Genomic DNA, 144,179 nt, shown 5'->3' with positions numbered 1-144,179 from the left:
CCAACCATTTCCCCAGGTCCTCTGTTAGAAGGTGCTGGTAGGAAAGCACTGTGTCCCCGGCAGGGGTCTGCTCAGTGTCGTTAACAACACTGAGCACAAACACTGAACGAAATCAAGAATGATTTTGTTCAGTGCCGGGCTCCCTCCCTCATCCCTGAACATGTTCAACCTGACATTATCGTCAGGCTGGACGGGAGGTTCGGGCGACGAATGGCAAGTACCAACTGCAAACGGGAGCGCGCATTGGTAGTTATCGTTCATCGTTTTGGTGATGAAACTGGACGATTTTTTGGACGACTGAACGATAACGACGTCGTTATCGTTCAGTCGTCCAGAAGAAAAATAAATTAAAATTTTTTTTTTAATTAAAATCGACCCGTGTGTACACACTTTTACTGATAAATAACCATAGCCTGTGATCATCCTAAGTTCCGGTGTAGGACCACTATATATAACGAATACAGCTCTAAAGCAATCCCTGAATCACCTTCCCACCACAGGTCACTTCCTTTTGTTTATACAGAGTGTGGAAAGCAGAAGCCACAACATGTCAATATGGACATTATACAACAGGGGTATTCAACCAGCTATGGAATTACATATCCCAGAATGCTTTGCTAGAACAATGGCAGAGCATGCTGGGATCCGTAGTTCCACAACAGCTGGAGAGTCACATTTTGAATACTCGTTATACACATACAGTGTCTCTCTACCAGTACATTAACAGGTAATAGTCAATTATACCAATCATATTAAGCAGCACTGTACAAACAATATGTAATCATTCACCACCGTTCCTTACCCCAATGGGACTTACAGTCTAAATTCTCCAAAACACGGCATACCACCCCTATGAGCCCATTTTTTTTAAAAAAAAACCTTTTAAGATACCAGTATATTTTTGAATTGTGGGAGTAAACCGAAACATTCCCATGCAAACACGTGAGTATATGCAAACTCCACACAGATAGGGTCCATGTCAGAATCACACTGACCGCAGCAATGCAAAGCGGTAGTAATTATCTACCCGACTCTTACGTAAGAGGTCTAAGGACTTTAATCGATAAAAAGGCAGCAAGACCTCATTAGCTTGTATGACCTGTGAATGCAGGATCCCCTTTTCCAGGTTCCGAACAGGTAGTACATTAAATTAAGTGAACCGCATCCCTGCATGGTCAGGTTCAAGAGCAGATACACTATTCTTTTTATGGCACTTGTAGCCACCAATCTTGTACTGCCACTTTAGTGCAGCTTTTAAAAAGGGAAAAGTCACAGATCACTGCAGTCATGCAATGCACATATAGATATGAACGCATCCTTAACCACTATAACAGCTTCACTAAGCATTATTGGATCACACCCATAAGATTATTTGCCATCACTAAGCTTAAAAGGAAAATACCATAACAAGGCTCTCTGCAAAATATACACTATTGTTGTTTAATCTAATAATGCAAAGTCTGAAACAGTCTGTTAATGTATAGAATATGTTTTACTGCTGTTATGTGGAAGCAGATATAATGCTGTGGGAGATGTCCAAACAACCACATCAGTGGGAGATACTGAAAGTCCAGGCTTCAGCTTTGTCAGGTAATGGCAAATTCAACTATATTTATTTTCTCCCAACTGTGAAAGTTCATGTAGGGAAAATGTAGGTGTCCATTGTGGGGAGGGGAAGGGCAGGGTGGTGGTGGTGTCCTTATGGCTCCTACTCTGCGGTACAAATCTCACAATCGCCATATCACAGAGAAGTGGGTGTGATGCAGGAGGGTGACCACTCACGGGACCCTGTGGGACTCACCACAATTCGCCAGTCAGTAGGCAAGTACAGGAAATGGCTGAGAAAAGTTATATTGAAATATAAAACGGATAACCAGCCACACACGAAATAGTTTTACATAGAGAGCTCACATATAGTATAAAATAAACAAGTCAGCTTATCAGTTTGACTACTGTAGGTCTTCTTATGGGCTGGATTCAAACAGAATGAGCTGGGCCAATTTGCGGTGGCTAGACAACTGGGTCAGAGCATCTCCAAAACGGCAGGTCTTGCGGGGTATTCTCTGTATGCAGTTATCAGTGCTCCAAGGACAATCAGTGAACCAGCGACACGTTCATGGGCAACCAAGGCTTATTGATGCGCGTGGGGAGAGAATGCTAGGCCGCCTGGTCCTATTTCACACTGAGTATTGGGCTGCTTAAACACAGAGTGAATGCTGACACCTGTCCACCGCTGACAGCGCCCACAATGGGCACATAAGCGTCAGAACTGGACCATGGAGCGATGGAAGAAGGTGGCCTGGTCTGATGAATCACGGTTCCTTTTAAATCATGTGGACGGACGGGTGTGCGTCGTTTATCTGGGAAGGACATGGCACCAGGATGCACTATGGGAAGGAGGCAAGCTGATGGAGGCAGTGTGATGCTCTGGGCAATGCTCTGCTGAGAAACCTTGGGTCCTGGCATTCATGTGGATGTATGACACGTACCACCTACCTAAACATTGTTGCAGACTAAATACACCCTTTCATGGCAAGAGTATTCCCTGATGGCAGTGGCCTCTTTCAGCAGGATAATGCGCCCTGCCACACTGCAAAAATTGATCAGGAATGGTTTGAGGAACATGACAAATAGGTCAAGGTGTTGACATGGCCTCCAAATTCCCCAAATCTCAATTCCATCGAACATCTGGGAGATGTGCTGGGAAAAATAAAAAAAAAAGTCTGAGCCAGAAAGCTCAAGAGCTTACAGGACTTAAAGGACCAGCAGCTAATGTCTTGGCGCCAGATACCACAGTACACCTTCAGGAGGTCTTGTGGAGTCTATGCCTCGATGGGTCAGAGTTGTTTTGGCGGCAATAGGGAGATCTACACATTAGTCAGCTGGTTTTAATGTTATGGCTGATGGGAGTATATTGAGTTGTGATGTCGATGTCATCAATAGAAATGAGGGTTTAGAAGCTTAGAACTGCTGCACATTAATAGTCACTTGCCAACAGTGATGGAGGAGATTGCTGACTTTAAGATCTGCTTATTATCCCGCTGACAGCTTTTATGGATCACAATCTTACATCTTACATTTTGTTACTGAAGTGACAAACTTCATGCATGTTATAGATTAGAACACACGCACTGCAAACATATGACCTGAACTTGGGGCAGAAATTGCTGACCTGCGACTTCTGACATAAAGAAGATACATAAGAAAGTGAGAAGAAAGCACACAAAAATCACACATAGAAAGAGAAAACTAGTTATGGTTAACAGCTCTTACCTCTTTCAGGCCTCTATTTTTGATGTTTAGTTTCTTGGCATTCACAAAGTCAAAGAGTTTCCCGTATTCCTCCCTGGTAGGGATATAATAAAGCTTAGAACACCAAAGATAATAACATGCAAATCAAAGCCTTCACGAAACAGCAACAGCTTGTATCAGCCTAGTTATTTACTTGTTTTAAAAAGTCAGCACCAGGGGCCTGATTCTAAGTTGCATGCTATGTCGATGTAAGATGCAGTTGAGACACTTTTTGTTACTGCACATGCATGTAATTTGCCACGAGCACGATTCCGATAGTTACTGTGGCACGGTACAAACACTATTTCAGACGCACATACGCAGAATTGTATTTTACATTTGTTGAGCATTCCTGGGCAGTGACGGGGCTGGCTAATCAGACGCACAGAGATGGTCTCTCTTATGGGAGTGTTATGGGAGTCATGCTGAAATAGTTGCGTACACAGACGCTTAATTCGCTCACATAGGAGGCCACACTCCGACGGAAAATATGCACATACCATAGGGATGGTGCAACCGATGATGGTGACTAAGGACACACCAAGCTGTATTTGAGCACCTAAAGATGCAAAGTGGGCGTCCCAGTCTTTGCACATTCACGCGCTCTCTCTCACCAGGGAAGGGCTTGTGTATGTGTATAAAGTCGCAGATGTGCGACCAGCAAAAGACACAGGCGCCGCTGTGACAGACTCAGAATCAGGCCCTAGATGTGCACTTCAAGCTCATCTCCTCACCATAATAAATGTGCTCCCACCAACTTCATCAACGCTAACTACTCACGATATCCTTTCCACACTATTGGTTGGTCCCTTTCTTCCTTAATTCTCAGAAACCAAATTGACTACTTTCTCAACCTCCTGTACCAATAAGAAATTAAGGGCCCAAAATTTTATACACTTTATCCTTAACCAGGATAAACCTTTATGGGGCATATCCAATTTCAGGCGGAATCTTGAAAAACCCTGCAGCGGGGAATAAGATCAGAGCACCCTATTCTTCGTACCACCCAGAAAGGGTTTTCCTATGATACACAAAAGACGGATTCATTGCATGCAGCAATGGGTCAGCCAGGCCCTTTCACTTCAGCTTCAAGATATTACATTAAGTTCTGCCAAGACTTGTGGAATAAAGGGACCATGAGATAGAAGCTCTGCCCCAAGAGGAAGAAATCCATGTATCAACCAGAGTCAAGGAGAACAGGTGAACAAACTGGATAAAGAAACATAAAACAGGGTGACATAAGAGCAGTAACTCTATAACCCAAGACTTCCAGATCAGCACAATGTCATAAAACACCTCAGGATGGAGGTACTACTTGCATGGTGTTCAAGAACTAAACACTACCCACTGTAGTATGAGAGTCTTTCCTTATGGCTGGTGGTTCAGATAAGCTCCTACTATAGAAGCTGGCAAAAAGCCCTGCCAAAAGCCCTGTATTCACCTCCTATGCAGGACCGAGAAAAATTAAATAAATCATAGAAGAGCTTGGGTTGAGGAGTATAGGTCGTAGTAGTCCTATCAGTGCCACCTGCAGGTGAAACATATGCCAGCGTCTATATCTACCTACAGCTGAAGGAGAAAGCACATAGGCCTGTACTGAATTCAATCCACAGATGTCTTCCATCAAAAAAACTAAATTGAAAAGGTAATCATTAAATAGCTCAACTCAATCCCAAATATCCAAACTGAATCTAATGGACATCATTAGAAACGTGACAACTGATAAAGCCCACTAAGCCTCCTACAGCCGGAATCCATGTGGAGGAAGAAAAGGAGAATTCAGGGTCAGAGTTCTGGCTCTCTTTCTTCCAGGAAACTGGACATTTTCTTCTGAAGCAAGGGAAAGTTCCTCTGTTTGGTAGAAGCAAGTTGCCTCCCACCCACTCACAGCATTGCAGGAGACTCATCTGAATCCTTAGCAAAATTACCTACTCAGTCTCCTAAGGGACACTGGAGAGTGAGTACACAATCCTTATTGCTATTAGAACTACAATCTCAACCAAGCAAGTGGAATTGGGTTGACCATAGTCTCTTAGCTGGGAAAGAGCATCACAACCTCAAAACTAGCAAGAATTCAGCATAAAAGTCAGAGAATAAGAAAAACTGCAGAAAACAATATGCTAGACCTCATTCAAATGGGTCAATGGTCGTCACTAACATTTTTAGTGACAAATTACTATATTAAATCATATATTATATTAAATATATTCCTAGACTAGGAGAATTATACATATATCCACCAATTTCACATTACTGTAAGTATAGAAAGCCTTTACCTTATCAGGTGGTAACTCCTGATAATGTGCTTTCTGTCTTATCTATCCACTTACCTAACGACACTTATACCCCTTTTACACGGACTTAAAAATCCTGAGTTGATGCACGTGAACGAGCATCAACCCGGGATTTTTGTTGGTGTAAACTGATCAACCCGGGTCCAGTGACCCGGGGATCCAACCCAGCTAGCTTGCAGGGTTGAGCATGAGTGGTTCCAGTGTCGGCCTGCAGTGTAAACGGAGCAACTTGGGACATGCCGCTCGATTGGCCGGCTTTTGTGGAGCTTGGAGAGGACAGCATCTCCAAGCGTCCACTGCAGCGCACCCCACCCACCCTCCCTGCCTCCGGACCACTGCGGTGTGAGATAAGAGAGTTGCGGAGGAGTAGGGAGGGGGAAGAAGCACTGCTCACCTGCGCCGGGTCAGTGCCGACCCGCGCGGGTCTAACCTAGGATGGAAAAGTGTTCCAAATCCCGGGTCAGACCTGGGACTTTGGTGTAAAAGCGGTATTATTTGTCAGCTGCAACCATGAACAAATGATAAAGACAAACTTGCCAACACCTACATACGCTATGTTATGTGTTGTGCGTTATGTGTAGGATTAGTAATTCATTTTTACCTATTGCCTAAACTTAGCATCCCAGTACTCGCCAACTTTAACCTAAGAGACCAGTACATAACTAACCATAACTAACCTTTCAATGCTGCTGAACGTATACTGTGAGCCTTGTTTTGTCTCGATTTCAAAGTCAAAGGAACGCGTTGTTGTGGTGCCACGTGCAAAGTTGACGCAGTTGACTTCATCAAAGCGGATGTGGACAGGTGGTTTATGGACATATATGAAGCCACGCTCCAGAGGATACAGCAGTCCTGAGCTGGCTTTGTAAGAGCATGTGATGCACTGCGCTCCAGAGTGTCTGCATAGGAAGCAAGGTTACATAATCACAACATGCAGGACTGTAAAGACACAAAGTGTAAGCAGATGCAAGTCTCCAACTGTGCTGCTCATAAGAACCAAGGTTGGTTCTACATTAATATAAGAGTACAATGTAACTGTTTGCCTGCCTACTAAAGTGACTGGGTGCTCAAGGATTTGAAGTTTGTAGTTAATGCCTATGAATATGGGTTCTAGATAGGAGTTTTTGCAAACATATTCAGTAAAAGATGCAAATTAGTGAACCATTGGATATGGCTCATACTATTGCAAAAGAAACAAATATAAAATGGAATGAATAACCAATCTGTACCTCAGCTGGGCTATTGCCCTATTTATATTGTCAGACTACGGAACCACTCGTCTCTTCATATATTTTTCCAGACAATGTATATGGACCTAGACCCCTCACACCTCCCCTACCAGCCCCCCTTCCCGCGCCCCAATGCTGTTAATCTCAGTTGTTACTATATACTAATCAACTCAGTTTATTTCTATTGTTTTTTTTAATCAGTGGCCAACAGAGTGTATAGTATTGCAGACTTTGGGCCGTATTCAATTAGTGGCAAAAACTGACTTTTTTCCGCCAAAAGACGGCAACATTTTTGCCAAAAAACCGTCGAAAATGGCAATAGGCAAAAAAAAAAAAAACTGGAGAAAAGAAATGCAAAGTCCCTATTTTTGGCTAAAAATGTGGGGATTTCTTTCAGAACCCTTTGGACACCCTTCCTAATGATAAATTACCGGAAAAAAATAATTCATAAGTTGTGTACAAACGACTGCACAGACTTTGGGAGGAAATAAAAAATTGTTGAAAAGGATAGAAAGCTATTTTTTCCCAGGAAATTATTGTTCCACGTAAATTGGGGGTATGTTAAAATGGGTGCAAGTCTATTTTCGTGTCGTAAAAACGCAATTTTAAAAACCGGTAAAAAAACGCCTACTGCTACCGCGTGCAATGTTTAAAACACTTGATGCATAGCCCCCTCCGAAAAATCTTACCAAATACGTAAAAAACATTTTCAACGCAAGTACGCAACTTACGAGTTTTTTCCTCGGTCATTTATCATTACAGGGGGGGAGGTGTCCAAAGGGTTCTGAAAGAAATACCCACATTTTTAGCCAAAAATAGGGATTTTGCATTTTTTTATCTCCTGGTCTGGGATGGAGAAACTTTCTCCAGTTTTTTTTTCGCTTTCTGCAGTTTTCGCCTTTTTATTGGTGAAAACAGGCAATTTCGACCAATGGCGAAAAAAAGTACCGTTTTCGCCGCTAATTGAATATGGCCCTTTATCTTTGGAAATTCAATACGTAGATTCATGTAAAGGAAAGGAGTTATTTTAAAGGAGCTTATTTTACTTCAAAACCAGCAATTTGACCTGCATCAGACCATATTACTACACGGACCTAATGATTTCAGGTCACTTCAGTTACACATGAAAAAAGAGGGGGGGGTCGGGGTCATAATCGAAATATACATTTTGACAGAACTGCAGTACTATTATCAGATTCAGACTTAACTATGTATAATGGCTTCAGTTCAAAAAATGTCAATTGTAAAGCGCAACGGAATATGCTGCGCTATATAAGAAACTGTTAATAAATAAAATAAATAAATAAAATGTTTAGTGATCATTTAAATCTCAAAATAGTTTAATAACATTTGTTTTCAAATAATACCCTGTTGGCCTTTCTGACGGCCAGGTCTGTGTGCACAGTATTTATATGGATTATGCAGGCATGTAGCTAGAGTACAGCATGCTGAGGGCATTTGATGCCCATCCATATTACGGACAATGCTGTACCTCACCAACATTACTCTGAACACTTTTTCATGCCACTTTATCAATCTCTCACCCTTGGAAATTCCCGGGCACTGTGATCTTGCGGTTTACAAGCGCCTTCATGACACGACTAACCATCTCATATAGACAGCCCGACATGTCCTTCTTCAGTTTTCCTTCAAAACGCTTTTCAACCTCTTCTCTGAGAAACAGAAAACAAAGTCCTTCATTAAAGAAAACTTTCACAACCGGAAGAGACCAGAACGCTTTCCAAAGTTAGCAGACATGGGCACACAGGGTTTACACCCCCTCATACACATACTCATGCCAATTCCAGACAGCAAAATACACATTTCAATGGCGCATAGCACACTATGAAATGGGATACCAGCTTACAAAAGGCCATTTTCCTGTATTTGATAAACTGACAATTCATTTTTGTAATTTAAAGGAAGATGGGCTCGCAAAGTCAATATTGGTGCTTAGGTCTTGTGAGTCAATATTGGTGCTTAGGTCTTGTGAGTCAATATTGGTGCTTAGGTCTTGTGAGACAATATTGGTGCTTAGGTCTTGTGAGACAATATTGGTGCTAAGGTCTTGTGAGACAATATTGGTGCTAAGGTCTTGTGAGACAATATTGGTGCTTAGGTCTTGTGAGACAATTTTGGTGCTTAGGTCTTGTGAGACAATTTTGGTGCTTAGGTCTTGTGAGACAATTTTGGTGCTTAGGTCTTGTGAGACAATATTGGTGCTTAGGTCTTGTGAGACAATATTGGTGCTAAGGTCTTGTGAGACAATATTGGTGCTAAGGTCTTGTGAGACAATTTTGGTGCTTAGGTCTTGTGAGACAATTTTGGTGCTTAGGTCTTGTGAGACAATTTTGGTGCTTAGGTCTTGTGAGACAATATTGGTGCTTAGGTCTTGTGAGACAATATTGGTGCTTAGGTCTTGTGAGACAATATTGGTGCTTAGGTCTTGTGAGACAATATTGGTGCTTAGGTCTTGTGAGACAATATTGGTGCTTAGGTCTTGTGAGACAATAGTGGTGCTTAGGTCTTGTGAGACAATAGTGGTGCTTAGGTCTTGTGAGACAATAGTGGTGCTTAGGTCTTGTGAGACAATAGTGGTGCTTAGGTCTTGTGAGTCAATAGTGGTGCTTAGGTCTTGTGAGTCAATAGTGGTGCTTAGGTCTTGTGAGTCACTCTCCCTATATCCATAGTGTTACCTTCCTCACTACTTTCTCATTAAAACTCATCGGGGGGCAAGTCAATGAAAAGCAATGAACAGTGCTAGGAAGGAGTTCCCGGCTCTATTCAATTGGCCACGCTGTTAAGCCGCGACTAGAGGATTTCTTTTCGCACCCTCCTGAGGTGTGAGCAGAGATCCAACTAAACTAGTGTCATCAGGACGGCCAATGCCTTCATCTTGTATTCTCTATTATGCTCAGTTTCTGATCTCCTTAACACTCCTTTCCCGCGCTCACCATATCACCTGCAAGCTCTGTTCCATTACTTTATCTTATCTGCTGTTTAACTCTACTAAACATCCTCATATCTGCAGAAACATGAACGATTTGGATGTACCACATCTTGACCAAACCTTAGTCTTGCCCAAGTTGATTACAGTGTCATAGCATACTAAGTTAACATGACATCTTCAAAAATGCAGTCGCAAAGTAGAACGTGATTGACATAAATCGAATACCTCTAATGATTTTGAAACATATAACGCTAGAAAATTTAGAAACGCTAATCTATACTCAGGCTTCTAGCTCCAAAAGACATTTAAATATCTTCTCAACCATCTCATATTTAACCATTCAACTATCAGTTACCAGGAGCTTGTTCTACCTTAACTAACAACCTGCGCAATTCCTTCCCTGCACCTTCTCTTCATGTGATTCCACAAATGAAGATAAAATATCTAATCTTTTACCTTGACACTCTACTACATTTCCTTTTGATCGTAGACCATAATAAGTCAGTTGGTCCCTGTCTTTTGTGCTCATCTAACCTTAACTACAATAATGAAAACTCTCTCTACGGTTAATTTCCATCATGATTCAAGCACATCCCAAATCAAAATCTTGGCTCCTTTCTATGCTTCTTAGGAGGCTCCTAAACTCACCCCCCCCGGCATACTGGAAACTTCAGTCAGGCTTTTATTTCCAACACTCCAGAGGCTGCACTGACTAAAGCTGCGTACACACGGACAGATATATATCGTTACGATATGAACGATAACGCTCAACGATATATCTTCACTATTATTCAGTGAACGACCAACGATGTGAGTTTCCGCATTAACGAAAACGATATCTATGATCATCCGTACATGCAGGCCAATCTGGACGATATTGTCAACTTTGCATGAGATGTGGCAGGATGACTCACTGAAAGAGATCTTTCAAGTCGTTGGTGGTACATATCGTCCCGTGTGTATGCACCTTAAGGGTCAATGATTTGACCACTGTTAAATCTAAAAGCCATTACTGATAATTTTTTTGCATTTGACACACTTCTCATACAAACGTTAAAATTCCCTAGGTCTTCAGGACACTATCCTGGTTCTCATCTATCAACACCTTAATGGTGCGTACACACTAGACGATATGCTCCATGAGCGATATCGTTTAGTGTGTCCCTGGCAGGGTGTGCTCAATGTCGTTCATGACATTGAGCACACCCGCTGAATGATATAATTAACGATATCATTCAGCGCCGGGCTCTCTCCCCCATTCCATAATATGCAGCAATCTGACGACATAGTCAGGTTGGCCTGCATGTTAACCCGATGAACGATGATGACAAACGACCCGCGGGAACGCGCGTCGCCGTTATTGTTCATCGTTTTTGTGTTAAAAATGGACGATAAAGTGGACGACTGAACGATAACGATATCGTTAAGTCGTCCACTTTAATCGCCCAGTGTGTACACACCATTAGTGTTTGTTTTTCTGGATCACCTCCATTCTCTCTATCAGCTACAGTGCCACAAAGCTCAGGGCTAGGTCCTTCGCTCACCTCAAGGAAAACTTCAAATGACACCCACATTTTTAACGAATATGCGTCAAATTACGTATAAAATTTGCAAAATATTAATGCAGCATAAATTCAAAATTTGGTTTTAACTGCTGTTAAATATAGAAAATATAATACAAACCTACATACATAAGCAAGTCATATGCATGTAATAATATATTGACAGACTAATGAGTGGCTAGTAAACAAATGTTAATCTTTGGGCAATATTACACATACTCACACTGAATTCACAAGCAGACCAAGCCAACTATATTATTAGTACTACTACAAAGGAGAGCAGGTATATTACAGTGCAAATCCTGCCAGGTTTGCATTAGCTGATAGGGGATCATTTAAGCAGCCTTCTAGTACTAGGCGTTTAGTTCCCAAAACTGCAGTGAACATATGAAAGCAGAAGAGTCTAATGACGAGACAACCACAAATTTGGTCATTTTAATTAAATAATTGATGATCATTACATGTTAAAGCAGTGCTCGACAAATCCCGGGGGCCAGGTCACCATGGCTACTAGATTTGCAATGAGGGAGGAAGCAGATCCTCATCAGCTCTTGCGGAGATTCGTGCCTATAGTATTGTGGCGTTCATATCATGCACAGGAGTGCATGTGCAGAGTGTCGCCTGCGGTGACTGCTGTGCCTGTGTCCGTCCCGGCCTGCGCTGACAACTCCTCTCCATCCTGGCCTGCTCTGATCCCTGTTGTCTGTCCCAGTCTACGCTGATCCTCCTGTACGTCCCGGCTGTCTACTGTCTCCGGCTGCATAGAGCTCTCTCCGGTAATAGGGTCTATGCGTGGCCAGGGATTGTGGAGCGGCTTCAGAGGGATAGTGGTGTGACCAAGAGGGGAGTGGGGTTTTGTTGTACATCCTGGCACCATTATTTTATGTGAGATGTGGTCCGTTATTACTTAAGGGTGGGGGGTGGAGCAGGGGAGCTGTGCAGAGCAGTCAGGGGGGCCTCCATTTTACTGTATCCATTCTACTGCGACCATTTTGTGGTCTAGTATAGTGTGTATAACCATGGCATAACACCACAGAGCTGTGCTCCTCAATCACTCCTGTAATTTTTTTTTTTTTGAGGGGGGGTGGGGGGTGGTCTGGCTCCTACACTTTCATCCGGGCACCTAGATTTTCGAAAAATTTGTCAAACCGTGTTAAAGAATTTTTATGAGATAGCTAAAGGGTTGGTTACGGGATCCAGACGGTCAGGGTGCTAACAGTCAGAATCCCGACAGCGGCATCTTGATAGATTTTGGCAAGAAATTTAACCCTTACCCTAACCGTCCTCCTAATCAACCCTCCCGCAGCCTAACCCTGTCAGGATTGAGACCGTTTGGGAAGCAGCTGTCGGTATTGTGACAGTCAGCATCCTGACTACATCCCATAGGAAGTCTTTTGACTTAGACCAAAGTCTTCTACTGCCAGACAGACTACATTTATTATAGAGCATTAAAGAAATATATCAGTTCCCTCGTTCCAGTATATTCAACTCCATCCACTGCAGACATAGGTATAATAGGATCTTAGCAAATAAAGTTGTGACCATAAAGGGAACACTTTACCAATACACAGCAGACATCTACTGTAAGCTGATAGCAGAACAGCCAGCACACGCAGCAGCACAGCACATGTAAGTAATCTCAGGTTCTGACAAGAAATGGGAATGTATACATGTATATCTGAGATTACCATTAGCAGCTCAGAACCTGATAAATAAGCAGTAGCCACTCACTCGCTCATGTTGAGGGTCAATGTGATGTCCTCATCTTTTGAGAAAAGCAGGATTAAGAAGTGATAACGGGTTTGCCCCTGCTTAATTGGAGGATCCAGACTGATCTGTAATATTAAAAAAAGAAGGTCTCAGTGTCAGAATTTTACAGTAACTTTCACATATTGTTTTGTCTCCTAATTGTATGCATTTCAAAAAAACAAACAAAACATCCAGTGAAGATATCCGGATACCAGGTATCTCTTACTACTTTGAAACCAGAAAACCCAGCATGACACGCTTACAGGCATCCTCGTAATTCTACAATAGGTGTAAAGCCTCAGGATTTCTTTGCAAAATGCCCAAGACTGAAGAGCATGCACTTAAGGAAAAATCATCAGCCAAAAAGGAAACTGGTAATCATTTTTTTCTATTAACTAGTACATACAACAAAAAAAATAAGCATTAAGTTATTACAAAATAAAAAAATAACGCCAGACTTATTGGGTAATACGCTCTTAAATGTGTAAACAGTGTCTCCCTGGACATTGGAGTGACTTGTGTATTATGTGACATTCTAAAGAAGGAAAAGCTGTAAATATACACTTTTAACTATTAAGTTGGACCTAAATGCAGTTTACAATATCTGTAACAAACCAATGTTGGCACACAGGGTGTAGTAACATACCGTACAAATGTAACATCTTGTACATACTACTGTGCTGAAAGAACCAATGTACACACACACACGTGTGCGCTTGTTGTACTAATGGAGCTAGGATTTATATACTGAAACTTTAAAAACTGTTGTTCCCAACACATGTTCTTTATGCTAAAAAGAGATTCTTCTCACTCAGGTAAGGGGGTGGGGGTGGGGGGGGGGGGTTTGGGGTCTATCAAAGCTTGGCGACCAGCCAATCAGCTCCCAACTGTCATTTTTCAAAAAACCTATAAAATGGCAGTAGGACACTGGTTGGTATGTTATCTCTCCCCAAACTTTGATACATCTACCCCTAAGACCATTAAGAAACAAGAATAGTTTAATACAGTGGTTCACAAACTGCCATAACAGTCCAGGTTTTAAGGATCTCCATGTTTGAGCACAGGTGACTTAATTAGTACCTCAGTCAATTATTTAACCATCTGGGCTCAAGCATGGATATCCTTAAAACCTGTATTGTATAGGCGGAGTTTGGGAACCTCTGGTTTAACAGATACCCAACCAACAGTCAAGAACTAGCAGTGATGATTAACAAATTCTAACATAGTGGTCATTAAACAGGGAGGCATAGGGAAATATTTAGTTTTATAGGAAAATCGAAGTGACATTACTGAAAAGCCAACGTTCCTTACCACAAAGAACATCTGTCTTTGGTCCTTGTGCGGCAGCAGGAAGAGACGCAGTACAGTTGTGTACGGTATTTTATAGTCAAAGGTTTTCCCGTGCAGGTGTAGGAAGGAGGGGTATATGCGAATGTCATAACGACCACGTGGAGTAAGGCATTGCAGCTCACGGAATATGCAAACTGCGTCACCTGTCGCCTGGATCACATCGGCCTTAGATAGGACATTTTGAGCAAAAGCCTTAAGAGAAGAGAAGGAGAATATAAATCCAAATCGATCAGCATAGAATCTGCAAGTACCTAAAAGTACAAACGTGTGACTTCAGACAGGGAACCCAAGTACACGTTATTAAATTGGAGAGGAGCACAGTTTGAACAAGCGGTCAGGTAGGCTGAAGATTTATGAAAGACCGGTAATGTTAAGAAATACACAGAAAAGTTCACACACTGTATCCAGCAAAAAAAATATTCTATTTGTACATAAACTGCAGAATGTTAGTTACACATATTACAAATATATAATGAGCTAATTTATGGCGCGTCTGACAAGGGTGAACCGAACTGTAAACGATGACAGTGCCCGGGTCACATATAGAAGCGCTAATTTAGTGACCAACTCGTTGCCATTTATAAATAAACATATGATCATGTAAATATCCTTTGGAATGAAAATCTGAATATCACAGGAGAGGCAGCAAAATGTGGTACTTCATTAGGGAAACATATGCTAAAAGGGCCAAGGATAAAAATCAAGCGAACATGTAAAATGCAAGAAATTACCTCCACTGCATCCCCTCCATCATCCTGTGTTGGAGGGACATAGAAGCGTATTTCCATGAGCGACACCTCCGAGTCGTCATTCTGGTGAAATTCCAGCGTTACCTCATTCTTCCCAGTGGTGCACTGAGACACGTTACTGAGAGGGAGCTCAAACGCCGGCTGATCTCCCAAATCGAATGAGAGCAGCTGTCCTAGAAAGCAAAGCAAACCAAAAATAATACTGCAAACCAAAATACCAAATATCGTCACGTATTTTCCAGCAAAGATTACTGGGGAAAATTGGCAAAAATGTTAGGAACTGTGGGGCCGATTCAGCAGTGTATGCAAGTGCAATGCTGAACGCAGATTCCCGAATATTGGGAATCTGCGAGTGTGCAGAACGGGTCCCGCATAATTGCACGCAGCCCCTTTGATGCCGCTGCATGATTGACAGGCAGAGGCATTTAAGGGGCGGTGCGGGGTCGGCCTGCGCGTCCGCCCCATTTTCTGGGAGTGGCAAGGCCAGGAACTGCATCGACTGACAGTTTCCTGGCCTCACAAGTCGGCCAGCCTGAGTAAGCTGAGGCTCTCAGCTGGTTGTCGGCCTGGGCCCGTCGACCATCTCATCCCAGCCTGCGACTTCGGTTGCAGTGCTGGGATCACATATGCAGCAGGGGGCATCATACACCTCCTGCTGCATTTGCATATTAGCAAAGACAGAATTGCAAAGCTGCCTGTGTGCATACATCATATATAGCCTGCGTGCAGCTTTGCAATGCCATCCGAAGCTGAATCACCCCCTGTGATCGCAGTTATGGGATTTTAACTTTCATTTGAAGTTTTATGGAACAGAGAAGAAACATAAATAAGAATGTTACTTAATATTTACTCTCCAGCCATAATATCCTTTCCTAGAAACCAGAGTAAAATAGAGCTACGCTTCACCCTCTAGTGGTGATAGATCCCCAGAGGCACAGCCCCTACCCACCAGAGTCCATTGGTCCTTAATGCCCCACCCTCCCTCCTTATACATAAATATACATTCTGTTTACTATAAAATAGCTGATGCCATGCTTCACTACATAACAAAATTATAAAGATTCCTGTAGTTCCCTAAAGATAATCCAATATCATGAGCAAGTCATTAAACTATACTGAACTTATTCCTTAAGGAAAATAAATAATTTATAGTTTAATCCCAGATTTAGAGAATTATCAAATGTAAAGAAAAACAGAAACTAATACATTGAATGTATTTCAGGATGGCCATATCTGGGGAAAAAATTTGAGTTACACAGTGACATCTTATTTAAATTCTCTGAATAGATCTAATCTTAATTTGAGGTTGTGAACTACAATTTGCTCAGGTAGTTATATAGCTGGGTACACACGTAAAGATTTTCTATCCAACTAGTTGATTGGCTGGAATGAAAACAAATGACAATCAGCAATTTTCTCCCAAACGCCGGAAAATGGACAAAAAACAGGATTTTGGTACTTATCGTTAAATCCATTTCTCCGATTCCACAGGGGACACTGGAGCTTCATGACAGTGGGGTATAGACGGTGGGTTGAGTTGAGCCTGGCACTTTAAAAATCTACAAGTGTGACTGGCTCCTCCCCCTCTATGCCCCATCAACCCCAGTTTTAAAGAACTGAGCCCGAGAGGAGACGGAGAACAGACTGAAGAACAGAGAAGGAGAACACACTGCAAGAACACAGCAGGCTGCAGTGATAAACAGTCACACAATAAAACAGACAAAACTGCAACAGAACTGAAGCAGAACAAACAACTGAGAACAGGCAAGAAGCACTGGGTGGGCGTCCAGTGTCCCCTGTGGAATCGGAGAAATGGATTTAACGGTAAGTACCAAAATCCTGTTTTCTCCTTCATCCACTAGGGGACACTGGAGCTTCATGACAGTGGGGACGTCCCAAAGCTACCCTCCTGGGGGGGAGAGTGCTGAACGCCCTGCAAGACACTACGACCAAAATTTGAAGCAGAAGCCGCAAAACTGTCAAATCTGTAGAAACGTACAAAAGTATGAACCGAAGACCACGTCGCTGCCCTACAAAGCTGTGAAGCCGAGACACCTCTACGTGCCGCCCAAGAAGTACCCACAGAGCGCGTAGAATGCGCAGAAATGGATACCGGCGGTGGTCGAGCAGAAGCAACATATGCCTGACGAATAGTCAGACGAATCCACCTGGCCAAAGTTTGTTTAGACGCCGGCCAGCCACGCCGATTAGCATCATAAAGGACGAATAGAGCCTCTGATTTACGTAGCCCCTCAGTACGGGACACATAAATGCGAAGTGCCCGAACCACATCCAAGGAGTGAGAATCCCCAGAAGAGTCCGACAACGCTGGCACTACAATCGGCTGATTCAGATGAAAACCCGAGACCACCTTGGGCAAAAAGGAAGGCCGGGTACGAAGTTCCGCCCGATCTTCGTGAAAAATCAAGTAAGGGGAACGGCAGGACAAGGCTCCAAGTTCCGACACACGTCTGGCCGAAGCCAGGGCCAATAAAAGGATCATCTTCCAAGTCAAATACTTCAATTCCACCTCCTGCAAAGGCTCAAAGGTGGATGACTGAAGAAAAGATAAAACAAGATTCAGGTCCCAAGGAGCCGTGGGTGGCACAAAGGGGGGCTGAATTCTAAGAACCCCTTGAAAAAAGGTCTGAACCTCCGGAATCAGAGCTAGGCGACGCTGGAAAAAAATAGAAAGAGCAGAAATCTGCACTTTAAGCGATCCCAAGCGTAACCCCGCATCGAGGCCTTTTTGAAGAAAAAGAAGAAGACGTGGTAAATGAAAAGAGGAAGTGGAGGATCCACGACCTTCACACCAGGAGATATAAGCCCTCCAAATGCGATGATAATGCGCTGATGTTACCGGTTTTCTAGCCCTAAGCATGGTAGGAATGACCGACCTAGGAACTCCATGGCTTCTTAGGATGGCGGTCTCAATAGCCACGCCGTTAAACGAAGCCACCGTAAATCCGGGTACACACATGGACCCTGTTGTAGAAGGTCCGATCGTAGCGGAAGATGCCAAGGTTCGTCTGCCAGAAGGAATAAAAGATCGGAGTACCAAACCCGACGAGGCCAATCCGGAGCCACTAGGATGACGGTGGACGACTCTCGTTTGATCCGCTTGAGAATCCGAGGGAGGAGCGGAAACGGTGGGAACAGGTATACAAGGCTGTACGGCCAAGGGATCAGTAAAGCATCCGCTCCCACCGCTGCCGGATCCATGGTCCTGGAGCAGTAAAGGGGTAGTTGATGATTTATCCGAGATGCCATCAGGTCTATCTGTGGCTTCCCCCATCTGCAAACCAGTTGATGAAAGACCTCGGGATGAAGGGACCACTCCCCGGGATGAAGATCCTGACGACTGAGGTAGTCCGCTTCCCAGTTGTCGACCCCCGGAATAAACACTGCTGAAATGACCTCTACGTGTCTTTCTGCCCACAGAAGGATGCGACTGGCTTCTCTCATTGCCATCCGACTGCGGGTTCCCCCTTGGCGATTTATGTATGCCACTGCCGTGGCGTTGTCTGATTGTATCCGAACCGGAAGTCCTCGTAACAGAGGAGCAGCCTGTATCAAAGCTCTGTAGACTGCCCGCAGTTCGAGAACATTGATTGGTAAGAGGGACTCCTGCTGCGACCAAAGCCCCTGGAAGTGATTGTCCAGAACCACCGCTCCCCATCCGCGGAGGCTGGCGTCCGTGGTGACCAAGGTCCAATTCCAAATTCCGAAGCGGCGACCCGCTAACAGATGCTCCGTCCGAAGCCACCAGAGCAAGGATATGCGGGTCCGGGGAGACAGACGCACCAGCCGATGCATCTGTAGGTGGGACCCGGACCACTGAGACAGAAGATCCAGTTGCAATATTCTGGAGTGAAATCTGCCGAATTGGATGGCCTCGAAGGAAGCCACCATTTTCCCCAGGAGACGGATGCAAAGATGCACAGATACTTTCCTGGGTCTGAGCACTAGACGAACCAGCTCCTGTATGGCTATGGCCTTGTCCCTTGGCAAGAATATACAAAGCAGAACAGTGTCTAGAATCATTCCTAGGAACTGAAGTCTCTGGGACGGCATCAACTGAGACTTCTGGAAGTTCACAATCCATCCATGTTGAATGAGAATCTGATGTGTAAGGGACACTTGGTGTAAAAGGACTTCTGCCGTCGGAGCCTTGATGAGTAAATCGTCTAGGTACGGAACTATCGTCACCCCCCGAGAGCGCAAGTGAGACACCATGACGGCCATCACTTTGGTGAATACCCTGGGAGCTGACGAGAGACCGAATGGCAGGGCCTGAAACTGGAAATGAGCTTCCCTGATGGCAAATCTGAGGAAAGCCTGGTGAGGAACCCAAATTGGGACATGCAGATAGGCGTCCTTGATATCCATCGACACCAGAAACTCTTCTGCCTCTAGTCCTGCAATGACAGAATGGAGAGATTCCATCTTGAACCTGTGAAATGAAAGATACTGGTTCAATGATTTCAGATTCAGAATGGGTCTGACTGACCCATCTGGTTTCGGAACCACAAAAAGGTTTGAGTAAAACCCTTGTTGCCTTTGTGCAGTGGGAACCGCCACAAGGACCTCGGCCAGCAAAAGTTTCTCGATCGCTTGACGCAAAATTAGTTGCTTCAAGGGATCGACGGGCAAACCTGTTGTAAAATAACGCCGAGGAGGAGTGAAAGCGAACTCGATCTTGTACCCCTGAGATACCAGATTTCGAACCCAAGTGTCTGGAGAAGTCCGTCTCCAAACCTCCGAGAAACGCTGGAGGCGTGCCCCCACCTTCGGATTTCCGAGATGGGATGGGAGCCCGTCATGCCACAGGCTTGTCTGCTGGCTTGGGATCTGGACGGCGGCCAATATTTGCTTGACGTCCTCTAGTACGGCCTCCTCGCCCCGCTGAAGACGAACCTCGCGATCGTCCCTGAAATCTTGCCGATGCTCGAAAGGAACGTAAGGAAGGTCCCCTAAACGAGCGACGCGGAGGAGGTGCTGATGAAGGTAGAAAAGTACTCTTACCTCCAGTGGCCAGCGAAATCCATTTGTCCAGCTCTGGACCAAATAAAATATCGCCTGTGAAAGGAAGAGCTTCCACTGCTCTTTTTGACTCCGCATCCGCTTGCCAGGCACGAAAGCAAAAGTGCCCGGCGAGCAGAGACCGCCGAAGCAGAAATCCTAGCGCCTACCTGGCCGATATCTCTGGAGGCGTCTCCTAAGTATACAGCAGACTCCTGAATATGTTCTGCCAAGGTAATCAGATCTGCTCGCGGAGTGCTGGATCTAAGACCCTCAGTCAATTGTTCCGCCCACTTTTCCACAGCCTTGTTGACCCAAGATCCTACCAAGGCCGGGTGGAGAAGCTGCTCCTGCGGCCGTATAAATGGATTTCAAAGTGGTTTCTAATCTCCGCTCTGAGGTTTCCTTCAATGTAGTAGCTCCTGGAACAGGTAACGTGGTCTTCTTTGACAACCGAGAAACCGAAGAATCCACAGGTGGCGGGGTCTCCCACCTCTTCCTATTTTCCGCAGGAAATGGGTAAAGAGAGAAGAAACGCTTAGGAATCTGGAATTTACGGTCCGGATTCTGCCAGGCTGCCGTCATCTGTTCATCCAACTGGAGAGAAACAGGGAATGTGACGGCCATCTTCTGTGACCTGGCAAATAAGGAGTCTTCTAACGATTCTGGAGCTTCCTGGCCAGAAATCTTAAGAACTTCCCTTACCGCTAGAATGAGTGCGTCAATACCTTGCAATGCCTCAGGTTCTTGTGAGCAAGTCTCTACGTCTGATTCGTCCAGCATCTCCCCTTCCTCCTGAGACGAGTGATCCGCTGCCGAATCCTCATCCGACTGGAGAACCGCCGGAAGAGCCCTCTTTTTAGATGAGCGACTTACCGTAGCTTCAGGAGCTTTAGACGCAGAACCCATCACTTGAGCAAGGCTATTCACCGAGCGGACTAAATTCTGAGCCCACGCTGGTTCTGCTAGAAAAGAAGGGTGAGATGTGCCAGGTAGATCTCTGGCAGACTCCCGTTCCCTACGGGAAGCGGCTAATTCAGAAGAAAGGTCCGCCATGACCCCGGCCAAACTATTTATGAAGGAGGGAGTGACAGACTGCGTGTTAGCACTGTCTGCTTCACATGTCTCGCACAGGGAAGACCCTTCGGAGCGAGCATGGGTAAACTTCTTCCTGCACTTAGTGCAGGCAAACAGCTTTTGTGATGCAGTTTTTTCTGTCCTGGATGTCATCATGTACTCACAGACAAGCACCACATACAATTCAGGAATGCAGAAGAAGTATAGGGAGAAGCAGAATTACAATAATAATGCTACTCAAGTATGGGAGCAGACAGAGCAATAAGGGAGGAGCAGAATTTCAATAATAATGCTACTCAAATTGCATGCAGAGCAGTATAAGAGGAGCAGAATTTCAAGAAAATGCAACTCAGTAACAGGGGCAGACAGGCATATAAGGGAGGAGCAATCAATAGGACCAGAAAGTAGTTAAAACCACCCTCTGTATTTACAGACCCCCTGTAGATGCTCTCATCTGCTCCTCTCCCCCTCCGCTCAGTGCCTGCAGTCTGAGGCGCCACTCCCGTTCAGAGCGCGCCAAACTAGCCCAGGCAGTGAAGGAGGAAGAGGAGGAGGGACCCATAAGCTCCTCCCCTAATGGCCGCCGCTTTGTATGCGCGTGGCATACACTTATACAGTGGGACGTTCTGTCCCCGCACTAACAGCGGGGGCAAGCGGCACGACCGCCGCCAGTGATAACCGTGCCGGTGCCTTTTACACAAGCACCGGCACGCAGAGGCAGGACCGCTGTGAGCGCGCCTACCTAACAGCCAGCGCCGGTGTTCTATCACAACACCAGCGTGGCAACTGACAGCGGGGGCTGACAGCCGCGCGCTGTTTTCAGACCCAGCAGTTATTTTCACCTCTCCTGCTAGTCAGGAGAGGTGTGTTACTCACCGGGCTGCTGCGGCCAGAGCGCTGGGCAGTGAGGGGAGAGCGGGGACCCGGACACAAGTCCGTGGTAGCTGTGGCGGGCCCCGCTGAGTCTGATGACTCCTAACTGCCTAAAGCAGCCTCCCCTCCATAGGGTGACCGGACACAGGCTGCAGTAGCCGTGTGGTCCCCTCTCTGGCGGCTCCCACGATGCAGGCAGACTGTCACAGCTAACAGTCTGCCTGTCCTCTTGTGATTTTGATTCTTTCTATATAAAATTAATATAAGGGCTGGAGACAGCCCCTGTGCACCGGCTCTACTCGGGCACATTCTAAAAACTGGGGTTGATGGGGCATAGAGGGGGAGGAGCCAGTCACACTTGTAGATTTTTAAAGTGCCAGGCTCAACTCAACCCACCGTCTATACCCCACTGTCATGAAGCTCCAGTGTCCCCTAGTGGATGAAGGAGAAACTATTGTTTGAACAAATTGTTTAGATCAAACATTTAACAAATTTGTCTGAACGACCATTTTCATCTGTTTTCTGGCATTTAGGAGCAAATTACTGATCATCATTTACTCCCATAAGTTACCAGATTTTCATTCCAACCAATCAACTAGTTGGATGGTTGGACAGAAAAGCTTTACGTGTGTATGCAGCTTAACTGAGACAGGCACCTGTGGCTCAGTATTGGTGAGTGGTTTCAACACTTATACCTACAGTACATCCTTGGAACAATTAGATGGTCATAAAATACACTTTTTAAAGGTAGTCGTGCACTGTGCAATTATCACCTGACCGGGCCGATAATTGCACAATGTATAGCTGCAACTGAGCACCAATTGGTATGTGAGGGCATTGAAAACTTTCCAGCATGCCAGAAAGATTTGATAACTTGTACTTGGATAATCCATCAGACACAGACCAAATATCTGACATTTTTTTTATCAAAGTCAGATATATTGGTGTGTGTCTGTCTGATGTTGATTTTTATTTGACAGTATATGGACACATTTACTAATGTAAAAACACTCACCCAGGACCTGCTAAGAACTGGTATGCTAAGCAGAGCAGTTATATTACTGACTTGCCTGAAAAGGGGATAGGTTTAAGCATGGAATATAACTACTTTCAGAGATCATATCATTCCAGTACCTGTACCAGAAGCATTTCCTGCAAGTTATATAATGTGAGAAGGTTGCCTAGTGATACTGTATATGCTTTAAGAGCTTGCAGTAAATGGGCACTTTCTACATTTTATATTGGTTTGTATTAGTACCAGGTCAGAGGTCACAGAATTTCTCTGTAATGCTTTTCTTCTGCCTATAATCTTATCTCCAAAAGTCTGTCTCATGGGAATAGTAGAGGAATTGATCCCTGGGAAATATGAAAATTGCTGTTACTCAGTACCAGAAAATCATTAGCATGTTAAAGGAAATTATCCTTTTCCCCAACACTAAAGAAATGGAATAAAAGTTAATTAGCTCTTTGCTGCCCATGTATAAAATGACATATAGGAGACTTTAACTGACATGCTTTCCATTATCAACACTGCAGGTAATATGGAATATCATGACCTCAAACTAGAGTACTGTTACAGTCTGTGTCACCAAGGGGCTAATCTGGGATGCATGTGTGTGAATGGACAATATACTATATTGTGAAGACAAAACATGTTTCTATTTAATAATAATTAAATAAAAAAAAGTGAGAGCAAATATACAAACGCCTTGCATAGCATTAGAGGTTGACTACACTTGAAATATTTTTTGATCCTATTCAAGCTCCCTTTAACCACTTTACCAGTGTGGTAGCATTAGATGGGACCGCCACCAGCCTTCTTTAGACACGGTCGCATCTCATGCAACCACAGCCTCCCCTTCGTCAGCTGGGATTATGAGGAAATCAGTAGTGCATATGTGCAGAACAGATATCCTCCTCCTGCACATTAGTCCTTTGATGTACCGTTCTGTGAACACAGACATCACATGCCCTATGTGCGCCCCAGAATGCCATGTTCCCACCGGAGCACTGTCGGCGGGGCTGATGTGTGATCATCAGCACCTTGCTCAAAGTTCAGCATGGCAAAGAGACAAAAGACATCAATGCCCCTAGGGGTGAGGAATAACAAGAGATATGGTAAGAACTTACCTTTGTTATCTCTGTTTCTACGAAGTCCATAGGGTCCACAGGGTTGACCTTGGGGTATAGGTTGGGAACCAAATCCGGGCACCACGCAGTTAAAGCTTTTAGCTCCCAGGATGCACTTGGGTCCACTCTCCCTATAACCCCACCCCCCAGCCAGAGGCACCTCAGTTTGTAAGTAGCCAAAGGCCGGAGGAGGAGAAAAAAAAGAGAGAAAACTGGAACACTCTATAACCATACTCACAGAAATGGGAGACGGAAAACGGTGACCAGTCACACAGCCCATTTGAAGCCAGGTGCGTCAGGGCGGGCGCCCTGTGGACCCTATGGACTTCGTAGAAACAGAGATAACAAAGGTAAGTTCTTACCATATCTCTTGTTTTCTACTTCAGGGTCCATAGGGGGTCCACAGGGTTGACCTTGGGGATGTCCCAAAGCAGTTCAACCAAGGGAGGGGACGCTCCTGTGCTGAGAGGAGAATCCGCCGCCAAAAAGGAAGCATCCTGAGAGGCAAAGGAAAACAATGCCTAGAACCTTAAAAAGGTGTGGACAGAAGACCGTGTGGCCACCTAGCAAGGCAAAGCAGCCAAGGCGCCACAGCGAGCCACCCACGAGGGTTTCATGGCCCGAGAAAAAACAAGCAGCAACAACAGAAAGGCCTACCCATGGGTAGGCCCCTGAAGAAGACATACGAGGCCGTCCAGCCAACATATGGCCATAGGCCGGCCATCCTTTCCTGTTAAAACTAGAAATCTCAGACCACCAATAAGGAGTCCGATTTCCTTCAGGAACTTGAATGGATCACATAAATCCACAGAGGCCGGACCACAGTCAGTGAGGCCACACCAGCAAAGAGGACTGGGGACTGAATGGCCGCACCATAAGCTCCTGAATAATATGGAACCTGAAAATCACTAAGAAGAAACACAGGGTGAGAGCAACTCACACCCTGACAAGATGAGAACGCTCCCAATTCCGACACTCACCTGGTTGATATAAACTCCCTGATAGAAAGAGAAAGCCAAAGCAATAGACCATGTAATGGCTATCACAACCAGCGGTTCCATTAACTTTCCCCGGAGTTAACAAAGAACCACTCCTAACTCCCAAAGAGTCCCTAGGGAGGACAAATGGAGGCATAATCCAGAAAACACTCCAAAGGATGAACTGGATATCAGAGCGGAGCAATTCCATAACCTAATCATACTGACAGTGTAGAGATCTGCACTGTCAGGAAGGCCAGGCCGAGGGTGAAACCCAAACCAGCCGGAAGGAATGCCAGAATATCTGGAAATCCTGGACACCAGAGGATCGTATCGATAGGTATAATACCATAAGAAAGATGGCTGCCACAGTTTGTGGTAGGTCCCAGCAAAAGCCGATCCATGTGCCCCAATCATTCCAACGATGACAAAGCCATGGAAGCCATAAGACCACTGTAGGGACGTAGTCAAAGACAAACGACCCAGGTCCAAGGCAAACCCCAGGACCCTGAGACAACAGGTCTGGGTAGTGAAGCATCAGGAATGGAGTATCGATGGAGAGACTCCGAAAAACCAAGTACCCCTGACATCTGGGGCAATCAGGAGCCACCAGCAGGATAGCATCTCTGTCTCGATTGAAACACTTCCCTCGAGGAATAATGGAGACTGGAGAACACAGGTACGCAAATTGGAAGAACCCCTTCACCGACAAAGAGTCACTGAAGGTTGCTTCAGAATCCCCAGAGTTGGACTGTAACACCATAGTGTGATAGAGTCAGAAGGCCATGAGTGTCACCTCAGGAGGGCCCCCCCCCCCCCTGCTCACCAGGAGATGAAACCTCTCTTGGGGAAGAGACTAGTCCCCGGGATGCACGTCGTAACGGCTGAGGACTCCCGCTTCCCAATGGAGAGCACCTGAAATGAACACTGTCGAGGTGGTCGGGAGGAGACCCTCAGACAATGTCCGATGTATGACATACCTGACATTGCCACCCAACGAGCAGTATTGCTAAAAAGGAAGCTACTGTTCTGACCCTGTCGGACTGAACTTTTTCAGGTTCACCGGGAAACAAGGGCTATGCCAGAGTGAAGGCCCAAGACAGGCTAAAGTTCCAACAAGTTAATTGACAGCGTGGAATCGACAGACATCCAATTGCACTGAAATGGATGCGAACCAGACACTGTCCTTAGCAAAGAATACCCTGGACGAGATGGTCATAGTCACCCGAAAAGGGACAGACTTGCCTCCGGGGAGAGCAGCATCATTTGAACAGTGATCAGACAGAAAAAATAAAAACTTGTTCCATCTGGAGATAAGCCAATTATGGAAAGGCCTGGAATGGAACTAAGCCCATTCCACCCTTCCAAAGGCAGACACTGAATAGTGGACCATGCCTCCCAGAGTGCAAAGACATATGTCGACTGCGCAGACATCCATGTACTCCTAATGGAAGAGTGGAGATGCCGTCTTACGCCAGAAGAATTCTCAGATTCTGAGAATCCAGCAGGGCTCCTAGGTGAAGAATACCCAGAGAGGGATGCAGGGAGGACTTTTTCCCCATTGATTAAACTTCTGCACCCTGAAGAAGCCACAGTCAACCTGACCCGGCTGTAAAGTACCCCGGTGATCCTGCTAAGAGCAGGAGGCCATCCAGGTACAGGAGCATTGGGATATACTGAACAGAAGAACTGTCAGAAAATCCAAAACGCTGGTAAACCCCTGTGGGGCTGAGAACAGTCCCAACAGGCAGAGCCCGAAAACCGTAAGTGCTGTGATACAGCAAACCTCAGTCCATGCTGAGGCAAGGTCTCTGTAAGTGCCCGTAGGCACGCGTCCTGTATATCCAGTGATACCATAAAGTCCCCAGGTTCCAAACATAGTATGATGGAGCATAGGGATTGCCTCCTGAGCCCAGGTAGCTTTAGGAACTGGTTCAGGGAATTGAGACAGAGAATAGGCCAAAGAGGACCATTCAGCCACCGCACCAGAAAGAAAGCAGAACAACCAGTCCCTCGCTGAGAAAGTGGGGATGGCCCAATTAGCTCCGCTTACCCCCACAACTGTATAGCTTTCTGGATTCGTAAGGCCCTGTTCGGGTCCGAATAAGGGCCTGCGTACCATCACATGGAAATAGGCCGCCTGAGCAAAGAGAGGGCGTACCCTCCTACCCACGTAGCCGTGGCAACTAGACCCTAGTACCGGGCGAACTGAGAAAATCGCCATCTCCCAGTGGTAGGCCTGTCTCGTCATGCTGAAGATATATCCGTAGGTTCAGAAGCAGGATCGGCTGGCAGTCCAGGCCTGCTCGGTTGAAGAAACAGACCTTTAGGCTGACCCAGAGGACAAAAAGACTTAATAGACTTAGTCTGAGGCCCTGTAGTGGGCATAGCTGAAGGCGGGAAATTTGTACTGCCACTGTCAAGGTCAGGACCCAACAAGATCTACCCTATAGATGGTATCTGCACCTCTGCATTCCCAGAGCGCAGCCATAGGGTATTACGGAGGATACCGTCGCAGCCGGAACTCTGAAAGTTAGGAGACTGGTATCCAATATAGGCATGTCCACCTATGACAACTGCATATATTACATGAGCGACCAAATACATTTGAACCCCAGACGTGTTGGTGGGGAAAAAACATTACAAATGCATCAGCTCAGTATGCAATAGTATTAACCAACTATGCTATAGCCATGGTAGGATGGGTAACAACCCCTGAAAGCGAGTATACTGATTTCAGGCAGAGTTACCACCTACGGATCAGAAGAATCCGACCACGCAGGAATGGGATGCATAGTAACGTCTGTAATCTGACGAGTAACACGCCCATCCACCCCATGAGGGGCTCGTGATGACCCTCAGGGAATTTGGGACAGGAGGCCAAACACTGTTGTAATACCTCATAACTGACAACAGCCAGAGTCCCGCCATGCGATCCCCCCGCTAGTCAGCAACAGGGAACCAGAAGGCACGCAATACTGAGGGTGTATGATACAGGTGCAGGTCAACATTCACTCTAACCAGAATGGACCTGCCACCAGCCCAAAGCAGGGATAATAATACTTGAAATAGGCTTCCCCCCGTGTAAGAGGGAAAGAGCCTTAAACAGTATCCAGTTCACGCAGAGCCAACTGGGAAGTAACCACAGGGCGTCAACCACGCCAATTTGCGTTTCGTAGAAAACGACACCACCCAGGGTGGCCGTGGGAATCCCTGCAAGGGGAATGACAGACTATGGTGGCACCAGGGGGATTTCATATACTGCGAAAAACCCCTGCAGGGAGCGATAGTCTGTGTCACAGGGGAAGAGTGCAAGAAACTGCGAGATACCCTGAGATGAAAAGGGCAGTATGGTGAAGTAACCCCAAGTGAGGTACAACAATGGGGCCCACCCGGCGATCCGCAATTGAGAGGATCCCGAGAAAACAAACCTCCCAAGGGGGTCGTGAAAGGGGCCGGCACCAGATGACGCCACACACAGAACCCTTTATGAAACAAATCCTCTGCACTAACACCTGCAGCACATGACTTGCAGGATAGCAAAAATGGGTGCAGTATAACGCTCTATCTCCTGGTCAAACATATCTAACCAATCTTGGCGGAAATATCAAGCAGTGCTATACTGGTCCTGACTGATGCTAAAATTAGCCGCAGGGACCCATTTTCAGCGTATGCAACACACAGTTCCAACGAAAATGTGGCAACGTGCAGCACGCAACAGTATGTGACAAACCTCACAAATATCAACGAGTATATAAATGTGAGGTCTCAGAACCACCCTAAGTACAGCTGTATTAGGGCAGATAAGGAAAGGGATAGATATACACTGACAGGTGAGAGAATTAAATACAGACAGTCAGCACTAGCATAAGTCACATACAATGCAGATATGCACATATATACATAAACATGTCATATAATATACTGCACTATTACACTGCATTCAACTTACCCAGATTCAGTGTCTGGGAAGGCTACAGCGCTGTGTACACTGACCTGATGGTGAGGTACGCAGGGGGACTGGACTCACTGCCATCTCCGGAGCTCTGCTGCTGCGCCACAAGAAAATGGCCGCTGGAGACCTCAGAAGTAGCGTGGCCCGCGGAGGAAGCAGCTCAGCGACCCCAAACTATACATACTGAAAGGCGCGCTGAGCTGAGGGGAGGAGTCGCTGTAACAGGGAAAGCTTCCTCCCCTGGCCGGCTATTAACCTCCCGGGACGCCGGCTCCCAGCGCCGATCAGTAAGTCCCTGGTGGTCTAGTGGACACACGGGGTATGGGGGGCCCGCCGCCACTGCCGGCGCCTCCGGTCTGTCCCCGGAGACCGGAGGCACAGGACTGCATATTAAATGCGCGGATCACCGCAAGCGGTGATCCGCGACCTTACCTGCTCCCCGTAGATCCGGCAGCAGTCCTGGGCGCCCGCAGAGTCCGGCTAGTACAGACTCTGGGGTCCTGCTGAGATCCCCAGATCTGTACTGGCGTCTCAGCGCCGGCGGGGTGACGGAGCGGCAGCTTAGACGTCCTATGGACAATCCGACGCTGCCACTCTGAAAGTCCAAAGTAAAAATAAAAAAACTCTGTACTTAGAAAAAATAAAGCTATGGGGCTGCTAATCAGCTCCCCACTGCACTAAACGGTGACCCGACTCCGGCCGGGCACAACTTAAACTGAGGTGCCTCTGGCTGGGGGTGGGGTTATAGGGAGAGTGGACCCAAGTGCATCCTGGGAGCTAAAAGCTTTAACTGCGTGGTGCCCGGATTTGGTTCCCAACCTATACCCCAAGGTCAACCCTGTGGACCCCCTATGGACCCTGAAGTAGAAAACAACTCAGTGGACTGCGAGACATGTCCATAGGGTGGTGCTGGACATTCACTAGGTGTATTTATTTTATTTTTTTTATAAAATATTAAATATACATTTTTTTATTAGTTAAATTATATCTAAGAGGTTTTTTTTTTTTTTTAAATATGTCAGCCAAGTGGATATAATACATGACGGATATAATAGGCTTCAACCATACAGTACCTATGACCACAAGGCTGCCTTATGAAAGCTACTATATTCCCAAATTACCCATGATAACCCTGGATTACAAGAACGCACTATATTCTGTGAGTAGAATATGCTACAGTAAGAGTTTTAACATTATAGCCATCCAGGAAAGTGTGCCAATTAATAATAGCACTTTTACTCTATATTCCCGGGACTGACACGGTATTTAGAACACTGTACCAAACCGGCTCAGACCTGGGACAGCTTCCCTTCAGACATGCGTGCAGTGGAACTGGCCTGCCAGTGCTTGGAGATGATCTTCTGGAAATCACCATCCTGTAAACAGGACCAGAGTCGGACGACCAGGGTTACCCGGTTACACTGTGCAGTGTTACACAGGTCGTTCCTGTGTTAAACCCTGCAAACCGCCCAGGTTGGAATGCCGGGTCGCTCGAGCCAGGAATCCAACCCTGGCCCCTTTTACACCCATCAGCAACCCGGATTAATTCAGCAATAACTAAAGTTTTAGCTGTTGTGTAAGAGTGGTATTAGAGAATGAAGTGGAGATAAAAAATTAACATTACAGATAAAATGAATAGCTGTGACAGGTCAAAGAAACACACCTCCAAACCTGGCACTGCCCCAGTTCCATCCTTTCACACAGAGGTCCTTTTCTACCAGATCCACACGGAAGTGAGCCTTGAAGTAATCAGACAGCTTATCATACTCCTGTACAAACAAACATAACTGATCAGTTACACTTGAAATGAAAGTCTCATTCTGTTACTCAAATACATTAGATACTAACGCATGACAGGAATTCCATGACAAAGGAAATGTTTTACCGGCTGACATGCCAACAAATAAATGAGGCGAATTAAGGCTGATTGCTGTCAATGGGGTTGACAGATTAAAGTTTTTGATTGTGGAAATGGTAAAAGCTTTTAGAAAAGCACAGAAACCTATACAAGTTTATACAAAACTAATTTGTGATAAAGAGTACAGTTCAACAAAAAAAAATAATAATAATTTTAGCCTCTCATTTCACAAAAAATACACCATCAGCTATGCTGGTTTCAAATTTGTCATGGCGATACAGTGTTCTCAATGCTTTATACCTATACCTGACAAATTAATACTTTGACTAAAATGAGTAACATTGGTCCGTGTCACTGAATGTCTTTCTGCTATTTCATCTTGAATGGCATCTCGCCACCTCAAGCTTAAATATTTCCAAAATATAATTAATTCTATTTCCACCGACCAATAATAGTTACCAACCTGAGCCCTCTATCGCTGTTGATAACTGGACAATCCACCCTACCCCACAAGCTCGCTGCCTAAGTGTCAACCTTGACTATGAACTGTCCTTTGTTCCTCACATTCAATCGATCTTAAAATCATGTTACATACATCTAAAAAACAGCCAAAATTCAACCAAATCTTACACAACACTGCAAAAACTAATTCATGCACTCATTATTTCCTGCATTGACTATTGCAATAGTCTCCATACTGGTCTTCCCAAAAACAGGATCTCACCACTAGAATTCATTATGAATGCAGCTGCAAGGCTGATCTTCCTCACCAAACGTTCATCGTCTCCTGCTCAGCTCTGTCAGTCCCTCCACTGGTTACCAGTTTTCTACCATACTCAATACAAAATACTTTAACTTACACATAAGGCTATTAACCAAACCTCACCTACATACAACTCTTCACTTATCTCAAAATGTCCCCCAAGGCTGAAATCCAGATAAAATATCCTGTATTTGGTCGTCTCTCCGGATTGCCTCCTACCATGGGGTAATCTCTCCTGCCTGCTTTGTGGGAGACTCTCCGCTGGATACATTCCGGTATTCTCCTCAGTGATCGGTGAAGCTGGGCCCTCCTCTATACCATGACCGGGTGGATTCTGTCCTGACTCCCGCGAATACCTACAGGAGTGGTGTTTACCTACTGGATATCTACTTACCTTCGGCGGTGTCTCCTGGACTGTTGCTGTCGCTTCCCGCTGTTGATTTCTCCATGGTTGCAGATTGTCAGCTCCGGCCTTTGGTACGCCTGGGACGAGGTTCGCCGCCATTTTGTTGCTGGGATCCTTCTGGCTGCTTTCTCGATATCCTTGCGTTGCTGATGCTTCTTGGTATGCAGACTGGATGATCGGCTGGCTTGTCTGTCCTAACGCTAGTAAAGCTCTGCCTGATGCCTCCTATCTCCTGATATTTACTTTCCTGGATTTGTCCTGGACTCAGGCCTGTTGGTTTGGTAACTGTTGTGGAGGAATCACCCACCCATCAGCTCAGTTGTGATCAGCTCATTGTTTTCCAAATATTCTGCTATTTGATATCCTGGATTTATCCTTGATTTATGCTCTACATATATATTTTGGATATATCCGTGATTGTTTATTTCAAGAATGGACTATTCTTTATATCAGATCCCTCGGGCAATTGAAATATCTACTCAGTAGATTCTCAGTAAATTTGACTACTTACAAATGGATACCATGATTCCCTGTTCTGCTCCTTGCTTGATATCTGATGGGGCTGAGATGGAGGTGCCTAAGTCTCCTGTTCCTGCTGTCCTCATATCCTCTCCGAAAGATGGTATTCTGGACTTATTTTCTCCAGTGGCTGCGGACCTGCCTGTATTTGTCAACTACTTTGCGTATGGGGGTGTTGGGCTTACAATGGTTTTCCACAATATTCTATTAGATGTGCTGAGATTCCAAGATTTGAAACTCAAATATTTTACAAGTCTTTCTATTTGTTTCCGATTAGAATGGGACAGGGCCACTTTTCTGTTTTTATTTGGCAAGAGGTTGAGGCTTGGCCAGACTAACATTATAGTCTATATAATCCTGATTGTTTTACATTTGAATATCCTGTTTCAAGTATTTTGTATGGGGGGAGCTCCAGATTTATTTTTTATAGCGGGAGAGCTGAGTTGGCCTAGCTTAAAGTCATTAATCTATTGCCCTAGTTATTTCTATTGTTCTATTATCTTGTATTAGGGACAGAGGGGCGGGGGTGGTTTAGTTTCTTTGGTAGCTAGTGTAGATTGAGAGGGTGGGAAGTTTTGGGAATCCAAGTGTGCCTGGGTTGGGGTTAGGTCATACAGGGTAGGGGGTTATTTTGACATTTTATTTTATATATATATATATATATATATATATATATATATTATTTTGCATTATAGTGTGCGGTTGTTCTCCATGTCCCACTCTTTTTCTTATATTGGTTCCAGATACGGGTATCCAAATGGCGCCTTCGGGTACTTGCTTTATCCAATTATTTGGTGGGGATTGTAATTATATCCTGTTTGATCATATATAGGTTTCAATATATTGATATGATATATGCCATTAAAAATGCCGCATTTACTTGTCTTTTTTTGTCTACCACATTTATGCGGTATTTTTGTTATGTATGTTTCTACGCTTTTAAAATCAATAAAAAATATTGAATAAAAAAAATAAAATAATAATATCTCCCAACCCAACGTCTCTGTTCAGCACAAAATCTGCGTCTCTCACCCACACGCATTACTTGCTCCCATTCACGGTTACAGGACTTTTTTTCAGGCTGCACTCACTCTGTTGAATGCCCAATAAGAACGCACAATAAGACTCTCCTCTAGTGTCCAAACCATCAAGCGTTCCCTGAAAACTCACCTATTCAGACAAGCTCATCAGATTCCAGAACCGTCCACATAACCTGCATGGCTTCCATATCTATATTACATCCCCTCAAACAATTTTCTTTATTTCACATCCTCCTGACCTTTGCCCAGCAGTCCTGTGTTACTGGATCATACAACCCAACTAGACCCTTTGCAATCTGGCTGCATCAATTTGCAGTATTGTAGCACCTATCCTTGTGTATCAATGCCTATTTCCCTATAGATTGTAAGCTTGCGAGCAGGGCTTTCCTACCTCTATAGCTGCATACACACCATCGTCAGCGGCAGGCCCGGCCGGGGTGCCTGGCATCGGCACTTGAACGAGAGGGAATCTGACTAAGATTAATGGGCCTATACACTAGCGACGGATCGCTCCATTCCCGAGATGTAGGATCGGTGAAATCCAACATGTTGGATTTCAATGATTTGCCAATCACTATCAAAATATGATCGTGATGTGCAAATCAGTGACATTTAATGTGTATAACTTCACCGATCCTCCAACGGATTGATGAGTGGCAATTCTGATCCCATTGCAGGACTCGGCAATCCGTCAGATAGTGTATGGGGGCCTTTACATGATGTGCTTTCACGCTAGTCTGTAGCAGGTGAAGTTGGACTCTTAATGTGTACTTTTTTTTTTTATTCCTAATGACACCTCAACGGTCACCAATAAACGTTACAATGTGTAGAGATGAGGAATCACGTTAAGCTAATGCCTAATACAGCTAAACGGACCACAAATACGTGTCTAAAAAGTCTTCAATACCAAATAGCATTTGGTCTTGAATAAACCCATGAAAATTAAGCCAGATGAGCTCAACTGGACTATGTGTGCTCTGTCATCACGCAAATTCTCTAACAGGACCTTATAGCTCAGACTGTTTGAACTGAGGGCCTGATTCAGACCCGCTCGCTAGGATGCGTTCGCTCGCAGCCAGCCGGCTTGCATTCTGTGCATGCGTACGCATCGCAGTGCGCAAACTAGTCCATGCGATCACAAAGCACTCGCTGTGTATAGACACCTTGCTTGAATGAGTGACAAGAGAAGCAGTTTGTAGGTGGTAACAGGGGTTGGTCGATGAAAACGGAATGGTGGTGGTGCAAACGCAGGCGTGCCTGAACGTCCCAATGCCGTTTCAGAGGCGTGCATAATTAAGACGCAGCGTCATAGTACATGTCACTTGGCTGAATTTTATACTGAAGCGCTCGCAGTAGGGTATGGTCAACCACAAGTGCTGCGTTCGCTTCCGATGGTACTCGATGTTACCGATGGTTGCATACACATCCTGGAGATGACGTGCATGAGTGGGCGTCTTAAGACAGGCTGGTGGGCGTCTGCATACACAGCGCGATCACACGCCAAGACATAGTGGGCATCCTAATGCCTTGCCGAGCGATCTCGGATTTTCATACATTCGCTGCTTGCGAACGCATCTAGTGAGCGGGTCTGATTCGAGCTCTGAGCTCCAAGCAGTCAGATCTGACCAACACGGCCCCATCTCTCAGTATATGTACAGGGTTAGTGCAATAGAGCAACAACCAGCGCTGTATAAAGGAAAAAGATGGACGGTGCAATAACACAATTTATTGGTTATTGCACCGATGGTGTGGGTGATTGCCACACCATCGCATGGTAAACCAAGTGCCCATCTATTACAGACAATATATATATCCACAGCCAATACTTCTGCGTCCTGGATGCTAAAAGGACTGTGAGGGTGAATGTCATACCACCGCATGGTAAATTAAGTGCTCACTAACCATCTATTTTTTCAAGTTGGGATGAATAGGAGTTTGTCCTAGGTCCAGTCATTCATTACAGGCATAGACTTTTACTCCGTTCATATCATGGACTTTTTATATTGACATCATTTATACAATTGTTGGTTTTAATAAATTGTGTTATATTGTGTTATTGCACCGTCCATCTTTTTCCTTTATACAGCGCTGGTTGTTGCTCTATTGTATTCTTTTTATTTTAGGGATTGACTACCCCTTTATACCAGCTGCATTGTGACAGCGCGTCCTATTTTGTTATAGAGTCAGTGCAATGAATGGTAAAAGTGAAACCTGATGCTTCCATAAAACAACCGTTCACACTAGGGGGTATATTTACTAAAGTGAGAGTTTTTAGAAGTAGAGATGTTGCCCATAGCAACCAGATTCTAGCTATTATCTTCTACCAGGTGCTAGTTATATGTTAGACAGAAACTGATTGGTTGCTATGGACAACATCTCAATTACTAAAAACACTCACTTTAGTAAATATACTCCTTAGTCTTATACACGACTACAACACAAACCATATGCTACAAACACGGTAGATAAAATAAAATAAACAAACCCAGTGTACTTACTGCTTCCCTGAAACCATCATATTTGTAAACGTGGCCTGTACTCGTTAACAGCTTGATGCCATAACCCAGGGCAACGCGTCGCCACACGCCCTCTGACAGGTCAGCGGCAGCAATGTTCTCTACTTTCCCCGTCTTGCTATTCTTGTACATGAGGCCAGTCTTCGATAAACGCAGGCGTCCATCATTCTATGGCAGGAGGAATTGTCAGAGCAGAGTTATAATAAAGCAACAAATATACAGTATATATTTTTTTTCAATGCGTACAACAGGCCTGGCCAACCCGTGGCTCCCCAACTGTTGTGAAACTACAAGTCCCAGCATGCCCTGCTACAGTTTTGCTATTAGGGAATGCTAAAACTGTTGCAAGGCATGCTGGGACCTGTAGTTTCACAACAGCTGGAAAGCCACAGGTTGGCCAGGCCTGGCTTACAATAACAAAATGATAGTGAATGTATTGATGCACATAATAGAACATAAGAAAGTGACCCACGTAAGTGACAGAGAGCTTAGCAAAGCTACTGCTGTAAAATGAAGCAGCTAGTGAGATGTGCCTGCAGTGCACTATAACATACTACGTACATGTAAATCAGCACACATGACACATCCCAAACAAAGCAAAACGTGGGGACAGCTATCAAAAAAGTGGCCAGACTAGTAGCTACAGAACATCATTACCGGCTATTAGCCCTATAAGCCACCACTGTACATAGAGACCAGCACAATGGAACCCGCACATAGAGCCAGGGCAGCACTATGTGTTCCCAACACACACACAGAATCCGTCTCTCACCATTGACCCCTTCACCTCCTGGTAAATGTCATTAAACTCCAACGTGTCGGCCATGATGTCACGTGTCACCCCGGGTGCCGGTGCTCCCGCTCTTCCCGCCAGGGAACAACACTCAGCAACCGGAAGTCACAGTGTGACACTTTCCGCCAGCTCTCACAGTGCCCATTGCTTCCGTGACGTCACGACAGTCTCGGAGGACATAAAAAAAACGTCGCACGCCGGAGAGACGTGTCGCCGCCAACTGCGGGGCCGCGGCCATTTTGTTGGTTGTAAAGCGTACTTAAAGTTTCATAATCTGAAGGAGGTATCCGTATACAAATTAGCCACTGCTACCGTCCTTTCTCTTTTTAAAATATATTTAGTAAATATTTAGCGTCTGGACTTGATTTGTATTGGGCACAGCTTCATGAAAAACAAATAATCATGGGTAACAGCTGCCAACTGTCCCTGACCTCAAGATTTTTCTTCGCCATCGATGGCAGAAACGTGGCTGTATTTATTTTTTTTGTTACGTTGCATGGTGCATGTTCACCCTCATGCGTTGCTCGGCATCGCCCTTCGTCCCTAATTGGCCTGCCTCATTCCTGTGTTTCACATTAGTGATGCTCATCAATGTTTCAAGTCATTGTTAGGATGTACATTGGAAGCCCGGCAACTATTTCATGTCAAATTCAGTGATGCGATGGCTACTAGCCATCACCAGTGTTGCCAACTCTGAAATGGAAAACAAGCAACCTATAAGTAAAAACCAAGCCCAAACCAATCCTAACAAGCCCAATTTATGGGGGTGCTCTTTGTCCTCACTCTCTCCCTGCCTAACTTCATTTATTCCCCCTCTTCTCTAACCTAAATATTTTAGTGTATTCACAGCCTTATCTGCCTATTTTGCTTTTCTCCCTCTACACCAACCTCCATATTTTTACCTCCTCCCTGTTTTCATACCTCATTCCATACTTGCCTACCCTCCCGATTTGGTTGTGAGCCTCCCGAAAATTGGGTGCCGCTCCCGACCTCCCGGGAAGGCAGGCAAGTCTCCCGGCAGCTGCCGACCCCTCCTGCCCCCCACCGCAATAACAAGAAGCTCCCAGGCAGCGGGGGGCCTGTGACGCGATTCACGCAGAATCGCGTCATTTTGGCCCCGCCCCCTGCTTCACACTGCAGTGTGTAGCGGGGGCGGGGCCAAAATGACGCGATCGCGTGGCTCCGCCCACAAACTCTTGTAGTCTGGTCGGCCCCGCCCCCGTTTGCTGGCCACGCCCCCCAGGCATGCTGATCTGGCGGCTCTCTCCCGGAAGGGGCAGCCTGATAGTCGGCAAGCATGCCTCATTCCCTTGCCAGTCTTCAGCTGGGTACACACTTGCCGATGTGTGTATCCAGCCAGTGGCGGAACTCCTGGAGACAATGGAGTCATTAGCCGCAGGGCTCCAGCCCTTAAGGGGGCACCTGGCTCCATTGCCCCCGGGCCGTTCCGGGCACTGCTATGGAGATGGAGCGCTGCTGATCAGCGCTCCACCTCCAGCAGCGTCAATACGGGGGTGTGGTCACTCCCATAGTTCCGAGGAGCGGGCGCCGGGGACGTAAGGCAGCAGCACTGGAGCGGGGTTTCAGGTAAGTATTGTTTTTTTTTTGTAAGTGTGTGCGGTCGCTGGGGGGTTCACTACAGGGGGCATTGTGGGGGCTTATTACAGGGGGCATTCCTGGGGGCTTACTACAGGGGCATTACTGGGGGCTCACTACAGGGGGAATTACTGGGGGCACTACAGGGGGCATTACTGGGGACTTACTACTGGGGGCATTACTGGCGGCTTGCTACAGGGAGCATTACTGGGGGCTTTCTACAGGGGGCATTACGGGGGCTTACTACAGGGGGCATTACTGGGGGCTTTCTACAGGGGGCATTACTGGGGGCTTACTACAGGGGGCATTATGGGGGCTTACTATAGGGGGCATTACGGGGGCTTTCTACAAGGGGCATTACTGGGGGCTTGCTACAGGGGGCATTACTGGGTGCTTTCTACAGGGGGCATTATGGGGGCTTACTACAGGGGGTATTACAGGGGGCATTACTGGGGGCTTTCTACAGGGGGCCTTACTGGGGGCACTACAGGGAGTTTACTACAGGGGGCATTACTGGGGGCACTACAGGGAGTTTACTACTGGGGGCTTACTACTGGGAGCACTACAGGGGGCTTACTACTGGGGGCACTACATTGGCCCTTACTACTGGGGCTCACTACAGGGGGCATTACTGGGGGCATTACTGTGAGCAATACAGGGGGCATTACGGGGGCTTACTACAGGGGGTATTACGGGGGCTCACTACAGGGGGCATTACAGGGGCTTACTATAGGGGCATTACGGGGGCTTACTACAGGGGCATTACGGGGGCTTATTACAGGGGGCTTTCTACAGGGGGCATTACTGGGGGCACTACAGGGAGTTTACTACTGGGGGCACTACATTGGCCCTTACTACTGGGGCTCACTACAGGGGGCATTACTGGGGCTTACTACAGGGGGCATTACTGGGGGCGCTACAGGGGGCATTACTGGGGCTTACTACAGGGGGCATTACAGGGGTTTACTACAGGGAGCATTACTGGGAGCAATACAGGGGGCATTACGAGGGCTTACTACAGGAGGCATTACGGGGGCTCACTACAGGGGGCATTATTGGTGGCTCACTACAGAGGGCATTACTGGGGGCTCACTACAGGGGACATTATTGGGGGCTCGCTACAGGGGACATTATTGGGGGCTCACTACAGGAGGCATTATTGGGGGCTCACTACAGGGGGCATTACAGGGGGCTTACTACAGGGGGCATTACAGGGGCTTACTATAGGGGCATTACGGGGGCTTACTACAGGGGGCATTACAGGGGCTTATTACAGGAGGCTTACTATAGGGGGCATTATGGGGGCTTGCTACAGAGGGCATTACGGGGGCTTGCTAGAGGGGGCATTACTGGGGGCACTACAGGGGGCATTACTGGGGGCATTACTGGCGGCTTGCTACAGGGAGCATTACTGGGGGCTTTCTACAGGGGGCATTACGGGGGCTTACTACAGGGGGCATTACTGGGGGCTTTCTACAGGGGGCATTACTGGGGGCTTACTACAGGGGGCATTATGGGGGCTTATTACAGGGGGCTTACTATAGGGGGCATTACGGGGGCTTTCTACAAGGGGCATTACTGGGGGCTTGCTACAGGGGGCATTACTGGGTGCTTTCTACAGGGGGCATTATGGGGGCTTACTACAGGGGGTATTACAGGGGGCATTACTGGGGGCTTACTACAGGGGGAATTACTGGGGGCTTTCTACAGGGGGCCTTACTGGGGGCACTACAGGGAGTTTACTACTGGGGGCTTACTACAGGGGGCATTACTGGGGGCACTACAGGGAGTTTACTACTGAGGGCTTACTACTGGGAGCACTACAGGGGGCTTACTACTGGGGGCACTACATTGGCCCTTACTACTGGGGCTCACTACAGGGGGCATTACTGGGGGCATTACTGTGAGCAATACAGGGGGCATTACGGGGGCTTACTACAGGGGGCATTACGGGGGCTCACTACAGGGGGCATTATTGGTGGCTCACTACAGAGGGCATTACTGGGGGCTCACTACAGGGGACATTATTGGGAGCTCACTACAGGAGGCATTATTGGGGGCTCACTACAGGGGGCATTACGGGGGCTTCATACAGGGGCATTACAGGGGCTTATTACAGGGGGCATTACTGGGGGCACTACAGGGAGTTTACTACTGGGGGCTTACTACTGGGGGCACTACATTGGCCCTTACTACTGGGGCTCACTACAGGGGGCATTACTGGGGCTTATTACTGGGGGCATTACTGGGGCTTACTACAGGGAGCATTGCTGGGAGCAATACAGGGGGCATTACGAGGGCTTACTACAGGAGGCATTACGGGGGCTCACTACAGGGGGCATTATTGGTGGCTCACTACAGAGGGCATTACTGGGGGCTCACTACAGGGGACATTATTGGGGGCTCACTACAGGAGGCATTATTGGGGGCTCACTATAGGGGGCATTACAGGGGCTTACTATAGAGGCATTACGGGGGCTTACTACAGGGGGCATTACCGGGGCTTATTACAGGGGGCTTACTATAGGGGGCATTATGGGGGCTTGCTACAGAGGGCATTACGGGGGCTTGCTAGAGGGGGCATTACTGGGGGCTTGCTACAGGGGGCATTACGGGGGCTTACTACAGGGGGCTTACTACTGGGGGCACTACAGGGGGCTTACTACAGGGGGCATTACTGGGGGCTTACTACAGGGGGCATTACGGGGGCTTGCTACAGGGGGCATTACTGGGGGCTTGCTACAGGGGGCATTACTGGGGGCTTTCTACAGGGGGCATTACTGGGGGCTTTCTACAGGGGGCATTACGGGGGGCACTACAGGGAGTTTACTACTGGGGGCTTACTACTGGGGGCACTACAGGGGCCCTTACTACTGGGGCACTGCAAAGGGGGACCACTACTGGAGGTACTGCACAGGGGGACCATTACTGGGGGGCACTACATAGGCGGCACTGCATAGGGGGACCTCTACAGAGGGCACTGCACAGGGGGACCACTACTGGGGGAACTGCATAGGGGCGCGGCAGCTGGGGCTGGCATAGGTGCTGGGGGGGTGGTACATTTTAATTTGGGGGGGCACCAACATTTATCTTGCCTCCGGGCATCTGGGATGAAGTTACGCCACTGTATCCAGCGATGCGATGCCCGACCACGCAATACATACTGGGCGGTCAATACATACTGCATGATGTGGTGACCAAACATCCGATATGTCGTGGACCGGCTCCATCCACTATTATTATTATTATCCTTTATTTATATGGCACCACAAGGGTTCTGCAGTGCCTCACAAAGTACATTAACAAATGAGTAAACTCGTAAAACAGTGACTTACAGTACAAGACAATACAGAATAAGAACATGGTTTATAAACATTGCTGCAGCGATCATAACACTCAAAAAAGTAGTAGGGCATCAGCTACCAAGTGTTAAGTGCCCTTGTGGAGAGTTTTGAGTAGATGATCGTATGAGTGAGGGAAGAAAAAGCACATAAGGGAAGAGGGCCCTGCTCGTGAGCGCTTACATTCTATAGGGGGGGAGACAGACGGGTGACACAGATAGGGTAGACAGTGAGGAAGAAGCATGTAAGCAGCAGGTTAGGATGAGAACTATGCCAGCATTTGGGTCGTTCCATCAGCCCTACACGCAGGCCGACGGAGCGACCCTGATGGACGACCCATGGGAGTGTGCAGGGTCATGCATAGTGGTTACACACTGGCCGATGTGGACGATATGTCAGCCCAATCAGCAGGATCAAGCGACATATCATCTAGTAGTGTGTACCCACTCTTCTTCTCCGCATTTCTCTCACCCCTCTTTTTTACCTCCTTCATTCCTGTCACCTGTCTAATTCCATTATCCCCTCTTTTCAACAGCCTCAGTAATTTTAACTCGCTCCCATGTACCTGCCTCATTTCTGTCATCTAGTTTACCTCTCCTTCATGCCTGCTCCCTCCAACTTCACCCTGTCCACTGGCCGCTGCCAACTAATCCCCAGACACAACCTCCCCCCCCTCCCTCACACACACATTTACTTACCTCCAGGGGTGCCTCAGCAATGCACACAACAAAAACAAGCTCGAAAACTAGTAACCTTGCTTCTAAAACAAGCCCAAAAACAAGCAACAAGCAACTTGCAAAAAAACAAGCAACTTGCAAAAATAACAAGCCCAATTCCTCTTGTTATAAGGGGACTTGGCAACTATGCTTCCGACTTCAAATCCAGTGATGTGATGGCTACTAGCCATCACATCACAAACATTTGATGGTATAACCATCAATGGTTATACTTTGTGCATGCGCAGAAGCAGACAAAGCTTTGCACATGTACACGTTAACTGAGCTGCGGACTCCACTTCCGGGTCTCCACAGCTGAAAAAGAATTCAATGGTAAAAGTACTTTAATTGGATCAAAAACATTGATGATTGCTAACCATCAGCTTCCAATGTCCATGCCTAAACAAACCATTGACTATTTTCCGTTTATGGTTTTCCTGCCCACAATGCAAAGTAAAAAATCGGGTGCCGCTCCCGACCTCCCGGGAAGGCAGGCAAGTCTCCCGGCAGCTGCCAACCCCTCCTGCCCCCCACCGCAATTACAAGAAGCTCCCCGGCAGCGGGGGGCCTGTGACGCGATTCACGCAGAATCGCGTCATTTTGGCCCCGCCCCCTGCTTTACACTGCCTGTAATATTGGCAGTGTGTAGCGGGGGCGGGGCCAAAATGACGCGATCGCATGGCTCCACCCCCCGCTCCGCCCGTAAACTCTTGTAGGCTGGCCGGCCCCGCCCCCGTTTGCTGGCCACGCCCCCCCGTCAAGCCGATCTGGCTGCTCCCTCCCGAAAGGGGCAGCCAGATAGTCGGCAAGCATGGTCTATTACCTCCCAGCCATCTGCCATACAATTTGAAAGACATATTTTCCTACACAATATACAGGAGTAGGTGCAGCCTATGAAGATGACATGTTCATAACCAGGGTTATGCTACAGACGTATATTCTCTTTTCATACTTATTACTTTGTGATCAGTATAGACACATTCACACCACAGGAACACGTCTTTTTAGAGACTTATTGATATATGGAGTAAATAAAGTTTTTTGATCTGGATATTAGCCACAACTACATTAAAAATAATTATTGCTCCTAAAACAGAGTATTTTTTTTTCCTAAGTGTGTATATTCTAGTATATCCCCTTAAGTATTATTTGAACATATTTTGTGTTGTCAAGTAGACTATTCTTCTTTTTGAAGTTGAGTATCCTTAAAAGTTATGTTTTAACATAAACTAATATATAAATAGTGCCCCCCAAAATGAATAACATTCAGTGGCATATCCAGGAGGGGTCGGGCGGGGTACGTTCCCTGGTAGGCCTGACAAAAGGGGAGTGCTGCCGGCCAGAGTCAGCTGCTGGATGGTTATGAATGTACTGCTCTCCTTCAAGACTGACACCTTACAGCCTTCTTAGGTACTCCTTTGCTCTTACAAGTCTGCTCTTCTTCATTTGTTTGTTAGTGAATGCCAGGCTTCTTATATGTCACTTTGGGCTCTATTAACATTATTTTTACTAAAATAAAGTGAAAAAGGGTGTTTTCACACCCTTTTCACATTATTTTAGTATCACCTATATTTACTAAAGGGCAATTGGAGTAGAATTTGTAAAATTCTACTCCAACCCCTAATTATCACATATTTTTAGTAAGCAAATCACATTTCCCATAATTGTAATGGGAAATGTGATCTAGCCAAAATATTGGGGCTCCGGTGATGTCCTCCTGGGCTCTGGTCAGCTGGTCTCCGATCCTGCACTGTGACCCGGTCAGCTGCTGCATTAAACAGCTGACCAGGTCACAGTTCAGGATGGGAGACCAGCTCACCAGAGCACCGATGACCTGACCGGAGGTAAGTAGTAATAAAGGGGGTTGGGGTTAGCGGCAGTTTGTCACTGTATTTTTTCCGAAAAAAACAGTGATAAGGCTGCAGAGAGGAATTGCAGGAACAGAGCCTTATCACAGACTCTTAATAAATCTCTATGATATTGCCTGAATTCAAATTCCGCCAATAATATCACACTACAGAGCCCTTAATAACATAAACATTTACAAATAGAGAGATTAAATAAGTTTTTTTTTTTTTCTAATATATCCCTCCCCCCACAATACTTATCACCACCCATTAATTCCCATATGTCAACCATGCAGGGAAAGAATGCAAACACCACATCAATCACAATGCACTATTCCCAAAATGATTTAGCCCACAATGCATCACGCCAGCAACTGATGCAATGTTTGCTCTCCCCCTACTGCAGCTGTCACACAAGAACCAACAAATAGCAGCAAGTATGAAAAAAGAAAAAATACATTTGAAAAACAAAAACTAAAAAGTTAACTTTCCCAAATCCTACTGTTGTGTGATTTAAAGATTTAAAGTACCTCCAGTGTCTTTTGAGTTTAGTTAAATTCTCTTAATGCGTGAGATTTAGGGATTGTCACTGATGGTGTTATTATCAATGTTTCTACAAATGATGGGCATTCCTGGGAATGGGGCTTTGTGGGTGCCAGGTACAGAGTAATATTCTGTGTCCCGGCACTTTGTAAAATAAAAAAAATCACCATTCAGTTAGATACTCTGCCATCAATGGTAAAAGACAATGGGCCTGATTCAGAGCCAGATGCTATTTGCGCTCGCTCGTCCAGAAAAAGGGGCTGGCTATTTAAATTAACCGTTCGCTCTTTGCGGTCTGTTCACGCCTCTATGTCTGAACGAGCGAACAAAACATGCGAACGTAATTTTGAAAAAAACGCCCCCTGGCTGATCGCATCATACGTCATGTCCCCTATTTATTAGATTAATCGAGTACATCGGACGGCGTATGAACTGCTCGCTATTCTTGTGGTTGGTTTTTCCTACCACAATCATGCGAGCAGTTTTAACTATAAAACAACCAAGTGACGTGGTCGATGACGCTGCTTTAGTAATTATGCACTCCCATTAAACGCCCGTTTTGACCGTTTGGCACGCCTGCGTTCGGATCTCCACTCCCCGTTTTCAAGCACCTTCCCCTGTTACCACCCACAAACGCCTCATTCTGTCACTCAAATTAGCAGGCATTCGCTATTTAGCGAGCACACGATTTTCGGCCGCACTGACTGGTTCGCGCATGCGTATTAAAATCCGTACGCATGCGCAGTTGTGCGAACATCGGTCAGAACGAACGAGCGGCCACTTACGAGCGGCTCTGAATCAGGCCCAATGTTCAATGTCAGCCATAAACCATTGTTGATTATGACTCATCGATGGTTGATGAGCATCTCTAGTGACTGAGATTGGATAAAACCTCTTATAGTAGGAATGGACATCAGACATCAAATCCATTAAATAGTATAACGATCATGATGGTTATACTCGTGGGGTGAAAAGGTGGTGGGGCCTCGTGGATCATGCCCAGCAATCTCCGAGATCCGGGGTTGCCCCCGGGCTCCCCCCAACACTGAGAATAGATGCTGTGCGCATGTGCATCTATTCTGCTGCTGCTCACCCGCTGCTCTGCTATGCAGCGGAGTGTGCTACCCCCGCAGCCAGCCATCGGATGGGCATCAGAATGCTGCAGTCGATACCTGGCCATCATCAAAATCCTGGCATTCGATGGAAAGAGTGATTCCATTGAATCGCAAACATCAATAATTGCTAACCATCGGTTTCCGATGTCCATCCCTACCTTAGGCTATCTTCTCTCTAATGCTGGGTAAACATTGGCTGATATGTTGGCCCATCAATTGATTGGGCAATATATATTGTGTGTGCGTGTATCAATGATACATCTGTGAGCAATGTCATAGTCACAGATATATTGTTTTGGCTGTGCTGCGCAGCTGATGCCCTATATATATATATATTGTGATAGGATCACTGGTAAAGTGGTCTGTGGCAGGTACATTTGTCCCAGATTCCTGTCTTTTGTGTTTTAAACCCCCAGGAGAAAGTCTGCAGTGTAGCAGGCTTGAGTTTCGGCTTTTTGAAAAGCCGGTTTGGGACCTGGGGGTTGTGGGTGAGAGGAGAGGGAGGGCCCCACCCACGGCCACTCCAGGTTTTGGTTCTCGCAGCCTGGTAACAGGATTGTTAGTTTTCCACCTGAGAGTGGCCAATATAAGCCTAGTTTGTTTAGGGCTGATTGTCTCACCTGGGAGAGCAGACAGGGAGTTTGCTCAGAGACACTTGGATACCTAACTGTGAGTGTTGTGCTGTGCTTTTGTTGCTGGCGAGGGCATTAGGCCCTGCCAGGTTCTGGTAGTGAGGGAACTACCTGTGAAGTTAGTGCCCCGACAGGGCTAGGATTTATATTTATGTTTTCTTTATGTTTCTGACATTGTACAATAAAGACTGGCGCCGACCAGCTTGTACTTGCATCGAGACTGGTGTGCTGCTTCCCTGCTGCTGTGTGTGTGTGTAAGGAAGGAGTCCTCTACCCAGGAGAGGGACCCCCTAACCTAACTGTGTCACAATATGGTGGAGAATGCAGGCACCCACACACACTGAAGTTGCAGCAAGAGGAAAACTTTCCGTTTAAAAATTAAAGGGACAGACACCCAATTTGTGAGTGTGGAAATAACGCTGTGTCCTTGGAGTCCCATAGAGGAGGCGTCAGCCAATGCTCAGAGAGGCAAGGTTCAGCTTCCAACCTACACCCCAGGACAAAATGGAGGACGTTATTAAGGCCTTGCTCCAAGCTACAGCAGCTCAGCAGGAATCTACCAGAGCTCAGCAGGAGACAACCAAACTTCAGCAGGAATCTACCTGGGCTCAGCAGGAATCCACCAGGGTGCAACTGTTGGCCTTGGAGACAGCCCAGAGGCAACAACAGGTCGCCATCGAGGAAACCCGCCAGGCCTTAGCGGAAAACAGCCAGGCCATAAAAGAGGTGGTACAGCACCTGGTCGCCCGGCCCAGAGATGTTAATACAGGTCCTCCCACCACCACTCACTCCGTACAGGCCAGTCACTTCCTCCAAAAGATGACTTCGGGCGATGATGTGGAGGCCTATCTCACCGCATTTGAAAGAACGGCCGAAAGGGAGAGTTGGCCCAAGGAGCAGTGGGCAAGTCTGGTGGCACCTTTTTTGTGTGGGGAGCCAGAAAAGGCCTATTTCGACTTATGCCTGGCTGATGCCAAGGACTATAAAAAACTAAAACAGGAGATCCTAACTCGCTTGGGAGTCACCACCTTTGTTCGTGCCCAACGGGTCCACCGCTGGGAGTTCCATAAGGACAAGCCTCCACGTTCACAGATGCATGACCTCGTCCATCTGTCCTCAAAATTGCTACAGCCCGAGACGCTGACGGGACCACAGATCGTGGAAAGGGTCATGATGGACCGGTACCTGCGATCATTACCTGTGACTCTGCGCAAGTGGGTGAGCCATGCAGACCCTAAGTCCGCGGACCAGTTGGTCGAGCTGGTGGAGAGGTACGTGGCGGCTGAGGAGCTGATGAGTATGCCCCACCGAGCCCCGATGGCACACCGGCGAACTCCCAGAGACACTGGTAAGACTGTTCCAGGAAAGAAAGGTGCTGGGCGGTGGAATGTACCTAAGACTGAGGGTGTAGAACCTGGAGACAGGCCTGCCAGGCCGGGAAGGTTCTTGCCCCGTAAACGACTAGACATTAATATGACTCAGTGTTTCCGATGTGGTGGCTTCGGCCATATTGCCGCTAATTGTGCACTTACAACTGAACCTATGCAATGTGATACTGCTCATGTCTACCGCAGGGGGTCTTTCTTTGCACAGACAGCCTGTACGGCTGACCGGCAGGCTGAGACTGATAAGCACATGTGTGTACTCACTGTAGATGGCAACCGAGTAGAGGCACTGTTAGACTCTGGTAGCTTGGTGACACTTATAAAAGCTGAGCTGGTGAACCCCTTGAGGCATACAGGGAAAACTGTTTTTGTGACCTGCATACATGGGGATACTCGATATTATGTTACGGCCGAGGTGAACATCGAGACACCATGTGGCTCTGCTATAGTTTCTGTGGGTTTGGTGCATGGTCTGGTGTACGATGCAATATTGGGGAGAGACTTTGCTCACTTCTGGAAGTTGTGGGAAAGCCGTTTTGTTCCAGAGGTGAACAACCCCGATCCATTTGAGAAGGTTGTCGATGTAGTGGAGGAGAGAGTTTCTTCTGAGTCAGAGTTATTCCCTTTTTCTACTATGGTTGGCGAACTAGAGAATGCGGAACGTGACGGTGGCCCGCCAACTGATGTGCCTCCCATTGAGGTGGGAAGTGTTGTTGGGCCAGGTGATCATCTGCCTGATTTAGAGGTCAGAAGAGAGGTCTTTGCCGTGGAGCAGTTGAATGACCCTACTTTGGTAAAAGCCAGGGAGAATGTAAAAGTAGTTGATGGTAAACCCGTAGACCCTGATAGTCCTTTGTCCTATCCCCACATGGCAATGTGTCAGGATTTGTTATATCACGTGACTAAGAAGGGGGAAGATGTTGTGGAACAACTAATAGTTCCCAAAGCCTACAGAAGAACAGTGTTGGATCTGGCCCATGGTCATATAACGGCAGGCCATCTAGGGGTAGAGAAAACCACTGAGCGAATAATGCAGAGGTTTTTCTGGCCCGGGCTTCATAAAGAGGTACCTGACTTTTGCGCATCCTGCCCTGAGTGTCAGTATCATGCTCCCAGGCCACATTTTAAGGGTCCACTAGTTCCATTGCCTATCATAGAGGTGCCGTTTGAAAGAATAGCGATGGATTTGGTTGGACCCTTAATGAAGTCTGCCAGGGGACACCAGTATATTCTTGTCATAATGGATTACGCTACCAGGGACCCGGAAGCGATCCCGTTGCGCAATACATCAACCAAGACCATTGCCAGAGAGCTAGTTCATGTCTTTAGCAGGCTGGGTATACCTAAGGATATACTAACTGACAAGGGTACACCGTTTATGTCCAAAGTCATGAAAGAGTTATGCCGCCTGTTCAAAATCGAACAGTTAAGAACTTCGGTTTATCACCCCCAAACCGATGGGCTGGTCGAGAGGTTTAACAAGACGTTAAAACACATGCTTTGGAAAGTGGTCGACAAGGATGGTAGGGATTGGGACTACTTATTGCCGTATTTATTGTTGGCCATAAGAGAAGTTCCCCAGTCCTCCACCGGGTTTTCACCCTTCGACTTGTTGTATGGGAGACACCCAAGGGGGTTACTAGACATTGCCAAAGAGACATGGGAGAGGCAGTCTAGTCCTTACAAAACGGTGATTGAGTATGTTTCTCAAATGCAAGAGAGAATTGCTGCGGTAGTGCCGATAGTGAGAGAGCACCTGGAACAGGCTCAACAGGCACAGCAGAGGGTATACAACCGCAATGCTCGGTTACGCAGCTTTGCTCCTGGGGACAGAGTGTTAGTATTGGTTCCCACTGTGGAAAATAAACTTTTGGCTAAATGGCAAGGGCCCTTTGAAATCTTAGAAAGAGTGGGGCAGGTCAATTACAAAGTTTACCAGCCGGGGAAAAGAAAGCCGGAACAGATATACCATATAAATCTGTTAAAGCCCTGGAAAGATAGAACGGTACTGTCGGCCATCCGAGACCCTCCAGTAAGTCCAGGGCCCTTAGTTCCCGAAGTGACAGTGGCAAAAACCCTGTCGGCAATTCAACAACAAGAGGTCAAGGAGTTTCTGATTAGAAATAGGGTGCTGTTCTCTGACGTACCTGGGAAAACCTCGGTCATTAAACATGACATCATCACTGACCCAGGGGTTAAAGTTAATCTAAAGCCCTATAGGTTACCAGAAGCACAAAGAGAATCGGTGGTGAAAGAAATTAAAAATATGCTAGAGTTAGGGATTATTGAAGAATCACATAGTGAATGGTCAAGTCCCATTGTGTTGATTCCAAAGCCCGACGGGAGTGTGCGTTTCTGCAATGACTTCCGAAAGTTGAACAGCGTTTCAAAATTCGATGCCTACCTGATGCCAAGAGTGGATGAACTGATTGAGAGACTAGGGACGGCAAGGTATTTAACCACTCTTGACCTAACCAAAGGGTATTGGCAAGTACCGTTAACCGAGAGCGCCAAACAAAAGACAGCTTTTTCAGCGCCAGAGGGCTTGTTTCAGTACAAGATGTTGCCCTTCGGGCTACATGGGGCACCGGCTACCTTCCAAAGAATGATGGACAGGATTCTAAGGCCCCATAGACGGTATGCGGCTGCTTATCTGGATGACGTGGTCGTTCATAGTCCTGATTGGCAGTCTCACTTACCCAGGGTACAAGCAGTGTTGGACTCCATCTATAAGGCAGGTTTGACAGCCAACCCAAAAAAGTGTTGTCTAGGCATGGAGGAAGTAAAATATCTGGGATACACCATTGGCAGAGGCCTGATAAAGCCTCAGCTCAATAAAGTTGATGCCATACAAAACTGGCCACGGCCTCTGAATAAGAAGCAGGTGAGAGCCTTCTTGGGAATTACGGGGTACTACAGGAGGTTTATACCCAAGTTTGCCACCATGGCAGTCCCACTGACTGACCTGACCAAAGGCAAACAAAAAGTCATGGTAGAATGGAGTCCTGAGGCAGAGAAAGCTTTTCAGGAGTTGAAAGTAGCGTTGTGTTCCCAACCAGTCCTGATGACTCCTAATTTTGAAAGGGAATTCATAGTACAAACTGATGCATCAGAAGTAGGTATAGGAGCGGTCCTGTCCCAGAACAAGGAGGGTGAGGAACACCCTATTTTCTATCTTAGAAAAGTTGAATGTACATGAGAGAAACTATGCCACAGTGGAGAAGGAGGCGTTGGCCATAAAGTGGGCGTTAGAGGCTCTCAGGTACTACTTGGTCGGAAGAAAGTTCAAATTGATCACTGACCATGCCCCTCTGAAGTGGATGTCTGAAAATAAGGACAGTAATGCGAGAATTACAAGATGGTTCTTGGTGTTACAAACTTTTAAATTTTCAGTGGAACACAGGCCAGGAAGCCAGCTGGCCAATGCTGACGCATTGCCACGCGTTCATTGTTTGGGGGCTTCAGTTGTTCCGCCCCACAGGTCGAAACAAAGGGGGGGGGATATGTGATAGGATCACTGGTAAAGTGGTCTGTGGCAGGTACATTTGTACATTTGATTCCTGTCTTTTGTGTTTTAAACCCCCAGGAGAAAGTCTGCAGTGTAGCAGGCTTGAGTTTCGGCTTTTTGAAAAGCCGGTTTGGGACCTGGGGGTTGTGGGTGAGAGGAGAGGGAGGGCTCCACCCACGGCCACTCCAGGTTTTGGTTCTCACAGCCTGGTAACAGGATTGTTAGTTTTCCACCTGAGAGTGGCCAATATAAGCCTAGTTTGTTTAGGGCTGATTGTCTCACCTGGGAGAGCAGACAGGGAGTTTGCTCAGAGACACTTGGATACCTAACTGTGAGTGTTGTGCTGTGCTTTTGTTGCTGGCGAGGGCATTAGGCCCTGCCAGGTTCTGGTAGTGAGGGAACTACCTGTGAAGTTAGTGCCCCGACAGGGCTAGGATTTATATTTATGTTTTCTTTATGTTTCTGACATTGTACAATAAAGACTGGCGCCGACCAGCTTGTACTTGCATCAAGACTGGTGTGCTGCTTCCCTGCTGCTGTGTGTGTGTGTAAGGAAGGAGTCCTCTACCCAGGAGAGGGACCCCCTAACCTAACTGTGTCACAATATATATATATTATATATGCAGATATTTTGGGACATCATGCTGTGTGTATGGATGCGAATAATCTGATATTGTGCTGTACAGCAGGACAACAAGAGAAACTCATTTGTGGGGGGGGAAAGGTTATCTTTTAAACATTACTAAATATTTATAAAACATAACTTTTATTATGTATGCACCTAAAAACAGGGGGGAATTTATTAGAATTTTTTACACATACACATACATGACATAAACAATACATGCACTGTGGTGTTTCTGAGCAAATATTTTACCACAGTCACAAAAAGATAACTAAATGGGATTTGGCCTTACTCAGAGCAAGTGATTCAATGGGAAAGAAAGAGCGAGATATATGGTATGCTTATCACAAAAAAAAATATATAAATAATTATTCTTTCATTAATATTATAAAGCGCATATGCCAAAGATATTATTATTATTTTTTATTTATTTTTTTAGTGTATGGATGGTTAGCTAACCGCCCATACACTTGCAGCAGAGGAGCTGAGTGCCCATACACATGCAACAGAGGCCGGAGAACTATATCTACTAGGTGTGTACTAGCTATAAGTCAATATTTACAAGAATGTGGTGCAAAGGAGTGCAAAAATGGCATCAGTTATCAAAAACATAATGCATTATTGGTTGGATAATTTGCATATATGTAAATTATTTTAACCACAATGCATTTTGTTTGTTATTGAAGCAATATTGCACTCTTTTCCTGTGAAACACTGATTTGCATATAGTAAGTTTTATAAATGAAAAATATATTAGAAGGCAGAAAAAATAAAAAAAAATAGTCTCCCTATGGGCAAGATCCTTATGGGCTATCCTCTCTCAAAGGCCACTGAGGTTTTTTTTTCTTTTTGGAAAGATGTCACAATCAGGTGAAAGTGATCCTCTGTGGAGGACGGTGAGCCGGGGGGTTCAGGTGACTATCGGAGTGACTGTGGCTAGGTCTCCTATTTGCGGCCGAACCCAGGTTTGGCTAGACCTGCCCAGAGGCGCGGAGTCTAACTCACTTGGTGGTTTTCTCCAGTGACCCCTCCAATTGGGATTTGGTTTTCCACTGCACCAAGTGAGCAGGTTGCGGCCGTCTGGACAGGTACCTGGGAATGGCAGAAGACCGGAACTATATTACGTTAAGTTATTGCTAGAACACTGGAGATACACTGGAACACAATTAGAAATCCTGATCACCGGCTTGCATGAGATTACTGAGAAAGTACTAAGAATCACTAAGAAATCCAGGAGCTGACTAGCTCAGCAGCTCAGGGAGATGTGGATACAGGCAGGTACTGGAGATTGCTAAATATGCAGGAAAACACAACATATACTAGGGATTACACATACAAGAGTAGAGTGGACTCAAGGAATATATTGGGAATGCTAGAAATGTGGTACTGGACAAAGGCCAAATACTGGGAGAGCTAGAAATGCTGGTACTGGGCAAAGGCAAAATACTGGGAATAATTATATATGCAGGTGCAGATTGCACAGACAAGACATATAGAGAAGATAGGCATACACTGGGAGAGTGCTAACTGCAAGTGCAGATTTGCACTGACAAGACACAGAGCAGATTGACACAGACATGTGCTGGGGGGTCCAGCTGTGAGCTAATTAATACCAGTAGGTAATCTGACACTTCAGTGATACAGGGTAATAGCCACAGGAAAGCTGCAATAGAATTAGCACATATACAAAGACACACAGGGAAGGGACATGAAACACTTAAGTACTGTGAGAAAGCTAAAGTCTCAGAGTAAGGTTTAGAATGGAAGCTAATACAGGAAACTGGGAAAATGTGAGCAGGCTGAAGCAACACGCTGAAAGATTTAGCACAAAGCAACAGTGGGAGTAACACAGGCACTTGGAATAATGAAGTTGAACAGCATCTTCCTGGAGTTCTGGAGGCGGATTTATACCCAGGGGTAGCAGATTACTGGAGCACAACATCAGCTGACTGAAATAATGCTACCATAGGTTAGGAGTACTGTCACATGAGAGGAACTGTCATGGCGACACACAGCCGACCATGGAAACTCGCAAAAAGCACCTAAGGCAGAATACTCAGCCCCACATCCATCACTGCACCAGACGTCTGAACGCAAGGAAGTCAGGGGAAGCCGGCAAGGAGGTGAGAGAGGCTGATCCTAGGCTGAACCCTGACAGTACCCCCTCCTTTTAGGGTGGGCACCGAACACCCATAAACGCTCAACTGGAGCTCCTCAGAAAGACACAAAAATATATATATATATATTTGAAAAACACAGGAAACTCGAAAATCTTGATTGAAGATACAATAAGAACTGGAAAATTTAGAAGAACAAGGTTCCCAATACCAGATGGATTCTGAGACTAATAATTGGAAGAAATAGTCAACTTGGTCCAAGAAAGGTTGGTCACCAGCAAGTCATCGATTCTTCTTCTTTTTCCGAGACTTTTTCGAACCACTTGAAGAAGAAGACTTAAGTTGCAAAGTGTCTTTCATGGGAACTACCAAAATTGTTTTTTCATCGTACTCAGGATCATAGTCAGAATCTGTGTTATAATTCATCATCCTTATGCCTCCTTGAGTCTTATCCTTCTGGACAGGTTGTTTTTGTACTGGATCTTTTTGAGAAGGACTCAAAGAAATGCATCTTAGCTTAATAGCAGAGGGTGGTGCCCCAGAACTGGAGACTTTGTTGAGATGAGGATCCTCGAGAGAACTGTAAGGATAAGTTGGTCCAAATTCTTTAATGACTGCCGCAGAAAAGGCTACTAAATCTGACAGCATTGGATCCTTTGAATCATAAATAGGCTCAACCCAGTCCCAAGCTTTACCTTGGAAAGATGAAATTATAAATTTACTACATTAGTAGGCTTGATTTCAGACCATGGAGAGGATTTCATAATAGCGATGAAATGATCCACCAAAGCATAATACTGCGTTATATCTCCATCAAAAAAAATGGACATAGAAACATCAGATGGATCCTGAGGTATACCTTTAAATGTAGTGGTAGCATCATCTTGTGAACCTCTTAACGGATTGGGCACTAAAGCATTTGACTTTGACACAACACTAGAAGATTCTTCCTTGAGTAAAGAACCGGAGATCTTTCCTTGGGATACAGATTTTGAAATCCCTTTTTGAGATGTAAAACTTGAGACTTTCTCCTGGACTATGAGACTTGATAACCCCTGCCAGGGTACATAACTAGAAACCTCCTCTGGAGGTATGATGCTTGAACCCCCATCTTGGGGAGTAACACTTGGAAACCCTTGTTCTTGGGGTACAAGACTTGAGACCCCCTCCTGGGGTAAGACACTTGAACTCTTCTTCGGAAATGTAATACTCGAAATCCCCCCCTGGGGGATGGCACTAGGAATCCCATCCTGGGGTGAGACACTTGAAGTCCCCTCCAGGGGAATAACACCACGAACCCCATCTTGGGGCATTACACTGGGAACCCCATCCTGGGGTAAGACACTTGAATTCCCCTCCTGGGGTATAACACTGGGAACCCCATCTTGGGATGAGGCACTTGAATTCCCCTCCTGGGGTATAACACTGGGAACCCCATCTTGGGATGAGGCACTTGAAATCCCCTCCTGGGGTTTAACACTGGGAACCCCATCTTGGGATGAGGCACTTGAAATCCCCTCCTGGGGTATAACACTGGGAATCCCATCTTGAGGTATAACACTTGGAACCCCATCCTGGGGTGAGACACTTGAGGTCCCATCTTGGAGAATAACACTTGAAATTCCCCCTTGGGGCACAACACTGGGAACCCCATCCTGGGGTGAGACACTTGAAATCCCCTCCTGGGGTGAGGAAACTGAAACCCCCTCTTGGGGTGCGAAGCTTGAAACCCCCTCCTGGGGTGAAGAACTTGAAATAAGGACTTTTTCTTGAAACGTAACACTTGAAATCCCCTCCTGGGGTATAACACTGGAAACCCCATCCTGGGGTAGGATACTTGGACCCTTGTCCTGGGGTGAAGAACTTGAAACAAGAACTTTCTCTTGAAACGTAACACTGGAAATCCCCTCCTGGGGTATAACACTGGAAACCCCATCCTGGGGTAGGATACTTGGAAGACCACAATATAGATGCGCTTATAATAAAGTACATGTACCTATTAAGCGTGTTGTGAACAATCCTACATTGATACACTTTGATACAGTATGGCCATGCGATAACTGAAATTATATAATGTAACAATGAAATGAAATGTACACGATGATATCTAAATATATCAATTGTTAAAATAGACCGGTAATGTCTGACACCAAGTGCGCTACATATAAAAACATAAATGGGAAGATGTTTATAACTCTTTTAGTGGAGTATTTGTCAGTTGGGAGTCCAGTATATCAGATGATTGAAAAAGGATCCGGAGCACCGGTGGACTTACCCTACCTTTCCCTGATGTCAGCAAGGACGGCAATAAACAAGCGGCTAGCAGAATGAAATGTAAACTGCTGCACGCTGTGCGCCTTCTGGTTGTGCTTGTCCGGGATAAGCTTTCTCCCTGGCTTCTTGTTGAACGCCGATAACGGGAGTCTTTTGCCTCGTGTGCTTGAGCTTCCTCTGACGAAATGACGTCAATTCGGGGTCCCGCTTACACCAACGCGTTTCGTCACAACAGTGACTTTTTCAAGGTGTCTGTAGTGCTGTATTCACCCTGTTATATCCTACAGGAAATGTTCTGATTGGTTCCTTATTTCCATAATTGGAAGCTAGAATCCATGAATACGGTTGTTAAAATGATTGGTGGTTAAAAGATATATTCTTTATTAGTATCTTAGAGGTAAATAAAATATATAGCGCAATGTTTCTAATAAAAAAATAACTAAAAAAATGTAAAAGAAGCTATAAAAACATTTCTTCTATTCCTTGTTTTTCAATTAAACGCAGCAGTGTGTGCAAAGTAATGCCTGGTCTTAAAATTAATAAATAAATAAATAAATAAATAGATATGAAATTATATAAAAGTGTATATAGGTGTGCACACATTTATATAAATATTAGGGATGTTTCGCAATGATTATTGGTGAAGTGAATTGGATTAGATGAAATAACTAATATTTTATGTTACATGGTGTAATGAAGTATATTAATATTATTACTGATACTTCAGGTTTTTAGAAAGGCTCCCAGATCGAAATCTATGTTCAGACCTCTAGGGTGGAGGGTGTCCATATTATAAATCCATTTAGTTTCTTGTTTAGAGATTTTTTCTGTAAAATTTCCTCCTCTCCAATCTTTCTCTATTTTCCTGATTGCTAGAAATTTAAGTCCTTTTGGATACTTGGACCCTTGTCCTGGGGTGAAGAACTTGAAACAAGAACTTTCTCTTGAAACGTAACACTGCAAATCCCCTCCTGGGGTATTACACTGGGAACCCCATCCTGGGGTGAGACACTTGAAGTCCCCTCTTGGGGTATAACACTAGAAACACCCTCCTGGGGAATAGCATTTGAGGCCCCTTCCTGAGAAACAAGATTTGAAACCTTCTTTTGGGGTGAGAGACTCAAGGCCCCCTCCTGAAGTACAGAACTTGACACTCCCTGTTGGAGTATGGGACCTAAAACCCCCTTCTGGGGAAGCTGACTTGGCTTTTCCTTTCGGGGTACGCAATATGAAACCCCCTTTTGGGATGCAAGAACACAGACTTCCTCCTGGGGTGAGTGGCTCAGAACCCCGTCTTGAGGTATGGAACTTGAAATTACGGTCCGCTCCTGGGGCATAACACTCAAAATGAAGGCCTCCCCTTGAGGCGTGTAACTCGAAACGAAGGCCCCCTCCTGGGGCATGAAACTCGAAATGAAGACCCCTCCCTGGGGCGTGAAACTTGAAATGAAAGCCCCCTCTTGGGGTACAACACTTGTAACCCCCTTCTGGGGTGAGAGATTTGAAACCCCCTCCTGGGGCATGAAACTTGAAACTAAGGCCCCCTTCTGGGGCATGGAACTTGAGACCCCCTCTTGGGGTGCGAGACTTGAGACCCCCTGCTGGTGTGCGAGACTTGAGACCTCCAGCTGGGGTGCAAGACTTGGGACCCCCTGCTGGGGTAAGGAAGTTGAGACCCCTCCTGGGGCTACTGACTGGAGTCCCGTATTGGGAAAAGCAGAATCTGGACTAGGACCAGAACAGGCAGAATCCTGGCTGGGACTGATGGAAATGGAATCCGGGCCGTGACCAGTAGAAGTGGAATGAGTAGTGTCCCTGACTTTAGAAGGTTGAAATATCCTCCCAATATTTCTTAGACGAGGGTTGAAGCATCTTGTAGCGGGGCCCCAATCGAAAACTTGAACTTTCTTTTGCTTAGTGGACATCACCTCCTTATCTGTAACTGAAGAAACGGGAATCACTGATTGATGATGGGGAGAACTGAAAATGCAGACATTAGGAGTCACACACTTGTCACCACTTCTCAGTGGGCGCAGAGTACAGTCCTTAAGAAAGTGATCGTCATAACTGCAATATAAACACAGATGCAGTTCCCGGCTTCGCTGACGTTCAACCTCAGTAAGTTTAGGGCGCAGGTAACTTTGATGCTTTACTTTAGTTTGCTTGGAAAAGCTGTTAGTCAAGTCAGGAGTAGCACTAGAAAGCTTGGAAATAACTTGAAAAATTTTGGGACAGAGATTTTGTAGTTGTTCTAGAAGCCAGTAGAAACTCTTGAAAGGTTCAGGGTCACGAATATCAGGAAATTGGGGAACCAGAGGACACTTGAGAGGTTCACTAGCTTGCACAGAAAATTTTTCATCTGTAGGGGTAATTAAAACTTCGGAACGAAACTGTGGAGAATTCACTGGCGGAACTTGTGCTGTGTCTGGGGACAAAGCAGCTAGAACTGAATGAATAACCGTCATTTGACTAGAGAGTTCTTGCAGCTGCTGTCTGACTGATTGCAAAGCTGTCTCCTGTGCAGACACACGAGAGCGTAAATCCTGAAAACCCGCTTCAACCTGGAACCCGGCGGCTTGCATATTAGGCTGTTCAAACTGTCACAATCCGGTGAAAGTGATCCTCTGTGGAGGACGGTGAGCCGGGGGGTTCAGGTGACTATCGGAGTGACTGTGGCTAGGTCTCCTAATTGCGGCCGAACCCAGGTTTGGCTAGACCTGCCCAGAGGCGTGGAGTCTAACTCACTTGGTGGTTTTCTCCAGTGACCCCTCCAATTGGGATTTGGTTTTCCACTGCACCAAGTGAGCAGGTTGCGGCCGTCTGGACAGGTACCTGGGAATGGCAGAAGACCGGAACTATATTACGTTAAGTTATTGCTAGAACACTGGAGATACACTGGAACACAATTAGAAATCCTGATCACCGGCTTGCATGAGATTACTGAGAAAGTACTAAGAATCACTAAGAAATCCAGGAGCTGACTAGCTCAGCAGCTCAGGGAGATGTGGACACAGGCAGGTACTGGAGTTTGCTAAATATGCAGGAAAACACAACATATACTAGGGATTGCACATACAAGAGTAGAGTGGACTCAAGGAATATATTGGGAATGATAGAAATGTGGTACTGGACAAAGTCCAAATACTGGGAGAGCTAGAAATGCTGGTACTGGGCAAAGGCCAAATACTGGGAGAGCTAGAAATGCTGGTACTGGGCAAAGGCAAAATACTGGGAATAATTATATATGCAGGTGCAGATTGCACAGACAAGACATATAGAGAAGATAGGCATACACTGGGAGAGTGCTAACTGCAAGTGCAGATTTGCACTGACAAGACACAGAGCAGATTGACACAGACATGTGCTGGGGGGTCCAGCTGTGAGCTAATTAATACCAGTAGGTAATCTGACACTTCAGTGATACAGGGTAATAGCCACAGGAAAGCTGCAATAGAATTAGCAGCACATATACAAAGACACACAGGGAAGGGACATGAAACACTGAAGTACTGTGAGAAAGCTAAAGTCTCAGAGTAAGGTTTAGAATGGAAGCTAATACAGGAAACTGGGAAAATGTGAGCAGGCTGAAGCAACACGCTGAAGGATTTAGCACAAAGCAACAGTGGGAGTAACACAGGCACTTGGAATAACGAAGTTGAACAGCATCTTCCTGGAGTTCTGGAGGCGGATTTATACCCAGGGGTAGCAGATTACTAGAGCACAGCATCAGCTGACTGAAATCATGCTACCATAGGTTAGGAGTGCTGTCACATGAGAGGAACTGTCATGGCGGCACCCATGATGGGAACTCCGATCCCCAGCACACACAGCCGACCATGGAAGCTCGCAAAAAGCACCTAAGGCAGAATACTCAGCCCCACATCCATCACTGCACCAGACGTCTGACCGCAAGGAAGTCAGGGGAAGCCGGCAAGGAGGTGAGAGAGGCCGATCCTAGGCTGAACCCTGACAGAAGAGCTGAAGACCTTCCTTTCTATAGTGAAAAACTTTGATCTGTGAGTTGTGTGGCAGAGGGAAGTTAGAATATCTGTCTCCACAGCCATCCCCAATTTTCTCTCTTGCACATTTAAAAATAAGCAACATTCAAAAAAGGATATGTTTGCAGGAGGGTGCATATTTAGATGCAGGGTGAAGCTGAACACCCTAGTATCGGTCCTATGTGTGTGTTTCTATGCTATATAACAGAGGTTCACAAACTGTTTTGAATCACGACACTCTAGAGCAGGGGTGGCCAACCAGTTAGAGGCAAAGAGCCCAAAAATATCTGTAGCTATGTCAAAGAGCCAAGATCATACGCACATGCAAAATGGGTGTGGCTAGCTAGCCATGCCCCTGGTATGATGTTTGTAGGAGCATGTAAAAGCGCATGCACAGAATCACAATGAGGTAACCATTAAATGGAAATAAAAAGCCAGAACAATATAAAAACATTGGAAAAAAACATGTCCACATAAAATACACTGAAACAAGCCAGATCCACATAAAATACACTGAAAAAGCCACATCCACAAAAAATACACTGAAAAAGTCACTTCCACATAAAATACACAGAAAAAGCCACTTCCACATAAAGTACACTGAAAAAGCCATTTCCACAAATAATACAGTGAAAAAGCCACATCCACACAAAATACAATGAAACAAGCCAGATCCACAAATAATACACTGAAAAAGCCACTTCCACAAAAATAGGCTGAAAAAGCTACTTCCACATAAAATACACTGCAAAAGTTACTTCCACCTAAAATACACTAAAAAAGCCACATCCACATAAAATACACTTAAAAAGCCACTTACACAAATAATACACTGAAAAACCATATCCACATAAAATACACTGAAACAAGCTACAAACGCAAATAATACACTGAGAAAAGCCACATCCACACAAAATATACTGAAACAAGCCAGATCCACAGATAATACACTGAAAAAGCCACATCCACAAAAAATACGCTGAAAAAACTAACTCCACATAAAATACGCTGAAAAAGTCACTTGCACATAAAATACACTGAAAAAGCTACTTCCACATAAAATACACTGCAAAAGTTACTTCCACCTAAAATACACTAAAAAAGCCACATCCACATAAAATACACTTAAAAAGCCACTTACACAAATAATACACTGAAAAACCATATCCACATAAAATACACTGAAACAAGCTACAAACGCAAATAATACACTGAAAAAGCCACATCCACACAAAATATACTGAAACAAGCCAGATCCACAGATAATACACTGAAAAAGCCACATCCACAAAAAATACGCTGAAAAAACTAACTCCACATAAAATACGCTGAAAAAGTCACTTCCACATAAAATACGCTGAAAAAGCCACTTCCGCATAAAATACACTGAAAAAGCCACATCCACAAAAATGACATAAAAAAAAAGATTTGCATAATACAATCCAACCCCTCCATTTGTCACTCCAGCCCCTCCATGTGTCACTCCAGTCCTCATGTGTCACTTCAGCAGCCTCTCGTGTCACTTCAGCCCCCATTTGTCACTCCAGCAGCAGTTTTGTGTCACAACACCATCCCCTCCATGTGTCACTTCAGCAGCACGTCATGTGTCACTCCAGCCCCCATATGTCATTCCAGGAGACCCTTATGTGCCACTCCAGCCCCCCGTCACTCTCTGGGCCACTCCAGTCCAACCACCTTCCCCCACACTCTCTCCCACTCCATGGGCCACTCCAGCATCTCCCCCCCCCTTCCCAACATGTCACAAATAAGATGAAAAAATAAAAAAAAATCACATCTCTTACCCTTTTGTGAGTGTCTGTGTCAGGTAAGTAAGCTCCGGCGTCTGCAACCTTCTTGTGGCTGCAGGTTCAGTCACAAGTTGAACTCCGCCTCCTGTTTGCGGCGTGACATCACCACATCGCCCATACATGCCTCCGGAGCAGGGCAGAATGCTGCAACAAAGGACTAGCCTCCTCTGAACAGCTGCGCTCCTACCAGAGGACACAGTCAGTGTCAGCCAGGGGAGCTGGCAGGGGAGCTGCATCAGAACAATGGAAGAGCCACATGTGGCTCAAGAGCAACAGTTTGGCCACCACTGCCCTAGAGTAACAGCATTGTTTTCATGGCACCCCTAAGCCAAATGTTTGTTATAAAGAAATTCAGAAGAAAATGTAGTAAAGTGAAGTAAATTATGCTTACCTGTCATCCATAGGGTCAGTTATGTGGTGGAGGACAGGTTTGAGCTTCTGTTTGTCCACATATTTACATTACATTGACCATAAATAATTTGATTTGGTGCTGGACCACCAACCTGCAAGTGTCCCGAGGCACCCCAGGGTGCCACAGCGCAGAGTTTGGGAACCACTGCTATATGTATATGTATATTGTGTGTAATGCTTAAAGTGGTCCAAGAGAAGTGGTGGAACTTACCGCCCCCCCTTGGGGTGTGGACTCAAAAGAAGGCGTGATCGCACAATAGTATTCCCAATTCAAATTATGCCACACAGTAGCACAATCTTGATTCACATTACACCACATAGTAGTGTCCCTTATTCATGTATGACTCACAGCAGCCTCTTTTACACAATGTCCACATTTTTGCCCCTTATACACAATGCCCACAGTAGTAGTGCCCCTTACACATAATGCCCACATTTGTGCCCCTTATGCAGTGCCCTCAATAGTGGTGCCCCTTATGCAGTGCCCACAGTAGTGGTAGTGCCCCATATGCAGTGCCCACAGTGGTAGTGCCCTTTATGCAGAGCCCATAGTAGTGGTAGTGTCCCTTATGCAGTGCCTTCAGTAGTGCTGCCCCTTATGCAGTGCTCCCAGTAGTGGTAGTGCCCCTTATGCAGTGCCCACAGTGGTAGTGCCCTTTATGCAGAGCCCACAGTAGTGGTGACCCTTATGCAGAGCCCCCCTTATGTAGCGCCCCCAGGAGTGGTGCCCCTTATGCAGTGCCCCTATTCAATGCCCCATTAGTAATCCCCCTGTAAAAGTGTCCCCAATAGTAGTGCCCCTAGTAGTAATGCTCCCTGTAGTAGTGCCACCAGTAGTAGTGCCCCCAAAAGTAATGCCCCCAGTAGTAGTGCCACCTGGGTAATGTCCCCAGTTCCCCCAGTAGTAGTGCCCCCAACAGTAATGTTCCCAGTAGTAGTGTCCCCTGAGCAATGCCCCTTGTAGTAGTGCCAATAGTAATGCTCCCAGTTATAGTGCCCCCTGAGTAATGTCCCCAATAGTAATGTCCCCTGAGTAATGCCCCCAGTAGTAGTGCCCCCTGAGTAATGGCCCCAGTAGTAGTGCTCCCTGAGTAATGGCCCCAGTAGTAGTGCCCCCTGAGTGAAGTCACTTACACAAAAAAAAAACCTAATGGGGGGAGACAAAGTTTCATGGTTGGGGGGACGAAGGAAGAAAGATAAGAGATAGACAGCAACGTGGCAGTGGATAAAGCACGGATGCAGGGCGGTGCAGCTGGGGAAAAACAGATTGGTACTGTTGAGGGAACACAGACTAGCACAGTTGGGAGACCACACAGCAGTGGCCTGGGGCTATCTTCTAAGAGCTTGCCTTTACCACACCAACAGCTGGAGCTGTAAACGGCATGAAGTGGGACTGCTCTCACCGCTGATTACGCGGCCTTAGGATTCCCGAAAACAACATTCACCGGTGATAGTCGCTCCCCGATGGTCGGGTTGAGCGCAGTACCATACAGGTACTAGGGTCAAATAACCCCCGGCATACACCTTTGCTATACAGGATTGGAGCCCGCAGGTAAAAAATACCTATCAAAAGGATTCACTTAATAACTGCACAGGCTATTTAGCCATACTAATATTTAGTGACTTTGCTAAAAGTCCTCTTTTTAGAGGATATTTATTTATGAGCCATATCCAGGGATCAAATATTGAATGATATATGTTTGATAATATTGTATTTATTGTTCTTTCAAGGTCATTATTACTAGTTCACTACAATATTTTAATTGTTATCAGTTACCAAGATTATATATGTGTGTGACTATTTTATTAATAAATGCTATATATTTTTTCTGATATTTTGGTTTGAGTGCAAGAACTGTAACCTACAATCTCTGCGACTGTGTTTCTTATATATATGCTGCTGGGCATGCATCTGAGAAAATCAAATCACAGATGCATGGACGTATCAGATCCATCCATGTATTGTTTTAAAAAATTAATGTGTAATATAAAAAAAAAAAATTACATGCCTCCACAGCACAACCAGCATCGGGCTTTGGAGCCCCAGTGCTGGTTGTGCTAAACACAGGGGACAAATGACGTAGGGGTTCCCTGTATTTAGCACAACCAGCACAAGGCTAATCAGAGCCAGTCTTGGTTGCCAAAATACAGGGGATCAGCGGCGTAGGGGTCCTCTCGAAAGAAACCTGAATTTTCCCATAGAGATATCCCGAGGGGGCATGGTGTTTAAGGGGCTACACCTCAAAAGCTATTGGAGGCACGGTGCTAAAATTTGGCATGGGCTGGTAGAACTGTCGCTCAGTGTTGCATGCCAAATTTCAGGTCAAAAACATAAAAAATTAGGACTTGGGAGTAGTTTAAATTTCTAACTGTCAGTATTTTCTGACACTCAATTAGGACCACTTTTCTGCTGTTTTCTATGGGGGATTTTTGGGAAGGCATAACTCAGGTAGGGGGCAAATTTACACTTTGGGTTTGTTTTATTAGATAGCTATTGTTCCAGGGTAGGTGCTTTTGGGGTTTAGGTAATTGAGAAAGTTATATTTTTTAAACTATTACCTCACGAATCCGCCATTATAGAGATAGGAAGTTTCAACTTGATGCGCAGCCTCAGTAGGAGCCTCCATCAGGTGTACTCACTGTGGCTTCAATATTTTAATATTTCTTTTACAGGGGTACTATAGGTACCAGCAGGCTCTTAATGCCCCGTGTGCTGGTACTTGTGGTTCTCCAAGTGCCAGTATGCAGGGATGCCTGCTGGGACCTGTAGTACTACTGTAGTACTACTGCAAAATACAATATTTATATTTTCATATGCACCACACAACACAATCAACCCAGCACTCACCGCCCAGGGGTGCTGGGGATAGCCCCGGGCTATTAGCCTGGGGTGCCCTGGAGAGGGGGACCCCTTTATTGGGGGGCTGACTAGCGGTCAGGGGTGATGCTTCGGCTGGGGGGCCCAGTGAAAGGGCTCCCCGGCTGTGGCATCACCCCCCTCGCTAGAAAGAGTCTGGTGGTGGTTCTGGTAAACACAGGGGGACCCTACGCATTTTTACCCCCTGTATTTCCAGAACCAGGGCTGGCTCAGAGCCCAGTGCTGGTTGCGCTGAATACAGGGGACCCTTACGTCATTTGTCCCCCCTATTATGGCAGCCATGACTGGTTCTGAAAAGCCTGGTGCTGATTGTGCTTAATACGGGGGACTCCTACGTCATTTGTCCCCTGTATTTAGCACAACTAGTACTGGGTCTCCAAAGCCCGGTGCTAGTTGTTTTTTGGGGGGCGGGGTCATGCCATTTTATTTTTCTTTAAACACAGATGCAGGTATCAAGGATCTTCCAGATCCGAGCCTGCATCTGTGTGCTTCTACATCCCTCTGGGTCCTAACGCCTGCCCCTAACGCCACCCGCACTACCGCCCGCACCGCCACCGCTAAGGCCCGCTACCGTCCGATGGGTCCTGGCTGCAGCTAACGCCCGCTACCCCCCGCACCTTTCCCCCGGTTCCCGCCAGCTTCCTTCCCCCGAGCCCACCACCGCTAAAGCCCACAAACGACGGCCATCTTGGTACACCCAAGTGAAGCCAAAGTGAGTACACCTGCTTGAGGCTCCTACTGTGGCTGCGCAACAAGTTGAAATTTCCTATCTATTCAATGGCGCATTCTTGAGGTAATAGTTTAAAAAACAGGAGATATGGTAAGAACTTACCTTTGTTATCTCCGTTTCTACGAAGTCCTTAGGGTCCACAGGGATACCTTGGGGTATAGGTCTTGGCTCCACAGCCATGGGCACCACAGAGTTAAAGATGTCCTCCCAGGATGCACTGGGCCCCCTCCTATACCCCGCCCCCAGGCCAAGGCACCTCAGTTTTAGTATCAAGCCATAGGCCGGGAGTGAGGAAAAAGGAAGAAGAAAGTCTGGAACACACAAGATTCACATTCTCTTAGAAAAGGGAGACAGAAAACTGGTGACCAGAACAACACCCTACGGAAGCACAGGGCGTCAGGGCGGGCGCCCTGTGGACCCTAAGGACTTCGTAGAAACGGAGATAACAAAGGTAAGTTCTTACCATATCTCCTGTTTTCTACCTCAGGGTCCTTAGGGATCCACAGGGATACCTTGGGGATGTCCCAAAGCAGTATCCTTCAAGGGAGGGGACGCTCCTGTGCCGAGAGGAGAATCCGCCGCCCGAAGGAAGCATCCTGAGAAGCAAATGTGTCAAAGGCGTAATGCTTGACGAAAGTATGGACAGAGGACCACGTGGCCGCCTTACAAAGCTGAAGAGCTGAGGCGCCACGTCGAGCTGCCCATGAAGGTCCCACAGATCTTGTAGAATGAGCTTTCACAGGGTGGCACTGGGAGTCCCTCGTGAGTGTATGACTCAGAGATCGCCATGCAGATCCAGCGTGCCAAAGTCTGTTTATTGGCAGGCCAACCCCTCTTATGAAATCCATATAGGACGAACAAAGAGTCCGATTTTCTCAAAGAACTGTAAGGTTCACGTAAAGGTCCACGTAAATCCGCAGAGCCCGTACCACATCCAAAGAAGCCCCACCAGCTGAGAGATCAGATGAATTAAAGGCTGGGACCACAATTTCCTCGTTAATGTAGAAACTAGACACTACTTTAGGAAGGAATTCGGGACGGGTACGAAGTACCGCCCTGTCCGAATGAAAAATTAGAAATGGGGGACGACACGAAAGAGCCCCCAAATCCGACACCCTTCTGGCTGAAGCAATAGCCAGAAGGAACACTGTTTTTGCCGCAAGCCATTTCAGATCCACAGAACCCAGAGGTTCAAATGGAGGATCCTGTAGCGCCTTCAGGACCACAGCCAGATCCCATGGAACTACCGGATGGACATAGGGAGGCTGGATGCGAAGGACACCCTGCATAAAGGTACGGATATCAGGCCGCGTGGCAATCCTTCGTTGAAACAAAACCGACAGGGCAGAAACATGCACCTTCAGTGAAGCAAGGCGTAGACCTAAATCCAAGCCTGCCTGAAAGAAAGCCAACACTCTCGATATTCTAAACTTGCGAGGATCGTACGCTTTAGGGCGACACCACTCAAAATAGGTATGCCACACCCTGTGGTAAATTCTAGCTGAAGCCGGCTTACAAGCATGTAACATGGTATTGACCACCGCTCTAGAGAAACCCTTGGACCTCAAGAGGGAAGCCTCAAGAGCCACGCCGTCAAAGATAGCCGACTAAGGTCCGGGTAGAGACAAGTCCCTGAGACAATAGGTCCGGCCTCTGAGGTAACAGCCAAGGAGTGTCGATGGATAGACACTGGAGATCCGAGTACCAACTCCTTCTGGGCCACGCAGGGGCCACCAGCAGGATCTTGCCTCCTTCCTGCCTGAACTTTCGAATTACTCGAGGCAGCAGGGAGAATGGAGGAAACAGGTACGCGAATTGGAAGTTCCACCGTGCCGACAGAGCGTCCACCAGGAGAGCTCCCGTGTCTCTTGTTCGGGATCCGTACGCCCACAGCTTGCGGTTGTGTCTGTAGGCCATGAGGTCTATTTCGGGAAGACCCCACTTGTCCACCAGGAGTTGGAACACCTCCTGGTGAAGAGACCATTCCCCCGGGTGTACATCGTGGCGGCTGAGGAAGTCCGCCTCCCAGTTCAGCACACCTGGAATGAAGACGGCCGAAATGGCCGGCAGATTGCCTTCTGCCCAAGTCAGAATGCGGGACACCTCCTTTAGAGCCGCTTGGCTTCGAGTTCCTCCCTGACGATTTAGGTAAGCCACCGTGGTGGCGTTGTCTGACTGAACCTGCACAGGTTTCCCTAGCAGGAACGGTCTTGCATGTTGCAGCGCTCTGAACACTGCTCGAATTTCCAATATATTGATTGGCAGGTTCGATTCCTCCGACGTCCACCGGCCCTGGAAGACATGTGGGCCTGTCACAGCGCCCCAGCCCCGAAGGCAAGCATCCGTTGTTAGAAGGACCCAATCCGAAATCCAAAACGGACGTCCCCTGCTGAGATGAGACTTTTTTAACCACCACGTCAAAGACAGGCGCACTTCTGGAGTGAGCCTGATCATCTGCGTCTTTATTCGACGGGGATTTCTGTCCCATCTGGACAGGATCAACATTTGTAGAGTCCTGGAGTGGAACTGGGCATACTCCACCATGTCGAACGTTGACACCATGGATCCCAGTAACTTCATCGCCGAGAGAAGAGACACTCGGCGACTGCTTAGAACATTGCGTATCTTGGACTGCAACAGGGCTATCTTTTCCTCCGTCAAAAAGATCCTCTGTTGCTGAGAGTCCAACAATGCCCCGAGATGGACCATTCTCTGAGAAGGAATTAGAGAGGACTTCTTCCAATTCACTATCCAGCCGTGAGCCTGCAATACCGATATTGTCAGTTGGCTGCAAAGGACTTGTGGCGACCCTGCCAACAACAGAAGGTCGTCCAAGTAAGGTAACAGGCGAACTCCCTGCAACCGCAGGTGTGCCGCCATGACCGCCATTACTTTTGTGAACACCCGAGGAGCCGTGGAAAGCCCAAACGGTAGGGCCTGAAACTGGTAATGGAGGTCCAACACTGTAAATCTGAGGTAACGCTGATGAACCCTGGCAATGGGGATATGCAGGTAAGCATCCTGAATATCCAGGGACACCATAAAATCAACAGGCTGCATAGCTAAAACAATAGAACGCAGAGTCTCCATCCGGAACCGAGGGACCCTTAAAAACTTGTTCAGGGACTTGAGGTTGAGTATAGGTCGGTATGATCCATTTGGTTTTTGAACCAGAAAAAGGTTGGAGTAATATCCGGTCCCTCTCAGGGATAACGGAACAGGTTCTATTACTCCCATTTGAAGCATAGAACGCACCGAATCTTGGATCGCTAGAGCCTTCATTGGATCTGAAGGACCTGCTGTTATAAAGAACTGATGAGGAGGTCTTCTGCGGAAGGAGAGGGCATATCCTTGAGATACTACCTCCCGTACCCAAGTGTCTGTGGTGGTATTGAACCAACACTGGGCGTATTGCAGAAGTCGGCCTCCCACCCTGGGATCCCCCAAGGGGAGGCCCAACCCGTCAGGCTGAGGGTTTGTCGTCCGGCTTGGCAGCTGGACGTCTGGTACTCCAAGCTTGCTTCTTGGTCTTAGTGGTCTTTTTGGTACCTGAAGGTCTCGGAAAGGACTGAACCCTAGGTTTTCCCGGAGGGCGATAGGGCCGAAAGGACGGATTTTTAGACCCAGACGGAGTCGGGGCTGAGGGTAGACACGCAGATTTGGCAGCCGCCAATGTGTCTACTATTTTGTCCAAGGCTGGTCCAAACAGGACCTGCCCATTGTAGGGTAAGCATTCCAAGCCTTTCTTGGATTCAGCGTCCGCCCTCCGCGAACGTAACCACAAGGAGCGTCGAGCGGCCACAGCCGCCGCAGAAATGCTAGAAGTAAGCAGGCTCAAATCCAAAGCTGCCTCGTTAATGTACGTAGCGGAATCCCGAAGGTTACCCACTAACATAACCTGTTCGCTGGTACCCTCAGAAGCGAATGATGTCTCCAAAGCGTCCGCCCACCTTTCCATAGCCTGGGCCACCCAGCAGACAGCCATAGCTGGTCTAGATGCTCCTCCAGCAAGGGAATAGATGGACTTAAGACACACCTCCACCTTACGGTCTGTAGTATCCGTCAGAGAAGACATAGACGGCATAGGTAAAGTTGCGCTCTTTACTAAGCGCGTAACGTGAGAATCCACCTGAGGAGGAGACTCCCATTTAGTGAAGTAATCTTCCGCAAAGGGATAAGTACGTGCCAGACGCTTGTGAGGTTGAAATCTTTTTCCTGGAGATTTTCAGGCCTCCTCCATGTGATCAACTAGCTGACCAGATAGAGGGAAAACTGCTGCAGTTCCTTTAACCTCTTTAAAATAAGCATGAGTAGGCGCTGCAGGTAAGTTGTCATCAGTAATTACCATGGCCGCACGGACTGCCCGTATGAGGCCTGGAATGTAAATGCTAGACTTGGCCTCTGATTGAGGAGTGTCAGTGTCCGAAAAATCTACAATTTCGCCCTCATCAGACGACCCGTCATCCTCCTCATCCTGAGCGGATGGATATGACAATAGCGGTCTTTTAGCAGGTCTGGATTGATCCTGCTGAGTGCTCCGCACCCCAGAATCAGACAAACCTGGGTCAGCCTGATTAAGGATCTGTTGCAGGGGGCACTGCATTACTATCGGTCCCGGAACTCCCAGAACAGGAGGCGGGACTACCGCCTGCTGTGCAAACCCCAATTGTGGAAACGTAGGAGGGGCTGCAAGCCTATTTACAAGAACAGTCAGGGCTTGTGCAAAACAAGCCCAAGGTGGTTCCTGAGAGGTGCTGGGTACAGCAGAGGTACCGGGGATGGCCAAACATGCAGCACATAACCCAACCTGGAGTACCGCCCCCTCCCCCACAGCTGCTTTACATCTGGAGCAGGATATTAGGAGAGGTGCTCCTCTAACAGAGTCCTCACTGGACATAGTAGTATGTGACACACCTCTCACAGAAATAATCTAAAACTGTGAGGTAAATTCCTACCCTGACAGTACTGGCACTGAGAGGGCTGGTCAGGAGGAAGAATAGGGATAGCTAAAATGGCTGACAGGAGAAAGATCAGGCACACAGCGCTAGCATAAGTCACATACAATGCAGAAACCCTGCACTAAGTGCACTATCACTTATACAGACCTACAGCCTGGCAGTGATAGCGCTACATACGCTGACCTTTACTGGAGGAGAGGTATGTAAGGGGCACCCCAGGCTCCGCACCCTGTCACCACAGCATCACATAAAATGGCCGACGGAGGATGAAGGGGCGGGCTTGGGGAGGATCACTGCCTCAGCCCGCCAAAGCCTTAATGCAAGGCGCCGACAGCAGTGATGGGGAGGAGCCTCCTGTGCGCTACAGGGAAGGCATCCTCCCCTGGCAGGCCATTAACCCCCCGGGATGCTGGAGCGTGTTCCGCAACGCTCCAGCCCCGTATCCCTGGGGGTCTAGTGGAGAGCGCAGGCATCCGCCTGGCTCCACTATACTGCCGTCCCCAGGGAGCCCCCAGCCCTGGGGACGCCGGACTGTGATTCAGCGGGTGCCTACCGCAGACGCCCGCTGCTTACCTTTGCTGCCCCCCGTACATCCGGCCACAGTCCCAGGCCCCCGGAGGTTCCGCTAGCAGGAACCCCCAAGAGCCCGCCGAGCTCCCCGGATCACTACCGGAGGTCGGCGCCGGCGGGGGTGTCGGAGCGGTAGCATGGACATCCGCTGGACAGTCCTATGCTACCGCTCTTAGATGATCTTCAGGGGCTGTTATACACAGCCCCCCTCTGCGATGACCGGCTCCCGGCCGGGCACCTACTGAAACTGAGGTGCCTTGGCCTGGGGGCGGGGTATAGGAGGGGGCCCAGTGCATCCTGGGAGGACATCTTTAACTCTGTGGTGCCCATGGCTGTGGAGCCAAGACCTATACCCCAAGGTATCCCTGTGGATCCCTAAGGACCCTGAGGTAGAAACTGTAAATTTCTAATTTACCTGAGCCCCAAAAGCACGTACCCTGGAACAATAGCTACCTAATAAAACAAACCCCAAGTCTAAATTCGCCCCCTACCCTAAGTCATGCCTTCCCAAAAAAAAAACCCATAGACAACAGCAGAAAAGTGGTCCTAATTGAGAATGTCAGCAAAAAGTGACAGTTGGAGCTTTAGATTACTCCAAAATCCCCATTTTTTATGGTTTTGCCCTGAAATTTGGCATGCAGCCCCGAGCGACAGTTCTACCCACCTGTGCCAAATTTCAGCCCGGTATCTCCTATAGCTTTTTAGGTGTAGCCCCTTAAACACCATGCCCCCCCCTCCATAATTCTCTATGGAGAAATCCTTTTCTTTAGATGCAGCCTTAATATAAGGGCACGACTGTACCCTTATAATATATGCATATATATTATATGGAAACCCCCCCTTAAAAATCCTGCATTTGGCCCTGCACAGCGGCACTGCCCCGTCTCCGGCATGACTCGCACGTCACAGCAGGACCCTCTGTGTTCTCTTCAGCTCCTGAGGTAAGACAGACCAACCATCAACAGCCACCTCCTCGGTGCTATATTTAGCCGCAGCTGCCTCACACATCTAGTCAGAGCCAGGGACTTAAAGATTCTTTTCCCCTCACAACCCCCGCAACCATGCTTTTGAATTTTTTTTTTATTTAATTCTGTTCGCAGTTTTATAGCAATTAACCAGTTTATGTATCTATATAAGATTTATATCATTCTTTTATAGATTTTTCTTTTTTGGGGGGAAAGGGCGCCGTTTTTCTATTTGCCTTGGGCACCAAAAACCCTAGTTACGCCTCTGATAACATTTCTTTTTCCTTAATTGCTCAAAACATCATATTTATCTATACTCTAGGGGAACACTGCCAGTACTTGTATCAGAACCACATACAGTATGCCATCGGGATGTAGTTATGAGACCGGCAGCTGCAAGGTCGCCTGCCTCAATCCGACATCGGAATCGCGGCAAGGGATTCAAGATAGGTGTCGAAATCCCGATGCCAGAATGCCGAGGACGCCAGCCTGAACAAAGGTTAGTCCGGGGCGTCCTTAGTGTTAGCCGCGGGGGGGAGGGTTAGGATTAGGGAGTCTAGCGGGGTTAGGGTTAGGTTTGGGGGGGGGATTAGCGTAAGGCACCCCTAGGGGGGAGAGTTAGGGTTAGGCACCCCTAGGGAGAGATTAGGGTTCACCTTAACACAATCTGAAGTCAAATTTGAACTGGGTGACCCAAGGGCTAACCAGCAGGGACTTCTGCACCAAGACAGCACTTACCAAGATAGCTTTCAGTCTATTATTATCCTCAACATCATGCTCTTGAGAAAGCATTTTCACACCAAGGCAAATAGCTGAACAAAGAATATCTATGTTTATTTAAAACCATTCATCACCAGAGCACTTTTATGTAATATAATATGTAGGGAAACAATCCCAAACCGTATCTGCGTTGGGCACAATCTAGTGGCAATAAGGCTTCTCTACTTTTTTTCTTGAAAGAGCAGCATATGGCATGATGGGTGCTGGACACACCTTCTTGGCAGAACTGTGATTACCATCACATCTATAGTGTTGTGTTAGCTATGCATGTATATTTGTACAATTGTTCAATGTCACCAAGTGAGATTTCACATACTGCTATTATTATGTAATCATGCCTGTTTGATTATCTACTGTTAGTTGTGTAATGTGCCTCCTGGCTGCTGCTGCTGCTCACAGACAGCCAGCATCCCATGAGTCGTACTCTCCTTTAGCAGATATGCTGGAGCCACACATTGTGGGGTGCCTGCAAGTTAGCTGAAGACCAGGACATGTCCATATTTAAATATTCAAATATCCCAAATTAACAGCACATGGATTGGAATATTAAAGACACTCAACAATATGCAATTCTATCTCTACTAAATTTTGACCTGTTCGGATTGATTAGATTTTTCATCTGAAGTGGACTTTTAACTATTTAATTAATTGTGAAATTTGTTCCTCAATATTATTCACATAGACCAATTAATATTGTATGTTTTTTATTTTGTTATTAATTTTTGTAAATAGTTAGGGGGGTACAGGATAAAAATAGGGAGCATGGAGGGGGCCGGTGAGAAATATTTATTTATTATACCTACTTATATAGCGCCAGCAAATTCCATTGCACTTTGCAATTGTGAAAAAAACAGTGATAAAACAAAACTTGCTAATAACAGACAGATAAATAGGTAATATAGCATGGAACTGTTGGAGAGGAGCAAAGGGAGAGAGAGAGAAGGAGGGTGGAACATACTTGTCTACTTTCCTGGAATAGCCAGGAGGCTCCCGAATCTTGGGTATTGCTCCTGGCTGCCCTGAAGAGCATACAAGTCTGTCACAGCTGCCCACCGTCTGCCCGGTGCCACCCAGTTCCCTAGTAAAGTAGGTAGCCAATGACTGAATCGTGTAATCGTAGCCACGCTCCTCACTTTACAATGCCGCTAATATCGGCATTGTAGATTGTGGCAGGGCATGATGAAGTGATCGCACCATAATGCCACCCCACCCACCACACTGCGCTCTGCTGACCCTACTTCCACCCCCTGGAAAGCCAGAAAGATGGCAAGTATGAGGTGTGTGGGGGAAGGAGAAAGGAAGAGAAATTGTAAATGAATGAAAATAAGAAAAAATATATTGTATTTTTATAAATGGAGCTATAGAAGGCTACTTCTTTAAAGTACAAAAAAAAAGCCACATAAATCTTAATAATACAAACAATGTGCTTAACAAACTAAGTCAAAAGTAATGCATGGTATTACCAATAGTAGTACAAAAAAACAACATGGTCAATATATATATATATGTGTGTGTGAACTCCAGGAAAAGGTCGTCTGCACCAATTTCACAGTGATTTCTTCACTGTACATATTACACTAGTGATTCCAGCAGTATTGGCTGGAGAGGTAACTATGTGGCTATGGATGAATAGTGTCCGATGTGGGACCCCCTGGCCCGTGCGCACCACACACACTGCACCCATTATAGCTATACCCCCATAGCAACAACATTTTGATCATTGGGACAATGATTCAGATGGCAGGCACTCACCTCCTCAAAATGGAATGCCCACCTTGCACTCATCTTAAATTGAAAACATTACACTGGCCATCAGTACATTTGTTGTCTCATATTGTCTCTATATTGAATCAGTGATAGAATTTTCCATTGAGTACTAAGTAATGATCTGCAATAACAGTATGTGGGGAGTCCAACTGGTTACAACCCGGAGTGCCTTTCTGCTGCGTCCCTTGCATTCTTCTCTTGTCTGCAAATCCGGAAAACATTGATTGGGTGGGCGAATGCGAGTAACATCAGGATCAGCAGGGAAATGTTGACCTTAAAAAAACAGGAAAATATAGTCATCAGTAAAACATCCTATCAATATTAAAACTATGACCCACATATATCTGGTTACATACATAGAATGGGTCACCGCCCAGATGTGTTTGTATGATATAAAATGCTGGATATTGTAGAATCGATATCAGTGCAGAGAGAGCCATCGCCAATCCATACAGCTTTCCAAAGTATCTAGATGGGAATCTAGAAGACAATAGAGTGGGAAACTGAATGTGCCATCCTCTGGAAAGATAAGATAGCAAGAATTATACCCGTTGAGTATCCATGATTTTGAAAACGTTGCCACTTTAGATGCCAGGTTACGCATCACTTTTAGATTTGGCTTATAAAGACCCAAAGTACACCCAACTGCGAGAAAGATAACTAGACTTTTGAAAATAAATACAATAAACACTTAGGCCGCATACCCACTACACGATGTGTGTATGCGGTGGTATCGGCATCGGCGGGCCCGGCGGGGGTGCCAGCATTGGCAAGTGTGTACACACTTGCCGATGCTGACCAGCGAAGGACGACGGCGGGGGGGGGGTAGCGGGGTCATGTTGCATTCAGCATGGCATCGCTCACGATGTCCCCAGATTGGGCTGCATGTACAGCCAGCGGGGGTTATCGTAAACGACCAGCGGGAGCATGCATCACTGGTCATTTTTCGCATACACACTAGCTGATATTTTGAACGATATCGTTATCGTTCAAAATATCAGCTAGTGTGTACGCGGCTTTAGATTGATAAAAATAACACAAGTATCATTATTTGTCTGAGCTAGTGAACCTATGATTAAAAAAAAACCAGACATGATAAAAATATGCTGTGCTGCTCTTGATGAGATAGGCAGAAATATTATTATGCTATTGCCTCAAATCTTGACAAACAGGGGCGAATTGGAAACTTAAAGTGTCCCTGGAAAAATTTCTTAGAGTGGCCTCATGTGAATAAGGGGCTCTACTGTGCGGTGTAATGTGAATAAGGTTGCACTGCTGTGTAAAGTAATCTGAATTGGTTCAATTGTGTGACCACGCCCCCCAGCGCTGTCCCTGTTTAAAGTATGGGGAGGTGCCAATGCTCTTTCGGACACAGGGGGCCAAAATGTCTAGTTACGATTCTGGCTGGCCTTACAGCAGATCCTCACAATTGGTTTACAACTTCTCCTTTAGCTCACACCCATTTCTTGATGATGTGATTCACAGTGAATCACATAATCGTGGCCCCACCCAGAAGATTAAAAATGGTGCAAATTGTGGCATTGTACAGGGAGATCAGGTCTGCCATTTTGTGACACTATCCACTCCTCCCAACTTGATGTCATTCTGAGACACCACACCCTCTGCTCCTCCCAACTTGATGTCATTCTGAGACACCACACCCTCTGCTCCTCCCAACTTGATGTCATTCTGAGACACCACACCCACTGCTCCTCCCAACTTGATGTCATTCTGAGACACCACACCCTCTGCTCCTCCCAACTTGATGTCATTCTGAGACACCACACCCTCTGCTCCTCCCAACTTGATGTCATTCTGAGACACCACACCCTCTGCTCCTCCCAACTTGATGTCATTCTGAGACACCACACCCTCTGCTCCTCCCAACTTGATGTCATTCTGAGACACCACACCCTCTGCTCCTCCCAACTTGATGTCATTCTGAGACACCACACCCTCTGCTCCTCCCAACTTGATGTCATTCTGAGACACCACACCCTCTGCTCCTCCCAACTTGATGTCATTCTGAGACACCACACCCTCTGCTCCTCCCAACTTGATGTCATTCTGAGACACCACACCCTCTGCTCCTCCCAACTTGATGTCATTCTGAGACACCACAGCCTCTGCTCCTCCCAACCTGATGTCATTCTGAGACACCACACTCTCTGCTCCTCTCAACTTGATGTCATTCTGAGACATCACACCCTCTGCTCCTCCCAACTTGATGTCATTCTGAGACACCACACTCTCTGCTCCTCTCAACTTGATGTCATTCTGAGACATCACACCCTCTGCTCCTCTCAACTTGATGTCATTCTGAGACATCACACCCTCTGCTCCTCCCAACTTGATGTCATTCTGAGACACCACACTCTCTGCTCCTCCCAACTTGATGTCATTCTGAGACACCACACTCTCTGCTCCTCTCAACTTGATGTCATTCTGAGACATCACACCCTCTGCTCCTCCCAACTTGATGTCATTCTGAGACACCACACTCTCTGCTCCTCTCAACTTGAGACATCACACCCTCTGCTCCTCCCAACTTGATGTCATTCTGAGACACCACACTCTCTGCTCCTCTCAACTTGATGTAATTCTGAGACATCACACCCTCTGCTCCTCCCAACTTGATGTCATTCTGAGACATCACACCCTCTGCTCCTCCCAACTTGATGTCATTCTGAGACACCACACCCTCTGCTCCTCTCAACTTGATGTCATTCTGAGACATCACACGCTCTGCTCCTCCCAACTTGATGTCATTCTGAGACACCACACCCTCTGCTCCTCCCATCTTGATGTCACCCTCTGGGTCTCCCAGAGCACGCATTAAAAACAGTCGACAAGTATGAAAAATTAATGACTAGTATAGAGTATTCCATGGTGTTCTGTTATATCTAAAACTCTATTCCAGATGCACATAGCAGAACCAAACTGGCAGATTCTCCTGTATGCTCTCACCAATTCCTTCTTGTGAAAACATTTACATATAAATTTGTATTTGTGATTGTTTCTTACATAATAGACAGAAATGCAGCATTCCCGCCATAGAGGAATGAACGATTTAACACTTGGAGGATGAAAGTTGGATACAGTGCGGGGAGCATGGAAATCGAGGCGCACAGAGAGAAGAGCATGCACTGCGCAGCCGTCACTGACAGAGACAGGATTGAGGATCGGAGGTCATCAAGCAGGTCTGTAGCTGAGAAAAACAGGATGCAAATTGTAAATGAAAGTTGCTATGTAATATAAATGATTCTATTTATTTCTGTAATACTAAGCAGAATACTTGTAACAGATGTGGATTAATCAGCTGTAATTGCTACCCTGTCATTATACAATAAGTCACATTAACATTATAATACGCTGCCTTTACACTTTAGGTACACTGGGGCTGATGGAAAGTTAAATGCAAGTTGGTTGCAATTACACTCGCACTGCACGCACACAAATAAATGCTGGTATTCACCCATATACAGAGTTGCACCCGTTCATCCGGCCATACAGCCCATTTCCATCTGCTTGGGAAAATAGCCATTATCATTATCAGAGCACAGCAGAGGCGTAACTAGGGTTTTTGGAGCTCAGGGCAAATTGAAAAACCGCTCTCCCTCAAAAAAAAAATATATATAAATGAATGATATAAATCGGATATATAGATACATAAACTGGTTAATTGCTATAAAACTGCGTTCAAAATGAAATAAAAAAAAATCAAAAGCATATTAGCAAAGTGATCAGTGAAATGAAAGCACATTTATATGTCAATTTTACTTTTGTGTGCTAAATACATTAAACAAAATTGATTTTGTTGGGACCCTTGGTCATTAGATTTATGTATTGTTTGTTGCACCTATTATTATATGTATATATTGCCACCATATCCTATCTGCACTAAGTGTGTGGGGTGTGATTTCTAGGCTTTGTGCTGGGTTATTGCATGTGCTGACACTGTGGGGTTCTACTAGGTTGCAGGGGTGCTTGGAGAATCTTGAAGTCCCTGGCTCTGACTAGATCTGAGATGCGCGAGGTGGCTGCGGCGGGAGAGCAGGCAGTGAGCTTAGAGAACTTTAAATATAGCACCGATGAGACTGTCACTGGTGGTTGGTCTGTCTTACCTCAGGAGCTAAAGAGAACACAGGGTGCTGCTGTGATGTGTGAGTCATGCTGGAGATGGAGAAGTAATGCTGCGCAGGGGCAAACACAGGATGTTTAACGGGGGGGGGGTGTAGGTTTCCATATAATATATATATAGATATATATATATGCACACAACCAGAGCTGGATTTAGACCTCATGGGGCCCTAGGCAAGATACCATGTTATGGCAGTAATGACGCTGGCGCCATTTTTTCACTACGTACATGGTCTCACCTGGAGGCAGCCGCATCCCCTATAGGTTTCTATGGGGGATGCGATGCTGCCAGATTTACCAATATCCGGAATGTAATGCATTACTGATATTTGGCCCGCAGCCACTGTAGCCTATGGCTAAACCCCACATGCCCCACATGCCGACGGAGGATTCCCCCTGCACCTCCTCGGCAATGACCACACATGCGCAACAGCCCTGGCACTGGCTGGAAGTTCTCCGGAGAATTCCCAGGGAGCCTGTGTGCCTTGATGTCACGGATGATACATCTGGGTGGTATGATCGCATATTGCAATGCGATCATGGGCGGTAATGTAATACCCTGATCGTATTGCATATGCGATCATTAATAAATGGGGGCCTAAGTTTTGACTGCTTAGAAGGAGTCATACAGGCGTTTACAGTAGCAGACACCACCACACCCTCCTTTTTTTTTTAAGGTATACTATAGAATTTTGTTGATTATGGTAGGTGGGAAGTGGACAGGACTGCCTTATATTACAAGTGTATTACAGTGCTTCTGCTGCCTTGTCACCTCACCAGTCCTCCTCTGATCCTCAGTCTGTGAGCCTCTCCCTGTCCCGCTGTTCCTCTCACTTCACTTACTGCCAGCATGCAGCTGCTGTGCTGGGGCTGGTGCTGGGGGTGGACTGGGGTTCAGCGGCATCCGGGTCCTCACAGTGCAGATAGTGGATCTCTGGCAGTGCGGGATTGTGGGGCGGGTCCGCATGACGTCATGCGGTGGTCGCGCAGTGCTCCTCTGGGAACATGTTTTGCAGGGGCGAAGTAACGGAGCCCAGTGCCGGTAATAGCACTATTAATACTGGTCTGAGCCCAGTTACTGAGCATCTGTAAAATATTTACCTTTACAACTAGAAGGAAGCCTTTGTGATGGATTTTGTGGGGCCTAGACACGGACCCCTTGAGTCCCACCGGGCTCTAGGCAAGCGCCTAGGTTGCCTTGTGGTAAATCTGGCCCTGCACACAACATACACACACAGGGTCAATGCTAGGATGTTAAGTACCACCCTGCAAACTGAATATGCTCTCTCCTACAAACATGTCCTTTTTCAAATGTTTCATATTTTTAAATGTGCAAGGGAGAAATTTGGGGATGGCTGAGGAGACAGAAAGATAGTCTAATGCTGCGTACACATGGGACGACTTGCTCCTACGATTTTTCCTATTTTAAAATTGAACGATATCATTGAACGATTTCATCAATGATCATGAACGATTTTCTGAACGATGAACGATTTCTGACAGAATTTAAATGATGAAGAATTCATAGATATCGAGCAAGTTGGACAGCCTGTACGGTCGACCTCAGATATCGTTATCGTCCATACGGCCACACGCATCATTGGTCATTCAGTGCAAAAAAGTCAACTATATGAATGATCTAACGAAAATCGATATCATTATTGTTCATATCGTTGACAAAAGTTGTCCCGTGTGTACGCAGCTTAACTTTCCTCTACTATTAAATTCACAGGTTGGTCAAAGTTTTCCCCAAAAGGAGAGATCCTCAGAAAATTTGGCACAAAGGTAGCCCACACTGTTATAGCCAAGACTCAAACCTGTCACCTCATATTTTGCAATCATACACCTTACCAATGGAGACATAGCCCATGAGGATCACATTTTATCCTTCCCCCTAATTTTAGCATTACACTAGGGGTCATTTAAATCACACACCTGTAGAAATAGGGAGACTATTTTTTTTTTCTTCTAATATATATTTCATTTATAACACTTACTATATGCAAACCACTGTTTATTAATTCCTTTATGTCCACAACACAGGAAAAGAGAGCAATCATTGCATTAATAACCAACACAATGCATAGTTGGTAAAATAATTGACATATATGCAAATTATCCTACCTATAATGCATTATGATTTTAATGACTGATTCCATTTTTGCACTCCACCAAATCACTTATGCTGGGTACACACTTAACAGATATATCCAGGGGCGCCGAGAGGGGGGTGGGGAGCAGGTACAAATTACCCGGGCCCAGGCTTGCTGGAGGGGCCCGGCGGGGGCCCCGGTCCGGCACCGCCCCCCCCTCCCTCCTACATCACAGCAGCCCAGCACACACTGCTGTGTGCTGGGCTGCAGTGGGAGACTGCTCGCAGCAGCTGGGGGGAGCGATCATGCTGATCGTGACCCCCATTGGCTGTGCGCCAGGCTGAGGGGCTCACAGTGCCCCCCTCCCAGTGAAGCGGCGCTGCTAAAATGTTTTTTTTTTCTGTTTTTTTCCTAAGGGGACGTGGCCACGCCTCCCCAGATTAGGCCACGCCCCCTGTCACCCGGGCCCGCTGCCGCTCTTGGCGGCCCTGGATATATCTGCAGATGATGGTCGTTCATAACAGAGCAGCTCTGCTATTTTGGTGTCACCCCATCGGATGGTGTCAGCCAATGCGGCCTGTACCCCGCTAGTGATGCCAGTGCTGTCGGGGTAGATGTTCACATTAGCCTAATGTGCATGTGCTGAGAGTTATCTAGACTGTAAACACCAATGGGATTACATATGTGCTGTGTACTATGGTGGTGCTACATAAATATGCTATGATAAATACTGTATAAGGCGTGAATAATGCTGCCCTGTTTATTAAACCTGCTGTGGTCATTACCTTTGTGTTTCTTTTTGTGTCTGTCCATGAGTAAGCCGTTCCAAGGAGCGCAGAAAACGCCAAAGAATTGAGACATGGCAAAGACATTTGTATATTTGCTTACTGTAACAAAGCAGTAAAAAATAAATGACTCATGCATGCACACAATGATTGGATACAAGGCAATTGGGACACTGGGCCTTATTCAGAGATGTATGCTAATTGTATGCTACTTTCGCTGCCGCTGCATCTTTGTGAATTACGTAAAAGCTGCAGGAGGCGTCTTAAGTTAAAAAACACCCATTGCCGGCTTCTCTTAAGATGCAGCATCAAATCAACTGCGTGAACATCAGACGTCTGAGTAACCCTCGGGTTCCTGATTATGCCCAACAAAATCAGGCTGCCAAGGCCACTGTTTTTGGCACGCCCAGAATATGGGACGACATGCCTCTCTTTTCTGGAACGCTCAGCGTTGCTGCCCCCAAACGCCAGCAGCATGTGAATCATACTGCAGCTACAGTCGTCACAAGATCAGATCTGCACATGCGCAGATCATAATTAAACTAGGAATGTGCAGGCTCGGATTAGTTCGGATTTTCCCGCCGAATTCCGATTTTTCCCTCCAAAAATCGAGTCTCAGAAAGAGGCAAAACGTCATCTTTCATGGACAAACATCATCATTCCTGGACAAAAGTCCATGAATGATGATGTTTGTCCAAGAAAGATGACGTTTTGCCTCTTTCTGAGACCCAATTTTTGTCGGGAAAAAAACTAATTTGGCGGGAAAATACAAACTAATCTGAGTCTGCACATCCCTAGATTAAACATCAAAGATTTAAGTAAATATTGGATTTATGTAAATCTCTGAATCAAGCCCACTATTCATTAAAGCCATGTCAAACAATGTGATACACAAAATTGTGCAGAAAGACACAAGAATTAAGGCACATGCAGTAAAATCCCTGCACTGACACACTGCTATATGATACAAACCTATATGTGGGTCTCCTGCGCTCAGACGGGTGATGGTGGGGTTCAGGGTTCCAATGAAGAGATAGTGCCTAAGCTGCATGAGGGACAGCCAGACCAAGTGCCAAATAAAGAGTGACGAGAAGACACAACTCCTGAATGAGACTTCAGCATGCTTCTCTGCAAAAAGGTAAAAATGCATGGCCAGCAGTTCAATGTGCTGATCTTGTTACATTGTCACAGTTGGAAAGAAAACACAAAGGGCCATCAAATACAACTTTTTCATACATAGTAATTGTGTTGATCCAGAGGAAGGTGAAATAAATCCCCCAGATTAACAGCTATCAGTCGGATTAATTTACATTGATTAGGAGACTTCAAATGCTGGGTACACTCTGATAGATACATTGGTCGTGCAGCGGATGAACAATATCACGTTCAGTGCATTGTGCATGGGCAACCGACCAGTCCTTTATGTTGGCCGCAGGAACCGCCGACAATGACATCACAACTGGGTGGGCAAATTTTAAAACGGCCTAAGTGCAAAACCCTACATTATTAAAAAACTAAAACAAATGTTGAGCTTGAATGAGTGCCAGCCAGTGTCAGTGGTATATCAGCTCCGCAAGCTTTAGGCTGTCTGTGTAGTCAGCCAGTGCAAATAATATGTGTGCTGCAGACAGGGCTGGCGCTAGGCTTTGCTGCGCCCAGCGACGTCCTGTGTTGCCGCCCTTTCCCTCTTCTGCTCCCTCCTCCTGAGCGGTTATCATCAAAATAGCGCCAGGTTGGAGGGTGGGCTTTTGCTACGTCTGCCGGATCCCATGGCGCTCCAGGTGACAGACCGGCTTGCCCGTGTCTGGAGCCGCTGGTGGCTGCAGACCCCTCTGCTGGTGTACTTCTCTATCCTTCTCCTCCTCTATACTAGTTCCTCACTCAGCCTCTGTCACATGTGAATGAGTGTCAGCAGGGGTGCCAAGAAGGGGGGGCAAATACTAATTACCCACGCCTGAGCTTGTTGGAGGCCTCCCCCTTCTTGCCTATCCCCAGCCCAGCACACAGCAGTGTGCTTGGGCTGCGGAAAGTACAGGGAGGCTGGCTGTTACTGCTGAGTGCAGCTGCAGTATTCTTTACCTCCACCTGCATGATGTGTGGGAAGGGGAGAGGCGATCACACTGATCGCCCCCATGGATCTTCCCATGGCTGAGGAGCGCACAGCGCTTCCCTGTGCATACTATTTTGTCATTTTTTTTTTTGTAGGGGGCATGACCACGCCTCCATGATTAGGTCACACCCCCTACAGTACACAGGCCTGCTTTCGACAACCCTAAACATTAGTACAGTGTGTTCTGGACCCTGACTGGAGGAGTTCAGCACACGTAGTTACTGAATGCTGGGGTGTTGCCAGCAGTGCATGTATGTACTACCCCAACTGCACTATTGGAAGTGTTAGTCTGGCAGTAGGCAGCACCTCTCTCTGAGCCCGTAGGCTGACCCACGGCACAAACAAGATGGCGGACAATCCATGGGGAGGGACTGGTCACCAGCAAGCAACCAAATGTTAGAGAAGCAGCTCCCCATTCAATACTCACCCACCCCAGGTGACGAATAAAAAAATGAACAATTAAAGAAATCCTGGTAAGGTACAAGGTCAATCTGTATCTGTCTGATAAAATTACATTCATTTGTTTTGTGAGAAGATTTTTTGTAGCAGTGCTGCAATAGGAGCAATAATGGTTTTAGAAGAGAATCCTCGTGTTACTCACCATGTTTTAAAATGCTGTTCAATGAGTGGTCTGTAACACAGTCATTTGTGTCTTTCTCCTCATCATTAGATGGTGCCAAAGAATGCTTTACAATAGATATTTTCGGATCATGTTTTTCACAGTTCAGACTGGGGAAAAGAAGGGACAGTTTGGCTTGGAGGGCTACCAGTATTCACCCTCGTGGTCTTGGCTGTCATGGGATCCAGTTTTCCCTAAGGCTCAGTACTGGAATTTTTGCCTCAGAATACTTATTTAGTTATTTATTAGTGTACAATGTATTTGCTGGGATGTGTGCCAGGGCTGGATTTGAGGGGGTACAAAAGATGTGCCCATACACATAGGTGCCCCCACACATGGTGACCCTGCAATTGCCAAGAACAGGTGGCCAGAGGCACCTGTTGCTGTATGGGGGTTACCACAGCTCTGTGCTCTGCATGCACAATCATTGCCGCATACAGCGTGCAGAGCGTCTCCCGAATAGACCCATCAGCATCACTTGGCACATCCTGTCTGTGACACTGATGAAGGAACACAGGAGCCACTCTGCGCTGTATGCACTGTGCAAGAAGAACACAGAGCTTTCAGAACCGACAGCATTTAAGAGGAGCTGGCCACAGGAGGTGAGTAATCAAGGGCACTGTGTGGCATATAGAGGGAGCACTGTGGGGCATATTGGAGGATGGGCACCATGTGCTATATAAGAGGGGGTTACTGCCTAACAGATCTCTATAGACATGAATAGTACCAGTGAGATCTAAGAGCTAATTTGTGCTTATTGTTTTATCAATTATTAATGATCACATCTGCAATGCGATCTGGGCATGACAGCATTGTAAGATGCGATCATAACCACTGAATGTATCAATTGGCACACGCAGGGAGAGTGCCCAGAGAGCTGTCAGGGCTACTTTGCATGCGCAGTCCCGCTGAGCACATGTGCGGCAGCCATTGCCAGTGAGGGTTCAGGGCTAATTATGCAAAGTGTAGCCCATAGGCTACAGCAGCTAACGCCATCTTCAGATGGCGTTAGCTGCGGGGGCCAATCTCCGGAATGCATTACATTCTGTAAATTGGTAAGTTTGGAAGCATCACAGCTACGTTACAAATGTATATAGTGTATCCATGACAAACCTTTAAAGAAAATGATACTGTCAATAAGGTGGTGCTTATAGTGACTGTGGGTGTGATTTACAAGTGGACACAAAGTAATAGATGCCACAACTTTTGTTGCAGCCACTACTGCAAAATGATGATAATGCTGCAGCCAATGGGATGTCTATTAAGACACCCCCAGCTGCCGTGGTGCGTACAGAGGAACACCATCGAGTGGACATCGACTGCACCATCAGAATTCTGAGCAACACTATGGTAACAATTATTTGGTCTAAAACCAAATAATTGATAAATACACCACTGTGAGGGGTGTTGTCAGCCAAAATGCAATTGCTAGGTTAAAAAGATGTCATTGAGATACCTATGTCAGGATCATTGGCTTGGTTGGATCTGGGAAATAAATTGGGTACAGGATGCTGGCACTCAGGATCCCGGCGGTCAGAATCCCAACGCCGGCATCCCGACAGGGTTAGGATACCGACACTTGTCAGTCAGAATTCTAACCTTCTCCCTACCCCTAACCCAAACCCTCCCTTCCCGGTGCCTAAAGCTAACCTCCCCCCTAGTGCCTAAACCTAATATACCCCTCCCTGCACCCTAAACCTGACCCTCCCCCCTTGGTGCCTAACCCTCCCCCTAACCCCAGTACTTACCATCGGGATGCCGGTGCCCGGATTCTGACAGGTGTCGGGATTCCAGCACCGGCATTCTAAGCGCCGGCATCCCGACTGTCTGTATAATGACAGGATCCCGTACTGTACATACCCATAGCTGTACCCCTCTGGCAGGGGGAATGGGATATGTGTCCTTGGCATCAGAAACATTGTCCTTAAGATGTGGCATATGCTACAGCTTGAAATGAACAGGAACAGGATCTGCAGTGAAATTCCATTTTGGTATAGAACCTAAAGAAATAGAGGAATCTACTGTGCATGACTAGTTCAGAGTAACTCCTCTAGTATAGGTGTAAACAAAAGTGCAACATAGTTCTTATCAAGGGTGCAGCTGCAGATTGGGCTGTGGGGAGTGTGTGTGTGTGTGGGGGGGGCATGTGCCTCAGGTGACAGACGTAGGGGTTGCATTAGCAAGAGATCCGGAGTTACAATTGCCTCAGCTGCGATGTTGGAGGACAGGAAGGGGCAGGGCCAGCCTTCAGTCATCCCCTCCCAGGGGCCATGCTCTAAACAATAAGCTGCATGGTCCCCGTCTCCCCTGTCTGTCTGTGCATGGCCCCTCCTTTTCCTAAATTAAAGTAGCAACCTCATTGACCTCCCTAACAGACAGCTGCTTCCAGCTTCCTGTGTGGTTGCTACAGTAGAGAGAGATTTAACCCACGGCTAATTGGATATGCCCTTAAGAATAAGGGGGTGTTTGAAGTAATGATTTAATGGGGTTAATTAGGATTAAAGTATTTTTTATATGGAGTTTAATGCTGTCTGTATTATATGGCGGTCAATAATGCTGTCTGTATTATATGGCAATCATTAATGCTGTTTTTAGCATATAGGGAGGCCACGAATGCTGTCTCTAGTACATAGAGCAGTCATGAATGCTGTCTGTAATATGTGGTGGTCATTAATTCTGTCTGTAGCATATGGCAGTCACTTATGCTGTCTGTAGTATATGGCGGTTGCTAATGCTGTCTGTAGCATATGGTGGTCACTAATGCTGTCTGTAGTATATGGCAGTCACTGATACTTTCTATATTCTATGGTGGTCATATAGGTACAGGATGATTATTATCCACTGAGACAGGGGAAGTGAGGGATAGGTGCTGTGATGCGTCTTTGCCCCAGATAACAGAAAGCCTAACTTCATTCCTGGTTCTCAAGTAGGCATTCTGGGCATGATTCAAATATGCAGATGTCGCAGTACCTGTGATTTGTATTGAAACACCCACTGGCGGCTTCTTAAATCCAAGCAACTATGTACAAAGACGCAACATCAGTCAATCAGACTGCTGAGCTACCCTATGGTCGTGCAGAATGGCTCCCAGAACTGAGACACTGAAGTCATTATATTTGCGTACGGGTCACGGTCGCCGGCTGTGACCCACTCCCCGAAAACCCGTTGCCACCTCCGCGACCCCAACAAACGTTTCCTTCCTGTCAATGACTTTGCATGGGTAATGAAACTGGACACATGTGTAATTGTGTGCAATCACCGATAATCGCTCAATTGCGTAAACATCAGCATTGCGTCCCTCTCTGAATCAGGCCCTCTGTGCTTTTAATGTGGACTTATAACACCACAGTGATTTCTTTCAGACAAGGGATTGTCTTGCTTGTTAATTAATGTGAGCTAGATAAACACTTAAGCTGGGTACACACTGGAGCGACCGATGATCGGTATGATGTTCCGGGCAATTTGCCTTCACCCTGGACATCACATGATTGCCGGTATATACTACACGATATAATGAATGAGGGAACGATCACTCATTCTGTCCTTCATTAATATGTATGGCACCGCATGCGATATCATGTGATTTGACGTGCAGCACAGCCAACCACACAATATTGCATGCGACCGTGGGAGCAAATTGGGCATACACACTAGACAATATGCCCGATTTGTCATTCCGATTTGAACAAAACGGGAAGCTATACTGTACATTTCCAGCCATTACATAGTACAGTATAAGTTTTGTGCATGCTATAAGTGGGGAAAGCAAAGGCAAGTCACATCCACTAAACCACACCTATATTTATTAGTATAGATAAATAATAACATATTCCAGGTATGTATGATGCTCTAAAATATGAGTTGCAGAGACCTTTATGTCACTGACTGAGGGCCTGATTCAGACGATGGTGGCCCAGTGCGCACGCGCGCCGCGCGCCACGTGCATGCGCAAGCCCCGTAGCGAGTGAGAACTTCACTCGCTCCAGGGGCTCGCAACAAAACGGGGTGGCTGTCGATGTTGATCGACAGCTCGCCCCGTTTTGTAGGCGGGTAGGGAGGGTGGCTGCACAAACGGAGGCGTTCCCAAAGGAACGCCTGCCGTTTGTGGGCGGCCCTAATGACATCTCTTAGAGCAGGTAGTCCACTCGGCATTGCGAGTGCTGACACCCAACCTTAGGGTCTCCTCGCAATGCCGATGGTCGCGATAAAGCCAGGCCGCTCGCACAACCTGTGGGTGGTCACCCACAGCTGTGAGAGCGGCCTGGAGGCCGAAACTTAAAAAAAAAAAAAGGCCTGATTCAGAGTGAGCGCACACAAATAGCGTGCACCTCTGAATCAGGCCCTAAGTTCTTACCTTAACAACCAGAAAAATAACTGAAGAAGAGTCAAAAGCCCCATTGAAGAGCGTTATGATTGTGGAACGCTGAGAACCAAACAGGTTTCCCACCTACGGAGAAGAATTATTACATATTATACACTGAACATGTCAATGCATTAAGCCTTGTACAAATATAGACACATGCCATCACTGTATAATTATACACTTTTTAATCAATTTATTTTAACCCCAATCCACATGTGGTTTAATACATAGAGGGCCTGATTCCGAGCTATATGCAATGCCTATGTTTACGCAGATTCAAGTGATTTTTAGCCATTGCGCCTGCTTGAAAACTGCACTGCCCACGAGCAGCGATTAGTTTGTGATTACGCCCGCACAGAAGATTCACTCGCAGAGTGAATGACAAGTACTCAGCGTTTGGAGGATGTAACAGTGGGGGTGGAGAGCTGCAGTGTTTGAGACAGGTCAGACTTGACTTAGAAGCTGCATGCCTGCACGATCTGCATCCTTGTCCCCGATGTTTACGCTGATACACGTCGGACGGATATGAGAAGGCAGCAGTTGGCGTCCCTATGCTCGGGTAACCTTTGGAAGGCATTAGCATATTTTCGCAATTGCGAACTGTGAGAGTTTGCAGTTTTGATTGCATTAGCTAAATCTTGGAATCAGATCTATAGTTATCTAAATTCAGCAGTAGGCCCTTAAAAAGACAGCCCCGTATCATCATCATAAAGAAACGGGCCTGCTGTATAAAAGGAGATGAGAGCCATAGACCAATATTTTGCCTAGATACCAAGGGGCCTTAAGCAAACTCTCATCATGTGATGTTACAGGACATTCCACAGTTACAGGCAGAGGAATGGAATATGACACAATGGGCCTGATTCAGAGCCGTTCGCTATTTGTGGTCGTTCGTTCAAAAACAAGGGGTGGCTATTCAAATGATCCGTTCGCAAATTGCAGTCTGTTCCCACCTCTAAGTCTGAACGAGCGAGCAAAACATACGCTCGTTTATTTGATAAAAACGCCCCCTGGCCGCACGCACCATACGTCATGTCCGCTATTTATTAGATTAATCGAGTACATCGTACAGCGTATGAACTGCTCGCTATTCTTGTGGTTGGTGTTTTCAACCGCTATTTTGCGAGCAGTTCTGAGTTAAAAAAAACCAAGTGACGTGGTCAATGACGCTGCTGTATTAATTATGCACTCCCTTAAAACGCCCGTTTTGACCTTTAAGCACGCCTGCGTTCGGATCTCCACTCCCCGTTTTCAAGCACCTTCCCCTGTTACCACCCACATACGCCTCATTCTGTCACTCAAAATAGCAGTCCCTCGCTATATTGCGTACCAACGATTTTCGGCCGCACTGACTGGTTCGCGCATGCGTACTAAAAACCGCACGCATGCGCAGATGTGCGAACATCGCTCGGAACGAGCGTACTGCCGCTAGCGAGTGGCTCTGAATGAGGGCCAATGTCTCTGCTGAATTTGATATTAGCTGAAAAATAAGTTACTATAATGCTTACTACTACAGTTGTCCATGATTGTTCAAGGTCTTGACTGGAAAAAAATTATTCCAGACAAAATTGACATATACAGTAATAAAAATGTCAAATGTGTGTGTAAATTCCCTGTAACAGGGAATATATGTATATTGGATCACCATGAGTATATTTCAGATTCTGCATATCGTGGTCCCCATCACCTAGCATGCTAAATCATCTTCCAGTTCTCTCTGTAATAACACCATCACCAGACAGAAGTTGTGGATTGCAGATACTGTACATGCTTCTCTAAATAAGGATTGTCCACCTGGTGGTTGTTAAGTCGGCCATACACTGAATGATAATCGGTCAAATCCGGCCAATGCACAGTAGTTCTGAATGTTTATTGTTCAGTGTATGTACATAAACAATAATTGCTTAACTCTTGACACCAGCTGAAATCAGCACAAAAACGTAGTCTCAAATGTGTACACCGATTTGTGTATTCTCAGGTGTGCACGCAGTGTGATGTATCCTCAGGTGTGCTGTGCACACAGGGCCTGATTCAGACCCATTTGCGAGCGCTGTGCGCTCGCAAGCAGGTCAATGGTGGCCCAGTGCGCATGCGCACGACGGAGCCGACTCCATCGTGCGCATGCGCGAGACCCGGATAGAGACGGGAAAACAGTCGCTCCGGGTCTCGCTACAAAGGGGGCGTGCTGTCGATGTTGAGTGACAGCACGCCCCCTTTGGTGGGCGGGCCGGGGGAGTGACTGCCCAAACGGAGGCGTTCCCATGTGAACGCCTCCGTTTGGGGGCGGCCCCACTGACATCACAAGTGATGTCAGTGGGAGAGATTCCGGCTCTGTGAGAGCCGAAATCTCTCTGGGGCTTACGGCCACGAGACCCTACCACAAGGGTCTCGTCGCAAGCCCAATGGTCGTGATGGTCTTGACTATCGCGACCATCTTCCTGGCCGCTCTAAAAAGCAAGCGTCCAGCTCTGAATCAGGCCCACAGTGTGGTGCATCCTCAGGTGTGCATGCAGTGTGGTGCATCCTCAGGTGTACATGCAGTGTGGTGCATCCTCAGGTGTGTATGCAGTGTGGGGCATCCTCAGGTGTGCATGCTGTGTGGTGCATCATCAGGTGTGCATGCAGTGTGGTACATAGGGATAGCCACCAGTGTGTTTACCATCGATGGTGATATAGCAAGTGGCCATCGATGGGTACCATCTATATAATTGATGACCATCGATGGTTTCACAAACCAATGGTCATCCCTGTTCTTTGACTGACTGGCCCATGGACCAATCAGAACCTGGGGCAGGGCTTCATGGGTGTCAGGGGTGGAGCTATGCTCAGTGTCCCGCCACCTTGTAAACAATGGTTATGGTCCATCAATGGAGGGAAACAAACTGGTTCTCCCGCATCGATAGTAAAAACAATTGACATTGGCCATAAACTATCGATGATTATGAATCATTGATGGTCGATGGCCATCCCTAGTGGTGCATCCTTAGGTGTGCACACAGCCTGATTCAGACCCGCTTGCAAGCGCTATGCGCTCGCGAGCGGGTCGATGTTTGGCCACTGCGCATGTGCACGCCGGAGCCGGCTCCGACATGCGCATGCGCGAGACCCAGCTAGCGACGGGCGCTCCGTCGCTTTGGGTCTCGCACCAAAAGGGGGCACTGTCGATTTTGATCGACAGCTCGCACCGTTTTGGAGGCGTGGCGGGGGGTGGCTTGACAAACTGAGGCGTTCCCAAGCGAACGCCTGCCGTTTGTGGGCGACCCCACTGACATCACCAGTGATGTCAGTGGGAGAGCTTCTGGCTCTATTAGAGCCGGAAGCTCTCTGGGGCTTGCGGCAGACGAGACCCTACCATAAGGGTCTCGTCGCAAGCCCCGATGGTCGCGATGGTCTTGACCGTCGCGACCATCATCCTGGCCGCTCGCACTAGCTGTGGGTAGGCAAAAAAAAAAAAAAAAAAACGCCATGATTCAGAGCGAGCGCTCTTTCAGAGCGTCCGGCTCTGAATCAGGCCCACAGTGTGGTGCATCTTCTGGTGTGCAGTGTGGTGCATCCTCAGGTGTGCATGCAGATTTGTGTATCCTCAGGTGTGCATGCATACCTCCCAACATGACCCATGTCAGGAGGGAAAAAATGCTCGGTTTCTGGACTTCTCTCTAACATATGATTGCTGTCACCTGTGGTGAACTACTTCATTGATAAAAAAAGGTGTTTCACCACAGGTGATGTCAATCATAAATCAAGAGGGAAGTCCAGGAACAGAGCATTTTGTCCCTCCTGGAAGTGGTCATGTTGGGAGGTACGTGCATGTAGTGTGGTGTATCCTCGGGTTTACGTGCAGATTTATGTATGCTCAGGTGTGCATGCAGTGTGGTGCATCCTCAGGTGTGCATGCAGTGTAGTGCATCCTCAGGTGTGCATGCAGTGTGGTGCATCCTCAGGTGTGCATGCAGTGTGGTGCATCCTCAGGTGTGCATGCAGTGTGGTGTATCCTCAGGTGTGCATGCAGTGTGGTGCATCCTCAGGTGTGCATGCAGTGTGGAGCATCCTCAGGTGTGCATGCAGTGTGGTGTATCCTCAGGTGTGCATGCAGTGTGGTGCATCCTCAGGTGTGCATGCAGTGTGGTGTATCCTCAGGTGTGCGTGCAGTGTGGCGCATCTTCAGGTGTGCATGCAGTGTGGTGCATCCTCAGGTGTGCATGCAGGGTGGTGTATCCTCAGGTGTGCATGCAGTGTGGTGTATCCTCAGGTGTGCATGCAGGGTGGTGTATCCTCAGGTGTGCATGCAGGGTGGTGTATCCTCAGGTGTGCATGCAGTGTGGTGCATCCTCACGTGTGCATGCAGTTTAGTGTATCCTTAGGTGTGCATGCAGTGTGGTGTATCCTCAGGTGTGCATGCAGTGTTGTGTATCCTCAGGTGTGCATGCAGTTTAGTGTATACTTAGGTGTGCATGCAGTGTGGTGTATCCTCAGGTGTGCATGCAGTGTGGTGTATCCTCAGGTGTGCATGCAGGGTGGTGTATCCTCAGGTGTGCATGCAGGGTGGTGTATCCTCAGGTGTGCATGCAGTGTGGTGCATCCTCACGTGTGCATGCAGTTTAGTGTATCCTTAGGTGTGCATGCAGTGTGGTGTATCCTCAGGTGTGCATGCAGTGTTGTGTATCCTCAGGTGTGCATGCAGTTTAGTGTATACTTAGGTGTGCATGCAGTGTGGTGCATCCTCACGTGTGCATGCAGTTTAGTGTATACTTAGGTGTGCAGTGTAGTGTTAAGGTGCGTACACACATAGCGATAAAACTGAATGATACGATATCGTTCATATCGTTCTCGTTGATATCGTTCATTTTAATGTACTTACCAACCTAAAGATATCTTTCATCGTCCATGCATGCAGGCCAACATGGATGATATCGTCAACTTTGCCTGTTCTGAGACAGGATGACTTCACTGAAAGATATCTTTCAAGTCGTTGGTGGTACAGATCGTACCGTGTGTATGCACCATTAGGTATGCATGCAGTGTATCCTTAGGTGTTCACAGAGTGTGATTTATCCTCAGGTGTGCATGCAGTGTAGTGTATTTACAGTTGTGCATACATGGCTTGAGTCCGAAATATACGTTCATTCAATCACCACTGCGATTTCTTAAGGATCGCAGTTGCTAAAATATGATAAGGCCTTCCAAAGCATAGCCGACCATAGGGACGCCCACAGCTGCCTTCTCATATCTGCCCGACAACGTACAACAGCGTAAACATCCATAATTTGGTCGCTGATAGGGCAGCCATGCAGCTTGTAAGTCAAGTCTGCCTCAAAGACTGTGGTTCTCCTGACACACAGAGAGCTCTCATGCTGCAAAGGAGATCGCTGATACACACCCATGAAACAGAGTTTAAACGGTCCCATCATGCCTGCGTTTGCCTAGCCACCTCCCGCTACCTCCCCCAAATGCTAACTATTACCTCTTTTCCACCAAAAACCCAGGTCCGACCTGGGTTTTTGGACATGGTTCCAACCCTGGTCAGACCCAGGTCAGACCCATTTACACTGCACCTTTGATCTGGGTTACTCCCAGGTCAGCCCTGTTCACACTGAACTCAGGTCTGCCCTGCTAAACCTGTGAGGTCATAAAAAGTGGGAGGTGAATGCTCCACAACCACCAATCCGCTCATTTTAGGCATGATCCAGGTCAGATAACCCGGGTTGCGCCGTTTACACTGCACCATTACCCAGTCCATCCTGGGTCCAACCCTGGTAGCTACCTGGGTTGGATTGCAGGGTCACTTGACCCAGGTTATTTTTCTGGGACCCTTTTACACTGAGCTGCGACCCGGGTAGACCCAGCAAAAACCCAGGTTTTTGCTCTGGTGTAAAAGGGGTATATGTCACTCACTTTGCGAATTAATCCTCTGTGCAAATGTGATCACAATACAATCCGAGTGCATATGTGCAATGGCTAACAATCACTCAATCTGTGTAAATATCAACATTGTGTAAATCTCGGAATCAGGTACACAGTATGGTGTATCCTCAGGTGTGCATGCAGTGCAGTGTATTTACGGTCACTAGCGCACGCAGGAGGGGTCTCTGAGTACCTAGAAACCACCCCTGGCAGATAAATTCCCTGATGGACACCCTACACTGGCTTCAGTGGAGGCGGAGCCAATACAGTAAGCCCCCCCCTATCCCTGCAAATTGCGGTATTACGGCACAAGGGGACGGGGTCCTAATAATGGAAGGTGCCCGGCACCGTTAGCAACCTGCACCAACTGCAACAGCTGCTGCATCGTGTAAGTATGTACGGGATGCAGTCATAATCCCGACCGCTGGGATTCCAGCGCTCAGAATGCCTGGGCCAGAATCCTGACACCAGCACACCAAATATTGTGTTTATAATGTAACCTGCCACTTGTTAACATAACAACATTAGCAAAACTAAGGGCCTGATTCAGAGATGTATGCAATGCCGATTTTTACGCAGATCGAGCGATTGTTTGCTATTGCGCATGCCTGTAAGCAGCACTGTGCAGGCACAGCGATTGTTTTGTGATTACGCTTACACAGAGGATCCATTCACAAAGTGAGTGAGAGATACTCAGTGTTTGGGGGTGGTAACAGGGGTGGCAAGGCATGGCAGGCGTGTCTTGTGCCATGTAAACACTGTTACATGGGCATGCATAAATTAGCCATTGCGATCTATTTCGTAGCATGAGAGCTCTCTGCGTGTCAGGAGAGCCGCAGTGTTTGCTGCTGGTCAGACTTGCCGCATATTCTGCATGGCTACCTGATCTTCATCGATGTTACCGATGTTTACATTGTTGTATGTCGTTGGACGGATATGAGAAGGAAGCAATGGGCATCCCTATGCTCATCTGTGCTTTGGAAGCATTAGCATATTTTAGCAACTGCGATCCGTGAGAGATTGCAGATGCAATTTCACTAGTGTACATCTCTGAATCAGGCCCTAAAGCTTGGTTACACTCAACAGTATATTCTGGACTCTCCATGGAGGAATCTCCTGCCAGCTAGTTGCTAGTAATTGAATTCCATTACAATGAAATACTTGTCTGGCATTGACTATTAGGCCATATATTAAAATATATATTTAATCGATAAATGAAATAACCAAGGATATTGTTGTACAATGGTTTGTAATAATATACAAATACTAACCTGCATATTAGTCAAAATAAAAAGAATTCCACCGGTTGCCAGCAAGGACAGAGCAGGATACAGAAGCACAGCAGTATCTAGTAACAATAGAAACACATTTCTTATCAATTAACTAGTTCAAGAGCAGAGGGAAGTCCAAGAACAGAGCATTTTATCCCTCCTGGAATGGGTCATGTTGGGAGGTATACATATAGAAGGCTGTTAGTGGCCATAAGGAAAGAATTGGAGGTTCTTAAAAGGTGTCTAATGGTTGATTTTTGCACCTTTTTTTAATTGTGATAAAAATTATAACAAGCAAAGTCTTTACATCATTTTGGGGTACATACAACTGTCTCTATAGTAGCTTTTAGTGTTTTGTGAAACGTTGTAAAATGCTTTTAACTGTTATCTGCAAATACAAAAAACCATCTCACATCAATTCAACACCTCCACATACCTGCCCACCCGCCCAACACCATTTACACCTCCAAATACCTGCCCCACACCATTTCCACCTCCAAATACCTGTCCCACACCATTTACACTTCCACACCTGCCCTGCATCATTTACACCTCCACAAACCTGCCCTGCATCATTTACACCTCCACAAACCTGCCCTGCATCATTTACACCTCCACATACCTGTCCCGCATCATTTACAGCTCCACATACCTGTCCCGCATGATTTACACCTCCACATACCTGTCCCACATCATTTACATCTCCACATACCTGTCCCGCATCATTTACACCTCCACATACCTGTCCTGCATCATTTACATCTCCACATACCTGTCCCACATCATTTACACCTCCACATACCTGTCCCACATCATTTACACCTCCAAATACCTGCCCCACACCATTTACATCTCCACATACCTGTCCCACATCATTTACACCTCCACATACCTGTCCCACATCATTTACACCTCCACATACCTGTCCCACATCATTTACACCTCCACATACCTGTCCCACATCATTTACACCTCCAAATACCTGCCCCACACCATTTACATCTCCACATACCTGTCCCACATCATTTACACCTCCACATACCTGTCCCACATCATTTACACCTCCACATACCTGTCCCACATCATTTACACCTCCAAATACCTGCCCCACACCATTTACATCTCCACACCTGCCCTGCATCATTTACACCTCCACATACCTGTCCCCCCACATAATTTACACCTCCACATACCTGTCCCACATAATTTACACCTCCACATACCTGTCCCACATCATTTACACCTCCACGTACCTGTCCTGCATCATTTACATCTCCACATACCTGTCCCACATCATTTACACCTCCACATACCTGTCCTGCATCATTTATACCTCCACATACCTGTCTCACATCATTTACACCTCCACATACCTGTCCTACATCATTTACACCTCCACATACCTGTCCCACATCATTTATACCTCCACATACCTCTCACTTCATCTATACATCCACATACCTGTCGCACATCATTTATACCTCCACATACCTGTCTCACACCAGTTACACCTCCACATACCTGTCTCACATCATTTATACCTCCACATACCTCTCACATCATCTATACATCCACATACCTGTCTCACACTATATATACCTCCACATACCTGTCTCACACCATTTATACCTCCACATACCTGTCTCACACTATATATACCTCCACATACCTGTCTCACACCATTTATACCTCCACATACCTCTCCCACACCATTTATACCTCCATACCTCCATTTACACCTCCACATACTTGTCCCACACCATTTACACATCCACATACCAGTTCCACATCATTTACACCTGCACATACCTGTTCCACATCATTTACACCTCCACATACCTGTCTCACACCAGTTACACCTCCACATACCTGTCTCACACCATTTATACCTCCACATACCTGTCTCAAACCATTTATACCTCCACATACCTGTCTCACACTATATATACCTCCACATACCTGTCTCACACCATTTATACCTCCACATACCTCTCCCACACCATTTATACCTCCATACCTCCATTTACACCTCCACATACTTGTCCCACACCATTTACACCTCCACATACCAGTTCCACATCATTTACACCTCCACATACCTGTTCCACATCATTTACACCTCCACATACCTGTCCCACATCATTTATACCTCCACATACCTGTCTGTCAGGACTTTGACTATTTCAGTACATAAAGATAAACTACACTTACAGGTGTTCATCACATGCAGTGTTCAGAGAGTTAAAGTGATCATCTGTTTCTTAGATGTCGTCAGGTTGTTGGATTCCTTGATTGCTTATTATTCCAAACCTGATTCTATTTGTTTCACATGTTCTGAACTTCCTATGGATCACAGACCTCTAGTATAAAGCCTGTTACTAGCTATGCCTCACTGTCTGTGCAGGTCCTCCTTGGACTCCTGCCACATCCCCGCTGTGTCTGGTGTATGCTGTGGACCTCGCTACATTCCTGCTCATGTTCCGGTTCAAGTTCTGATACAGGTTATCAGCTGCACTACAGAGCTCAGCATTCCCATTGTCTTTCCGTTGTTATCCTGCTCTATTACTGCTATTCCATTGTACGCTACACTATTTGGTTTACGTGTTATAATTGACTCATACGGACGCTGGGGTTACTTCTTCTACAGTTGTCAACTGCACCGTTACAGTCTATTCTCATCGGAACCCCATCACATTGCAGGGCTCAACCATGCTCCAGATTTTCATTACGCCGCAGGGCTCAACCCTGCTCCGGACCTTCATCCTGCCGCTGGGCTCAACCCTGCTCCGGACCTTCATCTTGCTGCAGGGCTCAACCGTGCTCCGGACCTTCATTACGTCGCAGGGCTCAACCCTGCTCCGGACCTTCATTACGTCGCAGTGCTCAACCCTGCTCCGGACCTTCATCACGTCGCAGGGCTCAACCCTGCTCCGGACCTTCATTACGCCGCAGGGCTCAACCCTGCTCCAGACCTTCATCACATCGCAGGGCTCAACCAAGTTCCGGACCCTCATCACGTCTCAGGGCTCAACCCGGTTCGGGACCCTCATCACGTCTCAGGGCTTAACCATGTTCTGGACCCTCATCACGTCTCAGGTCTCAACCCTGTTCCAGATCTTCATTACATCTTAGGGCTCAACCCAGTTCCGGACCTCCATCACGATACAGGGCTCAACCCTGTTATTGGCCTCCATTCTATCCTGAGGCCCCAGCCTCGTTTCGGACTCGGGGTTTCACCCCACACCAGTTCAGTGTGTACTTTGAACTTTGTTTCTCACAGGGGCATACCCCTGCACCTGTTAGTGCATGTCATGAACTTTGTGTTATTGAGATTTAATGTGGAACTTTGCCATACAATTTTTGTTCTTGAATAAATTCTATTAACTTTTATTTTGTGCTAGTGATATTTCATGAAAAGGTCATTCCTAAAACCACCTCAGTTCATACTACCTAGTAAGCCTGACTCTTCCCAGGAGTCTCAAGTGTCTGTAGCCGTGACACTGTCTCACACCATTTATACCTCCACATACCTCTCCCACACATTTACACCTCCACATACCTTTCTCACACCATTTATACCTCCACATACCTGTCTCACACCATTTATACCTCCACATACCTGTCTCACATCATTTATACCTCCACATACTTGTCTCACATCATTTATACCTCCACATACCTGTCTCACACCATTTATACCTCCACATACCTCTCCCACACCATTTATACCTCCAAATACCTGTACCACATCATTTACACCTCCACATACCTGTTCAACTTCATTTACACCGCCACATACCTGTCCCACATAATTTATGCCTCCACATACTTGTCCCACACCATTTATACCTCCACATACCTGCTCCCCATAATTTTCACCACCACATACCTGTCCCCCATCATTTACACCTTCACAGTACTGTCCAACTTCATTTACACCTCCACATACCTGTCCCACATCATTTACACCTCCACATACCTGTCCCACATAATTTACACCTCCACATACCTATCCCACATCATTTACACCTCCACATACCTGTCCCACATAATTTACACCTCCACATACCTGTCCCCCATCATTTACATCACCACATACCTGTGCCACATCACTTACACCTCCACATACCTGTCCCCCATCATTTACATCACCACATACATGTGCCACATCATTTACACCTCCACATACCTGTCCCACATCATTTACACCTCCACGTACCTGTCCACATCATTTACACCTCCACATACCTGTCCCACATAGTTTATACCTCCACATATCTGTCTAACATCATTTACACCTCCACATACCTGTCCCACATTATTTACACCCATTATTGAGCTTTTTAGAGAAAACTGACATGTCTTTATTGGCCAAATTATGCTTTTTAAACTCCTCCAAGTGCATGATTATTCATTGGGAGGGGTGTCACCAGATTTTCCCTATCTTTTTTTCCTGCTCAGGGGGTGCGCACAAATAAACGTGAATTTCCTCTGAAATCTCAATGCGAGTTTGGAATTGAATTGCATATGGAATTTGCAGTGCAAGTTTGTTGTGACAATGGCTCGCAGGACAATGGCTTGGAGCCCTCCCAGCATGCCCCGCGGCCGCCGCTTCACTCTGCGCATGCGCAGATCGACTCCCGGGTCATGAACCCGGGAGTCCACGAGCAGAGCAGATCGCAATGGACAGCTCTTATCGGAAGAGCTGTCCTGTGCTGTACTGATCACATATGTTAGTGCATATGCGATCAGTACGAATGCGGTGACTCAAGGGCGTATCTACTCATTGGCCAGGATGGCACTTGCCAGGGGCGCCAACCAAAGGGGGAGCGCCGTCCGGCAGTGCCACTAGCAGCCAAGGGATGGACTAGTCCCCCGGCCCCACAAGTGTAGGGCAGACCGCAATGAGAGCCAGGCAAATGAGAGTCAGACAGACTCTCATTTGCTGCTGCATCGTCCGCGAAGTGAGCCGGCTGGAGTTCACTCATGAGCTCCATCTTCCGGCTTCCCCCCGCAGCATGTGATGGGAGAGACGTCATGACGTCTTTCCCATGCAAGAGAAAAGCGGGCCGGGACTCAGGACCTCATTCAGAGTCGGTCGAAGCGGCCGCACGGTCGTACGCAGCCGATGTTCGCTGATCTGCGCATGCGTACAGTTCGCAATGCGCGTGCGCAAACTAGCGGCTACGATCAGAAATTTCTCTCTCCTTGAACACAGCCAGGTCGGTAGTTTGAGTGACAGATTGCGGCGTTTGTGGGTGGTAACATGGGAAGGTGCTTGAAAACGGGGGTGTGGAGATCCGAACGCAGGCGTGCCTCATTATGCGAACGGCGTTTTAAGGGAGTGCATAATTAACAAAGTAGTGTCATGGCACACGTGACAGGGGAGGTTTTACACTGACATGATCGTAGAGCTTAAGAGAGGGTAAGGTCAACCTTTAGCTCTACGGCCAGTTCCGATGGTATACGATGCTCGCGATTAATCCTTATGTAGCCGGAGATGACGTGTTATGCGTACGAGATGTGGACGTATTTTTAGCGATCCGAACGCATCCACCCCTTAGTCGGCCAGCTAACGATCCGACCTTAGGGACGCAACATGCGTGTGCATCATTTGCATATCCGGCCCCTTTTTCTATACGACCGTGCGGCCGCCTCGACCGACTCTGAATGAAGTCCTCAGAGTGGACAGCGGTGGTCGCGTCAGGAGCGGGGATCAGGTAAGTTGTATCTTTTTTCCTTTGTGGTGTGTGTAAGCCTGGCACAGCAGGGGAGGGGACTGAAATAGGGGGTGGCCACTACTGGGGGCACTTTATGGGGGGGTGCCCGCTACTGGGGGCACTGTATAGGGGTGGCCACTACTGGGGGCACTGTATAGGGGTGGCCACTACTGGGGGAAATTTAGGGGGGGTGCCCACTACTGGGGGCACTGTATAGGGAGGGCTACTGGGGGCACTGTATAGGGGGGACTACTACTGGGGGCACTGTATAGGGGGGACTACTACTGGGGACTATTACTGGTGGCACTGTATAGGGGAGGGCTACTACTGGGGTCAATGCAGCATAGGGGGGACTACTACTGGGTGCACTATATAGGGGGGACTACTACTGAGGTCTACTACTGGGGGCACTGTATAGGGGGGACTTCTACTGGGGGCAATGCAGCATTGGGGGGACTACTACTGGGGGCACTGTATAGGGGGGGTTACCACTGGGGGAAATGCAGCATTGGGGGGACTACTACTGGGGCACTATACAGGGGGGACTACTACTGGGGGCACTGTATAGGGGGACTACTACTGGGGGCAAATGCCGCATGAGGGACTACTACGGGTGGGCACTGTATAGGGGGGACTACTACTGAGGGGCAATGCAGCATAGGGGGGATTACTACTGGGGGCATTGTATAGGGGGGACTACTACTGGGGGCAATGCAGCATAGGGGGGATTACTACTGGGGGCACTGTATAGGGGGGACTACTACTGGGGGCAATGCAGCATAGGGGGCATTACTACTGGGGGCACTGCATAGGGGGGACTACTGCTGGGGGCACTGTATAGGGGGGACTTCTACTGGGGGCAATGCAGCATTAGGGGACTACTACTGGGGGCACTGTATAGGGGGGAATACCACTGGTGGAAATGCAGCATTGGGGGGACTACAACTGGAGGCACTGTACAGGGGGGACTACTACTGGGGGCACTGTATAGGGGGACTACTACTGGGGGCAAAGGCTGCATGGGGGACTACTACGGGGGGCACTGTATAGGGGGGACTACTACTGACGGGCAATGCAGCATAGGGGGGATTACTACTGGGGGCACTGTATAGGGGGGGACTACTACTGGGGGCAAGGCAGCATAGGGGGGATTACTACTTTGGGCACTGCATAGGGGGGAACCAGTCCATTACATTGCCAGGGGCGTTTGGATCCCTAGATACACCCCTGCGGTGACTGGCAGTAAGTACCACACTATGTTAGTGCATCCCGCCCTGTGTGTGATATTTTCGCCTATCACAGGAATGTCAGAAATCAGCTTGCGATAAAGCTCTGAACCTGCGAATCCCCTCCGCACACTTATCACAATGGTTTTCGCAAAAAATACAGTAAGAAGGTGTCCATGCATATGCTGCTGGCTCACCAAACCCACCACCATGGTCAACACCCCCCTTGTCCCCTTATCCACTCCCCCTGTTCAGTTTACACTTACCTGCCGGGTGATCAGTGCTTCAGTGAGGTCCTCTGGGTCTCTGGTCAGTTGCTCTCCGGACTCCTGCACTGTGACCCCAGTCAGCTGCTTTATGCTGAAAACTGAGATGCTGGCATAGAGAGGCTGACCGGGATCACCATGCAGGAGCCCCGGAGACCAGCTGACTGGAGCTCCAGAGGACCTCATCGATCACGGGTACTTGGATGCAGGTGTTTGTTTTTCTTTAACTATTTTTTTTTATTTTTGTATTCGTTTGTTAAACAAAGTTAGCAATACATGAAATTTAAAGATAGTCATAGTGTAAAGTATAGGTATAAAATACATCAAAAACAAACAATCACAAACATTTGTCTGACAGAAATAAAATAGATTGCTTAAGAGATGGAGTGTCTTTAACTATTTTTTTTAAGTGATCAGCTTATGAACTATTTAGACCACAAAGCTAGAGGCCGGCTACCAGCTCTGCTTGGGCCAGATGTACTAAGCTCTGAAAAGTGATAAATTGGAGAGTGATAAACTACCAGCCAATCAGCTGCTAACTGTCATTTTTCAAACACCGCCTGTGGCATCAGCAGAGCATAAGTCGGGGAACAAGGGGAAAGCGCTGATAACGCCATCTGAAGATGGCGTTATTATCACAGGGCTTTCCCACTTATTTTTTTATAATTTATTTTTAGTCATTTTCGGGCAGATCTCATTTCCCATTACAAGTATGGGAAATGCGATTTGCATACTAAAATATGCGAATTGAAGGGATTGAAGTAGTGTCACGAAAATTACTCCAATTGCCCTTTAATACATTTATGTGATACTAAAATAATGTGAAATGGGTGTGAAAAAACTCTTTCACATTCTTTTAGTAAAAATAATATTGATAAATTGGGCCCTAAGGGGCCTATTCATTAAACATAAAAAGTCTTTGGAGATAATTAGCTTTAGAACTCTCATGGAGTTCTAGCTAATTATAGGTGGAATTCATCATTCCACCTCTCCATAAGTATCTATTCCGAAAAGCTGTCATTTTTGCGATGACAGCTTTTCGGGAAATAGATACTTTTCCCTGCCTACACTAACTTACCGCATCTGGAAACAGTGCTGCGCATGCGCTGTTACATCTGTAAAACCAGCGCATGCGCAGCACTGCCTACAGATGCGTTAAGTTTCGTACCCCCCTGACCCCCCCCCTCCACCCTCCACCCTCCGCTCACCCCCCTCCCCCCCGACTTACCTGTCCGCGCAGCAGCCTCCGGCTCCGTCCTGCTGGTCGGTTATGTGGTTTCCCAGCAGACCACATGACAGATTAGAAAAAAAAACTTTTTTTTTTTTTTTTACTAAACTTTCTTGTGCTCTGCTGGGGAGCACACATGTCCGACCAACCTCCGGAGCCTGAGGACGGAGCAGAGCGCCGGAGGGACTCGTCGGGGGACCTGCACACGCGGATACAGGTAAGTCGATTCTGCTATTCGCCACCCCACAGTGGCGAATAGTAACTGCATCAAATTCCGAAAATTCATAATTTTCGGAATTTGATGAATACCACAATTTCCACAACCCCATACTAATGTACTAATGTATGGGGAGTGTGGAAATTAACACAGGGGAACTTAGCAAGGAGATATCTGTGATATCTCCTGTGCTAAGTCTGTTCATGAATACCAAAATAACGTTATTTAAGGAAAATGTCCTTAAAAACGTTATTTTAGTGTTGATGAATAGGCCCCTAAGCCCATTGTGATTCATAATAGAAATGTATAAGTATGATTTGTCTTATGACAACCAATGTGCTAATGGGATTGTGGTGAGGATTGAGGAAACAAAAGGTTACTTTAGGAGATGAGTGAGAGAGAGAGTGTATAGTAAGTCATAAGATTATGATGCTGTAAAACAGCAAAACATGGGAAACAAACATACACAATTATATTTCTGGAATATTACACACAGCTTTTTAGACTCATTACACAGACTGACCTGCTGTAGACAGCGCAATAAGGAGGGTGGCCATTGTATAAAGCGATCTAGAGAATAAATGGAGATATATGTAAGCATATTATATTATTAGATAGTATTTTTTTGTCTTTCTATAGCTTTATTTTATCTTTCTATTTTTTTTACAAACTATAGGTTGTTAGTGGGGAATTTATAAACTAAATATACATAAAGCACATATAGATAATATATATAAGTTGAGTGAATAAATCTGTAGAGGACTATTGCATGTGGGAGAACAGTGTTATCTGTAATGCATACTTGTCAACCTTTTACACAGCCCCTAATGATATGTGTGAAAGGAAGGCACAGGTGGGAGTTTCATGTGCCAAGGTGCCATGAATTGTGTCATCACGGATCTGCCGACCACCCCTTCCCTGTGCAATGGTGCAACTTACGGCACTGTGCAGCGGGGTGTGCGACTCGATAACGCAATTCACTGCATCACTGCAAATCTTGGGGAAGTGGGCAGGTCATGGAGGCTGGACTCTCTCTCTCTCTCTCTCTCTCTCTCTCTCTCTCTCAGAGAGAGTCCATAATTCAGGAGTTTCCCAGACATTCCGAGAAAATGTTTGCTAATTTAAAGACAATTATATGTGAATGTCTGCATTTTAAAGTTATTGATCAGAAAAACTAATTTGATAATTCCCATGTTTTAACCTATCACACTGTCCTTAGCTATACCCAGAAGCGTAACTAAGGGGAGGTTGAGCGGGGGGCGTGCCCTGGGCAATGTGTCGGACCTGGAGGCGGTGGGCGGGGAGGGGAGGTTGGGGGACGGAGGAAGAGACGTCGTGATTTCTCTCCCATATTGCACAGTGCGAGGACCGAGAACGGAGCTGTCGGATGGCAGCGGGCACAGGAGTGGGGCTTCAGGTAAGTATAATATTGTGTTGTGTGTGTCTGTGTCTTTATGTGTAAGGGGAACTACTACTAGTGGCACTGCATAAAAGGCACTACTACTGGGGGCACTGTATAAGGGGCACTACTACTGGGGCACTGTATAAGGGACACTGCATAAGGGGCACTACTACTGGGGGCACTGTATAAGGGACACTGCATAAGGGGCACTACTACTGGGGTCACTGTATAAGGGGCACTACTACTGGGGCACTGTATAAGGGGCACTGCATACTGCGGGCACTGTATAAGGGGCACTACTACAGGGGACACTGTATAAGGAGCACTGCATAAGAGGCACTACTACTGGGGGCATTAGGCTGCATATAGAATGGAAAGGAATGTTCGTGAAACGGTGGCGTGTCAAGTTGACAGACCCCCATTTTTCAGTGTGCAACACGCCCCTTGTGGCATGTAGCCCATGCCCACTTTTTGGTGCACAAAGCTGGGGGGGTGCCATTTTTCATCTTGCCCTGGGCGCCAAAGACCCTAGTTACGCCACTGGCTATACCCCAAAAGTGTCAGGCTTTCTTGAGTATTTTCACCATAAAAAAACATTATAGGTGGTATAACACTGGACAAAAAAGGACAGACTGTATTACAGGATTGCTACTCACATGGCAATAAATCGCGTCACCGCAGTTCCAAGGCGATCAAAAATGTAACCACATTGAAGGGCCATAAAACTGTTTGCGAAAGAAGCCACGGTGAATATGATTGAGAATTGTTCATCCTGAGCAGGACAGTCTATTAAAAAAAAAAGCACAGCTGGGATGTTATCCGGCTAAAAGGTCTTTGTTCAGGATACCAATTTTGCAGGAGCACTATTATTCACAATTAGTCACCGTTATCACATTAAATAACATACTAGCTTTATATTGACTGGGCCTTTATATATTCCTGGTGCTTTGTGCTCCATTTGTTCAACCTTGACTCTGCAAAAATATGCCCCAGTACAGTGGTTCCCAAACCTTTTTCATTCATTGTACCATAGAGCACAGGTACTCAAACTCAGTCCTCAGGGCCCCCAAACAGTGCATGTTTTCCATGTCTCCACACTGAATCAAGTGAAATAATTAGCTCCACCTGTGGACCTTTTAAAATGTGTCATTGAGTAATGATTACACCTGTGCACCTGCTGGGTGACCTGGAAAATGTGACCTGTGTGGGGGTCCCGAGGACCGAGTTTGAGATACCATTGAGTATCAGCATTTTTTTTTTCACCAGTAGTAGGCCAAAAGGTTCTTAGTTCAGTTATTTGGTGGTAGACAAGGTTGAGATTCTATTTGTCCACATATTTTGTAATTGGCAGCCACCAGCTCTAGTTTTGCCTATCACACTGACCATAAATAATTTCATTTGGTCTTAGATCACAATCCCATGGAACCCCTGCAAGTGTCCCGCTGCACGCCAGTGTTGCAACCACTGCCCCAGTATGTTTTCTAACATGAATCATGTTTGTTTACCATCTAATAGTGGAAAGTTGGTACTTGGTACCTAGAATAGCACCCTGCAGCCAGAATATATGCAGCAGTCCTTAGGACGCTTCAAACAGCTTCCCTTACAGCTCCGCGGAGCATTCTCAGGATGCTTCGGGCATTGCTGTACTCACTGGTGATTGTGGCCCTGCCCCCGTGTGACATCATTCCCCACCCCTGCCCTAGTATGTCTTCTGGGATTCAATGTTACCACTTTGTGAAGTTTTCGTCCAAATCCATCTAGTGCAAGGCCCAGAACAGGCTCCCCAGGTCAAAATTCTACCCAGCGTGCACCAATGGGATGTCTGACCAGGACCCTATCCCCCCTAAAACCTGGCCAGGATCCAACTGGACCACCTCGCGTTGGTTTCATCTCAATCTGTGCAGGGGTATCCGAATACATAGCCGGACAGGCAAACAAACAAACAAAAAGACCAATGTTTTATATATACAGCAAGATTAAAAAAAGCGTAATATATTATATTTTATTGTTGTAACATATACAGTATAACAACATACAATTTAAAAGGCATAAAACATAAAAACAGTGTTTATTAAAAATGGTTCTGTCATTTAGGCATACCTGAGTTTATGTTAGCAGTGGCGTCCCTCACCCGGTGTGGGGAGGGTTGTGACACCCAGTGTGGGAAGGTAAAAAGTGGGCATGGCCTCGTGGGTAGGGGGCATGGCCTACCTTCCCAAACCCCCGTTTTAGTCACTCTGGGGGTCCCGGAGATGCGGACTGCCCCGTGGACCAGTCTGTGTGCAGTGCCGGCTCCCTCGCTATGTCAGAAGCCAAGTGCTGCACGTAATGCTACAGTGCTGCACCCAGCTCCTGTCACCGATGAGGAATCGGCACTTTGGTGTCATGCCTCGGCAGCTAACACCTGGCCCACACCCCCCTTGTGACGCCACTGATGTTAGTAATACCTAATAAAATCCTCTATTTGCAGTAATTATAGCAATACATTCACACATAGGGCCTGAATCACTAAGGATCGCTATTGTGTTCGCAGCTTCAAATTTGCACGGAACGCAGCTCCGAATGTATGCTAATGTCTGCCACATCCCAGTTGGTATAGAAATGCCCACGGACAGACACTCCTGCATTTCTTCGACCACTCCCCCGTCACCACCCCCAAACGCTCACAGCATGTTAATCACTCTGCGACGGATTCCTCTGTGAGTGCGATCGCAGCGCACGTGCAGTGCGGCTTATATGCATGCACAGTTGTGAACAATCGACCGATGCGCGTACGTAAATGCAATTGTGTACACTGCTGAATGAGGCCCATAATGTGCTTGATGACAATAAAATAGCTATAAATACTACTAATACAAATAATAATAGTAACAAATAATAATAATAAACAAGTAAATTAAAATATATAAATTAGATATAGCAAAAGAAACAGAGTGAAAGTAAACATAGCAGTAAAATAACAATAAATAAGAATAATGTTGATATGTTGCCATAGAAATAACAGGTAAAGCTCTACAAACTGGAAAAATACAAATAAAGCAGCACTCAGGGAGCGGCATGCATCAAGCCCAAAATGCCGTCAAAACTCTGAAAACTGCATTTTTTGGAAGTTTAACCGTGTTTCCCATATCCACCAAGTTCCAGAAGGCAAAACCTTCTGGAGCTTGTAACCCATAGGCAAAGCCATCTATAGATGGCATTGTCTAATAGAAGCCTATAGCTTGTTTCCATATTCTCCAAGAGGGATCCAATAAGATCCCTCCCAGGGACCCCCGCAGCTTGCTGGCGGCTGCGCATGCACAGAAGGACTCCGGGGTCATAAACCCGGAAGTTCTCACAATGCAACGGACAGCTCTTATTGGTAGAGTTTGCAGTTTAATCGCAAAACTACATGCATACAGCATTACTAAACTCCACTATGCATGCGGTAAGTGGCGGCATGTTTCGCATTCAAAATGTCATGATTGATACATCCTGCCCTGGGTCTTAAACAAATGAAGAAGTGCATATTACAGTTTTTATGACCGATCAGAACACAAAAATGGACAGTCACATGTACTAAACAAACAAATTTGATTTAGGATTAGGAGTTTAAATTTAAGAGATATATTTACTAAAGTTCGATATTAAATCAATCAACATCGATGTTGTGTTTCTGTGGCTAAATCACACATTTACTAACAGACAACCTTTGTTTTTTTGTTATTTAAGTGTTCGTAAATTTGCAATTTAGACTAAGAAACACATTGATGTTGATAGATTTAGATCGATTTAAAATCGCTTAAAATAAACCTTTAGTGAATATACCCTAGGTGTTTAGAAGGGATCAGTATGATTTACCTAAGTCCGGTGGTTCAAATCCCGACGCCAGTGAAGATCCCGACAAGATAAGTAAATTAACTATTTCTAACCATCCCCCCCCCCAAACCCTAACCCTCCTTTAGGGGTGCCTAACCCTAACCTCCCCCCCCTAGTGCCTAACCCTAACCTCCCCCCTGTAGGTGCCTAAACCTAACCCCCTTCCCCGCAGCCTAAGCCTAAACCTAACCCTCCCCGGGGGGTGCCTAACCCTAACCTCCCCTCAGGGGATGCCTAATCCTAACCCCCCCTTCCCCTAGCCTAACCCTCCCGGGGGGGTGCCTAACCCTAAATTGTCCCCCGGGAGCCCTAATCTAACCCTCCTCCCACCCCGCAGCTGTCGGCACCCGGCTTACCTTCGTTCGGTATGCCGGGCGTCGGGCCCCTGGCACAGGGATAATGATAGGCGTTGGGATTTCGACGCCTATCATTAGACCCCTGCCAGGATTTGACTGTCGGGAAGCTGGCGGTCGGCAATTCGACCGTCGGCTTCCTAACTACATCCTGTATAGAATGGCCGTGAACTATATTTCAAAAATTAATTAATTATAGAGTAAATGGACTTGGTGTAAAATTACAGTATGTAGTGAAAATACGGAGGAACAAAGCTATATAAATATCATAATAAATCACTGTCTCCGAAATCTGTCTACCAGAAAATCAGGGGAATGCGTTCCATGACTATGGACAGATACGTATTACTATTGCAAGTTTCACTAGATGGAATACACAATGTTACTGTAGCTCAAACACAAGCCTCCTCCTAATTCTGTGCTTTCTGCAAATGTAAAATTAGTCAATAACTAAGGAATAAAATATGTTTGTGTGTTTGAAGCTCAGGAAACACCATATAGCAGAGGTTCCCAAACTGTCATTACAGTCAGGATTTAAGGATATCCATGCTTGAGTCCAGATGGTTAAATCAAATTGACTGTGTTACTAATTAAGTAAGTCACCCATGCTAAAACATGGATATCCTTGAAACATGAACTGTAATTGCGTAGTTTGGGATCCTCTGCCATATTGTTTTCCCCTGTAGGAGGTTTCATATGCAATGTATGGATAAGGAAAACTGCTTTCCTTATGGTCACAATCTTTTTTTACTAAGTTTCAAAAATGCATTTTTTTCTTTTTGTGAAATGTTTTAATAGATAAATTGCACAATTATAATTATAGGCTTTGTGCTTCTGAAGCAGAAAAATTTGCCCTGACAGAGGTTTACTACCATAGTGATGAGAGAGCTGTGTAGCCCTCACTTAGAAAAAAACAATGGGCCTGATTCAGAGCCGCTCGTAAGCGGCCGCTCGTTCGTTCCAAGCGATGTTTGCACAACTGCGCATGCGTACGGATCGTAATACGCATGCGCGAACCAGTCAGTGCGGCCGAAAATCGTTTCTTCGCTAAAAAGCGAATGCCTGCTATTTTGAGTGACATGAGGAGGCGTATGTGGGTGGTAACAGGGGAAGGTGCTTGAAAACGGGGAGTGGAGATCCGAACGCAGGCGTGCTTAAAGGTCAAAACGGGCATTTTATGGGTGTGCATAATTAATACAGCAGCGTCATTGACCACGTCACTGGGTTATTTTATAGTCAGAACTGCTCGCAAGATTGCGGTAGGAAAAACCAACCACAAGAATAGCGATCAGTTCATACGCTGGTCGATGTACTCGATTAATCTAATAAATAGCAGACATGACGTAGGATGCGAGCGGCCAGGGGGCGTAGTTTTCCAAAAAACGACCGCATGTTTGGTTCTCTCGTTCAGACCTAGAGGAGTGAACAGACCGCAAAGAGCGAACGGTTCATTTGAATAGCCACCCCTTTTTGCTGAACGAGCGAGCGCAAATAGCGTCCGGCTCTGAATGAGGTCCTATATTCCAATGGGTGCTCAAACCAGATCGGAGGGGGGGATTTATAACACCACCTAAGTAGGACAAGTGCAGGGTTTCCATTAGCATCCAGCAATACTCTAGTTATCATTTATCAAGTACATTCTATAAAATGATAGCTAGGATCTGATTGGTTGCTATAGGGAATACCTCCTCTTGCCTGTTTAGATGGCTGGATAAATCTCGCCCCAAGGGGTCTTAGTTTGCAGATTTCAGTACTCACCAACAGTAGAATTACTAGTTTCATTTCTAACGTCTGGGCACAGGTCCTGAAAATACTTTTCGTCCTTTAGCACAAACACGAGGGATGCCCATCCAAAGCTGACCCCCGCAAAGCAGATGCATTCTATAAACCCCGTGACCAGGGACAGCACATGCTGGCAACGCATCTCTGCGGAGTGGATAGACATGTTAGCAGGACAAATAAAACACAGGAGATGTTTTGAACTCGATAGACTGAAAACACAGAACAAATCCATGAGGAGTATATGATAAATACATTGATAGGTGGATGCTAGGCAAATATAAAGAACAATATAAATAATAATAAAAAATAAATAATGTAACTAAAAGGGATAATAACAAGACCTGTTCAGCAAATCAACCGGTACTTCCTCGCACAGTTCTTCCAGGGCTTAAAAAAAGCAAAAATTAAAAAGAAATGAATATTTGTACCCCAAATGCATGTGTTCAATTAATGTTTAAATTAAACTACCGTATACCTTGCAGTTTATTTCAAGCAAAGGGAAACATTTTCTGTTTACTGATTCTTACTTATTATAATGAATAAAAAATAACTTGTTCATACACGTCTGCTCATATACAGTATATAACAATGTTAACGAACAATATTAAAGATTAATACAAATCTGTTATAGAAAATAATGCTAGATACATGCACATATAAAATGAACACGCACAAAAATACAGTATAATAATATGTCAGTTAATGAATCATACAAGAGTTTCTAGTATTTCCTCTGTGTATTGCTGTTTGAAGTTCCCATTACTCAGTGTTTAAGTATGTATTAAAGTTATTGCACTTTCTCTGCCAATCACTCGTCCCACTACCCCTTTTTGCTTAAGCCAGTACTTTCTCTTACCACTCTTGTTTTTTTTCTGGTACTATTTGTTTCGTCTTGCTTTTATTAACTATATTTTGCTGATCTCAAGGTTTTTTTTTTATCATGTTCACGGGACAGGAGAGAATGTGATAATTTGTGTAATGAGCACATCTGTCACACAAATCTGTTTCCTTCCTGTTTCACACAGCTGCTCCACCTACTGTACATCCACTTGTTACATCATTTTCTTTAAAACACACCATCAAAATCTCTAAGCGGCAAATACAATTCTAATTACACGGTGCACTAGCTGCAGTGAAGGTGGAACAAAACCTGAAAAACATGTTTGTTTCCAGGCATCATTTACTATTCCTATCACCCTAGGCATACATTTGTAGTGCATCTCCACCCACCACCAATACAAAAGAAACTCCTAAAGTATCACAACATCAACCATTATAGAGATCTACATACAATACAGGGAGCATCCCAGAGACCTGTGAGCATGCCAGAGACTCCCATACTATACAGAGAGCATTACAGTGACCTCCATGCACTACAGAGAGCATTCCAGAAAACCCTATACAATACAGAGTGCATACCAGAGACTGCCATATGACACAGAGGACATTCCAGGGATTTTTATACAATGCAGAGAGCATTTCACACAACATTACACAATATTTATTTACACTTACCCATTCCGAACATTATTAAGCACCCATGTTACATCAATAAATACAAGCACAATAACACCCTACATCAATATTTTCCCCAAAACGTGTACACACGCACGCATGCACGCACGTACGCACGCAATCAATCCCCTCTGCATTACATCAAGATTTCCACCTATATTTCATCAAAATTCCAACAATCAGCAATACAAATACGGTTGGACTGGTCACTTGAATTATACATTGTTACTCTATTAGAAAGTCAGTTACCTGGTGAAGCAGGACCACTGATGAACATGGATGCTTGGTTCACTTCTATAGAAACTACACCATAATTCGCCCTCCTGCCAATCAAAGTGGGTGGCCATGACACAACCCTGTCCTCTTGATGACTGTGGGATTTAACATAATGAAAACAGTTCCTGCCAGTGATTGGAATGGAATTGTAGCGCTGAATTTATTCAGTAACTTACAGTGAAGTTATTCTAGTGGTAAGAGCTCAGATAGTTGAACCGTTGATAGGGAAATATACAGCACTCATTCAATAATATGCATAGTGGTGCTGGGTCCAGATAGTGGCATCCCTCCCTCTTGTGACACCTGGTGTGAGTAGGGGCGGTCAGGGATGTAGTACGCCTGGCAAAGCAAAAGGGGGAGTGTCCCCGTGGGTAGAGGGTGTGGCCTCACAGCTTGAACCCTCCCATTTTAGTCACTCTGGGGGTCCGGGAGATGCGGATTACCGCCAGGGACCCATCTGTTTGCAGTGCCAGCTCCCTCCCTGTGTCAGGAGCCGAGTGCTGCACGTAATGCTACAGTGCAGCACCCGACTCCTCACCCCTTGGCAGGTGACATCCGGGTGTGACCCGCACCCCCCTTGTGACGCCACTGGGTCCAGAATCTTATGCACACTAACTTCCTCTAGAATAGAAAAAAAGAAAAGAGACCAACACTCACGTTTAGATGAAGTATTTAGTCACATGAGCATTAGAGATCAGTCATGCAATGATAATATATCAGCAGGAGCCCGATGTCCGTTTCAACTGATAAGACTCAGTTTTCCTCAGCCTCAGTTTTAATAGACATCAGGCTCCTGCACCGCTATATTATCAGTGCATGACTTATCTCTGATGTTCATGTAAATAAATACTTTGCATCGTGCCGCTATAACTCTCCCTGCTTCACCTCTTTACCGAGCCAGGAGGCGCAGCTGCTCAGCTGGGGTGTGATGCCAGGCCAGCCCATCTGGCCATCTGCCCTTCTGGCATTTGCCATCTGCCCTTCTTGCATTTGACCATGCTTATGTCCCCCCAAATGCATATTTTATGCCCAAGCAAAAAGAGAGCACCAATGAGTGTAAGAGGAGCATCTACAAACAGCCAATCACAATTGATTTAATTTTCTAGTGCCAACCACACTCATCATCATCACCTGACTACTCGCAAACGATACAACTTTCCCAAGCATATATTCATCTCTAACCAGATCTGCTAGCCCTTACTGTTTTTGCCTTCATTAGATTTTCCTGTTCCTCCCAACCAAATGCAGGCCCTTGGAGGCAGGCGTAAGTGGAAAAATGATGGAAACCAGAAGGGGCATTTGCACAATGTTTTGAGCACAATGCGGAGCAAATGCACACAAGTTATATTATTCAACTGGCGTAATACTTTGCATCAGCACCTTTGTCTGCATTTCAAATCCCATTTTTTTTTGAGAATCTGGCTACTGTATGTTTTAATGAGTTTTAGTGCCAACAAAATTATTACCGCTATTGTTACCGAATGTTTCTATTGGGCCTCTAGTGATCTTGCAACATAAAGAAAAAGCAAAATGCCATAAACGGGCTATTCTGCTGTAAAATATATTGCACTATTCTGTTTTTTGGGGAACTAGAATACTAATTGTAAAAATTGTTGTTTTTTTGAGGGGAGAGTAGTCTTAATTTTCAAAGTTTTGCATTATTTTGGTTAAATGATAAATATTATTTTCTATTGCTTCATGTAAATGTAGGCTCCCTGTTCACTGTCGGAACCTGGCATTTTGGCCATGGGGACCTCAGACACATCACCGCAAACCTCCTGTTGCCAGCTCTGCAGATCCCATTCCTGATGCAGGCCACCACCCGGGGACTCGTTACTCAGTGGTATACAGTGAGTTTCTGACCCCTGTCTGACAGGTGCCTTTTTGTGTGAGCTCCACAGCAGCACCAGTTTTCAATTTAGGCCCTGCAATTCTGTCTGGTGCTTTTAGTGGACCCCCTAATACTCTGTAGAGAGGGGTCACATGCTTCCCTTAACCCTTAACCACTTATTCAGCCCTCCTCACTGCGCCCTACAGCAGCCATGGAAAAATATGTAGCCATAACTCCAAGGGGACCCAGAGGCTCACAATTGAGCCACGCCAAAGATAAGGCAACTTCATCTACATCTGTCTCCTCCCCATCCTCACCACAAAGTGATGATCCTCTAGAGGCCTTATTTGATTATTCCAAATATAAGGCCCCATTTAATGACAAACCTAAATACCAGCCATATATTTAGTTTAGTATCGCAGTGATGCAAACGAATATGCCAATGGTATTCATCATTACTTACCTCGCAAGCAAAGTCCAGCAACGTCCTCCTTGCTGGCGGGGTCCTCCGCTCACCTGCTGGCAGCCTATCGCTACCAGTGACAGGCCTCTCTGTCATGCGCATAAGCGACGGTCAGTCTGCATATGTGCTTGACTGTGTAACCTGGCGGGGACCCAGCAGTGCCTTGAAGGCTTCGCTGAAACCGGAGAGGCTGTAGCCAGGTCCCCATTGCTGGCAGTCTTATATTACCGCTGAATACTGAAAGGATGACATAACCCCTTTCACAAGTGCTAAAGGGATTATGCATCGTTTTCAATTGGGGCCCATAGTTCAGTTCAAAAAGTGAAGGACATCATATCTCCATTGCTGGACATTAAGCTGACCACCCTGACAGAAGCAGTTAATTCTATGGTGGCTCAGTTATGTCAACATTTCAAGAGGCTGACTGAGGTTGAGGGCAGAGTTTCTACACTAGAGGATGAGCTACATGAAACCAAAACGCTTCTACATACTCCGGAATCTACTATCACATTTCTTTATAATAAATTGGAGAACTTGGAAAATAGCAAAAAAAGAAACAATTTGAGAGTCATTGATCTCCCTGATTCAGTTAAACCACGAGACCTCCTTCATATTGTGTCCTCCTGGCTGCCTGAGACATTGGGCATTATCACCACCTCAGCCTTTATACTTGGCCCTGATCGCCAAAGCTCCCAGCAAAGACCAAGGCAGTCATCTTCAAGCTATTGTACTATATGGATAAAGTCAAGAGTCTTGATGCATATTGCATAAAAGAAAACTTTTACAAGATTTATTGTTCTTCCTATTTGCATTGCATTGAAATATGTACTGTCCAAGATTTCTTTGAATGTCTCTGGAGTTATTATGCCACCCTAGATCCACTCCCTGGGACGGAACGGGGGTGTCAGAGTGCCAACTCCCTAAAAGTATTATTTCCCCAGAACGGGTAATGCTTAATGGCCACATCCACTCCACACTGAGGGCCTGATTCAGACCCGCTCGCGAGCGCATAGCGCTCGCAATCGGGTCGATGGCCGGGCAGTGCGCACGCGCTTGTGTGAGCGTAGTTGCGAGTGAATTTTCACTCATTGTGGGACTCACTACAAGACGGGGCGGCTGTCGATTGTGATTGACAGCTCGCCCCGTTTTGTAGGCGTGCAGTGGGGGTGGCTGGACAAAAGGAGGCGTCCTTGAAGGAACACCTGCCGTTTGTGGGCGGCCCTACTGACGTCACCAGTGATGTCGATGTCCTTCGATGCAGGAAAAGGTAGCCCACCACTGCTGTCAGCTTGAAAAGGAATTAGCCGTAAATAACAGGATTTTTAACAGGATATAGGCAGGAGAGCCAGCCACACGCACCCTTCTCCTAGCTACTCCAGGCTACGCCCCCCATTTTTTAATGACTTCAGATCTTTATACACTGCCCCTCCAGATGGCTCAGATAAAGGTATTGAATGTTTGAGAGAGGCTGGCCTATATAAATTACAACCCTTAGACAGGGAAACTCTGGTCTCGCCAGTTATATTAATCAAAGGTCTCCAGGACCACACGGCTTCCCAGCAGCATAGTATAAATTACTGGCCCCTTATCTTATGCCACATCTCTACGCTTTGTATATCTTTATACTAACAGGGCACCCAGCACCTCCGGGTTTGTGCTACCATACCTGGCAGGGACCCTGCTCTGGTCTCATCATACAGTCCGATATCATTGTTGAATCAGGACCTAAAAAGATTTTCCAAAATCATGGCTCAATGCCACCAATTTCTGCTTTGTAAATGACTCCATCCAGCCCAGACTGGCTTTGTCAAGAACCGACACTCGACTTGTACCATATGTACCTTATTGGCAGCAATGATTAAGACGCATGACACCAAAGAGAAAGGGAATATAGTAATTAGCTGTGACATGGACAAAGCTTTTGATAGGGTTTTGTGGGAACATTTATTAAGGATTTTCTATCACCCGCTATTTTTCCCTGAATTTATTCATAGCTATCAAACGTTATATCAGGCCCCTACAGCCTTTCTTACAATCGATTCTTTAAACACTTGCACATTTGAGTTAACTAGAGGTGAGAGGCAAGGCTATCACCGCTTTTATTCAATTTAGCTCTGGATCCTTTATTGTGGAACTCTGTCAGAGAGTCAGGCTGGAGAGGGTCAGTATGAGGTAAAATTCTCAGCTTTCGCTGATGACTTATTGCTGTACATAACTAACCCTGGCTATACCCCTCTTGCTGACAAAACTTATAGATTTTCAGGACATAACTGGTTCTAAAATTGAAGCAGTAGCTTCTTTGGTGAGGCCAGAGCTGGGAGACTCTTTCCCTTTTAGGTTGGAGAAACATATCTTTAAATAACTAGGCATGAGAATTCCCTCCCACCCTTCTACCTTGCCTTCTACGTTGAAGAAAACTACATCCCACACTAGCAAAAAAAACCCTTTTCTGATTTTGCGAAATGGGCTCACTGTTATGAAACCCTGGGGAGATTCACATGTAGGTAGTTGGAACCCCAGAAGACTTGAAGAAAGCTGGCAGAATGAACGACCTTGGCCGAGTTGCAGCCTGGAGAGCTGATATACACTTGGCTGGTGGCAGCCTTAAGAACTGATGTATACTTGGCTGGTTGCAGCCTTGAGGATTGATGTGTACTTGGCTAGTCGCAGCCTTGAGGGCTGATGAATACTTGGCTGGTTGCAGCCTTGAGGGCTGATGCAGCGGGGTTTAAATTACAAGAGTCTATCTTGCTGCTGGTGGATGACAGAGATTGCCAGGGAATAGTAACAGGTAGGGCACTCTGACGCTGAAATGCGGATGAGACTGTCGAGATGTTAATACAAATTGTCCACTCAGATGCTGTAGTGTGGCTGGGGCTGTTGAGATGTTAATTACAGATTGTCCACCCAGATGCTGTAATGCGGCTGAGGCTGCCGCTATTGCTGGTTACAGATGGTACACTCTGACACTAAATTGCGATTGAGACTGGAGAAGCCTAATAGAAAAAGTCCACTCTGCCGCTGAACTGCGGCTGAGACTGCCGTGATGTTGGTAACAGTTAATCTGCTCAGATGCTGCAGTACGGTTTAGCAGCCGCGGTATAGCAATGGAAATACCACTCAAATACTGACAATCGGCAGATGTTGCAGAAACACACGCTGGATCGGAGAAAACACACGAAGATGATTTCCACACACATGAACCTGATGGCAAGTACTGGAAGCTATAACCGGTATCAGAGCAGAGAACCAGCAGTGGTGAAAAAAGGAAGAGGAACCAATCGGAAGTTGGAACCAAGCGGAGGTGACAGAGCAATGCGATGGGAGGACCTACGGAGTAGCAGCCCAGCGTCCTTTTCCCCTAGCAAGAGGCACGCGAGCGCCGCTTGGTGCACTGAAGTCCAACAAGCTGCTACGGCGGCTTGTGACACTCACCTTTCATTGTCATATATAGGTCAGTGTCATCTCTACAAAATGCCCGTTTTTCCAGACTCCTATATTGGTTCAGAAGTTACCAATCTTGGTAACTGAGGGATTTGGGGATCCTTAACCAGACACTTCAGACATTTATATGGGCAGGCAAAAGGCCTAGGATCTCTCTTCAAATTATGGCAGAAGACTGATATAGGCGGAGTAAATTTTCTATGCCTCCACAATGTATTGGACTGGAGGTTCGAATATATATAAATGTTGAGTTTTATGGAGCAAACTTTCAATCCACACCAAAATCTGGTCTCTCTATTACACGCCTACCATCTTTCATATACACCAATGTTAAAAGAAAAATTGTTGTTATATACCACGTGTAGGTTGGCATAAGATTACGGTTAATCAATTATTCCTCTCTTTTTTTACCATCATGGAGGAACCCTTCATTTTCAAAAGGTAGAACCTCAATTACTTCAGTGGTATGTGGGAGGTCTTAAATATATTTACCAGTTTTTGCACCTCAAACCTTACAACCACTAACCCACAAACAGCTCCAAGACACCTTTCCAGCAGTGGCTATCACATTGTTTCCATGTTTACAAGCTATGAGCTATATACAAAAGGTACTAAGTGGTATGACCAATGCAGATCATGAACTGGGCTGGATGGTGCACTGCATCAGTATTCTTGGACCTCACTCACCACTTCCAATATCTATTCTTATTCTAGATCATTTACTAGATTTAGAGATTGGTAACTTTGGGCTGCTAACCTCTAGCCTTAAACTTAACCGTTAATAAAATCATGGTCTATATATATCTTACTCCTAGTGGTATATTAAAATCTTTAAAGTTAAAGTTCCTTATTGACGAAGCTCCCAATTCCAATTGTTACAAATGTAATACCCCGACAGACATTATGCATTGTTTATGGGACTGCCACCAGGTGCAGCTGTTGTGGAGAGCCCTTCAAAATGATAATACCTATACATTAAATATTAACTTCCAAATTATGAAGCCATGTCCTTTTTGCAGCATACGTATATATACTGCCGCTGTTAGAGCAGCGCTTCCCAAGGGTCAACGTCTTTGATAAATTGGCAGCAGCAGCTAAGAAGACCATGTACAGCTCCGAATTCCCCTCCTCTAACATTAGAGCATTTTAGAATTTCAAATCTCTTTATAATGGATTGGGTGGAAATATCTACCAATAAAGAATAACTGGCTGACATTTTTTTGACACATGGCTTCCTTAACATACCCTTTCCCTGACTGTTAAGGAGGCCCTGAGGAATTGCTTTCCAACTCACCACGTAGTATAACCTTGAGGTTCTCAGTAATGGAGCTCCTTTCTGATTCCCTGGTAACAAGCTGCTCGCCTTAGGCAATTCCTCCCGCTTTTATGGTGAGTACTATGTTAAAGATACCTGATTTTCTTTAAATGGCCTACCTAATAATCCCATACTCCATGTGAGTCTCTGCAATTGCTTCCAGTAACACTCAGTGGTCTCCAACCCATAGCTTGTGAGCTACAGGTAGCTCGCATGCCGTAATTTGGGTAGCTCGTCCATCTGCAGTACTGCTGAGTCAACTAGGAGGAAGCGTCCTCTGACAAAGCCGTGGGAGGAGCGACGGGGACGAACGTCAGGTGAATGCTGTCAAACAGGCTGCACCAGTGGCGATGATTGATGATCACATGTCCATAAATATATATGGGGAGATGTATCAAGTCTTGGAGAAAGATAAAGTTGCTCAAAGTGCCAATCAGCTTCTAGAGCTAGGTACACGCTGTCGATTTTTTGATTGGGACAACAAACGGGGCGATTTTTTGGCAAATTGAAAGCCCCAATATCTGTGCTACATAATATTTTTATAAGAATTTGCAGATTTTCAGCCAAACCGTACTGGTTTTACAAATGTCTGTCCACAAAGAGTATGACATAGTCACGGGAAAACATAGGAAATATGGGCAGAGTATTGAGAATGCCCACACTGCTCAATATCTGAGGCCGGGATTTTCTGTCTTGGCCGACTGATTTGATAATCTAAGGAATGCGCTTGTGGATGTTTTTTAAATGTTTTATGAAACGTTCATGACTACTGACTATACAATAAATCAGGCCGATCACAAGATTATTGGCAAATTGCACCAATAATTGTATAACAGGGCATTTCTGTGACTGGTACAGGACACCCCCCTGAGCGCATGATAGCATGCGGAAGGGGCACTACCGGCAGGGCCGGGGTTTACAGCGCTGACCGGACCAACCTCAGAACTGTAAGAGCTGCACTGTGTACGTCTGGAGCATCCAAAGGACGTTCCGTGTGGCACTGCAGCAGCGATTCTGGCTGCAGGGTGCCGCTACAGGCCAGATGCAGAGGCCGTGGGTGAGCGCCAGTGCCGCCCACAGGGCTCATCACTCTGTGCTGCAGTACCACTCGCACACCCCTAGTTTCGACCCTGGTACCTAGCTTAAAGCCGGGTACACACTGGAGCGATATCAGCCCGTTTTGGCCAAATCGGAATGACAAATCGGGCATATCGTGCAGTGTGTATGCCCAATTTGCACACTCCCACGATTGCATGTTATATCGTGTGGTTGGTCGTGCTGCACGTCCAATCACGCAATATCGCATGCGGCGCCATACATATTAATGAAGGACAGAACGAGTGATCATTCCGTCGTTCATTAAATTGGGTAATGTGTATTGGCAATCATGCGATGACCAGGGTGAAAGCAAATCGCACTAAACATCGGTCCTATAACTGGTCACTCCAGTGTGTACCCAGCTTAACTGTCATTTCAAAGAATGCTAGATAAATGATAGTTAGAAGCTGAATGGTTGTTTTGGGCAACTTCTCCCACTTTATCTATCACCAAGGCTTCATACATCATAGAGTGAAATAACACATTTTCCACATAAAAAAGTCTTTCCGTTGTTTGATAAATCGGTTTCTGATTCAGACCCGCTTGTGAGCGCACAGCGCTCGCAAGCGGGTTGATGTTTGGCCCCTGTGCATGCGTCGCTCTGGGGCTCGCTACAAGACGGGGCGGCTGTCGATGTTGATTGACAGCTCGCCCCGTTTTGTAGGCGGGGAGGGGGGTGGCTGCACAAACGCAGACGTTCCCTTAGGAACGCCTGTCGTTTGTGGGCGGCCCTACTGACATCACTCGTGATGTCAGTAGTGGACTTCCTGCTCTATTTGATAGAGTGTCTTGGCCCCATCTTATTAGAATATTTAATTACCAAAACTTTGGCCCTGCTTTCTTACATGTCTTTAACAGTCTATACCAAAATTCAACTGCCTTTTTGACTATTAATTCATTAAATACACGTTCTATCTATTTATCTCGTGGCACAAGGCAAGGCTGCCCACTGTCCCCGCTTCTATTTAATTTGGCCCTTGATCCCCTTCTTCAGCATTTTATTAAAGAAAACAGATGGCAAGGTATTAAATTTGGCCGGATAGAAGTAAAATTTGCAGCATTTGCTGACGATCTCCTGCTATACTTTGCAAACCCAAAAACGGCTATGCCTTTCCTGGTTTCTTTATTTCATACCTTTGAATCAGTAGCTGGGTTTAAGATCAACTACACTAAAACTGAAGCACTGGCATTTTTTCCTGAAGCAAAACTGGGTTGGGGGGATTCTTTTCCTTTCAGATGGGCTGCTGATTGCATTACTTATCTTGGAATAAAGATCACTACGCATCCTTCCCACTTATATTACACACCATTATTACAAAAGACTTTTTCAGATTTTACTAAAAGGAGATATCTCCCTTTGTCCTATATTGGTAGGTGTCACCTATATAAAATGATTTGTTTCCCGAGACTACTCTATGTTCTTCAAATGCTTCCTATTATACTATCAAAGAATGACCTGAAACTGCTAAACAAAGCCTTAACAAAATTTATCTGGGCAGATAAACGCCCCAGAATATCATTATTTAAATTGCAACAGACGACTGATTTAGGTGGTATCAATTTGCCATGTCTCCAATCCTATGCCATAGCGGCCAATTATAGAATTGCCACTGACTGGATAGGGGGGGGGCTAACAATTATACTACAAGATCTATGGAACAAACTTATCCCAGATTGGAATTTAATCTCTCTTTTACATACACCTCCACAATCTCTACCAACAGAAGTTAAAGATAATTTATTACTTTATACTACTTGTATGGCATGGAGACTGGTTCGTTCTAACCTGAAAATATCTCGATATGCATCTTTATTTTTACCTCTCTGGGGCAATCCAGCCTTTTGTCCTCATAGAACATCTCTGATATTTAAGATATGGCATGATAGAGGCCTTAAAAATGTCTAACAATTTTTAAATGCAGATACTATTAATCCACTCACGCGCTCTCAATTACAAGACCTACACCAATCTGTCACAATCCCTTTATTTCCATTTTTATAAGCTACAAGTTATGTACAAGCGGTATTGCATGTGTTAAATGAGAGAGACATGGAATGCGGATTGGATAACACAGTGCGCCGTAGATCTGGGAACTTCTATTCTACCTCACAGATATACGCGAACTCTCGCTCGCGACTTGATATAGATTCCGGTAATGTGGGATTATTAAAATGGAAAATTGACTTCCCTGAGCTTCCATTGAAAACCATATTAGCTTCTTATGTCAAACTAAATAAACAATGAATCTCAATTTCATATACTGAAATGCATCAGAAAATCCTACATAGGGCATACTTTACACCAAAACTGAAGTTCCTTATTGGTGAAGCCTCTACTTCCAACTGCTATAAATGTGGAACCCCAGAGGCTGATATTATACACTGTTTATGGACCTGTCCTCAGGTGCAAACATTGTGGATGAATCTTCAAAGTTACATCAATGATACACTAAAGATTAAGGGCCTGATTCAGACCCACTCGCGAGCGGCTATCCGCTCGCAAGTGGGTCGATGGTGCGCATGCGCGAGACGCGACGAGCAAAGGACTTTCCTTCGCTCGTTGTGTCTGATCAAAGGGGGCGTGCTGTCGATGTTGATTGACAGCACGCCCCCTTTGGTGGGCGTGCCGGGGGCGTGCCTCCCAGACGGGGGCGTTCCCAAGGGAACGCCTACCATCAGAAGCCGGCCCACTGACATCACTAGTGATGTCAGTGGGAGTGATTTTGGCTCTGATAGAGCCAAAATCACTCCAGGGCTTGTGGTCGAAAAACCCGACCACAGGCTGCTGGCCGCACTGGTGATGGTCGCGATGGTCAAGACCATCGCGACCATCATCCTGCACGCTCGTATGTGCTGTGGGTGGTGACCCACAGCTATACGAGCGTCCAGGAGGACGCTCCATTTTTATGGAGGACGGCCCTCATTCAGAGCGAGCGCTCTGCTCAGAGCGTCCGGCTCTGAATGAGGGCCTAAGTTTGTAGTCACTAAAACTTGGACTTTTTGGGATATTCACCCCAAGGATACTGTCCATGGCCACTCTAAAGGTAATCGTGTATTACTTGCAAAACTGGCAGCAGCCACCAAAAAGACAATTTTGTCTCAATGGATCTCATAATTACCATAGGTTACGCCCCCTATGTGATGTTATTTTGAGGCGTGCCCGCATGACACGCCTCCAAATAACGTCAGGCTAGGGGTAAAATGCATCATCCATTCACACTCCGGGGGTCCCCAACCTCCCGATCTGAGCACCCGCGGGCCACTTTGGAAATCAGGATGCTGGGGAGGGGTGCACCCTCTACGGGTGGCGCTCCTGTGCGACCACACTGGTCGAACACCCCTAGAGCCGGCCCTGTGATTACCTGTCACTGACTTTGTGAATGTATCTTCTGTGTGAGCATAATCACATGTGTGAGCATGCGCAATGGTTAACAATCATTGAATCTGCGCAAATATCTGCACTGCGTCCACCTTTGTATTATGCCCTACATCTCCTGACCCACAACTCACCACAATAATTGGAAATAATTCTAACATTAACAAAGGTTTTAGCAAACCCTTCTTTTGCCAATTCTGGGGCCAAGGAGCTGCGCACCTCTCCCCGTCCAGAATCCATTTGCTTTTGTGGCAACAACAGATGCAATTTCTGTATAGATACTTGTGGTACAGCAAGCTACTAGAAAGTTGCCAATACATTTATAGTTTCCTATTTGTTTGCATAATCCCATGAAATGGTGCTGCTTCTACAGAAATATATATTTCTTCACATTAGTATAACTGATGAGCCCCAAGAGAGATTGTAATTGTTTGTATAATACCTTACTGACCTTGGGACGGATGTATCAAGCATCGCATTTTGATACATCCCGCTACTTACCGCATGCATAGCAGCATTTATTAGTATCATACTTACCTACTTTTGAAAAATCATATCAGGGAGATTGTGAAAGCAACACCCATGAGCGCGGCGGTAAAGTGGGCGTGTACTGCTACATCTGAGAGGGTTATGGGATTAAAGACAGTACAATGTCTAGATAGACACCAGATGTTAGACAGTCAATAGGTCGACAGGGACAAAAGGTCGACACGCTAAAGGTCGACATGGAAGAATGTCAACAGATGCAAATTGTCGACAGGGTTAAAAATGTCAACACAAATGGTCAACACATGGTTTCTAACTGTAACTCTCCCCTTTGTGCCTAACCTTAACCCTCCCTCCTGGTGCCTAACTCTAACCATCGGGGTAAGCGCCTAACCTTAAATTAAAAAGAATATATATATGTGTCGACCATTTGTGTGTAGACCTTTTGACAATGTCGACCATTTGTACCTGTCAACCTCCTTCCATGTCGACCTTTAGTGAGTCAACCTTTTGTCCCTATTGACTGTCTAACATCCGGTGTCTATCTAGACATTGTCGACCTTTTTACTGTCTGTCTATAGTCCGGATATCATCTGAGAGGCGTGCCATAAAATGGGCTTCCATCCAAATGTCAAAGAGCCCCAAAGGAGTTAGTAAGAACTATTTGTTGATGAAAACACAAGGATACTTCTCAGGGCTTGCTCATGCATTGTGTTTTACAAGTGGTTCCATATATATATGGCCTTGAGAAATCTTGTATGAAGATGTCTGTAGCCATAGGGATCATGATTGTACCTTATAACCAATGCAGGAAAATGGCACTGATGATCCCATTTGAATGTATATATCACTGATTTATTTATTTTTCTCAAGTATATAACAGCTACATAATGGGGGTAAGGTGCAATCAGGGAGATTGTTAGACTCTTCAGGGAGTCAGGGAGACTGCTACTATTATAGGGTGTCTACCTGACAATCAGATAGGCTTGACAAGTATGTTAGTAATTATGCATGTAGATTTGCTCTTTAAACCGCAAAGGACAGCTCTTCCAATAACAGCGGTCCTTTGCGGTGTAAGGACTTCTGGAAGTCCTACTACGCATGCCTCTCAGGGAATAATGCGATAAGAAGCCTATTATCTTCTATTAGGCAATGCCATCTATAGATGGCATTGCCTATTGGGTACAAGCTCTGGAAAGTTTCGCTTCTGGAGCTTGATACATATGAGGAATGCGGTCAAACCATTTTATACCTACTGCGTATGCACCTGCACATATTCCAGGAAACTAGAGGCAGAATTTTCCCTGAGATTTCTATACTACGCATGTGCAAATCTCTGGGTTAAATAGAGTAGCACCATTTTCCAGGAGATTTCTCCAGCGGCAGATGCAAGGTATGTATGATCAATGTGTGTAAGATGAGGGGTATTGGCACTCCTGGATCTAGAGGCTCGTATGCACCACAGACCCTGCACCTATTATACTGTAGATACACCAGTGCTCCACAACTTCTAACTATTGCAAGTGCTGCCTAAAGAGACTGACACACCAAATCCACTTCATTACCCATCTTGTCCTTAACAGTCCCTGGCAATATGTTAGCAGATTTTAAATTAATTGGATTTAAATTAATTACCTCCCCGCTTATGGGCAATGCTCCACCAAATCCAGTTCAAACTCATGACACTCAAATGCAAAACACTTGATTACACCTTTATCTCCAACCTTATTTCTGTCAATACTCCCACCTATCCCCTCTGCTCTTCCTTCGATTGCCACCTCTACTCCACACTGTTTTCTGCCAGTCATGCCAGCTTCAAAACCTACCATCCTTCCTCTTAAATCTCTACTCTTCTCCCCACCTTAGCCCTTCTCATCTACCTTGTTCACCCTCCAGCTGTTCATCCCTCCTCTTAGGGCTCCATTTACTAAAGAGTTTGAGTTGTTCTAAACTCATCGTGAATGTTTTTGTAGCTGCTGCTATTTATCATTGTAGATAGCACTTCTGTAATGCAGCACTATTTAATTTGCATATGAGCCTAAGAAAGGAACAGGGTAAAAGCCGGAAACATAGTAAATGCATTGAAAAAGCCGGAAAGCCATAGTAAATGTATTAGAAAAGCCAGAAATCTATAGTAAATGTATTAGAAAAGCCGGAAATCCATAGTAAATGTATTAGAAAAGCCGGAAATCATATTACATGTACTGAAAAAGCCGAAATCCATGGTAAATGTATTAGTAAAGCCGGAAATCATATTACATGTATTGAAAAAGCCGGAAATCATAGCACATGTACTAAAAAAAACCTAAAAAATTTGCATGTATGAAAAGCCGCGGCTAATAGGATAGCATGATACGCATTTTTGGTGAAAAGTTTGCACAAGTGTAAACTTTTCGACAAACTGCAGTTTTTTACAGCTAATTGGATATGGCCCTTAATATGATTTCCAAATTTTTTCAATACCATTTACATGGTTTCAGGCTTTTTCAATTCATTTGCTATGGTTTCCGGCTTTTTCAATGCATTTAATAAGATTTCTGGCTTTTTCAATACATTTACTATGGTTTCCGGATTTTTCAAAGCATTTACTATGTTTCCGGCTTTTACCCACACCCTACATTTTGTATGATTTCCGGCTTTTTCAATACATGTAATATGATTTCCGGCCTTTCGAATACATTTACTATGGATTTTCGGCTTTTCTAATACATTTACTATGGATTTCCGGCTTTTTCAATACACTTACTATGATTTCCGGCTTTTTCAATACACTTTACATTGTTTCCGGCTTTTTCAATGCAGTTACTATGTTTCCGGCTTTTACCCACACCCCCTAAGAAATGCGTTGGTGTTGGTATTTAACAATGAGCAGTATTTGATACTTACCACTCGTTGGCTTAATTTGATCTCACCAGGGTCCTGCCTCTGTTAATTTTTAGCCAGCAGCGATGTGACTCACACTCTCTCTATGTTCTAATTGACTGCCAGCGCGCAACACACTCATTGGCCACAGTGATACATGACAAGCACCTGGCCTGGGACTGATGGTGCTGGGGGGTGGAGAAGGTGTGTGCGGGGGCGCTACATGGGAGGAAAGGTGGGGGCAATGGCATGTGCTGCTTTCAAAGGGGCGCCTCACCTACAGCAACCGCAGAGGAGCAGTGTGCACACAACCCGTGTGTGTGTCCGGAGCCCTGCACCCACTGCACCACCTGCTTGTGCTGCCATGTCCCGCCTGCTGCTGCCGACTGGTGCAAGGGGCTGCTCCCAGACTCCTACCTGCTGGATGCCTCAGATTCCTGAGCATGGCTTTCCGCCTCCTCCCTGCAGGCTCCCCCGTAGTATGTTCTGCAATAGGATGGCTGGGAGCACAAGCACATCCCCAGTGAAGTAAAAAAAAACCTCTCACCTGCCACCCAACAAACAGAAAACATTCAAAAAAAGCTTAAAAAACCCAGATAGATAAGAGAGAAAAAAAAACCTTACTTTAGCTGTAATAGTGGAAACAGGTCCTGGCAGAGAGACTGCGCACGTGGAAGGAAAGGAAGATACATAGCGCATGCGCCGATTTCAGGAAAAATAAAACTTCATTTGTCAGCGTTACTGGTAAGAGAGAAACAGTGCTGCCTGGTTTATTTACACTAGTGCTCGCCGGCAAGCGCATCATTGTTAAATACAAGTTAAATAAAAAAATGCGGCGAGCGAAAATGGTAAATAACACTGCAGCAGAAACTCATTAGTAAATGGAGCCCTTAGTATGTAAGCGATCATGGGCAAGGTCCTCTTTTATCCACAGCACGCTTGAGTCCTAGTTGCTTTCAGAGACTCCGAGTCTGAGTGCTCGTCATTAGTTGGGCACCTGCTCTTTGAAGGCTGAACTGTCTTCCCCTACCTGTAGCTCAGCTCCACTTGCCTGTCTAGATACATTGAGTTGACCAACCCTCGCCCCTTGTCTACATCCTACCTAGTATGTGGTATTCCAACGATAAGTCAACTTACATTAAAAGTGTACCTATGATAGGTTAAGTTTCACTGCTACTTTGCATTTTCCCGGTATATCGCTATGTCGGTGTGGCGCCTTATAAATACAAGATAATAATGATAATGACTAGTAGCACATATGCTACCCGCACAGGTGGACCTCAGGGTGCTTATAGGTGGGTGAATAAAAGCATTTTTTCTTCTGTGCACATTCTTTGGAAATATGTATAATACCTGATTTGCTTCCAGCTCTGCACTGACATCGTAGAACCCACCTACTGCTTTTCGGCAACAAATAACTAAACAGTACAGTACTAGACTTATTGGCACCTAATAGTGGGAGGAGGCTTTAACATACTGTACCAGATAACAATGTTCCAGATAAATAAACATTAAAACTTGCTGAAAAAGTTTCCAGCTCACTTCCTGTTACCCTATAGAACTATTAATTGGTATAACCCATTTTTAAACTTTAAGGATACATCAAGGTATCATCGACTACCAATACTATAGGTTGAGCAAAAAAAACACAAAAAACCCCAATAAGACTGTAGAAAATACAGGGCCGCAGCGTAGGGCTCTGTGGACGGCCCCATGGCCCTTGCTTCTGGCTAGCAGGGAGCCTGGAATGGCACCCTGCAGCCAGCATTGCTGTGGTAGTCCTTTGGATGCTACAGGCAGGCACCCTGCCATAATTACGGCTGTCCAGAGCATCTTCAAGACTCTCCGGGCAGTGCTGTAGTTCCGGATGCCGGCTTCCCCACCCCACTATGCGTGACATCATGACATCGCACGCAAAGAGGGTGGGGCCAGCACAGAGCATTCAGAGCCCTTGTTATGGCTCTGACAAAATATAATTATTCCCCTATTCTTTATAAAGGGAAAGAGGGGAGAGGCATACAGACAAAATATTTGGAGTCAAAAAGAGAAACAGCATATTCTCTATTTAGTTTTCTCTATGTAGTTTTCCATGTTAAGGCTTGGCTCTGCATACAGTATGTATATTTGCAGTGCTTTTGCACTTGTCCCTTTGGTATTTTTAATAATTACCACATTTGTTTTTTTACTGTTCCTGGCATATTATAAACTCTGATGAAATAGTGAAGTAGAATAGCTGATCAATAATCATGATAAATACTAGTAGTCATAAATCCCTTACCATTAGATCTCCGTGTTATTGTACCATACATCCAGCTTTCGCCCAAGTCCAGTGCATGTCCTCTTGCCTTTAAACGTCACTCCAAATAGAATTGATGTATACTTCTCTACAGAGACTGGATTCCCTGTCATCAGTTCTTGAAGATTTTCAAAAAACCCTAGTTACATATTACAAGAACTAATACACCCTAGGCACTGGGCAACATACCAAACATACTTTTCATGAGAAGAGAAGATAATTCGCACCAATAAAAAAGGTCCAAAGGAGGTTAGGAGTATGCAGCTCAAATGTTTTGGAACTCAACCAATAAGATCCCAGAAGATAGCAAGATCAAATGGGGAGAGGAGGGGGTAGGGAGTTCCAGCTCTGGACCACCCACCCCTCCCTACACATTTTTCAGTCATATGGTATAACTGGCAATACATTAAGTCAGTAAATTGTAAGGCAAGTTGGTACAGCCAGATGCCTTATGTTCATTACATATGGTCTAGTGCTATATATTTCCGTTTATCAGAATTATCTAATTTTTCTTGCAGAGGCATATACTGTATAATTATCTTTCTTTTTTTTGAGGGGGGGGGGGGGCTGTTGTTTTTTTTTTTTGTTGACTGCCTGCTTTTCTCTTGCTAATAAGAAAATAATAGAAATACATTTGAATTAAAACATAAATAAAAGAAAAAACTTGCAAAAAAATATATATATATACACAGCAGCTGCGTCAGAACATTTGTAGATGCAAGGTCATGTTCACAGCTGCTACATGATAAGTGATAAGTGACTGTCTTTTTTATTCCTTTCACCTTAAAGTCTAGTGCATAGATTAGGGATGAGCGGGTTCTGTTCCCTGAGAACCAAACCTGCCCCGAACTACGGTGTTCCGAGGCAGATCCGAGTCAGCTCGGGTTTTCCCGCCTGACTCGGATCTGAAAACGAGGCAAAACCTCATCATCCCACTGTCGGATTCTCGCGGGTTTTGGATTCTATAAAGGTCCTGCGATCGCCGCCATTTTTCATTCCAGCTGCGGAGAGTGAAGAGGGAGGGAACTGGGAGCTGTTGTTGACGCTGATGTTGACCATAGGGGCTGGCTGGCTACTGTTGTCCATATAGGGGTTGGCTGTTGTCCTGTCAGTGTTCATAAGGGCTGGCTGTTGTCTTCTATAGAGGGGCTGGCTGTTGTCCTGTCCATAGAGGCTGGCTGGCTGGCTGTAGTGTTGTGTTGTCCAGGGGGTGCTCTGTTCTTCAGCAGTGCTCTTCACCCACCCCTAGTGTGAAAATTTTTTTTTTTTATTTTTCTGTGTGCGTGTTAGCCACACTTGTCATCAGCGTAGGTGCGCAGGTGTGCTGTGCTGCTGTCTGTGAAGGGGCTGCTGCCTCTTCCAGGGGTTCACCCCCAGTGATAAAAAATTTTCATTTTTTTTTGTGTACTAGCCACATTTATCAGCAACGTAGGTGCGCAGAGGTGCTGTGCTGCCTGTGTCGTTTATCAAGAGGCTGCTGCCTCTTTCAGAGGCTCTCCCTCCCAAGTGCCCCCTAAAAAATAATTAATCAATGTGGTTTTTTTTTTCTGTGTGTGTGTGCGTTAGCCATGGCATCACAAACGCCTCTGCTGAGATTTGCATAAACATTTTCAAAGGTAAAATTGAGGCTATGGTTCAAAAAATTTAATAAAGCAGCTAAAACTGCATTCTCTGATTATAGTGTCCCTACTCCCATGGCCCCTCTACCTGAATTTCAGTGAGTCAGAGGGGCAACTCCATGCAACCGTATTCCAGAGTACAGCTGCTCCTCCTGTAGCCCAGGTCAGAAGATGTGTAGGGGGTGTGGTGATGATATGGTCTAAAATGGAGCTTACATCAACTAAAGTGGACAATGAATGCCCAATCTAACTGGAAGCGCAGCTGTAATCTATATACAACACAGGATGGGATGATGATATAGGCTTGGGTCATGGTATAATCTGGGGTGATGTATACATCATCTTCTTCACACAATATTAATTTTTCCCCCGCTGTAATCCACCATTACAGGTGCCTTTGTAATTTTTGCACGTAATTGATGGTAAAGGTCTTTCTAGTAGAATTTGTAGTTCATTTTGATGGACATCATCTTTTCCACATTTTGGGGAAGTAGTCTCAGGCCAATCACTGACAAGGTTCCCGGCTGTGATGAAAACTCTTTCTGTGCGAGTACACATTGGAAGGTGGATGGGCAGCTCCGGTAAAGCAAAGACAGTTAATGATGTTCATGTTGCCCATGGCAGGTGGAAACATGAACACTTTTCATTTTTAGAAAGTTAAATATATCCCCAAATTGCCTCTTTTTCCTGCCAGTAGTTATTTACATGTATCTCTTTCTCTTCAGATCTGTGTCCGTTGGGAAGAAAAACAATGTCTTCATCCCTTCTGGGATGAAAATCCACTCCCAGCAAGCAGGCATGGCGCTCAAGAATTCCCAAGAAAGACACAACGTAAGACTTAAACCATAAATCTGAAATGTTGCATTTAATGCTCTATTCCGCTTGTTCACATATCTGATCTGGTTAAGTGGACAGTGGGAACAACGGCAGTTTGAAAGCCACTAACTAAAGGTGCATACACACAGTACGATCTGTACCACCAACGACTTGAAAGATATCTTTCAAAGATGTCTTTCAGTGAGTCATCCTGCCACATCTCTGAACAGGGAAATTTGATGATATCAGCCAAGTTAGGCATGCATGGACGATGAAAGATATCTTTAATGTCCATGTGGGAACGCGCATCGTTGGTCGTTGGTTGATCGTTCACTGCCTAGAAATGAATGATATGAATGATATATCGTTCAACTATATCATTATTGTTCATATCATTCAGGAAAATCATCTCTTGTGTGTCACGACCGGGGTTTTCCGGCACTGTGGTGTGGTCCTTCCGGCGGAGGGGCTGGTGTCTGGTGACAGGCGTTGGCTGTGCAAAGTGTTCTGCAGGCACTGTGTCATTCTGGCTGGGGTAAGTCTGGTGGTGTTTCCATTGCACTCTGGTATGGGAGCCACCATCTTGCTTCTAGTCATGTGACTTAGTTGCTCCAATCCTGGTGTGTCACATGCTCTCTTCAACCTATCACGATCCTGCACTGGGAGTTCAGAGCTTCCCATAGTTGCCAGTGCAACATGTTTTACAGCGCATGCTGTGAGAGAGTTCCTGTGCTCCTGAGATCTGTGTGTTCCCTGCTCGCCTGTGCTCTTGCTGGATTCCAGCTTCCTAGGTGCCTGCACCGCTCTGCCTGCTCCCAGCCTCCTGCTGGAACCACCCTGCACCTTCTATCAACCCTTTCCCTGCCAAAATTACCTGAGTGTGCAGTTAACCCTGTACCTACACTGCCTCCGCTTACCTAGCTCTCTGTTGGCTCATATTGCAACTAATCCAGTTTCTACATTAACCCATCTCAGTACAACTCTCCAGTTAACCCAACAGCTACTACTATTCAAATTACTCCATAACCTCCCTGGATTTCATCTCACCCGCATCAGTTTATAACCTGATATCCTGCCTGCAGCCTTCCAGTGACCATTTGGATTACAAAGACTTTTTATTAGTTCTGCCACTACCTGGACATTACCCATTCATACTTCACTAAAGTTTCTAGTCATCACTTCCCTATCTATATTCTGGACTTTATATTATCTGTGTACATGCCTTCAAGTTCACCCATTAAAAACCCCACTTTTCAGTTTAAATCTATTCAGGTGTCTGTTCCTATTACACCTGAACAGGTCCCCTGGTCCCCAACAAACCCAGATCCCCAACAAACCCAGATCCTAACAGTTTGTACTGGCCCAATGGACTCGGCCATGGGACAGGAGTCCAGAACGGATTTAATTCAGAGCATAGCATAGCAACCCGTTTGGAAAACCTGGAAACTATGCAGCACCAAATGGCCCAGTTTTTACAAGAAATAGCTAAACATCAAGATGTTATGCAAACTACTTTGACTACTTCAAATGTAACAGTGGTTGCACCTGCTCCTCGCTTGTATTTAGCTACGCCAAGTAAAAAACACACTTTTCAGTTTAAATCTGTTCATGTGTCTGCTCCTATTAATGTGATACTCAAGTAAGCAGGATAATTGCACACAGAAAATATTACAATATCTAATAACCTTCACCACAATAATGTTTTATACAATTTATTTAACTGGAAACTTGACTGGGTAGACTTGTTTTGCTTTGTAATATTGCACTTATGCGGTTGTATTATCCCTATAATAAAACACTTCTATAGCAAAACAAACTTCTTATACTTTCTACCAATTTAAAGCATTACTCAATAACAGATCACAGTGTCAACAATATTTTACATAGAACAAGGCAGTTAAAATATAACCTTTAACCTTGGAGCCCCATAAAGTGTGATAAATCAGTTCAGTATGATGGAGCTCGGTGGTGCACTTGCCAGAACTATTTCCTCCTTCTAGACTCTTTATCAGAGTTGCCTGCAATTTATATATGTTATACAGCACATACTGTGTTTGCTAAACTTTGCTGAATTAAGGACTAAAGTGTCTTAGTTTTGCATATAAATAGTTGCAACACACTGATGTCATCTCAATTGTTACTTTGTAAACATCCCAGCATTAGCAACAAAGTTTCATCAGTACTGTGCTCCAGAAAGTCTCTGAGATTATTATTACTGGAAAGTTTATTGGCTCAAAAGATGTTAATAAGATTCTGGTGCTGTTCCTTGGTCAGGGCTGAACACTATATCCTCTCTGTACTGACTGGGTACTTTCATTATACTGCCCAGTCCTGGCTCCTCCTATAAGGCGGAGCTATTAGCTCTGTGTGATCAGCTGACTGACTATAGTCTTTTCTGACACTCTCAGAGGAACTGTCTGTTAGATCATAGCAGTAACTCCTCACTCGGTGGTATTAACAACACTGTTATGGGAAGCTGCAAATAGTTGAGGCTCTGCTTTGTTCAGCTACAGGGTTATACTGTCTCTGGCGTTGTCCCTTTCTAATATGGACTTGGGCTGTGTGTGGATAGTAATGCAGGACTACCGGCCTATACCATACACTAACGCTGGCTCCCAGGGTCGGATTAATGGGGGGCGATAGGGGCGATCGTCCCTGGGCCCCCACACGTTAAGGGCCCCCACACCCATCAGGGTTAAAGTGGACCGAGGAGACGGAACCAGTTCCGCCTCCTCCGGCCAACCTAACCCCGGCGCCGCAGGGAGGCTCCATTTACCAGGCGCCCGTTGTAACCAGCGGGCGCCCTGCTCCCTCCCCGCAGCAGCAGCCAGAGTCGGAGGCTTGAGCTCACGTGAGCTCCAGCTTCCGGCTCACGCAGTGCACTGTGGCAGAGACATCATGATGTCTCTGCCATAGTGCAGGGGAGCAGCCGAGTGGACTGCAGCGGACACGGGGCTTAGCTTAAGGTAAGTATGAGCTTTATTTTTATTTTTTTTAGTGCAAGTGGCCTACTTGGGGCATTACTACAGGGGACATTACTCGGGGGGAGCATTACTACTGGGGCATTACACGGGGAGGGGGGGAGGCATTACTACTGGGGGAGCATTACTACTGGGGCATTACTGGGGGGGAATTACAACTGGGGGCATTACTCGGGTGGAGGCATTACTCGGAGGGGGAGGCATTACTACTGGGGGCATTAATCAGGGGGCATTACTATTGGGGGCTCTACTACAGATGGAGCATTAGTATTGGGGGCACTAATAGAGGGGCATTACTACTGGGGGCATTTCTACAGAGGGCTCTACTAAAGGGGGAATGACTACTGGGGGCATTACTATTAGAGGCACAACTACATGGGTATTACTACTGGGGGATTTATACAGGGGGCATTACTACTAGGGCATTACTATTGGGCACACGCCCAATTACTACTGGGGGGAATTACTATTTGGGGCACAACTACAGGGGTATTACTACTGGGGGCATTTATACAGAGGGCACTACTACAGTGGGCACTACTAATGGGGGTATTGCATAGGGGCACTGCATAAGGGGCACTACTACTGGGGGCATTAATCAGGGGGCATTACTATTGGGGGCTCTACTACAGAGGGAGCATTAGTATTGGGGGCACTAATAGAGGGGCATTACTACTGGGGGCATTTCTACAGAGGGCTCTACTAAAGGGGGAATGACTACTGGGGGCATTACTATTGGAGGCACAACTACATGGGTATTACTACTGGGGGATTTATACAGGGGGCATTACTACTAGGGCATTACTATTGGGCACACGCCCAATTACTACTGGGGGAATTACTATTTGGGGCACAACTACAGGGGTATTACTACTGGGGGCAATTATACAGAGGGCATTACTACAGTGGGCACTACTAATGGGGGTATTGCATAGGGGCACTGCATAAGGGGCACTACTACTGGGTGGACTGCATACGTGGCACTACCACTGTGGGCACTGACACTACTGGGGGCTCTGCATAAGGTCACCATTGCGCATACCCCCAGTTTGTCACATTTAATAGGGGCCCCCACATGTTTGTTGCCCAGGGGCCCCCACAGACCGTAATCCGGCCCTGCTGGCTACAGCTGATAACTGAGGGCTGACAAGATGTCCTCTTTATCTGTAGCCACTGCTCTCCCCAACTGATTGGATACCCTCTTCAGCTGCCCACCGAGTGCCTGTCACAGGAGAAGCCCTCCGGTCACTGGGAATACCACTGGGAATCCGGTGAAACACACACAACGTACAGCTTTGCTCCCACTGGCAGTTACCTCACCACAGCGCAGCCACCAACTGCCATTTTTCTCTAGTTCAAATCCTTGAGCCTGCTACAGTACTCACAGGTCCCCTAACGTCCACCATCGCTGAGGGGGCAGTGCAAAAAGTCCCTGAACCTTAATGAAACCAGTTAAATCATGCCCTATATTAGACAATGGCAGGAGTCACATTAATACTTTACATTTTCATGTTCATTAGACAATGGCAGGAGTCACATTAATACTTTACATTTTCATAGGGGCACATCAGCGTGGGTAGGAACACAGGGTGTTGGTGGGGTGCCACATAACACTCCAGTTCCCCAACAAACCCAGATCCTAACAGTGTGTATGCAGCATTACTAACTAACTATGTTTTTTTGTGTCCCTGTACAGTTTGGGAACTGCCTTTACAGAATGTTTGCAAAGGATTATTTAAGTCAATTGTTTATTTGTTTTTGGAAAGCACTCTTCCTGGTCAACTTCTGGCCGCAGAAGCAGGTGCAGGATTCTCAAGAAAGACACAACATAAGACCTTAAATCAGGGGTAGTCAACCTCGGTCCTCGAGAGCTCACATTTTCCAGATGACCTAGCTGGTGCACAGGTATATTCATTACTCACCAACACATTTAGAAAGATCCACAGGTGGAGTTAATTATTACACTTGTGATTCTGTGAGGAGACCTATAAACATGTACTGTTAATGTCCCTGTACAGGTTGGGAAATACGTTTTCATGTGGAAAGCACTACTAGAAGTCTTCCTGGTCCCCTTCTGGGATGAGAAAATCAACTCTCAGCAGCAGCAGCCATGCTCAAGGATTCTTCTGTGGCAAGGACTGATGTAAATGTATCACATTTATTTTGTAAACTTATTCATTAACAGTTTCTTATATAGCGCAACAAATTCCGTCGCGCTTTACAATTTGAATTAACGTTATACTGGGTTGTAAAAGACATACATATATACAAGACATACATAAGGGTAAGAGGGCCCTGCTCGCAAGCTTACAATCTATAGATGCCTCCTCACCTCCCCTTCTCCCTCAAATTTTCTTCGGAATCAAAAAAACTAAACTAAATTTACTACCAATTAACCCCTCCTGTCCCTGCCCTGCCTTCAACTGCATACATACTCCCCTCAGGCCTCTCTTCAATAATAAAAGTGTTTTCCTGATGTGCCATGTTTAAAGCTTAGTTAGTCAGCTAGCTTGGTGCAAAACCATATAGTGAGCTGTGAGGTGGTCAAAATTGACTGGAAACGAGTGGAAATAAATGTTATTGAGGTTAATAATACTGTAGGAACAAAATATTACCCATTTTATGTGATTTTAGCTGTTTTTATGATTTTTTTAAGAAAAAATCCAGATCCAAAACCGAAAAAACAAAACACGGAGGTGAGGTTTTGGCAAAACCAATCCAGATCTAAAACCAGGGGAGATCCAGATCCAAAACCAAAACACGGGGGTCAGTGCACATCTCTATAGATATGGCTGGAGAGTTAAGATTCACCCTGGAGTATAGAAGCAGCTGTAGTAAAGCTATGTCTGCAAACATCATGATATAAACATCATATATAAATAATAAATACTAATATTGCATGCATGATAAATAGTAGCCATAAATCCCTTACCTTTAGATATATGTATTATTGTATCGTACACCGAGCTTTCTCCCAAGCCCACCGCATGTCCTCCTGCCTTTAACCGTCACTCATTACTATCTGAAGAATTACCTACATAGAGTAGAATATCTGTCATCAGTTCTTGAAGATTTTGAAAAACCCTGGTAACATATTACTAGAACTAATACACCCTAGGCACTGGACAACATACCAAACATATTTTCCAGTCATATTGCAAAACCTGCAATACCTTAACAGTAAGGCAAGCTGGTACAGTAAGTAAATTGTAAGGCAAGTTGGTGGTACAGTCAGTGGCGTATATCTATGATGGGTGCAGTGTGTGCGGGGCACATGGGCCCCCGGGTCCAGGGGGGCCCCGCACCGCACACGCTGCACCCATTTTTTTTAAACTTACCTGTCCCGTGGTCCCGCATCGGGTCTCAACGCTGCTACATTGTAAGGCAAGTTGGTAGTACAGTGAGTAAATTGTAAAGCAAGCTGGTACAGTAAGTAAATTGTAAGGCAAGCTGGTACCATAAGTAAATTGTAAGGCAAGTTGGTACAGTAAGTACATTATAAGGCAAGCTGGTACAGTAAGTAAATTGTAAGGCAAGCTGGTACAGTGAGTAAATTGTAAAGCAAGTTGGTACAGTAAGTAAATTGTAAGGCAAGTTGGTACAGTAAGTAAATAGTAAGGCAAGCTGGTACAGTGAGTAAATGGTAAAGCAAGTTGATACAGTAAGTACATTGTAAGGCAAGTTGGTAGTACAGTAAGTAAATTGTAAGGCAAGTTGGTACAGTACGTAAATAGTAAGGCAAGCTGGTACAGTGAGTAAATTGTAAAGCAAGTTGGTACAGTAAGTAAATTGTAAGGCAAGTTGGTACAGTAAGTAAATTTTAAGGCAAGCTGGTACAGTGAGTAAATTGTAATACAAGGTGGAACAGTAACTAAATCATACTTGCCTACTCTCCTGGGACTGCCGGGAGCCTGTCGAAAATCAGGTGCCGCTCCTGGCCCTCCACAAGAGTAGGCAAGTCTCCCAGAGTCTCCATGCTTTATTATGGTGAGTGCAGAGCTTCTGTTATTTCTATTTACACAATGTGGTCACATACCACATGCACCTCAGATGCAGTGAATCAATGCCTTTTGTGCATAGTGCTATATTTGTAGAAAAATAGGTTGAGGAATGCCTGGGGGGGGGCACTACAGTGGGGGTGAGGCATCAGTTAGTGAGTGACCAATTTTATTTATTTTTTATTATCAAAATGTGGGTGTTATAACATGTCAATCTATTATATAATTATATATAACTATATAAATACAGAAATATAGGGAAGAAAACTACTTAAATACACACACCCACACACAGAAAACCAGAATCCATACTGAATATATAATAAATAGTGCAAGCCACAATGTAACATATATAAGAAAAACAGGATTCATATTAATATTGAAAAAAGCCAAATCCACATAAAATACATTGAAAAAGCCAAATCCACATAAAATACATTGAGCAAACCAGGTCCACATTAATACATTGAAAAAGCCACATAGAATGGGTATTATGGCATTACAAGTATCACCATAACACTTGTGCAATTCATATGAGGAAACATTTACCGGCAAAAACTGGCAAATTTTACTGCAGTCAGGGTTTTTGCCAGCGATAGCAGTGTTAGGGGGAAAAAATAATCAAATCAGAAGATTGTGCTTACCTGCCATGCTCAGGTTTCTCCAAGTCGCTTCTGATCGTCAGCCTGTAGGATTCCATCACCTTCAGCAGAATATGAATTTATTGTCATCAGCAAATTACTTTGACAGACGAAATTACATTGTACAAGACACACCAAAAAAGAAAAACCAGTGAAGCAGCAATCCATTGTAATAGTACAACATACATAGAACGTTCACTAAGGACATACATTCACATTGTTCAACATGTGCACCGCAGATGGAAGAAAACTATCATGCAAACGTCCCGTGCGTGCCAACAGTGTTCTGAACCTCTTTTGAGACGAAAGTTTGTCAAAAACTCATAAAAAGGATGGCTCGGGTCTGATATAATATTTCTGGTTCTCTTTAGAACCCTAAACCCATAAAGAGGAGGAAAATGTTAAGAGATGAAGAAGGGAGAAGTGGAAGAAGAAAGGGAGTGGCGGGATGATGGGCAGGGCAAGAGGAAAGTGGTTTATGGGCACAGGGGAAATTTGAGTTGCAAGGGTACAGGGAAAAAATGGGTGGTGGGGACACAGGGAAAAAAGTGGGTGATGAGAGATAAATATTAGGTGGGAGGACAGATATAATATAAGGGGTCTGGGTTGGTATGGATACATACACACAGATGAAGGAGGGACAGGATGGGGCATGGAGACATACACACTGGTGTCTGGGGTGGACATGAAGACATACACACTGGTGATGGATGGGAGGGCATGGAGACATACACACTGGTGCCTGGATGGGGGGGGCATGAAGACATAAACACTGGTGACTGGGGTGGGTTATAGAGCCATACACACTGATGACTGGGGTGGGTCATTGTCACAACTAACGGACTGATAATGGATGCTAGCCCGTACTTCAGGATTGGCGAGACCCAGTACTGAAGTGCTGAGTCTAATGTGCCGGCGGTATTCACCAGGGACTTCCGCAAAGAGGTTTGGACTAAGTGTGTCCAACACGCAGGTCGTAGCCCTTCCCTTGTACAGGTGCTGGTGTTCCTCTGGAATACAAGTAGGCGTAGTCAGCAACGAGTAAACATAATCACTGGAACGTTGGAGTAAGGTTTTGGAAACTATACTCTGGCACCTGCCTAGTGCCAGGGACTCCCTTATATAGGGAGGAGTTTGATTCTCACGCCAAACGTGACGTCATGTTTTGTTTGGTGCCTCTGTCTCTTTACATTTCCTTTCAGGTTGGCGCTTGCACCCATCAGTCTTTCTTAGTGCTTTGCCCTGGCTTTCGTGTATTCATGGATACACTATACTGTGATCTGTCATTGTTCTATCACACACTTTTGTAGTGGTTGTGCTGTCCTGGTTGCTGCGTTTCGATGGACCGATGAAGACACTGATGTCGCGCTATTGCATGAACCGGGGACATGGGCGGCTGGGGCTTTCCCTATTTATATGGGTAAGTGTTTTGTTATGCACCCTGAGGAAAATGTTTTGAATAAACATAAAAGCAGTTGCAGGAGAGTTCTGTGTCAGCATCGATTGCTGTCGATTGGATACTATGGGCCGTATTCAGTTAAGCAGCGAAAAGTCAGAATCGGCATCATTATCGCTTGTTTCAATTATCCCGGTATTCAATTACAAAGACTTTTTTCTGGTGCGAAAATTCTTTGTTAAAAAAACAGGGATAACTTTTCACCATGTTTTACATGGCAAAAAAAGTGCAGAATTGGGGTGCAGGCTTAAAAAATTGCCTGCACCCCTGGGAATGTCCCCTTAAAATATGTGTCAAAACTGAAATTTAAATTTGTGGGGGAGAAGAGAGAGAGAGAGAGAGAAGAGAGAGAGAGAGAGGAGAAGAGAGAGAGAGAGAGAGAGAGAGAGAGAGAGAGAGAGAGAGAGAGAGAGAGAGAGAGAGAGGAGAGAGAGAGAGAGAGAGGAGAGAGAGAGAGAGCGAGAGAGGAGAGAGAGAGAGAGAGAGAGGAGAGAGAGAGAGAGAGAGAGAGGGAGAGAGGAGAGAGAAAAAATATGTGAATGTGAATGCGAAAGCAATATTTGGTGTGACCACCTCTGCCTTCAAGACAGCATCAATTCTCTATGTACACTTGCACAAATTCAGGGATTTTGTCGGATTATAGTCAGGTGTATGATTAACCAATTATACCAAACAAGGGATAATGACCATCAATTTCATATATAG

General features: G+C 45.9%; 2 protein-coding genes across 5 annotated transcripts in view; both read right to left on the bottom strand.

Moving 5' to 3' along the window:
- Nucleotides 1–37,266, bottom strand: part of SSRP1 (structure specific recognition protein 1) — a 43,872-nt gene extending 6,606 nt beyond the window's left edge. The window contains exons 1-9 of one of the 2 annotated variants that reach the window (XM_088473468.1): nt 37,083–37,266; nt 36,293–36,478; nt 30,872–30,977; nt 15,157–15,347; nt 14,387–14,617; nt 13,058–13,161; nt 8,359–8,487; nt 6,263–6,484; nt 3,274–3,346 (exon numbers count right to left, since the gene is read on the bottom strand). In XM_088473468.1, the coding sequence (XP_088329594.1) occupies nt 3,274–3,346; nt 6,263–6,484; nt 8,359–8,487; nt 13,058–13,161; nt 14,387–14,617; nt 15,157–15,347; nt 30,872–30,977; nt 36,293–36,478; nt 37,083–37,136 (1,296 nt within the window). In that variant the 5' untranslated portion in view covers nt 37,137–37,266. Of the gene's footprint in view, nt 1–3,273; nt 3,347–6,262; nt 6,485–8,358; nt 8,488–13,057; nt 13,162–14,386; nt 14,618–15,156; nt 15,348–30,871; nt 30,978–36,292; nt 36,479–36,967; nt 37,048–37,082 lie in introns of those variants that run through there. The other variant, XM_088473469.1, reaches the window with a different exon arrangement.
- Nucleotides 37,267–74,587: 37,321 nt separating this feature from the next.
- Nucleotides 74,588–140,389, bottom strand: SLC43A3 (solute carrier family 43 member 3). Of its 3 annotated transcripts, none has more exons than XM_088473465.1 (14): nt 140,312–140,389; nt 113,343–113,388; nt 112,978–113,145; nt 107,665–107,794; nt 106,130–106,176; nt 96,950–97,026; nt 89,769–89,861; nt 87,275–87,414; nt 85,397–85,524; nt 83,658–83,813; nt 82,686–82,787; nt 78,692–78,875; nt 76,024–76,147; nt 74,588–75,940 (listed from the first exon to the last, which is right to left on the bottom strand). In XM_088473465.1, the coding sequence occupies exons 3-14, from the start codon at nt 113,141–113,143 to the stop codon at nt 75,821–75,823; spliced, it is 1,467 nt and encodes a 488-aa protein (XP_088329591.1). In that variant the 5' UTR covers nt 113,144–113,145; nt 113,343–113,388; nt 140,312–140,389; the 3' UTR covers nt 74,588–75,820. The 3 variants fall into 3 exon arrangements, with proteins under 3 accessions (XP_088329591.1, XP_088329592.1, XP_088329593.1); XM_088473466.1 differs by lacking the exon at nt 140,312–140,389 and adding an exon at nt 121,965–121,990; XM_088473467.1 differs by lacking the exon at nt 140,312–140,389 and adding an exon at nt 121,825–121,889.
- Between the last annotated feature and the right edge of the window lie 3,790 nt (nt 140,390–144,179).

The sequence above is a fragment of the Taudactylus pleione genome, unplaced genomic scaffold (genome assembly GCF_031769625.1).
Source record: "Taudactylus pleione unplaced genomic scaffold, aTauple2 ptg000136l, whole genome shotgun sequence".
Lineage (NCBI taxonomy): Eukaryota > Metazoa > Chordata > Amphibia > Anura > Myobatrachidae > Taudactylus > Taudactylus pleione.
This window is presented reverse-complemented; position numbering and strand designations above follow the sequence as displayed.

Coding starts and splice junctions, on each gene's coding strand:
- SLC43A3 (XM_088473465.1), bottom strand. CDS start 113,143: ATGCGTTGCCAGCATGTGCTGTCCCTGGTCACGGGGTTTATAGAATGC. Junction 97,027..106,129: donor TATTGCGCTGTCTACAGCAG/GTCAGTCTGTGT, acceptor TATTGTTACTAG/ATACTGCTGTGCTTCTGTAT. Junction 89,862..96,949: donor TTATTTTGACTAATATGCAG/GTTAGTATTTGT, acceptor TCTTCTCCGTAG/GTGGGAAACCTGTTTGGTTC.